General features: G+C 51.7%; 2 protein-coding genes across 9 annotated transcripts; one reads left to right on the forward strand and one right to left on the reverse strand.

The window, feature by feature from the left end:
* Positions 1-18,195: 18,195 nt before the first annotated feature.
* On the forward strand, positions 18,196-20,765 carry MYOG (myogenin). The gene is made up of 3 exons (XM_038749618.1): positions 18,196-18,657; positions 19,610-19,691; positions 20,644-20,765. Exons 1-3 carry the CDS (start codon positions 18,196-18,198, stop codon positions 20,763-20,765), a joined length of 666 nt encoding a protein of 221 aa, XP_038605546.1.
* Positions 20,766-23,110: 2,345 nt separating this feature from the next.
* Positions 23,111-96,540, reverse strand: PPFIA4 (PTPRF interacting protein alpha 4). 8 transcript variants are annotated; one of them, XR_005451842.1, is made up of 31 exons: positions 96,487-96,540; positions 69,572-70,188; positions 58,909-59,010; positions 58,656-58,820; positions 58,270-58,344; positions 57,846-57,947; positions 57,077-57,268; positions 56,689-56,835; positions 56,203-56,337; positions 55,867-55,950; positions 55,415-55,546; positions 54,737-54,799; positions 53,867-53,958; positions 51,227-51,344; positions 50,205-50,410; positions 48,081-48,321; positions 47,591-47,626; positions 46,553-46,686; positions 45,697-45,866; positions 44,596-44,689; positions 43,493-43,574; positions 42,377-42,577; positions 40,329-40,391; positions 38,965-38,991; positions 38,569-38,744; positions 32,872-32,969; positions 31,862-32,037; positions 30,456-30,524; positions 26,619-26,796; positions 26,134-26,244; positions 23,111-25,711 (listed from the first exon to the last, which is right to left on the reverse strand). XR_005451842.1 is itself a non-coding variant. In XM_038748992.1 (30 exons), exons 2-30 carry the CDS (start codon positions 69,803-69,805, stop codon positions 25,662-25,664), a joined length of 3,642 nt encoding a protein of 1,213 aa, XP_038604920.1. In that variant the 5' UTR covers positions 69,806-70,188; positions 96,487-96,540; the 3' UTR covers positions 23,111-25,661. The 8 variants fall into 8 exon arrangements, 3 of the variants coding, with proteins under 3 accessions (XP_038604920.1, XP_038604919.1, XP_038604922.1); XR_005451839.1 differs by having other exon boundaries at positions 57,077-57,298; XR_005451840.1 differs by lacking the exon at positions 96,487-96,540 and adding an exon at positions 71,311-71,329 and having other exon boundaries at positions 57,077-57,298.
* Between the last annotated feature and the right edge of the window lie 7,966 nt (positions 96,541-104,506).

A 104,506-nucleotide genomic window follows, 5' to 3' on the forward strand; every position in this document is an offset into this window, starting at 1 on the left:
TTTCTTTTTTAGTTGAAAAAAAGTTGAATGAATGAAATCATTTATTTTATTTATTTTATTTTATTTTGCAGTTCTAAGATCCTAATAAAAATCTATGGGTGCCTCTTCTAGGAGGTCCTAACTCAGCACTTCAACTCTGCCTCAGCACATTTCTCTCTTATAGTCCTCTCTGAAGTGGACTATATCTAACCTTATGATCTTGTGTGTACCTCAGCACTTTATATTGGGCTGCGGGGTTTAATGGTATTTGTTAAGTACTTACTATGTGCCAGGCACTGTACTAACTGCTGGGATAGATACATGCTAATCAGTTGGACACAGTCCATGTCCCACACGGACACTTGCAGTCTTAATCCCCATTTTACAGATGAAGTAACAGAAGCACAGAGGAGTTAAGTGACTTGCCCAAGGTCACACAATGGACAAGTCAGGATTAGAACCCAGGTCCTCTGACTCCCCGCCCCATGCTCTTTCCCATCAGCGCAGTGGGTTATCACTTAGAAGGATTACCACTTAGAAGACTCTTAATAATAATAGTAATAATAATAATAATAATAATGATGGCATTTGTTAAGTGCTTACTATGTGCAAAGCACTGTTCTAAGCGCTGGGGGGGGATACAAGGTGATCAGGTTGTCCCATGTGGGGCTCACAGTCATCATTCCCATTTTACAGATGAGGTAACTGAGGCTCCAAGAAGTTAAGTGACTAGCCCAAAGTCACACAGCAGACATGTGGCGGAGCTGGGACTCGAACCCATGACTTCTGACTCCAAAGTCCGTGTTCTTTCCACTGAGCCACCCTGCTTCTCTATTTAATAAATACCATTATCAATCAATCAAGGAGTTCTGACTTAAATGACCTTAAATTTTGTTCCTTAACTCTTTCAGGCCCCAGTCCAATAACTCACCAATAACTCAGTAACCCTCGGTAAGTTCTTCCTTGTGTGTAGCCTAAATCCCTCCTGCTGCCATTAAATCCCTTCTCCAATATTTTGCCTGTGGGGAGAAAGAAAACAGCTGCCCACCACACTCAGGAGTATCCTTTCATAGCCTTCAAGGTGGTTATCACAGTTTTCAACCGTCTTCTAATTTTAGATCTGGCCATTTTGTCCTGTCCACGGTGAAAGATGAAGAAATGCTAGCCACCCCTTCCTTCTTAACCTCAAAACTGGGCAATCTCAAAGGTTCTTCTGGTCTTTGCTGAGTAATCTATGGGACAAATTGCTATTTTTAGCACTTGGCAAAGGATGCTGGAGAAAGGGCCGCCTCTAACCCCACCATGCAATACTCCTCCCTCTATCAGTGCCACAGATCTGGTGTTGCTAAGCCCATCCCTACAGCATGGTAATTCGCCCAACCCACTGGGACAGGTAGTCCTCCAACCCCGCCATCTAAACACACTAAGACCCCTCCCTGCTTCTCCTCTCCTTCCTGAATCACCCCAACCCCTTTAGTGGGCTAAATTGAACTTAATTCCACCTTATCACTCTCTTCTGGAAAAATGGGCACAATTGTTTACAAGAATCACCTGAAGCCCAGACCCAATATCATCCAGCAAAGCTCAGCAGAACTGAGAAAGAGGGTGGTCTAGTGTGAAAAGCAAGGGATTCTAATCCCAGCTCTGCTACCTGCCTGCTGTGTGACCTTGGGTAAGTCACTTCACTTCTCTGTGCCTCCAATTCCTCATCTTTAAAATAATAATAATAATAATAATAATAGTAATAATAATGACATTTGTTAAGTGCTTACTATGTGCAAAGCACTGTTCTAAGCTCTGGGGGGAGAATACAAGGTGATCAGGTTGTCCCACGTGGTGCTTACAGTTTTAATCCCCATTTGCCAGATGAGGGAACTGAGGCTCAGAGAATTTAAGTGACTTGCCCAAGGTCACACAGCAGACATGTGGTGGAGCCAGAATTTGAACCCATGACCTCTGACTCCAAAGCCCGTGCTCTTTCCACTAAACCACGCTGCTTCTCAATGAGAATTCAATGTCTGTTCTTCCTCCTACTTTGATTGTAAGCCCTGTGTGGGACAGGGACTGTGTCTGACCTGATTCACCTGTCTCTACCCCAGTGCTTAGAATAGTGCTTGACACATTGAAATCGCCTAATAATATAAAAATAACAACAACATTTATTATTATTAAGTGCCTTAGAAACAACAACAATAATAATAATAACCAGACCACAACTACCTCACTTCTAGGAAGAGGAAAATGTAAGTTTCCTAAAGAATCATGCACAATGGATTAAAACAGATCAGGAAATCGAGGGCCCATGGAGCAGAAAAATGTTAATAAATAATAATAATAATAATGTTGATATTTGTTAAGTGCTTACTATGCACTGTTATCAAGCACTGTTCTAAGCACTGGGGTAGCTACAAGGGAATCAGGTTGTCCCATGTGGGGCTCACAGTCTTAATCCCCATTTTCCAGATGAGGTCACTGAGGCCCAGAGAAGTTAAGTGACTTGCCCAAGGTCACACAGCTGACAAGTGGCAGAGTCGGTATTGGAACCCACAACCTCTGACTCCCAAGCCATGCTGCTTCCCAATTAGGTCAAGATCTGGGTTAGATTAGGTCAATATTCATGGGGGGTGAGGGGTAAGGAGGGGGCAGGTCAGTGAGGATACTCCAGAAGGTTGGGGTAACAAATTGTTTTGTAAGATCTCTTCAAAGACAAGGAAAGGAGAAAAAGAGAAGCCTGGGGAAGGAAGAAGAGATTTTTTTTATGGTATTTGTTAAGTGCTTCCTATGAACCAGGAACCCTACTAAGCTCGGGGGCAGATACAAGTTAAGTCAGGTTGGACCCACTCTATGTCCCACGTGGAGTTCACAGACTAAATCCCCATTTACAGATGAGGTAACTGAGGTACAGAGAAGATAAATAACATGCCCAAGGTCTCCAGCGGACAAGTGGTAGAGTTGGGATTAGAACCCAGGTCCTTTTGACGTCCAGGCCCGCGCTCTAACCACTAGGCAACACTGCTTCTCAATAAGAAGGATCAGAGTTCAAGAGAAGCAGCGTGACTCAGTGGAAAGAGCGCGGGCTTGGGAGTCAGAGGTCGTGGGTTTGAATTCCGGCTCTGCCGCTTGTCAGCTGGGTGATTTGGGGCAAGTCACTTAACTTCTCTGTGCCTCAGTTACCTCATCTGTAAAATAGGGATAAAGACTGTGGGCCCCACGTGGGACAATCTGATTACCTTGTATCTACCCTAGCTCTTAGAACAGTGCTCGGCACATAGTAAGTGCTTAACAAATACCACAGTGAGTGTTATTATTATGAAAATAGCACTTGAGAAAATATGAGAAAATGTGAGTAAAGTGACCTGTAGATTCGGGGACCCATCTCGGGACTCTGTCAATAACAATAGTTGTGGTATTTGTTAAGTGCTTCCTATGTGCCAAGCACTGTGCTAAACACTGGGGCAGTTACAAGATCATCAGGTCAAACCAAGTCCCTGCCCCTCTTTGGGTTCATGGTCTAAGTTAGTGAGGAGAACAGGTATTGAGTCCCCATTTTACAGCTGAGGAAACTGAGGCACAGAGAAACGAAATAACTGACTCTGGGTCCCACAGTAGGCAAGAGACTGAGTCAGAATTAGAACTCAGCTCCTCTGGCCCCAAGCCTGTGCTCTTTCTACTAGGGCACGTTACTTTTTTCACACTGGTCTTCCAGTTCCGCTCTTCCCTGGCCCTCAGTTTTCCACCCTGTTGGAGATGAAGAGGAATCCCTCCCCAGCCAGAGGTGTGGTGGGGAGGACAGTGTTCACAGTCCAAGTCGACACCATCTTGAGCTCAGTGGGGCTGGAAGAAAGCTAGGTGACAATAACTCAGGGCCCTGACATGCCTTGTGGTCACAGCTGCTTGAAAAATAAGGATCGAAGGCTCCAAAGATATTGGAGGTGGGGAGCCTGGGGGCTGCCAGAGTGAGGAAAGCGAGCGATCCGGCCCGTTCCACCCTCAGAAGGGGAATTCCATCCAGCGTGAGGGCCGAAAAGATCTGGAACGAGATCTCGGGTCTCAGAACATCCTGTCCCAAGGCTGGCTGCTCTGAAGGGAACATGGCAGATGTGGCTGTCTTTGCCTTGAGTGAAACATTTGGTCAAATCTCCCACAGTCTTCCTGGAGAGAAGGGCCAGTTAAGATAGAGTGGAAACTGGCAGATGAAAGGTTGAAGAGAAGCGAGGTGGGACTCTAACGCCAGAAAATTGGAAGCTCAAGGAGGGGCAGAAAAATCTCAGGTCAATATTCTTAGAGGAGGTGGGAGTCACTGAGGATGCCCCAGAAAGCAGGGGTGAGGGGGAGGGAGTATCAAACTGCTTTGTAAGACCTCTTCCAAGACAAGGAAAGGAGAGGAAAAAAGAAAGCTAGAGAAAGGGGAAGTGATAAAAGATCTCATGAAAATGGCACCTGAGAAGGCTTGGAGAAGTGGGAGCAAAGTGGCGATAAGACATCCCGCAGTCAAGACAGGAGGGAAAGATTTAGGACTGGCCAAAGGGGACGGAGTCTATGAAGGGTGTTTTTAAGGGGGAGGTGGGAGCTGGTCCTCTGGGAATTTTTAAGAAGAGAGCAAAACCCTTCTCTGGGATGGAAGAGGCGTGGTCTTGCCTGAGGCAGAGGACTGGACTCATTGTTTTTTGGAACCCTGAGCCTGTGAGGAAGAACACTCAATCATCTGCCCCCTCTTACCCCACCTTACTACAACCCAGCCCGCACACTTCGCTCCCTCTAATGCTAATCTTCCCACTATCCCTTGATCTCGTCTGTCTCATTTCCGACCTCTCACCCACGTCCTGTCTCTGGCCTAGAACTCCCTCCACCCTCAAATCCAACAGACAATTACACTCCCCTGCTTCAAAGCCTTACTGACGGCACATCTCCTCCAACAGGCCTTCCCTGACAAGGCCCTCGTTTCCTCTTCTCCGACTCCCTTCTGCATCACCCACATTTGCTCCCTTTATTCATCCCCCCTCAGTCCCACACCTATGCACATATCCCTGTACTTCCCAAGTGCTTAGTATAGTGCTCTGCAAACAGTAAGCGCTAAATAAATATGATTGAATGAATCCATAATTTTATTTGTTTATATTAACGCCCATCTCCCCACCCTCTAGACTAAGCTCGCTGCGGGCAGGAAATATACCTATGTATTGTTGTGTTGTACTCTTCCGAGTGCTTAATACAGTGCTCTGCACACAGTGAGTGCTCAATAAATACGATTGACTGACTGAGGCAGGCTGTTAATTCATTCATTCATTCAATCATATTTATTGAGTACTTACTGTGTGGAGAGCACTGTACTAAGCGCTTGGGAAGTCAAAGTTGCCAACATATAGAGATGGTCCCAACCCAACAGTGGGCTCACAGTCTAGAAGGGGGAGACAGAGAACAAAACAAAACATATTAACAAAATAAAATAAATAGAATAAATACGTACAAATAAAATAAATAGAGTAATAGGCTGTTGAGACCCCACCCCAAATCCCTGGGATATGCATCTCCATCTCCTTGCCCTGGTCCCCCAACCAGGATTGAGGAAAAGAGAGAGAGCAAGGCCTGGACTCCTCACCCTGGGCTTCAAGGCTGTCCATCACCTCGCCCCCTCCTACCTCACCTCCCTTCTCTCCTTCTCCAGCCCAGCCCGCACCCTCCGCTCCTCTGCCGCTAATCTCCTCACCGCACCTCGTTCTCGCCTGTCCCGCCATCGACCCCCGGCCCACGTCATCCCCCGGGCCCGGAATGCCCTCCCTCTGCCCATCCGCCAAGCTAGCTCTCTTCCTCCCTTCAAGGCCCTACTGAGAGCTCACCTCCTCCACGAGAACTTCCCAGACTGAGCCCCTTCCTTCCTCTCCCCCTCGTCCCCCTCTCCATCGCCCCCATCTTTCCTCCTTCCCTTCTCCACAGCACCTGTATATATGTGTATATGTTTGTACATATTTATTACTCTATTTATTTATTTATTTATTTTACTTGTACATATCTATTCTATTTATTTTATTTTGTTAGTATGCTTGGTTTTGTTCTCTGTCTCCCCCTTTTAGACTGTGAGCCCACTGTTGGGTAGGGACTGTCTCTATATGTTGCCAATTTGTACTTCCCAAGTGCTTAGTACAGTGCTCTGCACATAGTAAGCGCTCAATAAATACAACTGATGATGATGATGATCTCTCTGTCCTTCGCCATACCTGCTGCAGGTGCAGGCTTCTATCTCCGTCTCGCCCTGAGCCCCTAACTGCCTGTGAGCCTACCGGCCCAGACAATGACCTGCCTGACTTTCCCACCTGTCTGCCTGCCCTCCCGCCTCTCTGCCAATCTGCCTGCCTGTTTGTGAGGCTGCTTACTCACCCCCCAACAATCTTGACTTCCCTCCTGTCTGCCTGCCTGCCTGGGATTAAGACTGTGAGCCCCACGAGGGGCAACCTGATTACCTTGTATCTTACCCCAGTGCTTAGAATAGTGCTTCACACATAGTAAGCGCTTAAAAAATGCCATTATTATTATTATTATTATTATTATTATGTCCACCTACCTGCCTGCCTCTCTGCCTGTCTGCCCATCCACCCTCCCCTCCACCTCCTGGGGTCCCAGACTCCAACAGCCCAGCTGCTCTGAGAGTCCAGATCTCCTCCTCTTGGGCCTTCTGGTAGATCTAGATCAAATCCCGGCTCCGCCACTTGTCAGCTGTGTGACTCTGGGCAGGTCACTTCACTTCTCTGGGCCTCAGTGACCTAATCTGTAAAATGGGGATGAAGACTGTGAGCCCCACGTGGGACAATCTGATCACCTTGTATCCACCCCAGTGTTTAGAACAGTGCTTTGCACATAGTAAGCGCATAACAAATGCCATCGTTGTTATTATTATTATCTAGAGAGGTCGAAGGGTCAGAAGAAGGGTCCAAAGAGCTGTTTGGCTGCAGTGACCAGCCCAGCGTACCTTACCTCCTAGCCTGCCTCTCTGTCTGCTCTCCTTCCCTTTCAGCCATTCCTCATGTCACACCCGCTTCCCTCATCCCCTCCTTACTCTCCCTTGGGAGAAACATGCTTTTTCTCCCCTTCTCAGCAGCACAGAGAGCCTGTCATGGAGAGCCAAAAGTTGGGAAGTCTGAGGGAGCCCTCCAAGGGTGGCAGGAGGGAAAATTCTGCACTGGAGAAGAGCTGCTGCCACAAAGCGAGAAGTCCCGGGCTTAGGAATAACAGAACCTGCCTGAAGGGGCTAAGGTGGGGCAGAATCGATGAGCCCAGGTGACAAGAGTGGTGAGAAGAAAGGGGCGGGAGGGGGGCAAGAAGGGGAGGGGAGGAGCAAGAAGGAATGGGGAGGGTAGTGAGAAGGGGCAGTTGTCTGGTTTCATAATAATAGTGATAAAGATAGTATTTTTTAAGTGCTTACTATGTGCCAGGCACTGTACAAAGCGCTGGGGTGGATACAAGCAAATTGAGGTGGACACAGTCCCTGCCCCATGTGGGGCTCACAGTCTCAATCCCCATTTTACAGATGAGGTAACTGAGGCCCAGAGATGTGAAGCAACTTGCCCAAGGTCACCCAGCAGACAAGTGGCAGAGCCGGGATTAGAACCCTTGACCTTCTGAATTCCAGGCCTGGGCTCTAGCTACGCCATATTGCTTATCTGGCTTGAGAAATGCCTCAGAGGCAAGTTGGCAGAAACACACTTAAAATCCAAGAACTTCCCAGTTTGGCATCCAGTGGGCTCAAGGGACTCCAGGGGCTTCCATCTTGACTGCCCCCAGGGTGGTCTTGCGTGCCTGGTCGCTTGGCCCTCCCTACCAGGGGAAAGCTGGAGCAGAAGAGGCTTGTTGGAGCCGAGGACTCCCACCCCCTACCCAGAAGGATGCGGGGACCCCCACAGCTTCCACCCCAACACCTGTCCTCTTGTCCCCCCCACAGGCCACATTCCTGCCCCGACCCAGGAAGCGCCGTGTGTCCGAAGCTGGGGCGGGGGGCTGGGGCACATTCCAGGGAGGGGGCTCTGAGAAGGGAGGGGCGGGAGGAGGGGAGCGCGCAGGCATCTCCACCCGGGCGGCAGCTGCTCCCAAATATGTTACAACTTGTCAAAGCGGCAGAAATAGAAGCTGGGATGGAAGCAGAACTGAGGCGGAGGTGGAGGGACCTTTGGAGAGGCCGGGCGGGGAGTTGCGGGGATGGGGCAGACACAGAGAGGAAGGGTGGTGAGGGGGAGCGAGGCTGTGGGGAAGAGCCCAGCCCAGAGACCCAACCAACCAAGAGGCCTGTGGTGAAGACCTCAGGAAGGAGCTGGGCAACAGGGTTCTGGGAGGGGGCAGTGGGGGGCCCCTTGGGAAGGGATGAGGGAATACTGAAGGATGCAAAATGTTCCTTGACTGGAACCCTGCCCCTATCTGACCTCCCAAGTGCCTTTCGACCCCCTTCTCCTGAGCCCCTGCCCCCCGGCAGCCTCCCCGGATTTCCCCGCCCCTCTTTGACCCAGGCAGAAACTCTCAGTGAATGAGCCTGGCTGGTACCACCAGATTCCAGGCGGAGCCGGGATTTCCCAGGGGTCATCCGATTCCCTCTCTCCCAATGGAAACAATGTGCAGATTCTCCCTATCCCACTCTGAGAGGTGGAATGGGGCTGCCCGAGTGGAGAGAAGTGGAGCTTAGGGAGGGAGAGCCAAGGAATGGTCAGCTCTGCTCTCTCTGCCCCACAACTCCAGCTACTCCTTGCCCCAGCTGGGAATCCAGTCTCCACCGCCCTGTGGAATCCTGCTCATTGTGGGCAGAGAACGTGTCTACCAACCCAAGTGATTAGTACAATGCTCTGCATACAGTAAGCGCTCAACGAATACCATTGATGATGATGACCATGACGATGATCCACAGCCCGGTGTATCCACTGCCCTTCAGTTTCCACCCACGCACTGCTGCCCTTGTTTCTCTCCCCTTTTCCCTCCCTGCAGCAAGCCTTCCTTGATTTCAGATAGTCCCTTCTTCCCTGCCATACAGCTGACTCATCTGGCTCCCCCAGCCCACCAGCCCTGTCACCCTGATCTAAGAAACAAACCAACCGAAAGAGTATGTCACGTGCTCCCTCACTGGTGTGTTTCTGTCAGCTTCACCCCTTCTTGGGGTGCCTCAATAATCAGGGTCCCCCAGCCAGGGGCTGCAGAGCAGAAAAAATCCCTCAGCACTCTCCTCCTCAGTTCTGCACCTCTAATGCAAGATGCTCACGCCGTGGACTCAAACTGTAATAGTTCCTGCCTTGCCGGTTCTCTGGAAAGCTAATGTTCCACAGTCCAGGCATCCCCCAGCCTGGGCTCCCTCTCACCCACTGGGGACCACCAGGACTCTCGGCATCAGCCTGTGCTGCCCTTCCTGGAAAACGTCTCTGGACGCTTCACCCACGATAGCCCAGTTTCAATGGGAGCCTGGCCTTTGCCCTGAGCATGAACCACAACAAGAAGGGGAGGGGCAGGGGAGGGCCGCTGCATGGGAAATAATAATAATAATAATAATAATGGCATTTATTAAGCGCTTACTATGTGCAAAGCACTGTTCTAAGCACTGGGGAGGTTACAAGGTGATCAGGTTGTTCCATCGGGGGGGCTCACAGTCTTCATCCCCATTTTACAGATGAGGTAACTGAGGCACAGAGAAGTGACTTGGCCAAAGTCGCACAGCTGACAATTGGCAGAGCTGGGATTGGAACCCATGACCTCTGACTCCAAAGCCTGGGCTCTTTCCACTGAGCTACGCTGCTTCATTACCCAGGCATCTCTACTAGTCCAGAATTTTCCATCAATTCCAGCCCCATCTTGTTCCTGAGCCTTTCCCTTGCAGAGGAACCAAGAGGGAGTGGGCCCTCTGGGTGGGCCCACCCAGAGGTGGGCCATGGGGTCGGAGGACAAGTCCCACAGGGTCCTTTCCTGCCCAGCAATCATCCCGTGGAGGGCAGGAACTAGATCAGACTCCATTCTCTTATAACTTCCCCAGAGCTTAGTACAGTGCTCAGCACAGAGACAGCGCTTATCAAATACTGCAATCGTTGTAACACCGAGTCCAACATATCATTCGTTCCGGCTGGGCCAGCCCAACCTGACATAGTATAATAATAATGGCATTTATTAAGTGCTTACTATGTGCAAAGCATTGTTCTGAGCACTGGGAAGGTTACAAGGTGATCAGGTTGTCCCACGGGGGTCTCACAGTCTTAATCCCCATTTTACACATGAGGTAACTGAGGCACAGAGAAGTTTTAGACTGTGAGCCCACTGTTGGGTAGGGACTGTATATGTTGCCAACATGTACTTCCCAAGCGCTTAGTACAGTGCTCTGCACAAAGTAAGCGCTCAATAAATACGATTGATTGATTGATTAAACGACTTGCCCGAAGTCACACAGCTGACATTTGGCAGAGCCGGAATTTGAACCCATGACCTCTGACTCCAAAGCCCGGGCTCTTTTCCACTGAGCCACGCTGCTTCTCTGTATGAATGGGAGACCCCAGGCCAGGGGACCTTGAGGAGATGGAGAAGCAGGGTGGCTCACTGGAATGAGCATGGGCTCTGGAGTCAGAGGTCATGGGTTCAAATCCCGGCTCCGCCAATTGTCAGCTGTGTGACTTTGGGCAAGTCACTTCACTTCTCTGGGCCTCAGTTACCTCATCTGTAAAATGGGGTTTAAGACTGTGAGCCCCACATGGGACAACCTGATACCTTGTAACCTCCCCAGCGCTTAGAACAGTGCTTTGCGCATAGTAAGCGCTTAATAAATGCCATTATTATTATTATTATTATTATTATGGGAAGAGCTGAGCAGAAGGGGTTGGGCAGATTTTTAAGCATTCTGACATCCAGCATCTTCCAGATGCGGGCAGGTGATTTCCTTGGAGCTGGCAGGTCAGATCTTTGAGCGAGGCGTGGCCCGTCCACTCAGGACCAGGGGGTAGCGTGGAGGTGGCGGCAGAAGTGGGAAGGGAAGCCAAGAGACCAGGAGACCCAGAGACCCGGAGAGCGGCGATTCGGGGCAAGATGAGGGGAAGCCGGGGAGAGGGCAAGGTTGCGGCATGGGCCCCAGGGCGGCCGCCGGCTCGGGGATTACAGTTCTGTTGCCTGCTGTCGAGTTGGAGTTGACGACCAGCCGCCGGTGGCAAGAGCACAAAGACGGTCTGTGCCTGGGCCTGGGGTCAACGTGTTCCTGTCCATCACCGGGCAACCTGTCGAGGGGAGCAGAGGGAGGGAAGAGGGTGGGGGGAGGAAGGAAAAGAGAGGAGCCGTGAAGCCCCAGGCACAGCCCCGGCCTAAGGAAAAGATCCTAACACAAGTCCCAAAATGCAGCTTCTCCCCCGTCAGTCCCTTCCAGCCTTCCTCGGTGGTCTCTGCCCCTGCTTTCTTACCCCACATTCACACTCTTGTCTATAAATACACACACGTATTACTTCTACACACAACCACGTCCTCTGCCAAACAACAGTCAATCAATCAATGGTATTTATCGAGCACTTACTGTGTGCAGAGCACTGTAGCAAGAGCTTGGGAGAGTGTGGTACAACAGAGTTGGGGCACACGTTCCCTGCCCACAAGAAGCTTACGGCCTAGAGCTTACCCCACTCAACACTTTGATATGCTCCCTCCTACATATTCACTCACACACCCACTCAAACACCCCCAAACACTCTCCCTCCCTCCCTCCCTCCCTCCTAACTCCCTTGCCTCGGAACAAACTTCCGTACACCCCTTTTCACCCTCCCCTTTCCAGCCCCGCTTCCCACAAAAACACCACCTGCCTAGATTTCCACCTGCTCTTCAACCTAGGCACATCCCTGCAGAAACAGCCCTTGGTCTGGTGGACAGGGACGGGGACTGTGTCCAATCCGCTTCCCCTGCATCTCCGTCGTGCTTGAAAAAAGCCTTGGCACATATTAAGCCCTTAACAGACACTCCAGTTACCGTTACTATCATTCGCATAAACCCACCCAAACCCACCCACCTTTCGATTCCTAGCACAAATTTCCCAACACATTCTTCTCTACATAGGGCTACACTTCCATCTACACATTCTTCCCATTACATCCTTCCCTCTTTCCACATAGACCCACCCTCCAAATACACACACTCACACATACACACCCTTCCATCTGCCCAGCCATGCAGCCGATCTTACCGGCACAGACACCAGAACTACAGGCTGCCCTATTTTTCCCATCCCTGCAGCCTTTCTTAGGTAGGCCAGAAGTCTGAAGGCCCCCAGTCGATTGGTCAGGCTCTCTCTCCCTCCCTACCCACCTTCTCCCTGTTTCCCTCCCTTTCCCACCTCCCAGCCTTTTCCCAAAGCGATCTTACATCTGGAAAAGACTTCCCGCTCCAAACCGCCCCTCTTCTCTCCCTGTTTTCCCACCCTATTTTAGCAGAACTCAAGGATAGCTCCTCCAGGAAGTTTTCCGTGACAGTCCACCCACTCCCCAAGCTACCAGTCCATCTGGGAACTAACACCTCCCTCTCAACTGCTTTCTGACCTAAGTGCCTCTCTCTAACCACATGGGAGATGGAGGGAAGAGTTCCCTGAGGGCCATCTGGATTAATAACTGTAGTATTTGTTAAGCTCTCCCAATTTGCTAAGTACCATACTAAGCACTGGGGAAGATACAAGAGCCCGTTGTTGGGTAGGGACCGTCTCTACATGTTGCCGACTTGTACTTCCCAATAATAATAATAATAATAATAATAATGGTATTTGTTCAGCACTTACTAGGTGCAAAGCACTGTTCTAAGCACTAGGGAGGTTACAAGGTAATCAGGTTGTCCCACGGGGGAGCTCACGGTTTGAATCCCCATTTTACCGATGAGGTAACTGAGGCCCAGAGAAGTGAAGTGACTTGCCCAAAGTCACACAGCTGACAGTTGGCAGAGCCGATATTTGAACCCATGACCTCTGACTCCAAAGCCCGGGCTCTTTCCACTGAGCCACGCTGCTTCTCTGAAGCAGCACTTCCCAAGTGGTTCCCAAGCGCTTAGTACAGTGCTCTGCACAGTAAGCACTCAATAAATACGACCAAATGAATGAATGAATAATCAGGTTGGATACAATCCCTGTCCCACATGGGGCTCCCGGTCTGAGGAGGCAGAAAAGTTGTTGAATCTCCATTTTACAGATGAGGAAGCTGGGGCACAGAGTCACTAAATGACTTGCCCAGGGTCACACAACAGACAAGTAGTGGAGACAGGATGAGAACCCAGATCCCCTGACTCCCAATCCGGTGCTCTTTCCACTGGGCCCCTCTGCTCTCTAGGATTCTGTGAGTGACAGAAGGGTCCAAACTCTGCGTCCTCCCTGTCACCTGGAGTCGGGGTTAATCCCCATCCCACGCCACCAACCCAGACTGTAGACCTCAGGGGAGGGCAGTACCCCCAACCCCTCAGCCTCTCCCCATAATGAGTTCACAGGAGCTTAATGTCCTGTTCCTCCTTTGGCTCTTTCCTTGGGGTCTTTAAGTACCTGATTTGAAATGATTAGAAATTCCTTCCGAGGGGCTGTTGGATTTTGCTCGATTTATGCTCAGAAGGCATCTTATCAGGCAGAAACTCCTCACCCTGGGCTTCAAGGCTGTCCATCACCTCGCCCCCTCCTACCTCCCCTCCCTTCTCTCCTTCTCCAGCCCAGTCCGCACCCTCCGCTCCTCCACCGCTGATCTCCTCACCGTACCTCGCTCTCACCTGTCCCGCCATCGACCCCCGGCCCACGTCATCCCCCGGGCCTGAAATGCCCTCCCTCTGCCCATCCACCAAGCTAGATCTCTTCCTCCCTTCAAGGCCCTGCTGAGAGCTCACCTCCTCCAGGAGGCCTTCCCAGACTGAGCCCCTTCCTTCCTCTCCCCCTCGTCCCCCTCTCCATCCCCCCCATCTTACCTCCTTCCCTTCCCCACAGCACCTGCATATATGTATATATGTTTGTACATATTTTTTACTCTATTTATTTATTTAATTTGTACATATCTATTCTATTTATTTTATTTTGTTAGTATGTTTGGTTTTGTTTTCTGTCTCCCCCTTTTAGACTGTGAGCCCACTGTTGGGTAGGGACTGTCTCTATATGTTGCCAATTTGTACTTCCCAAGCGCTTAGTATAGTGCTCTGCACATAGTAAGCGCTCAATAAATATGATTGATGATGATGATGATGATCTTTGTACATATTTACTATTCTATTTATTTTATTTCGTGAATATGTTTTGTTTTGTTGTCTGTCTCCCCCTTCTAGACTGTGAGCCCGCTGTTGGGTAGGGACCGTCTCTATATGTTGCCAACTTGGTCTTCCCAAGCGCTTAGTACAGTGTTCTGCACACAGTAAGCGCTCCCTAACACTTGTCTCCATCCATCAAAGGCCTCAGGTAGCAGGCCACGGCCACGGCCTGGGCCGGGCTGGTCACTTTGTTTGGATCTCTGCTCCAGGACAGAGGACCCAACTTTTTTCTTATGGCATTTGTTAAGCACTTACTGTGTGATGAGCACCGTTCTAAGCACTGGGGTAGATACAAATGAGGTTGAACACAGTCCCTGCACCACGTCTTCCAGACTGTAAGCCCGCTGTTGGGTAGGGACCGTCTCTATATGTTGCCAACTTGTACTTCCCAAGCGCTTAGTACAGTTCTCTGTGCACAGTAAGTGCTCAATAAATACGACTGAATGAATGAATGAATGAACGTGGGGCTCACAGTCTAGGTAGGATTGAATCCCCATTTTACAGTTGAGGAAACTGAGGCAAAAAGAAGTGACTTGCCCAAAGTCACGCAGCAGACACGTGGTGGAGCCAGAATTAGAACCCAGGTCCTCTGAATCCCTGGTCCGTCTGCTTTCCACTAGGCCGTGCTGCTTCAATTAGCCGGGAGTAGCCAACACCAAAACCAACCAACCCACCAACATCACCTGCTTCTCCTCAGAGACCCCATTACCAGGGGATGGGGGGTGGGTAGGGGGACTGGGGGAATTGGTTCTGCTACAGGTCCCATCACACTGCTTGTTTGTTCCCACTCCCCGCACTACGGCTCATGGGGTTGGCCCAGTCTAGGCAACGTCCAGTTGAGGAAGATGAGGAGGGGCTTGCAAGAGGAGGAGCTCTCCGTGCTGGAGTGGGAAGGGAGAGCTTGGGGACGGCTGGGAGCTGGGGACATTTTCTCCCTCCTGGGATGGGCTGCCCAGAGAACTGGGTTGGACTTACTCCCCTCTTAATAATAATAATAATAATGGTATTTGTTAAACACTTATTATGTGTAAAGCACCGTTCTAAGCGCTGGGGGATACAAGGTGATCAGGTTGTCCCACGCAGGGCCCACAGTCTTAATCCCCATTTTACACATGAGGGAACTGAGGCCCAGAGAAGTGAAGTGACTTGCCCAAAGTCACACAGCTGACAATTGATGGAGCCGGAATTTGAACCCATAACCTCTGACTCCCAAGTCCGGGCTCTTTCCACTGAGCCACGCTGCTTCTCTAACATCTCTTCCCTAACATCCAGTCGGTAGGCTGGGAGAAGTAGCATGGCATAGTGGATGCAGCATGGGCCTGAGGAGTCAGGAGGCCACGGGTTCTAATCCCGACTCGGCCACTTGTCTGCTGTGTGACTTTGGGCATGTCACTTCACTGTGCCTCAGCTACCTCATCTGTAAAATGGGGATTGAGACTGGGAGCCCCATGTGGGACAGGGAATTTGTCGAACCTGATTTGCTTCTATCGAGCCAAGCACTTAGTACAGTGCCTGGCACACAGTAAGCACTTAACAAAGACCACAGTTATTATATTGGGCTCAGCCAGGATTCTTTCAGTAAACTCATTATGGGCAGGGGACATAGCTGCTAATTCTGTTGTATTGTACTAACCCAAGTGCTTAGTACAAGCCTCTATACGTAATAAGTGCTCAATAAATACCCTTGATTGATTGATTTCTGCGCTCCAGAGAGCAGATGAGGATGCTTAGTACCGTGCTCTGCACACAGTAGGTGTTTAATAAACACTATTACTAATTACTCCATCAATATTAAGCCCAGATACCAGCAGTCCTTATAAGCTCTGGGGGCAGGCAGGAGTTTCAAGGGTGGCATCCAACCTGGGTGCCATGATAATAATAATAATAATAATAAGGATGGCATTTATTAAGCGCTTACTATGTGCAGAGAACTGTTCTAAGCGCTGGGGAGGTTACAAGGTGATCAGGTTGTCCCACGGGGGGCTTACAGTCTTCATCCCCATTTTACAGATGAGGGAACTGAGGCCTAGGGAAGTGAAGTGACTTGCCCAAGGTCACACAGCTGAGATTTGAACCCATGACCTCTGACTCCAAAGCCCCGGCTCTTTCTACTAGTCCGTGGCCGTTAGACAATCGGGGTTCAGTGTTCCAGGTGCGCAGGGCAGCCCCACGGACGCCACAGTCTTTTAGACTGTGAGCCCACTGTTGGGTAGGGACTGTCTCTATATGTTGCCAATTTGTACTTCCCAACCGCTTAGTACAGTGCTCTGCACATAGTAAGCGCTCAATAAATACGATTGATGATGATGATGATGATGGTGTCTCTCTCTCTCTCTCTCTCTCTCTTTCTCTCTCTCCCCCCCCCCCCCCCCCCCCCCCACCACTCCAAGCTCAGAGATGCAGGGAAAGCCCTTCAGCGGGATCAGTTGCTCCCGGTTTCTGAGGGTCTCCCAGATGGATGAGAAATTCAGCAAGGATTGACTGAGCCCGAGAGGCTGGGCAGTCCCCCACCTGCCCCCCAAGTTTGGAAGGGCTCCCCAGCTCCATCTGTCCCTTCCTCACAGCCAGCCTCATCCTCCGCCACTCTGGGTAAGGAAGGCATCAGAGTGGTGGCTGTTGAATTTGGGATATTGAAGACAGAACTATGAAAGAGACCTCCTGGGCCAGGGGAGTCCCCTACTACCTGCCCTCAGCCCACAGATGGAGGGGTCAGTGAGTTCCAGGTGTCTATCTAGGAGGCAGCTACTGGTCGGGGAAGACGAGCAGAGGCAGGATGATGGATGCGGCAGGGAAAACGATCACCATTCTGACATAATAATAATAATGATGGCATTTATTAAGTGCTTACTATGTGCAAAGCACTGTTCTACGCGCTGGGGAGGTTACGAGGTGATCAGGTTGACCCACGGGGGGCTCACAGTCTTAATCCCCATTTTACAGATGAGGTAGCTGAGGCACAGAGAAGTTAAGTGACTTGCCCAAAGTCACACAGCTGACAATTGGTGGAGCCGGGATTTGAACCCATGACCTCTGACTCCAAAGCCCGTGCTCTTTCCGCTGAGCCACACCACTGTCCAGAGCCAAGTGCCAATTCCCTGTGTCTGCTGCGGCTTCTGCCATTTGTCCAAGGCCTAGTTCTAATTCTCTGTGTCTCGTGACTTCCCGAATCCTTGAGTTTACGTTTCTCTTCTAATCACTCAATGAGAGAGGTCAAGGTCCAAGATCAAAACCATAGCCCAAATCCTTCGGTCCGCAGGGACCTTTCCCCACCAAGAAGAGGAAGTCCAGCTGGTCCGGGTCCCCCGCCAAATAAAAAAGAAGAAAGAGGAGCCTGCAGCAGGAGTGGTTTAGGTGAGACTAAAGGAGGAGCACCCAGTGGGTGGGACTGTCTTTAAACAGAGGATGGATCGTCTTCTGGCTAGGATGGGTGAGGAAAGGGATGCGATGGCTCCTCAAGTCTTCGGCTTCCTAATTCCCCACCCCCTCCCTCTTCCCTGGCTGCTTTCGAGACACCGGGGGGCCCGGCTGCCTTCCTGGGAATAATTGAAAGGAGCAGATGAGAGAAGAATCTCATGAGGCTGGGGGCGGGAGTCAGGGGGGTGCAGAGGGTGGAGGGAGTGGAGGACCGGGGGGTGCCACAGAGGACAGTCAGCCCCAACTTCAGCCCCGAAGCAATGAACACTAATCGTGTTACACCAACGGCCTCCCTCTCCTGGCACCCAGCAGCCCGCCTAGGTCTGGGGCCAGGCTGGGCCCTGGTCTGGGCTGGGGTGGGGGGGGCGGGGAATCACTTGAAATCCGATGTAAATGTTTTGATGTGCAGCAACAGCTTAGGACCCGGGTCAGGTTTCTCGGGGTCGGCTATATTTATCTCTGTGATTCCATGCCAGCGGGGAGACTTTAAATGGCACCTGGCAGTTGGCGTGAAGGGACTCAGACGCCCGGAGGCCAGGCGAGGCTGCAGGACCGAACGCTCCCATGGAATTCTACGAAACGTCCCCCTACTTCTTCCCTGAGCAGAGGCTTTACGAGGATGAGAACTACTTCCCTGGCCGGCTCCCGCAGCCCGGCTACGGGGAGCCGGCGGAGCTGGGGCTGTGCCCGGAGGGTCGGGGGGCGCTGGAGGAGCCGGGGCCCAGGGGGCCGGACCACTGTCCGGGCCAGTGCCTGCCCTGGACCTGTAAGGTTTGCAAGCGTAAGACGGTGTCCGTGGACCGGCGGAGGGCGGCCACGCTGAGGGAGAAGCGGAGGCTCAAGAAAGTGAACGAGGCGTTTGAGGCCCTGAAACGTAGCACGCTCCTGAACCCCAACCAGCGCCTGCCCAAGGTGGAGATCCTGCGGAGCGCCATCCAGTACATCGAGCGGCTCCAGGCCCTGCTCAGCTCCCTCAACCAGGAGGAGCGGGACCTGCGCTTTCGCTCTGGGGCCCCCCAGCCCGGGGTAAGTGCCCCCCGAACGCACACACAACCGCCGGAACTCACCCAGCGCAGGTCCGAGGGATGACGGGGCGAGTGGCACAGGCCTGAGGGAGCCCAAGGGGAGGGGAGAGAGTCGGTGGCCCAGCTTTGACCCCCGAAGGAAAGTCTTCGGTGAGACATCAGCCCACCGGGGAGGCCGGGCGGTCTCCTTCTCCGAGGTCCCGAAGAACAGCAGAGAACCTGGCCAGAGTCGAGGGGATGGGCGGTTGTCCTGCCAGCTGGAAGTAGGGCCGTAACAGGACCTCCAGGCCTGTGCCCCCTCTAGGACCGTCCCCCACTGGGCCTTGATGTTCCTCACACATCGTGAAAGGCTAACACCCAGAGCAGCTGGGTTCGGGGCTAACTCCCTGGCTGCCCAGAAGGCCCTGGAGGCCTGTGGAGTGACGGTGGAGGTGGATATTATTAGTCCAGCACCCCTGCTCTCCTAGACGGGACCCCTCTAGGCTGAGGACCAGAAACTCAGGCTTGCAGATCTGCCCTCAGCACGTGCCAGGTGTAACTCCTCCTCTCCACCCGTCTCTTCCCAGGCATCGCTTGGCTAGGAAGCCAACGGCTGGGAGAGCCACAGAGGTCGGTGCAATATTAGGAACACACTGGAGGTGGACACGGAGGCAGAGGAAGCCATCCAGGGCTGGGGATCTAGAACCCAGCGGGCTGCTTTAGACGGGGAATTCTAGACACATGGGAGGAGATGGGAAAATCGCAGGAGAGAGCCCTGACTGGTGCCCGCCTTGCTCCTCCTGACAACTTCCCGAGAGCGCTGCCCTGCTTCATCTGACCCTAGCACTCCTCTCTCCCTGGCACAACCCCGGGAGCTGACGGCCCGCTCCCGTTGGCGCCACAATCGGGTCGGCTCTCTTCCCATTGCCCGGACCTTTTTACCGGCTTCATCACCTGTGCCCTCTGCCCCCTAGGTGCCCAGTGAGTGTGGTTCCCACAGTGCTTCCTGTAGTCCAGAATGGGGCACCGGCCTGGAGTTCAGCGGGAACCCCGGAGGTAAGTCTGCCTTGCTGCTGGGCCGTGCTCTCCTTGAGGCGATGGGAGAGGCCTCAGTGGGATGGAGGGTAGGGGGTCCCCAATCCCCCTGGGAGATCCCCTAAAGCCCCAACATGCCACCCCCGAGCCCTCGGCCCCACCTTCCCAGATTGGAATCAGTGCTCCTCCCACCTCCCCATTCTGCCCTCCATGGCCCTCCCTCCCTCCCCAGTTTCCCAAAACAGCAATAATTCCACCAGTCCCCAGCTCCTGACCCTTTAACTCTTCCTTTAGCGGGGAGATGGAGAGGTTGGGATTCTGAAGACAGATAGAGCCTGCCCCCTTCCCCAGGAGGTCCTGCCCAAAGTCAACCCCTCCCTCCCAGCTCCAAGGGAAGAGAGGGGAGTAGGAGGAGGAGAGGGACTGAATGCTCTTCCAGCAGAGTCACGGGAAAACCGAAACCGGGACTAGCCAGTGGCGGCTCTAACACCAACGAAATATTATCCCCTCTTGACCTCTATTCCTGGCTATCCAGCACACTTCTTACACCCCTTGGAATTATGGCTTCCAAATTCCAAAGGAGGGTAGGGGGCAGTGGAGGTGAAGTGCTGGGTTAGTGGGGAGACACATACATTCCCTAGCCTGGGTCACATGACTCCTGGGTTTTCAGGATGTGCTGTGCGGCCTGGGGCAAGTCCCTTGCCCTCTCTGGTCTCGGATATCTCCTTCTGTCCAGTAGGAAGGCTCATTCAAGGCTCTCACATCCCTTCCCTATGAAGAAAGTAGAGCTGGGCAGGGAGAGAAGATCACTGCAGTGAGAGAACACGCTCTGGCTATAGACCCACAGCTTCCTTAGGAAATGGGGAGCTAATCTCGAGTCACTGATCCGAGTGCCTGAAGGCTTTGTGGGGAGGGGTCCGGACAGCGCTCAAGCCCACCCCGTTCCCCACTGACCTTCCCCTCCCTTCCACAGATCCTCTGCTCCACGACGACTCCGCCGACGCCCGCAACCTACACTCACTCACCTCCATCGTGGAGAGCATCACCGTGGACGATGTCTCCGCAGCCTTCCCTGGAGAGACCGGGACCAACTGAGGCTCAGGATGCTGGGAGGGCCACCCGGACTGCTGACGAGGGTGGTCCCAGGACCAAGATTCTCTCTGCTGCCGTGGGGTCGGCCCTGACCCATTTCCCTGGCCGAGCCTAAAGACGGTCAGCACTCCTGTCGTGCTGATTGCTTAATTGGGTTTGCCCGGGACTCAGAGGCAGAAATGGGCTCCTCTCGAACTGGATGCCAAGTTCCAGGGCTAGCGTTTGCCTTCTGTGCATGAATAGAAAGACAGGGAGGCCGTCCTCTGGCCCCGCCACTGCCCCTTCCATTCCAGCAGGAGAAAAGTCACCTTCCCCTAGCCCCCTGCCCAAGATTTCTGAACAAAGGCACTGGCATCCAGGCTAGGCTGGGACATCAGCCCTTTTCATCTCCCTGCAGTGCCCTGCCCAGGCCTGGGCCCTCCCTGGGTCCTGTCTGCGTGGACCGGTGGATGGCAATCCGCCCCACTGTTGCGGGCCCGGGCAAACTCTTGTATTGTTGATCAGTCTTGTGTTGTTACTGTTGTTGTTTTTAAAGTTGCCATCTGACCAATTCTGCCCCAGGACCCCCAAGGTTGGCAGCAGGGGCTAGTAGGGTGCGGGTGTTTTTTTTACTAAGCATTGTGTGGATTTGCTATTGTTGTTTTTCATTTTTGCTAACTTATTTGAGTTTTCATTCCTTGATTTTTTTAAATAAAGAGCAAAGTGTTTGGAGAGCTTAGGGGACCTGGGTCCTCTGCCCAACGGCCCCCCTTCAAACGGGGCCAGCCTCTTCCCCCAAAATGCTCAGTACTTCCTCCATGACCCCAACCAAGGGGAAGGGAGGCGTGGCCGGTGGCTACTCCAATCTGCTTCCAACCCCTAATAATAATAATAATAATAATAATAATAATAATAATAATAATAATAATAATAACAATAATAATGACATTATTAAGCGCTTACTATGTGCAAAGCACTGTTCTAAGCACTGGGGAGGTTACAAAGTGATCCAGTTGTCCCACGGGGGGCTCACAGTCTTAATTCCCATATTAAATAGACATACAGCTCATTATATTTTCTGTTTCTCAAGATAGCAGTGCACTGGGAGGACCGCACCCATCTCCCTGCTATCCTGCCCCAGAAAACCCCACCCAAGGACATACCCGCATGATAATTTGCCCTGCCCTGCCCAATCTAACTAACCCTTAAACAATCTGCCCCACTAGCTAACTAGCCAACAGGCAGAGCCCCTACAAAGATTTAACAAGATGAGGGGAATAACATGACTGAGCCCAAACATCTGACATGATTGGTATGGGTGTCTACTGAACTAAGGAAATTGCCCATAAGTCTTTAGACACTGGGAACTCACCCTTAGAAGAACTGTCCAGTTAGTAGGTCCCCAGGGAGTGAACTCAAACAGGGCTGCTGGAAAAGGTGTCTATTCTTCTCTTCCCATGGTAAGCCTGAACAGGAATTGGGAGGTTCCAGACAGCTAGCAGTTGATAATAAGTGCTTACTGTATGCAGAGCACTGTACTAAGCACTGCGGAAAAGATGCAGAGTGGGAATACTTGGTAAGGACAAGACTGGAGGGGAAATGTGAGTGAGAGCACAGGATAGGAGGAAGCTAAGGTCTGGACTTAGTTTGCAAAATGCTTTATATCAGATTTCACTCTCCTTTGGTTAGATTTACAGCCTCCTTTCCTGAAATTACCTCACTGTTCTCCCGAGGGAACTTGCTCGGCTTACTGAAAAGGAGGGAGCAGGGCCGGGAAGTGGCAGGTGGACTACAGTGGGATGCAGGGAGGGAGGGAAGGGGAGGGAGTGGGAGGGTGAGTGAATGAAAAAGAGAGGGGTGCGAGTTTGTGCGTGTGTAGGGAGAGTGAGTGGGTGAGTGAAGGAGAGAGGGTGTGTGTGTGTGAATAAAAGAATACTTTTTTCTCTGGAAGGGGAGTTGGGAAGCCCAAAGTAGGGTGGAAAGGGGACAGAAATATAGCACAACTATAACCTTGAAACGTTTCATCCGGGCCCTATTAATGGGAAGTTCTTCCCTACGTCTAGCCTAATGCTTTTCGCTACACTCGTCACACATTCCTCTCCTCCTCATCCCCCATGAAGATACGGACTTTTCCACCTTCTAACAACCCTTCATAATAGACCTTAAAATCGTCTCTGACTTTCCCCCTCCAGCACGCTGGAGACAAGGGCCTGGCCTGGCCTGCAGTCAGCTGGTTATTGACTGGATTACAAGTCTGATTGACCACATGGATTTTGCCCTGCTGAAGCTGCTTAGAAGTACTGCAGGGAGTCCGAAAAAAAAACCCAGGCTAGCGATCAGAGGTAAAAAGGAGCAGATAAGACCTGACCTTGTTTTAAAATCTGAGTTTATTGGTGTGTACACACATCCACACACATCCATACGCACACGCGCACACGGACACACACACACAAACACATCCATTCCTGATGCTAGAGGAGCCAATACAGTACTGAAGAGGAACCTGATGGGACAGAGTGAGGGCAAGGACTGGTGGGCCACTGGTGACTCTCCAAATGAAAATTTAAAAAATCTATCAGGCATTAGGTAAGGATACACCAAGACAACACCCCTGCCCCGCTCCTTTTCCATGGCCAACTTCTTCCAGCTGCTGCCCCGGAACCAAGCTGGGGAGGGGCCTGGGGAGATGGGCTGCAGCTCAGGGCAAGCCTTTCCAACCCTAGCCCCCAAGTGCTGGGGGAAAATTTAAAAAATTGAAAAGTTCCCTAAAGTGTAATTGATGGCACCGTGATCCCTGTGACCAAGTCAGCTGCTCCCAAGACTCAGATCCTTGACCCCCTAACGCTGATCCATAGAAGGCCTGGAAAGGGCTTTACATTCTGACCCATATTGCGGTTCCCTGTCTCTCTCCCTCCCCTAATCTCGCTCTCCTCCACCTCCCATCCACACCCCACTCTCACCCACTAAGACTCCCTTCTTGGCTCCCAAACCCCTCTGGTCCCTGCATAAACCAGGTTCGCTTGCTCCTGGGAAGGAGCGGTGGGGAACAGATCCTCACTTAGTCCAGACCACCTTCAGGCCTGTGAATCCCTCACAACTCCCTCCGCCCTAGCAGAGCCGAGGCCTCAGTAGCGTCTCAAGCCTTGGGACTGACCCCAAAGGGAGGGAGACAAGGCAAAGATTATGTGAAGGATTTCCTCCCCTGTAACCCCTTCCTGAAAAAAGCAATGAAAGACCCAAGCGCTGACCACTGGCGCTGACCACTCTCCCTTCCCTCCTCTCTGCCCAGGTCGGAGAACTCTGCTCAGCCATCCACCCTTGTGGCCTCAGCATTCCCTTCTGGAAGGAAGCATGCTTCGTGCCCACTGGTTGGCTGAGGGACCGGTGCTCTGCAGAGCATTGACAGTAGCCTGGAGATGGACCGACACTGTCCCAGGCCCAAAGGGGCTCTCACACCCCGAGGAAGCGACTAAGTAGAGTGCGGCACCCTGGGAGGAGTCGGGGACTGAATTTGGCCCTGAGTTATCCTGGATGGAGCCAGGATCAATATTCAAAAGCTGGGAGCAGAGAGATTTCCAGGCTCACCCTGGGGCAATGGAGAGCTCAGGGGAGGCCCTCTAAGTCAAAGTTTACCACCAACTGCTGTCCTGGGACCCCTTATCCCTCTCAATCCCCCAGGGCTTGCTGGGACTATGTCAGTCCCCTGCCCCGCCCCCCACCAGAAGACCATGGCAGAATTAGGATAGGGGCAGGAGCTGTCAGATAGGCCATAGTGAGCCTGCTCAAAAGTTCACGTAGCCCTGCAGTCACTCCTCTGGCCCCAGCCCTGCCCCAGCTGGGCTCAGGAGTGGTCTCAATCCCTGCTGGGATCTGGCAGGGCTGCCAATCCCCACTGCCTCTCTCTGGGAAGCAGTCTGGGAAGTGGGGAGGCAGCTGACCCCTAGGTAGGAGCTGCTAGCCCCAAGCAGCAAGGGTGTCCTGGTAGTTGGATTTGCTTTATTTCAAGTGGAAAACCCACAGTCTTCTGTGGGCATCTGGAAAGAGAGGGCAAGAGGACAGCAGTGCCAGGAGCTTCACCTAACCGGACTCCACTCTGGGCCTCTCTCTTTCAACCCATCCAGGTTTCTCCTTCCCTTCCGGTCCCTATTTCTCTCACCAGCCCTCTGGTCTACCTGGAACTTCCCAGAACCTACTGCAGGAACTGGCACAGAGCCTACTCCGGAGGTAAGGTGGGAAAGACCCCTTAGCTTAAACTGCTCATTGTGGACAGATGGATGTGGATTTAAGGTCCCTTCTCTCTGCCTTTAAACCCACTCCCACCCCCCAGTCTAAAGCTGCTGGAGAAGGAAGAGAAAGTGGAGATCCAGATATCCCCTAAGGGTGACACAAACTCCAGCTTGGGGGCGTGTGGGGGGTGGGCGCTGAAGAAAGGCTTCTTAAGGTCAGAAAACTTGCAATGAGTCTACAGATGAAGACTGACCAGAATAGAGATCATTGCTGCCTCCGGGAGGACAGGCCCAGAGTCGATGCTGGTGCCATCGCCCCTTCAGCTTGGAGCTGTGCCAACCTGCCGAACAGGATACCCTCTGCCCCTGGCTGCCAGGATAAGGGGATGAGTCACTGTCAGCCTCCAGACCCCCAGGCAGAAGAGGAAAGAGTCAGGGTTGGGCCCTCACTCCTAGCGTGGCGGGCTGGGGCCCGGCCAACAGGCCCTTAGCAACATCCACACGAGACACGAGGACGAAGGAAACCTGAGGGACACAGAAAAGCCAAGGGGAGCAGTGGACGATGAGTATATTCTTAGACCCAGAGGCCAGGGTGACTGGAGAGTTCACGGACAAGACTGGGAGCGACTTGGCAGGGAACAAGCAGGAGGGGACGGGTCTGTCGCCAGGTGAAGAGGGAGCTGGTTGGGGGCACTCAGTCTCGAAAGGCGGAGAGCATGTGTCCATACAGATAGTGGGAATGCACTGGGAAAAGAGAGAGAGAGAGAGAGAAGATGGGGAAGAGGAGAGGAGATGGGGGAGAGAGGAAGAGAGAGGGTAATTAGGGCTGGGAATTCCAACCCTCACAATCCCAACCACTTTCAGGAGGGCATAACTCCCTGAACATTCCCAGCAAAGCAAGCGAGAGGACAGGCAAAGGCAGGCTGAGAGGAGAGGAGGTTAAGGTTGGAGAGCAGGGGCTGGGCCAACATGACAGGGAAGCTGGGCCCCAGAGTCACCATGTCCACCCAGGACCCTCGGGACAGTGGTTGGGGGGGGCAATTGTGCCCATCTGGCAAAGTAGGGGAAGGGAGAGGGGTAGGTGGCGAGGAGAAGCCTGAGGCTGGAGTTGGCTAGAGGGGTCCAGGGCCCAATCCCAGGCTGGCAGGGTGCCTCCCTGCACTTACCCCGAGCGACGGGCAGATCCCCGTCAGACCCGGGGCAGGGCGGGGCGGGGGCTCAGCAGGAGTAGGTCCGGACCGTAGAGGCCTCCAATCTCTGTGACCCTGGTGTCCCGGCTGGGAGCAGGCAGAAATGATGGAAACACACAGAGCCGGGGGTTAGTGAGCTCACACAGCCAGGGGGAGAGGGCCGGGAACGGGAGGAGAGGGGGAGGGCTGGGAGTTGGAGATGGGAGTAGGGGAAAGTGTGAAGGAGGGGTGGAAATTGGGGCACCACGGGCGCGAAGCTCTGGGGGAAGGACTCCGGTTGGTCCATTCGTTCAGCCTTAGCTGCGGGAAGCCTGTGCTGGGTGGAATGAACTGCAGCCATGGAAACCAGCCACTCCCTAGTGGTGCCAGGGTTTGGCTAATGTCCCCCCCAGGCCCCTTTCCCCCTCAAGCTGGACTCCCGGGCACCAAGGGCGCGGGCCAGGCCCGTGGTTCGGAGTTACCTTCTGGCAACATCTTCTTTGGAGGGGCTGAAGGAGGCTGCAGGGGCCCCAGTGCGGAGACTCGGAAGGCGGCAGGAAGTGCCTCTGCCGACGTGCTGAGCACACTGCCCCCATGGGCATCCCGAGGCCGGAATCGCTTCCTCCAGGATGGGGCCCGCCGGAATGCCTTGTCATCTCCCTGAGGGGGACAGTCCATCATCATCATCAATGGTGAGCACTTACTAGGTGCAGAGCACTGTTCTAAGGGCTTGGGAGAGGAAAACACAACAGAGTTGGCAAACTCAATCCCCGCCATCAACTATCTTACAGGCTAGAGGGGGAGACGGTCATGAATATAAGTCATTTATAATATATAATTTATAGATATGTACATAAGTGTTGCGGGGTTGAAGGTGAGGCAAATAAATGCCCAGAGGTCACAGATTCAAGCACTTAGACAACTCAGAAGAGAAAGGGAGCTGGGGAAAAGTGGGTTTAATCGGGGAAGGCCTCTTGTAGGAGATGTGACCTTAAGGTTTTGAAGGGGGAGAGAGTGGTGGTCTGGCACATATGGAGAAGGGGGCGATTCATCCTGCCTCTTATTAGCTAGTCTGTTAGTCCTAAACTAAATTTCCCCATTTCCCACCTAGCTAACACCCCAAGACCTTCAACATTTCTTGATAAAGTGGACTCCAACAAAATAAGTACCAATACAACAGCTAATAATAATAATAATTTTAGTATTTATTAAGCACTTACTATGTGCCAAGCACTGTTCTAAGCGCTGGGGTAGATACGAGGTAATCAGGTTGTCCCACGTGGGGCTCAGAGTCTTAGTCCCCATTTTACAGATGAGGGAACTGAGGCACAGATAAACAGTCTTAATCCCCATTTTCCTGATAACTGAGGCACAGATTAGTTAAGTGGCTTGCCTAAGGTCACACAGCAGACAAGTGGCGAAGCTAGAATTAGAACCCACATCCTCTGACTTTCAAGCCGGTGCTCTTTCCACTGAGCCACACTGCTTCTCTGCTTCTAGAACAGCTACTTCTAGCACCACCCTCAGTGCTTATACACGTAGAGAAGCAGCGTGGCTCGGTGGAAAAGGGCACGGGCTTTGGAGTCGGAGGTCATGGGTTCAAATCCCGGCTCCGCCAGTTGTCAGCTGTGTGACTTTGGGCAAGTCACTTCACTTCCCTGGGCCTCAGTTCCTTCATCTGTAAAATGGGGATGAAGACTGTGAGCCCCACGTGGGACAACCCGATCACCTTGTAATCTTCCCAGCGCTTAGAACAGTGCTTTGCACATAGTAAGTGCTTAATAAATGCCATCATTATTATGATTATTATGTACTAAACTGCATATTCTACACACCACCCTCCCCTTCCAGCCTCTCGCCTCAGGAAGGCTTCTGGCTCCTAGGGCCCCTAGTCTGCCAACCCAGATTACTTTAGACAGTAAGCAGCCCCTCTGACTGGGCCAAAGACATCTGGGCACCCAGGAAACACTGGCGAGCTCTCGATTAACCAGGGATTTACGCACTAGCAGGTGTTTTATCCAGGCTCCTGGTTTCTCCTCCCCATCCCGCTCCCTGTCTTTTGGCTATTTCTCAGCTCATCAGATACTGACCCACAAGACTGGCCTGGTATTTAAAGATAACCAAGATGTGGCTGAAGGACACTCCATCAATAGACCTATGTCCCCCTGAAAGCTCACTGTGGGCAGGGAATGTGTCTGTAATATTGTTAATACTCCCCCAAGGGCTTAGCAGAGTGCTCTGCACACAGTAAGCACTCAATAAATACGATTGATTGACTGGTCCGTCTCCCCTTCAAAAACCGCACTCCGGGAGGGCAGGGGTTTTGCCCGACCTTGACGCTGAAGACGCCACAGTGCCTGAGACGGGCCACGCACCCAACAAGAGGTTGAATCCAGGTGTACTTTGACTTGTACCCTTTATTCACCCCACCTTCAGCCCACAGCACTTACGTACATAGCCATATTTTCTTTATGTATATTAATGCCTGTCTCCCCTTCTAGACCATAAGCTCCTTGTGGGCAGGAAATGAGTTTGCCAACTCTCCCAAGTGCTTAGTACAATGTTCTGCACACCGTAAGCACTCATTAAATACACTTAATTGAGTGATAGAGGTGAGAGAATGACGAAGGCGAAACCATGAGGTCAAAGACGATGGAGACAATGGAAGCTCTGAGTAGGTCCCAGACACACCGGGATGGCAGGAGACACCAGTTCCTGCCTTCCGCCCTGAACATCAGCATGTGGTTGGGTCCGGCTGGGCCCTCGGGCTCCCTTCTGGGTCCCAGAGACCAATATCGTCGTCCTCATGCTCCAAAAAGCCAGCAGGCCCTCCGGAAGTCAACCGACAAGTCCCTTCTCCTGCTTCCACGTGGGGTAGCACCTCATCTCAACCGGTCCAATCACCATCTCCCCTTTCCACCAGAGAAAGAAGACTCCACATCTCTCAGTCAAGGAGCCCCTTCCTGGGGCTGAATTCCCTCCAGCGACAACTAGAGCTCACCCTCTGTTCTCCTGGGCCCCAGAGGAGTCACGGACCATTCATTCATTCATTCAATCGTATTTATTGAGCACTTACTGTGTGCAGAGCACTGTATTAAGCGCTTGGGAAGTACAAGTTGGCAGTATATAGAGACCAGCCTTTCACATCGCTGCCCAGCCCAGAGGAGGCTCATTTTACAGCAGGGAAAGTCCTGGATGATTTCTTGGAAATGACCTCATTCTCTCTCAGCCTCCTCCCAGCACACAATACATCTCTGCTTCTCCCACACCCTTCCTGGGCTCTTGTCTCCTCGGCCTCTCCCCAGAGAATCGGGTAGCGGCCTCTGCACACTGTGGGCACTGCAACAGACTGGTGACAGCCAGACTAGATAGCTAATCTTTATTCCAGCCCTCTCTCCTGACAATAATAATAATAATAATGATGATGATGGCATTTGTTAAGCGCTTACTATGTGCAAAGCACTGTTCTAAGCGCTGGGGAGGATACAAGGTCGTCAGGTTGCCCCACATGGGGCTCACAATCTTAATCCCCACTTTACAGATGAGGAAACTGAGGCACAGAGAAGTTAGGTGACTTGCCCAAAATCACACAGCTGACGAGCGGCGGAGCCGGGATTTGAACCCATGACCTCTGACTCCCAAGCCCCTGCTCTTTCCACTGAGCCACGCTGTTGCTCATTTCTTCTCTTGAGGAATAATAATAATAATGGCATTTGTTAAGCGCTTACTATGTGCAAAGCACTGTTCTAAGCGCTGGGGTAAATACAAGGTGATCAGGTGGGGCTCACAGTCTTCATCCCCATTTTACAGATGAGGTAACTGAGGCCCAGAGGAAGGTCGTTGGCTACTAAATCCCAGCCCCCAGAACATCGACAGAGAGGGAAGGAGTCAAGGGAGGGGGCCCTGGCCCCCCTCAAAGCACTTCCCACTGAAGTAGGGACTCCACAAAGTCTTTCAGGTTCCAGTGGGGTTCTCGCACCTCATTTGTATGAATTCATCCCTTCCTCCGCCTCCTCCTGCTGTTGCTGCTGCTGATCTCCCCAGAAGCACTGCTGGCCCGCAAACTTTAACATGCAAGGGACCAGGGCCTAACTACATGTTTTGTTTTGTTGTCTGTCTCCCCCTTCTAGACCGTGAGCCCGTTGTTGGGTAGGGACCGTCTCTATGTGTTGCCGATTTGTACTTCCCAAGTGCTTAGTGCAGTGCTCTGCACGCAATAAGCGCTCAATAAATACGATTGAATGAAAGAATGAATTCCCTAACCCCAACCCAGTGCCAGCCCCCCACCCGAAACCGATAGCGGAAGGCTGCTCACTCACATCGTCCAGCCGTCGGTCCGTGCCCAAGGCCAGGAGGTTGTTGAACTCTCTTTCCATTACTTGCCGGGCCTGGGATAGGCAAGGAGGGAAAAGTTGGGGAGGAGGGTGAGGAGTGGGGGTCGCAGTCAAACGTTCCCCAGAGGAGCGGTGGAGGGGCGGGGGGATTTGAGACATCCCCTGGTACCCAGAGAAAGAGCTGCAGATCTTATCTACTGGATGGCAGGATTCAGGATGCCGTCGCCCACTTCTCTGCCCCTCCTGCCAAACCTGCCCCAACTATCACCTTTCGGGCTGTGGTCCCAGGGCCCGGGTACCCTGGCCACCACCTCTTTTAGGGGGGCTCCATTTGGGTCCCCAGAATTCTCCACAAGGACATGGGTCTGGAGCAGGGCAAGCACCTGGTCTGGTCCAGAGTGGTCCTAGGAAGGCCAGTTTGGTTCTTGTTTGGACTCACTGTGCAAGGTTTCCTAGACATGAACTATTCAACCCACACCCAGATTAGAAACCAACCCCCATACCCTCTAACCCGGGATCCTCAGGACGGGAGTTCCTCCTGACCCACACCGGGATGAGAAAGTTGGGGTCCCCTTCCCCTGGTTCTCCCGAGGGGGAAAGAGGACCTCCATTTCACCCCCACCTTTGCCTGCTGCCTCTCCTCCTGAGGAGGAGAGAAATGAGAGAGAAAACTGGAACCTAGACCAAGCTCCTGGAAGGCAGGGAATTTCTCTACTAATTCTATAGCACCCTATTATATGGTGCTGTGCACACAGTGAGGACTCATTAAATATTATTGATTGATTGATTGATGGGGCAATCCTAGAAGCTTCCCAGAAGGATTTCTGCCAGGAAGGCCCCAGTCCTTTTTTCCTGCCCCTCTGCCCCTCATGTTGGCAGGTTCAGTAGAAACAGCAGGAGCCCAAGTGCGAAGAAGGCACGACGTAGACTTAGCAGTCAGGGATGTGCCATTCATGACACTCGAGCTGATCCTCACCCCAGGCCCATACCCAAGCCCAGAAGACATCCTCTTCCTCCTCCCTGCTCCATGGGGTTGCCAAGGAGCAGCCTTTGGGGAGGAGTGTGAGGGGGTGGGGCTAAAATGTGCCCAGGCTGCCCCACTACTTCCCTCCCCAACAACCAGAGATGCCACACACTGGGGAAAGGGTCGGCAGTGTGGGAGAATGAAAACCAGAGTCAAACAGGAATATTCTGGAAAATCCTCAATTTTAGAAGGGACCAGTCAGGAGACTCATGACCCAAAGGCTGCTGGACTTGAGGCAAGTTGCTTAGGGTCTCGGGATCCTGGATTCCTCTTGTCCCTGACCCTCCATATCCCATGGGGAGTTAGTGAGAGGAAAGAGGGGAATTCGGGGTGTCGCCACCAGTGCCGACATTATCGTCACTGTTACCTGGGTATTCTGCGTGGGGATCTGTAACACCAGGGCCAGCGTGTTGTGATCGAAGTTCTCGTCCAGGGCGAGGAGGGCCCCGTGCACCCCGCTCTCGTGGAGGTTGTTGGCGTATTCCCGCAGGCCAATGGACTGAATCCAGTGCATCACCTGGTCGTTGGTCCACACCAGCACATCTGGGGGTGGGGCGGGAAGACAGAGAACCTCACGCTCGGCCCAGCTGCTCTCACAGGGTTGGGACCACCCAAGGTGCCTGTCCCGGGGCCCGGCTGCTCATGGAGCCTCATGGAGGTGGGCCGCTGAGGGAATGGTTCCAGCCTGGAATCTCCCCCCCTGTGCTGGAAAGAATCCATTCAGACCCTGTGCTGTATCGTTCACCTGGACTTCAGGGTCACCGTCCCCCAGTATGACCTGGGGAATTGACCCCTGTCCAGTGAGTACCACCGCCCCCTTTCCCCTCTCGCCAAGGGAATGGTGACTCTGCTTCTGGCCCACTGGGTAACTTTGGGTGAGTCACTTAGCCTCTCTAGGCCTCAGTTTCCCCACTTGTTACATGCAGAGAATCTTCTTGACCCCCACCCCCACCCCAGGAGATATTGTGGGACTGGTGGAAAAGTGCTTTGGGAAATCAAAGTTCCATAGAAATCCACGCTATTATCATTATTATTATCAATGACACAGAAAATTCCACGGGACCAAAATGGGATGGCACCAAAATCATTCCAGATAAGCAAGTTCTTTTGCGAAAGAGAATTTGGTGTAAAAGCTCACTGAATGGCTGGGGACCCTTTTCTGAGGACAAGGAGTCTCTCACCCTTACTGAGCGCCCCCGCCCAGCCCAAGACTCCTTCTGTAGGCTGTGGCTACAGTTTCTTTGCCTCTGATGAAACCAGCAGAAGGAGAATGAGGGAAATCTTGGCAGAACAATAAAAGAATGGGAAATCCATGACTAAGTTGTCTGGAAAAATGTGATTTGTGTGGTTTCCTACCCCACAGCACAGAGCAGTCACCTTGAATTTCATGCTGGCTCTCGTCTCGCCTCTTCTCCAGTTCCTTCCGGTCATAGTTGAGCCTCTTCAGGCACATGATGCCATACTGCAGGCTGGACCTGTTGGACCCAAACCACCTGCTGAGTAGGGATCCCGAGAGCCGGTGGCACTGTCTGTCACCGCCCAGGGCCAGGGCTTCCTCTCCTCCCTCCAGCTCCAAACAATGCCTCATCCCCCTGGGGGGGTGGTCAGGGTCAGTGTCTCTACACCTGCCACACTCCTCCTTATTTACTCCTGCCCAATCCTCTCTATTCCACTCCCAACCCAAAGTCATCTCCCCGTCGGAGCCCCCGTAAAAGTTTCCTGTCCAGTCAGAGCTCTCCCTCTTGTCTTTTCTCTATCTCTCTTTCCTCCCGCTTTTTTCTTTCTTCTCCCTCTCTTCCCTCCCCTCCCCCTTCTTTCTTCTCCCTATCTCTTTTTCTAATGGTATTTCCTAAGCACTTACTATGTACCAGACACTGTAATAAACCATGGTGTAGATCCAAGATAATCAGATCAGACACAGACCATATCCCAAATAGAGCTCACAGTCTTAATCCCCATTTTACGGATGAGGGAATGGATGTACACAAAAATTAAGTGACTTTCCCAAGGTCACACAGCAGAAAAGTGGCAGAGTCAGGATTAGAACCCAGGGCTTCTGAACCCCAAGCCTGTGTTCCTTCTATTAAGACGCACCGCTCTCTCCTTTATTCTCCCCATCCCTTTTTCCCACCCTCAACTTTCTTCCCCACCTCCCTTCCTCTACTCCCCTTCCCCACCTTCTTCCTTCTCTCTTCTTCCCCCCCGCTTCTCTCTCACCTTTCTTTCTTCCCCTTCTTTATCCTTTTTTCAATCAATCAATTGTATTTATTAAGGACTTTCTCTATGCAGAGCACTGTACTGAGCACTTAAAGTGCAATACAAGAGAGTTGGTAGACATGATCCCTGCTCACAAGAGAAGTAACATGGCCTAGACACAAAAGCCCGGGCTTGGGAGCCAGAAGTCGTGGGTTCTAATCCCGGCACTGCCACTTGTCTGCTGTGTGACCTTGGGCAAGTCACTTAACTCTCTGGGCTTCAGTTACGTCATCTGTAAAATGGGGATTGAGACTGTGAGTCCCATGGGGGACAGGGACTGTGTCCATCCTGTTTGCCTTGTATCTACCCCAGGGCTTAGAACAGTACTTGGCACAAAGTAAGCACTTAAATACCATAATTATTGTTATTATTATTAAGGGGCTTACAGAGACAGACATTAATATAATTAATAATTAATTAATTAATTGGGCAAGTCACTTCATTTCTCCATGCCTCAGTTACCTCATCTGTAAAATGGGGATTAAAACTGTGAGCCCCCTGTGCGGCAACCTGATCACCTTGTAACCACCCAAGTGCTTAGAACAGCGCTCTGCACATAGTGAGCTCTTAACAAATACCATTATTATTATTATTATTAAGGATAGGGGAAATAGAGTACAAGAATAGTTACACAAATACTGTTAGGATGAGTGGCAAAGTGCATTAAGGGATACGTAGCTAAGTTCGTAGTTGACACAGCAGGGCAGGCAGATGGGAAAATAAAGGACTTTGTCTGAGAAGGCCTCTTGGAAGAGACATGATTTTAGTAGGGCTTTGACTGTGGGGAGAGTGGGGGACTGTAGGATTTGAGAAGCAGCGTGGCTCAGTGGAAAGAGCCCGGGCTTTGGAGTCAGAGGTCATGGGTTCAAATCCCAGCTCCACTGTCAGCTGTGTGACTTTGGGCAAGTCACTTCACTTCTCTGGGCCACAGTTCCCTCATCTGTAAAATGGGGACGAAGACTGGGAGCCCCCCGCGGGACAACCTCCTCAGTGCTTAGAACAGTGCTTTGCACATAGTAAGCGCTTAATAAATGCCATTATTATTATTATTATTATTTGAAGGGAGAAGGAGTTGCAGACCCGAAGGAGAACATGGGCAAGGGGCTGGTGGCGAGATAGATGAGATGAAGGTTGAGAGAGTAAGCTGGTGTGAGAGGAGCAGAGTTTGTGGGTTGGGTTGTAGCAGGAGAGAGCTGATTGAGGATCAGTGTAGCCTACTGGAAAGAGCGTGGGCCTACTGGGTGTCAGAGGACCTAGGTTCTAACCCTAGCTCCACCCCTTGTCTCCTGTGACCTTGTCTTTTAACTTCTCTGTGCCTCAGTTTTCTCACCTGTAAAATGGGGATTCAAAACCTGTCCTCCCTCCCCCTTTGGACTATAATAATCATAATGATGGCATTTGTTAAGTGCTTACTATGTGCCAAGCACTGTTCTAAGCACTGGGGGCATATCAGGTAATCAGGTTGTCCCACGTGGGGCTCACAGTCTTAATTCCCATTTTACAAATGAGGGAAATGAGGCACAGAGAAGTGAAGTGACTTGCCCAAAGTCACACAGCTGACGGTTGGCGGAGCCGGAATTAGAACCCGTGACCTCTGATTCCCAAGCCCGTGCTCGGTCCTCTGAGCCATGCTGCTTCTCTGAGCTCCATGAGGGTCACGGGCTTCATCCAACCTGATTATCTTGCATCTATCCCAGTGCTTAGTGCTTGGCACACAGTAGGCACTTAATAACAGTATCACCATCATCTCTCCACTCCAAAACCTCCAGTGGTTGTCCATTCCTCTCTGCATCAAGCAGGAACTCCTAGTCCTTTTCTTCAGGGTACAGAGAAGCAGCATGGCTTAATGGAAAGAGCCCGGGATTTGGAGTCAGAGTTCATGGGTTCAAATCCCGGCTCCGCCAATTGTCAGCTGTGTGACTTTGGGCAAGTCACTTCACTTCTCTGGGCCTCAGTTACCTCATCTGTAAAATGGGGATTAAGTCTGCGAGCCCCCCGTGGGACAACCTGATCACCTTGTAACCTCCCCAGCGCTTAGAACAGTGCTTTGCACATAGTAAGCGCTTAATAAATGCCATTATTATTATAACTCAATCAGCTCTTTTTCCCCCCACTCTTTAATACTAATAATAATGATGATGGCATTTGTTAAGCGCTTACTATGTGCAAAGCACTGTTCTAAGCGCTGGGGGGATACAAAGTGATCAGGTTCTCCTGTGTGGGGCTCACAGTCATCATCCCCATTTTACAGATAAGGGAACTGAGGCTCCGAGAAGTTAAGTGACTTGCCCAAGGTCAAACAGCAGACATGTGGAAGAGTCGGGATTCGAACCCATGACCTCTGACTCCAAAGCCCGTGTTCTTTCCACTTAACGCTCCACCCAAAAGTGGCTCACACATTAGGTGTAAATTACCTACAGGATCAGATTGCTGTATATTATTCTTAATGCATATAAGAAATTTATTCCAGATTAAGACCCATTTCTTAAAGATTTCTTCCTAAAGGAACATCAGTCTCTCTCTCTCTAAATACAATATTAGGGAGGTGGCTGATGAGATCTGAAATCTGTTTTCCCAGGCCAATATTTACTATCTATATGATAAACCTGATTCTGCTCTATGGGAAGAAACTAACTGGGGCCTCATCTTTTGACATAGAATAATAATAATGATGATGATGGTATTTGTTAAGTGCTTACTATGTGCAAAGCACTGTTCTAAGCACTGGGGGGGGGGACACAAGGTGATCAGGTTGTCCCACATGGGGCTTACAGTCTTAATCCCTATTTTACAGATGAGGCAACTCTTTATCCTCACTTCTCTCACACTCCACTCCACAGTTCACACACTTCGCACCGCTTAAACCAGGCTACTCACTATGCCTCACTCTCCCCTCTCAGACTGCTGACCTCCCCTCCCACTTCACACGCAGCAGATCGCTGCTTTCCCCCTCTTCAAATCCTTTCTCAAATCAAGGACTATCAGCTCCTTGTGGGCAGGGATTGTGCTTACCAACTCTACTGTATTGGACTTTCCCAAGCATTTAGTACAGTGCTCTGCAAACAGTAAGCGCTCAAAAAATACCACTGATTGATCTCCGGGAAGTCTTCAGCATGGCCTAGTGGATAGAGCACGGGCCTAAGAATCACAAGGTCATGGGTTCTAATCCCAGCTCCACTACTTGTCTGTTGTGTAAGCGCTCAGAAAATACCACTGATTGATCTCCAGGAAGTCTTCAGCATGGCTTAGTGGATAGAGCACGGGCCTGAGAATCACAAGGTCATGGGTTCTAATCCCAGCTCCACCACTTGTCTGTTGTGTGACCTTGGGAAAGTCGATTTACTTCTCTGTGCCTCAGTTCCCTCGTCTGTAAAATGGGGATTAAGACTGTGAGACCCGTGAGGGACAGGGACTGTGTCGAACCCAATTATCTTGTATCTACCCCAGTGCTTAGAACAGTGCCTGGCACATAATAAGTGCTTAAATATTATAAATATTAACCTTTCATCTCCTCACCTTCCCCTCCAACTGCAGCTTGAGCTCTTCTGGGTCACCTGGATACTTACACACTGTCCTCACTAATCTTCCATACATATCCTCAAACTCCAGTAATTTATTTTGGAGTCTGTCTCCTTGGCTAACTGGAAGCTCCTTGAGGGTAGGGATCATGCCTACTTACTCTACTGTACTCTCTGAAGCACTCAGCAAAGTGCTCTGCACACACAGTAGGTGCTCAATAAATAGTAGTGATGCTCACTTGACTAAGATGAGCACTACTCTTCGCATAATGCTCCGCTGAGGAGCACGTGGGCTAGGGAGAAACAGCATGGGCTAGAGGAAAGAGCACAGGCCTGGGTTCTCACCCCGGCTCTTCCACTTGTCTACCATGTGACCCTTAGCTTCTCCGTGCCTCAGTTCCCTCATCTGCAAAATGGTGATTCAATACCTGTTCTCCCCCCTGCTTACTCTGTGAGCCCCATGCAGGATCTGATTATCTTGTATCTAACTCAGCACTTAGTACAGCTCAGTGGAAAGAGTCCGGGCTTTGGAGTCAGAGGTCACGGGTTCAAACCCCGGCTCCGCCAATTGTCAGCTGTGTGACTTTGGGCAAGTCACTTCACTTCTCTGGGCCTCAGTACCTTATCTGTAAAATGGGGATTTAAAGAAAAATGATGGCATTTGTTAAGCACTGACCATGTGCAAAGCACTGTTCTAAGCGCTGGGGGGGATACAAGGTGATCAGGTTGTCCCATGTGGGGCTCACAGTCTTCATCCCCATTTTACAGATGAGGTAGCTGAGGCTCCAAGAAGCTAAGTGACTTGCCCAAGGTCACACAGCAGACATGTGGTGGAGCTGGGATTCAAACCCATGACCTCTGACTTCAAAGCCCGGGATCTTTCAACTGAGCCACACTGCTTCCCAAGGGGAGATACCAAGGGGGAATGTGTCCTTGTGGGATTAAGACTGTGAGCCCCCCTTGGGACAACCTGATCACCTTGTAACTTCCCCAGTGCTTAGAACAGTGCTATGCACATAGTAAGCGCTTAATAAATGCCATCATTATTATTACAGTGCTTGACACAATGTAAGCGCTTAACAAATACCACTATTATTATTATCATGTCCACAGAGGGCAGGATTAGGCCAATAGGCCTTCAGTTTCCTTTCAAGGAAGAATTTCTTTGTAATAAGGTTCAAAAGGGGAGTTTGGGGAGTGACCCTTCCTGAAGGCCGAGGGAAGGTGATGTCCCCGTCTGTCAGGGCTGGGGGCAGGAGGCGGGCCTTCCCAGAAGCCGAGCCTCCACAGCCAGGCTCACCGGTGGAAACTGTCCACCATCTTCAAGTGGACGCGCAGATCCTTCTTGGTGAGGTGGTCCAGCATGCGGGCATCCACCAAGCACTCCATGAAGTAGCTGCGGTACTGGGGGAGGCCCAGGCTGGGCAGCCACTCGTTCCCGATCCACTCGTGGTTCATATCCCCGTAGGCCAAGGTCTGCGGACCAAAGGGAGAGGGCGGGCTCCCGAGATGGGCAGGGAGGACAAGAGGAGAGACGGGATTAAAAGGCGGGACACGGGATGCAGATAAGAGGGGGAGAACAGGGAAAGGGCAGGGGGAGCCAGGTAGTAGTGGACACATTACTCCCCTTCAGTTTATCTCCCAGGGCACCCGGTGTACCCTTGAAAGAGGGCAAGGACGAGAGGAGGAGCCTTACCTGAGCCCAGCTACCCTCTTCGTTATCCTAGCGCAGCGTGGCAGGGGAGGAAGCAGAGTCAATAACCCTGACACTTTTCCACCCCAGGATAGAGACTTGCAGAGGCCAAACCCGTCCCGTGGGTCCACCGGGCCTGCTCTCCTGGACCCAATCTGGCCGGGCAGAGTCAAATCTTGCTACACTTGGCTGGCTTTGGATCCCCCAAGTACCTCCCAAGCCGCCAGGGATGCTTTACTTCAGGAGGGACTGCAGCTGGGCAGTGATCCTGCTGTCCGTGCAATGGTTTCAGCCAACCCCTGAGACTACAAGTCCCAGAAGCCCTCCAGAGTGACAGCCGTGAGTGGGAACGACACGAGGGCGGTGCCGAAGCTCGAAACCGAACTTCAGCTTCACTGCTTTTGAGCCTATCTCTGCTCCGGGTCCCAGCCCAGCGGCCCACCGTCTCTACCCAGGCAGGGAGAGGTGTCAGGTGGTCAGCTGCAGCCAGAAGGAAAGGGCTGGGGGACTTAGGCCGCTCAGAGTCTCAGAGAGAACAGAGCCAATACATAGGAGGAAAGAGGGAAGGAAGAGATACCAAGGGGGAATGTGTCCGTGTGGGTGCGTACTTGCGAGTGTGTGTGTACCTATTCGTGTGCGTTCTAAGCGCTGGGGGGGATACAAGGTGATCAGGTTGTCCCACGTGGGGCTCACAGTCTTCATCCCCATTTTACAGATGAGGTAACTGAGGCTCCAAGAAGTTAAGTGACTTGCCCAAGGTCACACAGCAGACATGTGGTGGAGCCGGGATTTGAACCCATGACCTCTGACTTCAAAGCCCAGGCTCTTTCAACTGAGCCACGCTGCTTCCCGAGGGGAGATACCAAGGGGGAATGTGTCCGTGTGGGATTAAGACTATTCGTGTGCGTTCATACAATTGCATGTGGACACTCCAAAATGGCTTGAGCCCCTCCTCACCCCATTCTCCGGGTGACCAGAAGAGCAGAGCCTCAATATCTACCTTCCCCCCCATCTCCTCAGAGTTCTCTCCACCCGCTGCTCCGCCTATTCCCCTGCCCTCAAGCCTCTGACAGTCTGGGCTGGATCCCCTGGCCTTTAATCCCTGCCGCCTACGGTGGCCATTGTCCTGGCCTTGCCTCAAGTCCGAGCATCCTTGGCCAGCATGGAGTTAGCCGGTCTGTCTGCCCACACGCAGGAACGGAGCCCAAAGGATGACCCCCAACTTCCCAGATGCCCAACAGTAAGTAGTAGCCGCAGTAATCCTATTTACTGATACCGATCCTCTCTGAGCTATGCAATCCCCTCAGCACCCCTCTCTCTGGGCTGGACTTAGACGGCCCCCTAACCCAAACTCAGGATGGACTCACAGTCTTGGTTGACGTCGCCAGTGTCTCCATCTCCTCGTGGGTCACCCAGACATTCCCAGAAGACTAAGGGGAGAAGGCAGTTGGGAAGTCAGGTGGGATAAGGATTCAGCAGTAGTCAACACATCCACACAGTTCTAAGAAGCAGCAGAAGCAAGGCAGTAAAAATGATCATAATAATCACTGTATTTCGTTCATTCATTCAATCGTATTTATTGAGCGCTGTGTGCAGAGCACTGTACTAAGCGCTTGGGAAGTACAAGTTGGCAACATATTAGAGACGGTCTACCCAACAGCGGGCTCACAGTCTAGAAAGCGGGCTCACAGTCTAGAAGCTGTGTTTGTTCAGCGCTTCTATGTGCCAAGCACGTAGTAGAAGCACTGTGGCCTAGTGGAAACAAGCGCAGACCCGGGAATCAGAGGATCTGAGTTCTAATCCCAGCTCTTTCAATTGCTTGCTGTGTGACCTTGGGCAAGTTGCTTAACTTCTCTGCACCTCAGTACCTCATCTGTTAAATGGGGATTGAATCCTTCTCCTTCCAACTTAGGCTGTGAGCCCCATGTGGGACCGGGACTACGTTCAACCTGATAAACTTGTATCTACCCCAGCGCTTAGAACTGTGTTTGACAAATAGTAAACTTTGAACAAGTAACCTAAAAAAGCACCATATTAAATGCTGAAGTAGATACAATAGAAGCAGATTGGACACAGTCCCACAGGGAGTTCACAGTCTAAGGAGGGAGAGCAGACAAGGAAACCACGGCATAGAGCAGTTAAGTGACTGTTAGCTCCTTGTGGGAAGGAATCTTGTCCACCAACACTAGTGTAGTGTACTCTCCCAAGCACTTAGTACAGTGTTCTGCACACAGCAAGTGCTCACTAAATACCACTGATTGAATTGACTTGCCACAGTCCTAGAGCAGGCTTTGCCCAAATCAGAACCCAGGTCACGTGATTCCCAGGCCTGGGATTTTTCCAACGGGTCACGTTGGCTCTTCAGAGTCCGTCTTGTTTCCTGAATCAGGCTGTGAGGATTTTTTTGTTGGTTTTTAAATGGTCTTTGTTAAGCACTTAGTAGGTGTCCAACACTGTTCTGTGTGCTAGGGTAGAAACAAGTTAATCAGGCTGGATACAGTATTCATTCAATCGTATTTATTGAGCGCTTACTGTGTGCAGAGCACTGTACTAAGCGCTTGGGGTGTACAAGTTGGCAACATGTAGAGACGGTCCCTACCCAATAGTGGGCTCACAGTCTAGCAGGGACAGATACAGTATCTGTCCCACATAATAATAATGATAGCATTTATGAAGCACTTACTATGTGCAAAACACTGTTCTAAGCACTGGGGAGATTACAACGTGATCAGGTTGTCCCACGTGGGGCTCACAGTCTTCATCCCCATTTTACAGATGAGGTAACTGAGGCCCAGAGAAGTGAAGTGACTTGCCCAAAGTCACACAGCCGGCGATTGGTGGAGCCGGGATTTGAACCCATGACCTCTGACTCCAAAGCCCGGGCTCTTTCCACTGAGCCCTTTTAGACTGTGAGCCCACTGTTGGGTAGGGACTGTCTCTATATGTTGCCAATTCGTACTTCCCAAGCACTTAGTAGAGTGCTCTGCACATAGTAAGCGCTCAATAAATACGATTGATGATGATGATGATGATGAGCCACGCTGCTTCTCACATGGGACTCATATTCTAAGTAGGGGGAGCACAGGTACTGAATCCCCATTTTGCAGTTGAGGAAACTGAGCCACAGAGAAGTTAAGTGACTTGTTCAAGGTCACACAGCAGACAAGTGGCAGAGTCAGGATCAGAAGCAAGATCCTTTGGCTTCCAGGCCCGTGCTCCCTCCACTAGGCCACACTGCTTCCCCTAAGGTAAATGAGTTCCCTGAGGGCAAGATTTGCCTTTGTTTCCCCATTGCTTCCTAAAGCCTAGGGCAGCCCTCCCTCCACCAAAAGGGCTCAGGCCGGATTCAAAGCGTGGGAGAAGTCCTGAGGAGAGGGCAGCCCCAGTCCCGCCTCTCCTTGGGGGGACCACTCACCGTCCTGGAGGTAGGCGGGGCAGAAGGGCTGGTCAGCGACACCATCTCCTGGATGGCCAGTCGGAGCTTGAGCCGGTGCAGGGCGTTACTGATGCCGATCTCCCGCTGGATCTCCGTGTCCGACAGGGCCGACATGATAGCGCCACTCTTGACGTTGGCACGGCAGGCCGCCACGTACCAGGCGGGCATCCCCACCCACAGCTGCCCGTGAGAGGGGAACCGGGGAGTGTTTGTAGGTGTCTGTTTCTCATTCCGAGTCACGCCTGCCCAGGCCCCACCCTCCCTCTCCTTCTGTACACTGAAGTTTAAGGCCTCTCCTCCATGAAGACTTCCCTATAAACTCCTACCTGCCCCTAAACTCCCCCTTCTAGACTGTGAGCCCACTGTTGGGTAGGGACCGTCTCTATATGTTGCCAACTTGGACTTCCCAAGCGCTTAGTACAGTGCTCTGCACACAGTAAGCACTCAATAAATACGATTGATTGATTGATTGATTTCACCACAGTTGCATCTCTAGGGGAACGTTAACGTCAGTTGTCTGCCCTGCCTCCCGCTTACACCGACAACTCCCCGAGGGCAGGGACCACCCCCCACCCCACGATGCTGGGCCGGGCATCAGCCCAAGAGCAGGAGGCCAATGTCGGCCCCAGGCACAGCACGAGACTGTCCCCGGGGCCCAGGTCACAATGTTAGGAGATCCCTGGTGGAAAGCTTCTCCAGGAAAGGGAGATGAATGCCATCCACAGAGTGTAAACACCTCCGATAATTAGGGCTCCTCAGGGCACTTTCCCGCCTTCCATCTCCAATGAACCCAAACAGATGGCCAAGGGGAAATTGTACTCATTAGTGGTATCAATTAGGTCCTTCAAAACAACTTGTGAGAACGGAGCATGATGTAGTGGATGCGGTGTTCGCGCCAGCTGAGACAGGGCAGGGTGGGGCCGGGGGGGAGAGGATGGGCAGAGGAAAGACCGTGGCTCTGGCAGCAAGGAGGATTCTATGAGCAAAGACTGTGTCACCCCCAACACCTCTGATCTTTGGCCCTCCCAACAGATCTCCATGCCCCCAGGGGACATGCCCTCTCCCCCGGGGCCGGCGCCGCCAACGCCGCCTCACCTCCAGCCATGACACCACCGTGGGTCCGTCCCAGAGGGCAAAGGGCATCCCCTTGCGACGGGCATCCTCCAGGAGCTGGTGCCTAATGGGAGGGGAAGCAGCAGAGCCTCACCTGAGGGGGCTGGGACCAGGCCCCTTCCTTCCCTGTCCTTCCAGAACACCCTGCCTGTGGGAGGGCCTTTCCAACCAGCCTTCTAGACTGTGAGCCTACTGTTGGGTAGGGACCATCTCTATATGTTGCCAACTTGGACTTCCCAAGCGCTTAGTACAGTGCTCTGCACACAGTAAGCGCTCAATAAATACGATTGAATGAATGAATGAATGAACCATGGATCCTAGGGTGTCCGCTCCCGCCCCGTCTCGTCACCCAATCCAATCCAACCCTCTGGCTACAGCCTCCACGTCTCCTAGAGGCACTTATCCCACCTACTCGGTGAACAGTACAGATTTATCCCTCTATTTCTTTTACTTGTACATATTTACTAGTGTATTTATTTTGTTAATGATGTGTATCTAAGCTTTATTTTTATTTATTCTGGTGACTTGACACCTGTCCACATGTTTTCTTTTGTTGTCTGTCTCCCCCTTCTAGACTGTGAGCCCGTTGTTGGGTAGGAACCGTCTTTGTATGTTGCCGACTTGCACTTCTCAAGCGCTTAGTACAGTGCTCTGCACACAGTAAGCGCTCAATAAATATGATTGAATGAATGAACAGTAAGTGCTCAATAAATACGGTTGAATGAATGAATGAATAGTCAGGATCAGAGAACTGGAGACTGAATTACAATTATTTCAGCCAGAGTGCTGGGTTCTTTGTACATTTGTGTAACATTTGCATGCTCCTCTTTCAATATAAAAGTGCCCAGGTATCTCCCCACATCCTGCTCCTTTCCCTCCAGGGTCCCTCCTGCCTTTTCTGCATTGGGCTTGGCCAACTAGCCCAGCTCTTTCCCTCCTCCATCCCCACAGCCCTTTGGGGAGGGGTGGGGACAGGTCTCTTCTCAGGATACCCAGGGTGGGGAGGGGGTCGGGGGAGGCCCTCCCCCAGCTTTGCATGCTCCCCCCCACCCCCTAGACCCCAAGACCCTCCTCGGGGCTCTCACTTCTTCCTTAATCGCCGGTCCTTCTCTGCCTGAGTGCCCAGCTTGGAGGGCACCAGGGGCTCCTGCAGGTTCGGCTCCGATTCCGACAGCATAACTGAAAATGGCACCACCGGGGCATCAGTGTCCACCGCCCCTCAAGCCCACCCGGCAGAGTCCTTCCCCCGAGCCGACGGTCAAGGCTTGGAAAGGAGCATAGAGCCAGCTCCCAGAAATTCAACACCAGCTCCAGCTCCCCTCTGCCCCATCTCGGGCTCCAACCGCCTCCCAACCACGGGTCCTTAAGTGTGGCCTGGCCAATCCAGCCGCGGCCCCCAAGGCTGGAGACCTAGAGGCGGTTGGATTATGCCCATGTTGACTCTCCAGATGGCTGGGCAGACTCTCCGTATCGGCACTCTGCCCTCCTCTCACGTGCAGAGTCCCTTGGTCAACTTGGCCTGCCTGGGGCCAATTCACTAGAAAAGGAGGTATCTAGTGAATCTGGTGATATCTCCTTAAATTGTAAGCTCAATGTGGGCAGGAAATGTGTCCATTATATTGTTGCATTGTACTCTCTCAAGTGCCTAGTAATATTAATAATAACGATGATGGTATTTGTTAAGCGCTATGTGAGCCCGTTGTTGGGTAGGGACCGTCTCTATATGCTGCCAACTTGTACTTCCCAAGCACTTAGTACAGTGCTACGCACACAGTAAGCGCTCAGTAAATGATTGAATGAATGAATGAATGTGCAAAGCACCGTTCTAAGCGCTGGGGAGGTTACAAGGTGATCAGGTTGTCCCACGGGGGGCTCACAGTTTTAATCCCCATTTTACAGATGAGGTAACTGAGGCCCAGAGAAGTGAAGTGATTTGCCCAAAGTCACACAGCTGACAGTTGGTGGAGTGGGGATTTGAACCCATGACCTCTGACTCCAAAGCCCGTGCTCTTTCTGCTGAGCCACGCTGCTCCTAGTACAGTGCTCCGCACACAGTAAGTGCTCAGTAAATATGATTCATTAATCTCCTAGAACCTGAAGAGATAAAGGGAGTTATGCTTCCTCCCCTCCTTCACCCCGCCCTCCGCCTGCCCATCCCAAACACTCCCTGGGAAGGGGGCAGAGACCTTGGCCCGGAGCTCCTTCCCTGCTCAGCTGGATGAGCCGGCCCTTCTCCTTCTTCCCAAACAGGCGGCCGATGGAAGACTTGATGCCTTTGCGCTTGGTGCCCTTGTGCAGAGAATCCTGGCTGCTGTTGCTGCTGCTGCTGGGATTACTGCCCTGGTCGTCCAAGGAGCTGAGCGGCCCGGGGAACCGGGGCCGAGGACCAAAGGAGAGAAAATGGACTTAAATAGCAGTGGGAGGGAGTCAGGGGAGAGAGAGAGAGAGAGAGAGAACTTCTTCCAAACTGCCCGCAAGGGTGCGAAACCCTGAAGTGGTTAGGGAGGAATCTCCTGCTTCAGCTCTCTTTCGGAATAATAATAATAATAATTATGGTACTTTCATTCATTCATTCAATCGTATTTATTGAGTGCTTACTTGTGCAGAGCACTGTACTAAGCGCTTGGGAAATCCAAGTTGGCAACATATAGAGACGGTCCCTACCCAACAGTGGGCTCAGAGTCTAGAAGGGCGCTTACTATGTGCCAGCACTGTTCTAAGCGCTGGGGTAGACTCGAGTTAGGTTGGATACAATTCCTGTCCTAAATAGGCCTCACAGTCTTAATTCCCATTTTACAGATGAGGTAACTGAGGCCCAGGGAAGTGAAGTGACTTGCCCCAAGTCACACAGCAGATTTGTGGCCGAGCGGGGATTAGAACCCATGAGCTTCTTTCGACTCTCAGGCCCGTGATCTATCCACTAAGCCTGGCTGCTTCTGAAATAGGGAGGCTGCAAAGGAGGAGAGGTGCAGAGTTGAGGGGAGTCTGCTCGAGGGCAGCAACCCGAGCCCCCCACCCCAGCACCCAACCCCGCCCGCTCACCTTTTTCCATCTTCCTGGCTGGAGGCCAGGTGGCCGAGCCTCTCCAGCCGCAGGGTCCTGGGTGAGGAAGGAGGAGAGGTCTCACATTTTATGGTGGTTTTGTCTTCTCGGCTCTCTTCCCGAGCAACTGGAGACTGAACAGACGGTGAGCCGTGAGGGGAAAAGGCAGAGTGGGTGGCAAACACGGCCGCCCGTCCACCCGGGGGCCCGCGCAGATGTCCGAGCCCACCATCAGGGAGGCCCAGTCAATGTGGGGGTCCTGGTGGGGAGGAACACCAGAGAGGATCTGGGGGTCTAGGAGGGCAGAATGACCTATTCAGGCAAAAACTCCTCATTTGCGTCTTCAAGGCTGTCCATCACCTTGCACCCTCCTACCTCACCTCCCTTCTCTCCTTCTCCAGCCCAGCCCGTACCCTCCGCTCCTCTGCCGCTAACCTCCTCACTGGGCCTCGTTCTCGCCTGTCCCACCGTCGACCCCCGGCCCACATCCTCCCCCTGGCACGGAATGCCCTCCCTCCACACATCCGCCAAACTAGCTCTCTTCCTCCCTTCAAAGCCCTACTGAGAGCTCACCTCCTCCAGGAGGCCTTCCCACACTGAGCCCCCTTTTTCCTCTCCTCCTCCCCATCCCCCCCGCCTTACCTCCTTCCCCTCCCCACAGCACCTGTATATATGTACATATGTTTGTATGGATTTATTACTCTATTTTACTTGTACATATTTATTCTATTTATTTTATTATATGTTTTGGTTTGTTGCCTGTCTCCCCCTTCTAGACTGTGAGCCCGCTGTTGGGTAGGGACTGTCTCTATATGTTGCCAACTTGTACTTCCCAAGCGCTTAGTACAGTGTTCTGCACACAGTAAGCGCTCAATAAATACGATTGAATGAATGACACCAACCCAGGGGGCCCTGCCATCAGGCCCCAACAACCCTCAGTGGGCACCTGGGGATGCTCCCAGGCCTTTGCGGTTAACCCTTCAGCACCTGGAGTAGTCTGAGGCCCTGATTGCCCAAGGGGGACCAGCTGTCGCTCACCAGAAGCTTCCTCCTGTGTTTCCTTAAATCGCTTGGCTGGGAGATGCAGGAGAGAGGGAGGGAGAGAGAGAGAGGAGGAAAAAGAGAAAGGGAGAGAGAACAAGAGGGAGGGGGAGAGAGAGAGAGAGAGGCAAAGTCAAATCCCTTTCCCAGGGCACCAGGGCTCCGTTCCAATCCACGGCGGACCACAGCCCTGACAAGGAGGCCAGATAGGCCATCGGGTGCATTAATCCTTAATGCTTTTCTCCGCCCGGCCCCTCAGCATCTAAGTCTGAGGACCTAGGAGTGTCTTTTTCTGGGGCAGGCTGGGACATCATCCAAGAACAGGGTAGAAGGAGGTGGTGATGAAGATGGCGAAGGGAGAGAGCTCTCCCTGGGGCCAGCAAGGCAAGGGATGAGGCCACTCTATTCAAATCTCTCCTCTCCCCCACCCTCGGACCGATCCCGCAGCAGACGCGGCCGAACTCGCCGGTTGCTAGGCAGGTCTCACCAATGTCATGACCCCCATGCGGTCCAGATCCTGGGCGGCACTGCGGGAGGTGAGCTTGGGGGTGGAACGGCCGCTGAGCGGCGGAGAGGCACTGGCCAGGGACAGGGCAGTGAGGGAGGTGGGGATCGAGCCCCGTTTGCGCAGCTGCGTCAGGTTCAGGGCCTCCATGCTCCCACTGGTCACCCGGGTCGCGATCTCGTCGGCCCGCAGCTCTGTGGACTCCTTCTCTTCCTGGATCATCCTGCGGGAGGCCGAGGGGAGGGAAAATCAGGATCAGACCAGGCCACAGACCCCCACTGCTCTCTCATTCAATCATTTATTCAGTCGTATTTATTGAGGGCTTACCGCGTGCAGAGCACTGCGCTGAGCGCTTGGGAGAGTACAGTAGAACAATAAATGGACACATTCCCTGCCCCCAGTGATCTTACAGTCTCTCACCCGCACCTGCATGGCTTGGGTCTGCTATCTGACGGGAAGATGGGTCCAGCCAGCCTAGTGGCCCCTGGCTCTTGAATCAAGAGCTCGGCCCAGTCCCGATCAAACCCCGTGGGGCCAGGTCAGACCTATCCGGGCAAGACTCAACACGTCCAAAACAGAGCTCCTTATCTCCCTCCCAAATCCTGTCCTCTTCCTGACTTTCCCGTCACTGTAGACGGCACAACCGCCCTTTCCATCACACAAGCCCGCAACCTTGGTGTCAGGTGCTTGGTAGAGAAGCAGCGTGGCTCAGAGAAGCAGCGTGGCTCAGTGGAAAGAGCCCGGGTTTTGGAGTCAAAGGTCATGGGTTCAAATCCCGGCTCCGCCAATTGTCAGCTGTGTGACTTTGGGCAAGTCACTTCACTTCTCTGTGCCTCAGTTACCTCATCTGTAAAATAGGGATTAGGACTGTGAGCCCCCCATGGGACAACCTGATCACCTTGTAGCTTCCCCAGCACTTAGAACAGTGCTTTGCACATAGTAAGCACTTAATAAATGCCATTATTGTTATTATTATTATTATTATTATCCTTGACTCCACTCTCTCATTCACCCCACATATCCAATCTGTCAGCAAAGCCTGCCGGTCTCCACTTCACAACATCGCCAAGATCCACCCTTTCCTCTCCATTCAAACTGCTACCATGTTAGTACAATCACTAATCCTATTCTGACCGGATTACTGCATCAGCCTCCTTTCTGACTTCCCAAACTCCTGTCTCTCCCCACTTCGGTCCATACTACACTCTGCTACCTGGATTATCTCTCTACAGAAATGTTCTGGGCACGTCAACCCCGTCCTCAAAAACCTCCAGCGGTTGCCTATCAACCTCCGTATCAAACAAAAACTCCTCACTATGGGCTTCAAAGCTCTCCATCACTGACCTCACCTGCCTTGTCTCCTTCTGCATCCCAGCCCGCACACTCCGCCCCTCTGGTGCTAACCTTCTCACTGTGCCCTCTTCTCGCCTGTCGCATCGTCTACCATGGCCCACGTCCTACCTCTGGCCTAGAACGCCCTCCCTCCTCAAATCCACCAAACAATCACATTTCCCTCCTTCAAAACTCTACTGAAGGCGCACCTCCTCCAAGAGGCCTTCCCAGACTGACCCCCTTTTCTTCAGCACCCCTGCCCCTCCGTGTCACCCCTTCTCCCCACCCCACAGCACTTGTGTCTATATGTACATATCTATAATTCTATTTATTTATACTGATGCCTGTTAACTTGTTTTGATGTCTGTCTCCCCCTTTCTAGACTGTAAGCCTGGTGTGGGTAGGGATGGTCTCTCTTTATTGCTGAATTGTACTTTCCAGGCACTTAGTACAGTGCTCTGCACACAGTAAGCGCTCCATAAATACAACTGAATGAATGAAAGGGTGCTCCTGGGAGTGATCCTCTCCCACGGGCAGTGGCCCCAGCAGGACCTAGGGAGAAGGGTCAGTTCTAGACCCCCTCTGGAAAGGGCGGTGGTGGGAGTGGGGATCCAGATCACTGCTGCTATCCCTAAGCTTGGGGGACTGGTTTGGCCAACCCTGGGCCCCTGTCCTGTGTGAAGCACCACTGGCAGAGCAGTTATGCCCTTTCGGTTCTTTTCAGGAGGCCCCAGGCCCAGGAGGGTCCTCCGGACATTGCTCCCAAACTCCTACCTGATCTCCTCATTGATGGCGTCCAGCTGCTCCTGGAGCATCATGGCCAGGGTCTGGGCATCCGAGTGGCCGCTCGGGGAGAGGACGTCCACAGGGCCCACCGACCCCGCTGGCTCTTCTTCGTCCACATCCGAGATCTCAGGGTCGCTGTCAAAAGCAGGGGCCGCTGGGGCCAGGACCCCCGGGAGTGGAGAAAGCTCCCAGTCCTAATGGTGTGTTTAGTAAACACTTACTATGTGCCAAGCACCGGACTAAGCGCTGGAGTAGATGCAAGATTATCAGGTCGGATATGGTCTCCGTCCCACACAGGGCTTGCGGTCTATGTAGGAGGGAGACCTGGTCTTTAGTCCCCTTTTTACCGATGAGGAAACAGAGGCCCAGAGAAGTTAAGAGACTTGCTCAAGGTCACACACAGCAAGTAGTTGAGCTGGGATTAGAACCCAGATCCTCTGATTCCCAGGGCCATGCTCGTTCCACTAGGCCGTGCTGCTTCTCTTAAGTGTTGGAGGGGCAAGGTATGGGAAGCGAGGCACCCAGAGGGGTAGCCTGGCATCCCCAACTTCATGCCTCCAAAACCTCTCATTCCCCACACAGGCCAGAGGGCACAGCTTCATGGACTAGATCCCACCCTCTGCCTTGGAGAGATTCCCACAGGCTCAAAGACTTTGGGGGCTGAAAGGGACCTGCACCCTCCCAGGCCCGCTCAAGCCCTCTGCCCACCGTCCCAGGACGCCTCTGGGCCAGCTGGCTACCTGCCAGCCCCTTCCCCACAGGGGAGGAGGGAGAGTGAAAGGAAGCACGCCGGCAGCTGGGGCCCCTGATTGACAGGCCCAGCCCTCTTGGCCACAGCTGCGGGGATCCAGGGAGCGGGGAGGAGAGAGGGCGGCGCACAGGATTTGTAACACACGCCAGGCCGCAAGCTTAACCGGAGGCAGGCACGCGGCCGGCTGGTCCCCGGGGACCCCCCAGGAGAGACCTCCCTCCTCTCCCCCAACACACAGACCCACTCATACCATTCCTACCTTGCTGGGCTCTTCCCGTAAGGCAGAGAAGCGGCGGTGAAGGGCATGGGGGCCTGGGGGAGCATGAACCACGCTGCTTAGGGGAAATCTTAGATCCACGGCACTCCCCAAGTGGGACCTGGGAGGAACGGGACAGTCAGCACGGGGAGATGAAGGTGGGGGGCTGCACTTGGCGGCATCACCCCAACCTCTCCACCTCCTGCTTCCTCACCTCCCCCAGGCCAGGATTAACTCTTAGGCCCTCTGGTTGCCTGATCACTCCCAAGAGCTCCTCTTTCCCGGGCAGCAGGAGGCTCAGGCCAACTGGTGCCTTCAACAGAGCTCGTTAGCCTGGCCACCCCTCACCATCTCCGCTTGACCCCCGGCTCCCGAATTCATTCACAATCCTCTCTGACCGGCACTGAGTCCCAAGGTTCAGAACTGGGCCTGAGCTCGGGAGGTAAGAGTCTTCTAGTCAAGACTCGCTCTGATCCCTTCCCCCATTTTTAAAAGTCCCCCTCGTCCCCACAGTCCAGCACACAGGCTCTTTGGGCATCCAGGTTTGGGCCGCTGCCACACTTGCCCCCCATCTCCATGAGGCAAGGGACCTGGGGAGAACAAAAACGCCAGGATTCAGCTCAGTACTCTTCTCTGGCGGTAAGTCACGCTGGGCCGGGAGAACAGCTGTCCTCACCCTCAGAGAGATAACTCTTCATGGACCTGAAAATGGTGATTCAGACCCAGCGGCTTAGCCTTCCCTTCTCTGGCTTGAATTATCCCCTCACTCTTCCCCTTTCCCCAGGGGCCCAATTTCCCAACCTTTAACCCTCTTCCCTTCTCTCCTTCCTCCAAGACGAGTTCTCCATGCCCAAACCCGAAGCAGGTGCCAAGGGAACAACTGGGTTGCTGAGTCTCCCAGATTTCCTGGCGTGGAGTAGAACACAACCCGGGAACGTCCTGGCCTGCCACGGTCTTCTTTTTCTCAGTCTCTGGCCATCCTCTTCCCTTTTCTCCCAGGAGCCAATACAAACAGAAACACACCCTCAAGGGTGGAGTTTTCCTAGAAACCTGGGCTCAGGCAGAACCCCCAGGGGACACTAGACCCAACCCTCTGCCTCTGAGCATGCCTGCCCCTCAAACAAACCAAACAGACCCCAGCCTTCCCTGTTTCTTAAACACCAAACACCATCAACTCCCGTAACAGTGGATCCTGGAGCCTCATCCTGTTCTCCATCCTACTTTTTAAATGAAATAGTATTTCTTCAGTGCTTACTATGTACCAGGCACTGTACTAAGCGCTGGGGTAGATACAAGCTAATGAGATTGGCCGCGATCCATGTTCAAAGGCCTTCCCAGACTGAGCCCCTTCCTTCCTCTCCCCCTCGTCCCCCCTCCATCCCCCACTTCTTACCTCCTTCCCTTCCCCACAGCACCTGTATATATGTTTGTACATATTTACTATTCTATTTATTTATTTATTTTACTTGTACATATCTATTCTATTTATTTTATTTTGTTAGTATGTTTGGTTTTGTTCTCTGTCTTCCCCTTTTAGACTGTGAGCCCACTGTTGGGTAGGGACTGTCTCTATATGTGGCCAATTTGTACTTCCCAAGTGCTTAGTACAGTGCTCTGCACATAGTAAGCGCTCAATAAATACGATTGATGATGATGATGATGATGATGAAATGGGGTTCACGGTCTTAATCCCCATTTTATAGATGAGGGAATTGAGCCACACAGAAGTTAAATGGCTTGCCCAAGGCCACACAGCAAGCAAGCGGCAGAGCCAAGATTAGGACCCAGGGCCTTCTGATTCCCAGGCCCGTGCTCTATCCGCTAGTCCCCGCTGCTTCCAGTCAGAAAGCTCTTCCCGCTACCGAACCCAATCAATTGTATTTACTGAGCGCTTACTGTGTGCAGAGCACTGTGCTACACCTTTCAAGATGCAATTCAGCCCTCCCCTCTTGTTTTTTCAGGACTGCCCTCTGCCCACGTCCTTCCTGGACACACCGCCTGCCTCTGGCTGGATTCAATGTGAAAGTTTGTGGTAGTGGCAGCATGGGCCTTTGGGTTTTTGGGGTGAGTATTTAGTTCGACAGGACCCACTTCCACGGCTGCTTCTCCCCTTCCTCCCCTGGTTGCGGTGGCCCCCTCTCCTCCTCCCTGCCAAAGAAACTACACTTAATTGCAAAATGGAGCTGTCAGCAGTGCTCGCCCCGGGGACTGGGAGCTCATCAAACTCTCCCTACGGCCTCCGACTGCCCCCAGGTTGCAGCCGCCCGGCTCCTGCCCCTTCCTCTGTACACGCTGGATGCTCCTCCAGGGGATGAATTCTGGGGGGACTGCCCACCAGCCCCCCACCCTGGGAGCTCCCTGGCCCCCCTGACTAACCAACCACCCCTGTGGGGGGAGGCCAAAGGGTTCAGCTCTAATCTCAGGTCCGTCACTGATTCCCGTCTGACGTTTCAGCTACCCCGCGGGCCTCGGCTTCCCCACCTACACTCCTCCGGGGTCGGGTCCCACCCCAGGAATCGATCTTTGACAGGAGCAGGGAGGGAAACGCCTTGGGCACAAAGGCATCTGGGAAAAGATCCTGGGATTCCCCACTTGCCTGCCACAACCTCTGCTCCTCATTTCCCTCCTCCCCCTCAGCGGTACCTGGAATGGACCCCCTCCCCAAACGGGCCACTCCGCCCCCGCAGCTGGTCCACTTCCAGGCGCAGCTTCTCGATCTCCTCCGACAGCCGGCCCTGTGGGATAGGGCAGAATCGCGACTGGGGTCAGGGGTCAGGATGGACGGGCCAACTGGGGGCAAAGGAAGAGCCTCAGCCCACGGCCAGGGCCCTGACTAACTCAAGAGAAAGGGGGTAAAGGGGGGGACAGGTGTCAGGAAGGCCTCAGAAGCCGGGAAAGGTGTGGCCAGGAAAAGAGTTTCTGCTTAGTACAGTGCTCTGCACACAGTAAGCGCTCAATAAATACGATTGAATGAATGAATGCACCACACTCACCTACAAATAAGCATACATAAATGTCCCAGGGGTGTGACCGGGAAAAAGGCATGTGCCCAAGCATATACATACACACACGTGTACACTCCCTCTCAATTTAGGCCTGAACTCTGGGGTCAGAGAAAGGGCTAGTGAAGGAATGCAGCTAGAAGGACCCCACTGCTATCAAAACCTCCCTCCAGGTCCCCCCCGGGGCAATCAATCAGTGAAATTTATTGAACACTTACACCATCTTAAGCATTTGGGAGAGCACAATACCAAAGTGCTGGTTGACACAATCCCTGCACTCGAGGAATTGAGAGTGTAGAGGGTCCTGCTCCCTGGTTCTCTGCCTGGGTCCTCCGTTTGAAGGGCCATTTTGCTCCCAAAGAACCGGGAAGGAGAGTGCCCTGGGCCAGGAAGGAGCTGGAGCAGCTAACGAAGCCCATTTTCTTCCCACTAGTCTGGGCCGTTAGCCGAGCACATGGGACGGTGAAGGGAACCCCGCTCCCCCAGGCCCGGTCTGGCCCACCTCGCTCACCTTGTGGTGATGCTGCTCCTCAATCTGCCGCTGGGAACTCTCCAGCTCCTGGATCAACGTATTCTAGGAGATGAACAGTAGCCCCATCGCAGGGGGAACCGCTGCTCAAGGCCGACCAAGCCTCCTGCTCCAGAGACATCTCGGGCGAGAGCCTGGATTGGAACCCTCTCCCCACTGGAGAGATGCTCCCCTCCCTGGTGGATCCCAAGCCCCCTCCCCAAACTCCCGTCCCCATCCCATCACGGCCACCTCCCCAACCCTTCCATTGCTCTCCTCCAACTCCCCTTTGTGGCCCCTCTCCCTTCCCATCCCCTTCCCCCAATCCTGTCACCGAGCAGCTCCCGGACCTCCCCATAATCCCTTCAGGGCCATCCCTGCTGGCTCCTTCCCTCCTAACAGAGCTGATTTTCCTCCTCCTCCTCTTGTTCCTCCTCCTCCACCTCCCCCCACCCCGCAATCCAGGAAAAGCCTAGGGGGCCAGGCCCCTGGGAGGAGCTTGTTTGCTTGCTGAGAAGAGGTTTCTGGCCCATTGACATACTGTTTGGAGTCATTAAGAATCCAGGTAAGGAGCAGGCCAGAGGGGCCATGTGGAGAGCCACCGGTTCCTTACCAGGCCACTGAGAGAGCAGCCAAGAGCCTCAAAGGCAAACCAGCCCAGCCGCCACTCAGGGGCCCTACCTTCTCCTCCAGGGCCGCCATTCGCTCCTTGAGGTGCAGCTGTAGCCGCTCGTTGGACTCGCTCAGCAGCCGGTCCACCGTGTCCGACAGGCGCTTGTTGTGGTCCTCGTTCATCTTCTCTCGCTGGCGCACCTGCAGCATACCACCGACTTTCACTCTTACACAGACCCCTCAAGCTGGAGCATCCCACCCGGCCTCCCCTTGCTCTTCCATTCCCCGCCTCCCAACAGTGAACCTCTCCTACCTCTGAAGCTGCAACCGCCGCCCCCCCTTCTGCCCAAGACAGTCTCCCTGCCCCTGTCCTCCTTTCCACACATTGCCACCCAAGGTCACCTCTGCCAGGAAGCCCTTTTCTGAGGCTTGAGAGATTTCTCAGAGCCGGGGGCCTCCACTCCATGCTCCCAAGCCCAAAATGCACCAGGGCCCTCCTGGGACCCCCAGGCAAAACTCACCCTGGCCAGCTCCTGGTTCTTCTCCTCCAACTGCCCCTCCAGCTGCCTCAGATGTTCCTCAATGTTGCCATGCCGCTCCTCAGCCTGTGGGCACCAGTACAGCACCCATTTAGCACTCGCTCAGCAACCCATCACCCCCTGCGGGAGTCCGCGTCTTGGATTTAGGCCCGATCGGGAATGTGGGGCCGGTTCCTAGAGCTGACTCGTCTTCCCCACCTTTCGCCCGACCTGCCCCTCTAGAAAACGGCCGGGCACACCCTCCAGTCCCCACCATCTTCAGGGCAGCCGGGGGCCGGCTAGTGGCCCTAAGGGCTCCCAGAGGGCAGACGCGCTCACCTTGGTGAGGGCCGCGATCCTCTGGGCCAGCTCGGCCTCTACCTCGGGCAGGGTCTCGGCCTTGCGGATGGTCTGCTGCAGCTTCTGCTCAGCCAGCTCCAACAGCTCCTGCAGGTGCCGGGATTTCTCCTCGCACTGCGGGGAAGGGGAGAGGCTGGGCACGGAGGGCAGGCAGGGACCGATGGGGAGGAAAGAGGACAGAGGAAGAAGAGGAAGCTGGTGAGGGGAGGAAGGGTTGGGGGTCTTGGGACAGGGGCTGAGGACACCCAGGACTCAGGTCAATGACCCTCTGCAGCGGAGCCCACCCATACTATTCAGGCACAGGGATGACAACTCCAATTGGAGAGAGCATGCGGGGCCTCAGGGTCCCGCCACATCCCCCCCCTCACCTCCGTTCCCATCACAAGGCCTGGGTAGGAGGCCCTGCCCCAACCGTGTGGCCCCTGGGGCAGATGCTTCCCTCCCTGGCTCCCGGCAGGCGCGGACCTGGCGGTGCAGGGATGCCTCGGTAGCCAGCTCATTCTCCAGCTTGTCGTTGAGGTCATGGATGGACGTGGCCTCCCGCTGGGCCGCGAGATAGCGCTTCTCCAGGGTGGTGATGCGTTCTTCCATGTCGTCCTTCTGCGCCAGGGCCTGAGGGGGCCGGCGGGGGGCAGGAGGGGTGGGGGCCGCAGACAGATGGGGGTGGGAAAGTAGATAGAGGGGAAGTGACTTTGCCACGGACCATCCAGGGGGGCACAGGAGACTTCCCCGTGTCACTATCTGGTCCCCAAACGCTGGCCATGCCTCCCACCCATCCCCACAAGACCTAGCTCTGAACACCCATCCCACCTCGGGGAGCAGGACAGGGGGTGGAGGCGTTAGGGGTCCTAACCTCACGGAGGTCCCGCTGGTGCTTGCTGCTCAACTCCTCCGACTTGATAAGGTCCTTGCGGGCAGTTCCCAGGTCCTCCTCCAGCTCGGCCACGGTAGCCACCAGAGCCGCCAACCGCTCCCGGGCCTGGGCCAGCTCCAGGTTCTGCTTCTCCAGCAGCTCCTGCAGCTCCAGGGTCCGCCCCACCTCATCCTCCGGATGCACCGAGCCATTGGTCAGTCGCTGTGAGGCCCGGACACGGTGACGGCCCCTCACTCAGGGTCCTTCCACCCCGGGGCTCTCCCCGTCCCTTCCCAGAGGTAGCCCAGGGTCAGACTCCCACATGGTAGGACCACACTGGGCCACCCCGAGTCTTCTCTAGGCCTCCCCAGCCTGCTCTAGAGAACTGCCTTCGGCCCCGATTGCTTCCGGGTCGACCCAGAGGCCCACGCTCTCCTGCATCCCATCCCTTGGGGATCCCTGGGAGGCAGGGGCGGGCCTCTCACCCCATTCTAACTATGGAGACCCAGGAAGGGGGGCGAGGAATGATCTAGAACACAGTGGGGGGGCAGTGAGCGGGAAAGGAAATTGCCTCCTAGAACCCAAGTGTCTCTTGGGGTGCTGCAATAGGAGAGAGGCTCCAACCTAGTCAGTCCCTCAGCCCCTGCTCCCAATGGCCCCAGGGTGCGAACTTGGGCTGAGGCAAGCCTTGGGGAGGGCCCTAAGGGGGAGGTCCGGACATAGATGAGGCCAGAAATGATCCCATTCCCCGTAGCCTCAAAGCACCCACCTTCCACGGGAGCTTGGGCCCCGGCTCCGGGGTCTCTCCTCGGCTCCCCGCCTCCCCTGGAGCTCCATCTCGGGGCCGGGAGCCCTGCTGCAGGGCAGACACCTGAGGGGCAGAGCCGTCCCCGGAACTAGGCTCTTGGAGCCACCCAGCTCAGAGCCCAGCACGCCCATCACACCGCTCTCCTTTCCCTCACACCTCCACCCTGGCTCCTTCCTGCGGGAGCGGGGCTGGGAAGAGAGGGGTGTGGTCCCCGGCCATCCCAGGGCAGAGATGCCGTGGGTGATAGGGCCGGCCGAGATGGGCCCCCCAAGGGACCGTCTGGGCATCCAGGGACCACAGAGCTGTTCGGAGGATGCAGACTCTCCCACCTCAGAGCAGGAAGCGGGGCCTGCCCGGGACACGAGGTGGGAGGGGGGGGTCTCACCTGTTGGTGGGCCCCGGCCAGCTGCTCCTCCAGGGTGGTGACACGCTCCAGGGCCGCCCTCAGCCGCTCCCGCACCTGTGGCCGGGGGAGACAGGAAGGGTTGGGGCCAGCCAGTCTGGGGCGGAGGACATTTTGGGAAAAGGCCAACGCCAGGCGGACACCAAGAAGGGCCTGGGACGAGCAAGGGGCGGACCTAATGCCCAGTGCTCAAATAGAAAGCTGTGCGGGGTCCGGGTAGATACGTTGGGCTGCCCGGCAGCAGGAGCGGCTTCAGAGACACCAGGGCCGGCAGCGCCAATGGCAGGCACACCGGGGCCGGCCGACCCTGAATCGGGGGAGGTGAGAAGTGGGGACCGGAGAGGCCAAGAACCCGGCATCTGGCTCACCTTCTCATCCAGCGCCTTGTGGTGCTCAAATAGGGACTTGAGGGCCTTGAGGACTTCCACCTCACTGGACACGCCCGAGGGCGACTGGGCCTGACGTTTGACCACCGTCATCCGTAGAGAGCGCTCGTGGCGGGACACCAGGCATTCCAAGTGCTCCAGGAGCAGCTGAGGGAGTGAAGAGCGGCGTGTGCCCCCAGGCCGGGGGCCAGCCCGCCGGCATCCCAGTCCTCCCGCGGGATCCCCACCGTTTTACCCTCGTGTTGTTTCGCTCGGCCTTCAGCTCCGAGATCTCCTCCTCCCTCTCCAGAAGCTGCTCCTGACAGACGTTCAGCTCCCGGGTCAGCGTGGCAAACTCCTGCAAAGCCCAAGGGTCTGTCCGGCTGGGGACTCCTGCCCGGAGAAGGGCCGGGGCCTCCTGAATCAGCAGAGCAGCTCCTGCGTCGTGAGGGGCGGCTCCCCCAACTCGGACTGGGAGGTGGTCATTCTTCTCTTGCCCCGAACCCCAACTCCCATCAAACCCTCTTGGGAACACACCCTCCCCTATAAGTTGTTGGGGAGAATATGGTGGGCTGCCCCAAAAGAGGAAAGGGATGGGGGTCAGTCCTTTCCTCTAATTTATGTCCCGCTGTCACACCCATTGTGCAGCTGCTTAGAGCAACGCATCACTGGCCTCCAGGAGCCCCCAACCTCCATTCATTCCTTCATTCAATCAATCAATCAATCAATCGTATTGAGCGCTTACTGTGTGCAGAGCACTGTACTAAGCGCTTGGGAAGTACAAGTTGGCAACATATAGAGACGGCCCCTACCCAACAGCGGGCTCACAGTCTAGAAGCGAGAGACAGAGAACAAAACAAAACACATTAACAAAATAAAATAAATAGAATAAATATGCACAATAAAATAGAGTAATAAATATGTACAAACATATATACAGGTATATATATATATATATATATATATATACATAAATGTTATATATATATATATATATTCTCCACTTAGACACACACACACATTCATTTTGTTAATAATGTGCATATAGCTATAATTCTATTTATTCTGATGATTTTGACACCTGTCTACACGTTCTGTTTTGTTGTCTGTCTCCCCCTTCTAGGCTGTGAGCCCGTTGTTGGGTAGGGACCGTCTCTATATGTTGCCGACTTGTACTTCCCATGTTATATATATATATATATATATATATATATATATATATATATATATATATATATATATATATTTTCTCCACTTAGACACACACACACATTCATTTATTCATTTTGTTAATAATGTGCATATAGCTATAATTCTATTTATTCTGACGATTTTGACACCTGTCTACATGTTCTGTTTCGTTGTCTGTCTCCCCCTTCTAGGCTGTGAGCCCGTTGTTGGGTAGGGACCGTCTCTATACGTTGCCGACTTGTACTTCCCAAGCGCTTAGGGCAGTGCTCTGCACACAGTAAGTACTCAATAAATACGATCGAATGAACACACACATACACTCCTCCTTCTCCCCCCAAACCATTCCTTAGCTCCCTCATGGCTAGACACTCTGAGGAAAGCCTGTCCCAGACTCTGAGGCCCCTGAAGTTCCCAGACCCATATCCCAGCTTCCCTCTGCCCGCTTCCCAGCTTACTCAGCCCAGTTATCAGTCCGGAACATTTGCCGCCCAGTAATAGAGTAGAAATATAGTCAACCGCATGCCAAGGAGGCAAGGCCCAGGATTTCAGGTTCCATCCCAAGGCCTGGCCCTTCCCCAGGCACTATCTGACGCCCAGAGGGTCCTGGTAAGGAAGGGGCTACCCAACAGGAGCGGTGGCTGCAGTGACCTCGTTCCCAGATCTCTGCTCGAAGGAAAAGAATCAGGATTTAAGCAGGAATCCTCCAAATCTGTGCATTCCCAAAATCCCAGCCAGGAGACCGACCGGGGGGCGGGGGGCAGAGGCAAGATGGGGCACACAAGGAGAGATTCCCATGCCTGATATTCACACTCACACACACTCTCATACAAACACCCGCCTGCGTCCCCTCAGGGTCACTCACGTCCCCAAGTCCCATGGAAGTGGCTGCTCCCCACCCTCCACTCTTTGACTTCTGACTCGGTTTCCCACAGCTCCACAGGTCCCCCAAGTCCGAGCGGTCCCCATAAATGGCTCCGGAAAGGGCCCAAAGGATAGATCCACTGGGGGTGTGGTGACTCAGCTTCCCCTTGCTTCCGCATCCCCTCAACGTGCTCCCTTTGCCCTTCCTCCCCCCTGCCCCACAGATTTACGTATATATGCACACATCTATAATTCTATTTATTTATATTGATGCCTGTTTACTTATTTTGATGTCTGTCTCTACCCTTCTAGACTGTAAGCTTGGTGTGGGCAGAGATTGTCTCTCTTTATTACTGAATTGTACTTTCCAAGTGCTTACTACAGTGCTCCGCACACAGTGAGCGCTCAATAAATACGACTGATTGAATGATTGACTGGGACCTGAGGGATTGGTTTATGCCAATGCTCTGGGGTCTGAGGTGGGTTCTGCAAAGCCGGTGTGAGGCACCCCCGTTCCTTTAAGGTCTGCCATGAAGCCCTCAGCTTGTTGTTATAGAGGAAGAGGGTATTGGGGCCGGGGAGGAGCGGACAAATTTCGGAGAGGGTGAGGGGTTGGAGGATGGAAATGCTTGGGAATCCCTCTACACTTTAGGTTCCTTTTTTTATGGCATTTGTTAAACGCTTACTGTGTGCCAGGCATCGTACTAAGCACTGATGTAGATACAAACTAGTCAGTTTGGGCACAGTCCATGTCCCACACAGGGCTTACGGTTTTAATCCCTAATCAGTCAATCGTATTTATTGAGCGCTTACTGTGTGCAAAGCACTGTACTAAGCGCTTGGGAAGTACAAATTGGCAACATATAGAGACAGTCCCTACCCAACAGTGGGCTCACAGTCTAGAAGGGGGAGACAGAGGACAAAACCAAACATATTAACAAAATAAAATAAATAGAATAGATATGTACAAGTAAAATAGAGTAATAAATATGTACAAACATATATACAGGTTATATACATATATACAGGTCTTCTAATCACAGTCTTCTAGACTGTGAGCCCACTGTTGGGTAGGGACCGTCCCTATATGTTGCCAACTTGGACTTCCCAAGCGCTTAGTACAGTGCTCTGCACACAGTAAGCGCTCAATAAATACGATTGATTGATTGTTTGATTGATTGTTGTCTGTAAACCGGGGATTCATGCAGTCGTATTTATTAAGCGCTCAATAAATACGACTGCATGAATCCCCGATTTACGGATGTGGTAACTGAGGCCCAGAGAAGTGAAGCGACTTGCCCAAGGTCACACAGCAGACAAGTGGTGGAGGCGGAATTAGAACCCAGGCCCTTCTGACTCCCAAGTCCCTGCTCTAGCCACTGAGCCACGCTGGGCACGGAGCATTGTATGAAGTGATTGGAAGAATACAGTGAAATAAAGTTGGTAGGAATGATCACTGCTTACAACAAGCACCTTGGCCTAGTGGAAAGACTAGTCTATAAACTCGTCTCTAGACTGTAGCTCGTTGTGGGCAGGGAAGGTGTCCGTTTGTTGTTATATTGTACTCTCCCAAGCTCTTAGTACAGTGCTCTATTACTCTATTTATTTATTTATTTTACTTGTACATATCTATTCTATTTATTTTATTTTGTTAGTATGTTTGGTTTTGTCCTCTGTCTCCCCCTTTTAGACTGTGAGCCCACTGTTGGGTAGGGACTGTCTCTATATGTTGCCAATTTGTACTTCCCAAGCGCTTAGTATAGTGCTCTGCACATAGTAAGCGCTCAATAAATATGATTGATTGATTGATTGCTCTGCATGCAGTAAATGCTCAACAAATGCAACCGAATGAACTGAATGGATTAACAAAGAGAGCGTGGGCCTGGGAGAGAGAAGGACCTAGGTTCTAATCCCAACTCCACCATTTGTCTGCTGTGTGACCTTGGGGTAAATCATTGCACTTCTCTGGGCCTCAGTTACCTCATCTGTAAAATGGGGGTGAAGAGTGTGAGCCCAATGTGGGAGTGCGCCCAACCCGATTAACTTATATCTACCCCAGCTCTTAGAACAGTGCTCGGCCCTTAGTAAGCACTTAACAAATACCATAATTATTATTATTAATACGAGTGATTGATTGATTGAACCTCCCCGCTCCCTTCTCTTACACCTAGCAGGGTCATGCCCAAGGAAACCCTCTAGGCTGTAAGCTGGTTGTGGGCAGGGAACATATCTGTTTATTGTTATATTGGACTCTCAATCAATCAATCGTATTTATGCGCGCAGAGCACTGTATTAAGCGCTTGGGAAGTACAAGTTGGTTTTGAAGTAGGGGAGAATAATTGACTGTCGGATATGAGGGGGGAGAGTGTTTCAGGCCAGAGGCAGGACAGGGGCGAGAGGTGATCGAGGTACGGCGAGTAGGTTGGCATTAGAGATAATAAGTGCTGTTAAGGCTGGGTTTTAATAGGACAGACAGTAGCGAGGTGAGATAGGAGGGGGCAAAGTGACGACAGTGAGGAGTTTCTGTTCGATGTGGAGGTGAGCAACCCAAATTCATTCATGCATTCATTCATTCATATTTATTGAGCGCTTACTGTGTGCTCTGCACACAATAAGCGCTCAATAAATATACAGTGCTCTGCTCACAGTAAGAGCTCAATAAATACGATTGAATGAATAAGCAACGGAATTCCTGAGGAGATCGGGCCAAATGCCATCTGTGCTTGGTGAGTGTTTCAGGGTGCCGGATTTGTCCCCCTTCCAGCTGTCGCCTGCTTCGCCACCAACCCCTGACCCACGTCCTACCTCCGGGCTGGGACGCCCTCCCTCCTCAAATCCGCCAGACAATGACTCTCCCCCTCTTCAAAGCCTTACTGAAGGCACGCCTCCTCCAAGAGGCCTTCTCAGCCTAAGCCCCACTTTTCCTCATCTCCCACTCCCTTCTGGGTCACCTTGTCTTGCTCCCTTTCCTCTTCCCCCCAGTGCACTTATGCATATATCGGTAATTTGGTTTATTTGTACTGATCATCATCATCATCATCAATCGTATTTATTGAGCGCTTACTATGTGCAGAGCACTGTACTAAGCGCTTGGGAAGTACAAATTGGCAACATATAGAGACAGTCCCTACCCAACAGTGGGCTCACAGTCTAAAAGGGGGAGAGATCTCTGATCTCTGTGTATTTGTATTGATGTCTGTCTCCCCCCTTCTAGACTGTGAGCTCGTTGTGGGCAGGGATCATCTCTCTTTATTGCTGCATTGTACCGTCCCAAGTGCTTAGTCCAGTGCTCTGCACACAGTAAGTGCTCAATAAAGCAGCGGGGCTCAGTGGAAAGAGCCCGGGCTTGAGAGTTGGGGGTTGTGGGTTCTAATCATCATCATCATCAATCGTATTTATTGAGCGCCTACTGTGTGAAGAGTACTGTACTAAGTGCTTGGGAAGTACAAGTTGGCAACATAGAGAGACAGTCCCTACCCAACAGTGGGCTCACAGTCTAGAAGGGGGAGACAGAGAACAAAACCAATCCCAGCTCTGCCATGTGTCAGCTGTGTGACCTTGGGCAAGTCACGTAACTTCCCTGTGCCTCAGTTCCCTCATCTGTAAAATGGGGATGAAGACTGTGACCCCCACGTGGGACAACCTGATTAACTTGTATACCCCCCTCAGCACTTAGAACGGTGTTTGGCACATAGCATCATCATCATCATCATAGCAAGCGCTTAACAAATGCCATTATTATTATTATTATAAATATGATTAGATGAATGAATGCATGAATGAATGAATGATGATGGCATTTATTAATCACTTACTATGTGCAAAGCACTGTTCTAAAGCACTGGGGAGGTTACAAGGTGATCAGGCTGTCCCACAGGGGGCTCACAGTCTTCATCCCCATTTTACAGATGAGGGAACTGAGGCCCAGAGAAGAGAAGTGACTTGCCCAAAGTCACACAGCTGACAACTGGCAGAGCCGGGATGTGAACCCACGACCTCTGACTCCAAAGCCCGGGCTCTTTCCACTGAGCCACGCTGCTTCTCTAATAATAACGATGGCATTTGTTACGTGCTTACTATGTGCGAAGCACTGTTCTAAGCGCTGGGGGGATACAAGGTCATCAGGTTGTCCCATGTGGGGCTCACAGTCTTCATCCCCATTGTACAGATGAGGTAACTGAGGGTCAGAGAAGTGAAGTGACTTGCCCAAGGTCACACAGCAGACATGTGGCAGAGTCGGGATTAGAACCCATGATCTCTGACTCCCAAGCCCAGGCTCTTGCCGCTGAGCCACGCTGCTTTAAAATGAATGAATGAGTATGTCGTGGCTCAGTGGAAAAGAGCCCAGGCTTTGGAGTCAGGGGTCGTGGGTTCAAATCCCGGCTTCACCAATTGTCAGCTGTGTGACTTTGGGTAAGTCAATTAACTTCTCTGGGCCTCAGTTCCCTCATCTGTAAAAGGGGGATTAGAACTGTGAGCCCCCCGTGGGACACCCGATCACCTTGTAACCTCCCCAGCGCTTAGAACAGTGCTTTGCATATAGTAAGCGCTTAATAAATGCCATTATTATTATTATTATGGGGGGAGAGGATGGGGAGGCCTTGGCACAGTGGAAAGAGCTCGGGCTTTGGAGTCAGGGGTCATGGGTTCAAATCCCTGCTCCACCAATTGTCAACTGTGTGACTTTGGGCAAGTCACTTCACTTCTCTGGGCCTCAGTTACTGCATCTGTAAAATGGGGATGAAGACTGTGAGCCCCCCCATGGGACAACCTGCTCACCTTGTAACATTCCCCAGCGCTTGGTACAGTGCTTTGCACATAGTAAGCGCTTAATAAATGCCTTCATTATTATTTCCTGGTCAGACACAGATTGTGTCTAGCCTATGAGTCCGCTGTTGGGTAGGGACCGTCTCTATCTGTTGCCGACTTGTACTTCCCAAGCGCTTAGTACAGTGCTCTGCACACAGTAAGCGCTCAATAAATACGATTGAATGAATGAATGAATGAACTTCTCTGAGCCTCCGTTCCCTCATCTGTAAAAGGGGGATTAAGACTGCGAGCCCCCCGTGGGACAACCCGATCACCTTGTAATAATAATTATTATTGCAATAATAATAATGGCATTTATTCATCATCATCATCAATCGTATTTATTGAGCGCTTACTGTGTGCAGAGCACTGTACTAAGCGCTTGGGAAGTACAAATTGGCAACATATAGAGACAGTCCCTACCCAACAGTGGGCTCACAGTCTAAACCTCGTAACCTCCCAGCGCTTAGAACAGTGCTTTGCACATAGTAAGCGCTTAATAAATGTTATTATTATTATTATTATTATTATTATTATTATTATTATTATTATTATGTGGGGGGAGAGGATGGGGAAGCCCCCTCCCCTCTTTCCTGGTCAGACACAGATGCGGGGCAGGGGCGCCGCCTTCTGTCCCGTTGCGGTACTGCAGCCTTGCCCACCCAACCTGCCTTCCCTCTGCAACAATCAATCAATCAATCAATCGTATTTATTGAGCGCTTACTGTGTGCAGAGCACTGTACTAAGCGCTTGGGAAGTCCAAGTTGGCAACGTATAGAGACAGTCCCTACCCAACAGTGGGCTCACAGTCTAGAAGGGGGAGACAGAGAACAAAACCAAACATGCTAACAAAATAAAATAAATAGAATAGATATGTACAAGTAAAATAAATCAATCAATAAATAGAGTAATAAATACGTACAAACATATATACAGGTGCTGTGGGGAAGGGAAGGAGGTAAGATGGGGGGGCAACAGTGTGGACGGCTTGGACAATTCGTGTCCAGTTAAAAACTCGGCTGGGTTGAGTAGCTGAAAGGAAGGATAGCTGCCACTCCAGATGCTGGGGTGAGCTCTGATGCGGTGGGCCGCTCTCAGCTCTCCACACCCTGCCTTTCATTTTCTCCATTCCTCCTTGATGATGATGATGATGATGGCATTTATTAAGTGCTTACTATGTGCAAAGCACTGTTCTAAGCGCTGGGGAGGTGATCAGGTTGTCCCACTGGGGGGCTCACAGTCTTAAACTCCTCACCCTGGGCTTCCAGGCTGTCCATCCCCTCGCCCCCTCCTACCTCACCTCCCTTCTCTCCTTCTCCAGCCCAGCCCGCACCCTCCGCTCCTCCGCCGCTGATCTCCTCACCGGGCCTCGCTCTCGCCTGTCCCGCCATCGACCCCCGGCCCACGTCATCCCCGGGGCCTGGAATGGCCTCCCTCTGCCCATCCGCCAAGCTACCTCTCTTCCTCCCTTCAAGGCCCTACTGAGAGCTCACCTCCTCCAGGAGGCCTTCCCACACTGAGCCCCCTCCTTCCTCTCCCCCTCCTCCCCCTCTCCATCCTACCCGCCTTGCCTCCTTCCCTTCCCCACAGCACCTGTATATATGTATATATGTTTGTACGTATTTATTACTCTATTTTACTTGTACATATCTATTTATTTTATTTTGTTAATATGTTTTGTTTTGTTCTCTGTCTCCCCCTTCTAGACTGTGAGCCCACTGTTGGGTAGGGACCGTCTCTATGTGTTGCCAACTTGTACTTTCCAAGCGTTTAGTACAGTGCTCTGCACACAGTAAGCGCTCAATAAATACGATTGATTGATTAACTGATTGATTAATCCCCATTTTACAGATGAGGTAACAGTCACAGAGAAGTGAAGCGACTTGCCCAAAGTCACACAGCTGACAACTGGCGGAGCCGGGATTTGAACCCATGACCTCTGACTCCAAAGTCCGGGCTCTTTCCACTGAGCCACACTGCTTCTCCTTCCCAGATCACTCTCTCCCGCTGCTGCCCCAAAGGGAGGACAGTTGGGTGAGCTGGGTGGCTGTCTATAAGCAGGCAGAGAAGGGGCTCGGTGCGGGGGGAGAGCACCCTGGCAGCTCCCTCGCCCAACCAGATGAGAAAGATTGTCATTCGATTGCCATTAGAGAAGAAGCATGGCCTAGTGGATAGAGAAAGGCCTGAGAGTCAGGAGGTCATGGGTTCTAATCCCGCCTCCACCACTGGTCTGCTGCGTGACTTTGGGCAAGTGATTTCACTTCTCTGGGCCTCAGTTACCTCATCTGTAAAATGGGGATTAAGAATGTGAACCCCATGTGGGACATGGACTGTGTCCAACTCGATTTGCTTGTATCCACCCCACCGTTTTGACAGTCGGCAGCCACCCGACTCACCCAGCTGTCCTCCCTTTGGGGCAGCGGCAGGAGAGGGTGAGCCGGGAAAGAGGAGTGGAGAAAACGAAGGGCAGGGCCAGGGGGACCTCAGGGCAGTCCATGGCATTGGAACAGCCACAGCTCACCCCAGAATCTGCAATGGCAGATCATCCAGATTCATTATTATAATTATTATTTGCCAGGTTGTCACGGGTACCCCCAGAAAAGCTGCTGGTAAGGGTGGGTAACTCTGTTCTTTTTGTGATGTTGGGAAGGAACCGACGGCTCCAAATAACATCCGAGCAGATCCTTAACCTTCTCTCTAAGGCCGGACTGGGGTCTCCCCCTTCTAGGCTGTGAGCCCGTTGTTGGGTAGGGACCGTCTCTAGAAGCAGCGTGGCTCAGTGGAAAAGAGCCCGGGCTTTGGAGTCAGAGGTCATGGGTTCAAATCCCGGCTCCGCCACTTGTCAGCTGTGTGACTTTGGGCAAGTCACTTAACTTCTCTGTGCCTCAGTTCCCTCATCTGGAAAATGGGGATGAGGACTGTGAGCCCCATGTGGGACAACCTGATCACCTTGTATTCCCCCCCAGAGCTTAGAACAGTGCTTTGCACATAGTAAGCGCTTAATAAATGCCATTATTATTATTATGTTGCCAACTTGTACTTCCCAAGTGCTTAGTACAGTGCTCTGCACACAGTAAGTGCTCAGTAAATACGATTGAATGAATGAATGAATAGGCAGGGCTTTGTTGGGACAGGAGATGAGATAAGGTGGGCAGTGGGGGTTGGCTTTGAGACCAGCCGAGGCTGTTCTTTTTTTTTTTGATAGCATTTATTAAGCGCTTACTTTGTGCAAAGCACTGTTCTAAGCGCTGGGGAGGTTACAAGGTGATCAGGTTGTCCCACAGGGGGCTCCCAGTCTTAATCCCCATTTTACAGATGAGGTAACTGAGGCACAGAGAAGTTAAGTGACTTGCCCAAAGTCACACAGCTGACAACTAGCGGAGCTGGGATTTGAACCCCTGACCTCTGACTCCAAAGCCCAGGCTCTTTCCACTGAGCCACGCTGGCTGAGCCCAGTAGGCAGCTGGGCCTGCCCTGGAGTCTGGCAGGGAGCCGGACCGACCCCAGAAACCAGCAGCCCCAGAGACCAGCATCGGAGCCCCTCAGGGAATCGGACCAGTACCGGAGCCCGGCAGGGAATCAGACTGGCACCAGACTCCGGCAGGGAGCAGGAATGGCTCAAGAACTCGGCAGGGAGCTGCCAGGCTCTGGAGCCCTGCCCCGGAGCCTGGCAGGGAGTCGGGCTGTCCCAAGAGTCTGGCGGGACCCGGACCAGCCCAAGAATCCAGCAGGGAGCTGACAGGTCCCGGAGCCCAACGGGCCGGCACTGGATCCCAGCAGGGAGCCGGGTCGGCACCAGAGCCCAGGAGGAAGCGGACCAGCTCCAGAATCCGGCAGGTAGCTTATGGGAGTTGGAGTCCTGCAGGCCAGCACTGGATGACAGGAGGGAGGCCAGACCAACACCAGAGCCTGGCAGGGAGTCAGACTGGCCCAGGAATCCGGCAGGGAGCCGGAATGGCCCCAGAATCCAGAAGGTAGCTGACAGGCCCCAGAGCCCGGCACCAGATCCTGGCATGGAGCCGGACCGGCCCCCGGAGCCCGTCAGGGAGCCGGCTTACCTGGGGCAGGGCAGAGTTGAGGTGGCGTTGCAGCTGATCCCGCTGGTGCAGGGCATCCTGCAGCCGGCTCTGAGTGGCCCCCAAGCTCTCCTGACTCTCGCGCAGGGACTCCAGCAGCTTCTCCCGCTCATCCAGCATGTTCACCATCAGCTGCTCGAAGTTGGCGTCCGCGTCGGCAGGGTGGGAGGGGCCCAGGGGGTCCCCCTCGCTGATGGTGGGCATCACCTCACACATGGCGGGAGGGGGTAGTGGGGGTCTCACAGGGTGGGTCACTGGCTCTCAGCCTCAGAGAAGATCTAACCAGGCAGGAGTAGATCCCGGCAGGGAGCTCTCCCCATGCCCACACATGGATGCAAGTCAGAGACCCTCACCCCACCTAGATCCTGCTGCCTGGAGGTGATGCGGAGCCCTGGGGGGTCTCTCAGGGTGCTGCCTGTGCCTCTCGAACCTCCAGCCAGGCAAGCAGGAGATGGGCGAGCAGCAGCCAGGCCGGGCCATGATAAGGAGCTGCCTGTGCCAGGAGAGTGGGTGCCCTACTTCTCCCGCCGGGCACTGGATTCTGGTAGCATCCAACCTGGGTACCGTGATGTCTTTACCCCTGGAGAGCGGGACTAGGTCTGTGGACAAGAGAGAGGAGACAGACGTGAGGTTGGCCAGCAGTGGGAAGGCATAGATAGATGCCCAGGGCCAGGTCTGGGCGGGCAGGAAGGATGAGCCGGCCCTTCCCGGGATTGCTCCAGCCTCCTGCAGCCCTGTGCCCCACCTCCACCCCACCTCTCCAGCGGCTGGCAGAAGAGCAGTCGCAGTGGTTTCTGTGCCACGTGGCTCGCTGACCAAATATAGAAGCCATCCACCCAGCAGAGGGGAAGAGACCGGCCAGCGGGCACCCCACTGGCATCCTGCTCCAGTGGCCGCCTCCCCGGTTCCTGGGAGTCAGGGCGGGTACAGGCTTCCCTGGAGGGCCCAGAAACCCCCAGGGCACCTTTCTGCATAAAGCACTGGGAAAGTCAGGGCCACCTCCCAGGCTTAATTCAGAGGGTACCACTGGGCACAGAAGCAGGATGTGTCAAGCAGCCGCAGGACAGGCCACGGGGGTGGGGATCGGGAGGAGCAAGAGGAGTCAAAATAGATTAAACCAGTCAGACGGCTCTGCTTTAATCCAATTCCCCTCTATTAAGCCCGCCACCCAGGGTGCTGCCAGGGCATCCGGGCATGCAGGAAACTCAGCCGCTCTACTCCATCCCCCGCCGAGTTTGGGCAGAGGGGCGGCAGGGCATGAGGCACCATCAAAGAGAAGCAGCGTGGCTCAGTGGAAAGAGCCCGGGCTTTGGAGTCAGGGGTCATGGGTTTGAATCCCGGCTCTGCCAATTGTCAGCTGTGTGACTTTGGGCAAGTCACTTCACTTCTCTGTGCCTCAGTTCCCTCATCTGTAAAATGGGGATGAAGACTGTGAGCCCCCCGTGGGACACCCTGATCTCCCTGTAACCTCCCCAGCACTTAGAACAGTGCTTTGTACATAGTAAGCGCTTAATAAATGCCATCATTATTATTATTATTATTATCAAAACCATCACATGTTAGCAGCATCAGCGAGCGCCTCCCACGTATACACTCAGAGGGCAGTGGGGTGGAAAGTTGAAGCAAAGCCTTCCACTGATGGCTGGGTCACACTCATTTCCTCCTGGCCAGGGGTTAGGTCACACCATTCATTCATTCAATCGTATTTATTGAGCGCTTACTGTGTGCAGAGCACTGTACTAAGCGCTTGGGAAGTACAAGTCGGCAACATATAGCAGCTCCGAGAAGCAGCGTGGCCTGGTGGATAGAGCCCGGCCCTGAGGTCTAATCCTGGTTCTGCCACCAGCCTGCTGTATGATCTTGGGGAAGTCACTCTACTTCTTGGTGCTTCAGAAGCAGCGTGGCTCAGTGGAACGAGCCCGGGCTTGGGAGTCAGGGGTCATGGGTTCTAATCCCGGCTCCGCCACTCGACTGCTGTGTGACTTTGGGCAAGTCACCTCACTTCTCTGGGCCTCAGTTCTGTAAAATGGGGATTAAGACCGTGAGCCCCATGAAGGACAACCTGATCACCCTGTATCTCCCCAGAGCTTAGAACAGCGCTTGGCACACAGTAAGCACTCAACAAATACCATCATCACCATCATCTGTAAATTGGGGATTCGATACCTGTTCTCCCTCCCACCTAGACTTTGAGTCCTGAGTAAGACTGGGACTGTGTCCAACCTAATTACCTTGTATGTACCCCAGTTCTCAGCCCAGTGCTTGACACGGAGTATGCTCTTTAACAAATACTGTTATTATTATTGTTCTTATTATTAGTAGCAATAAGAAGAAGAACAATAATAAAATATTTTCCCCTTAGAGGCCCAGGAAGCTGCCCTGGCCAGAAGGATGACACCCTCTTTGTCCCCCACTTGCCCATTGCTCTGGTCCAACAGCAACAGAGATGCCCCATGGCATGAGAACCCCGGAACTGGAGGGAACCATTCATTCATTAATTCAATCATACTTCTTGAGCGCTTACTGCGTGCAAAGCAGTGTACTAAGTGCTTAGAACAGTGCTTTGCACATAGTAAGCGCTTAATAAATGCCATTATTATTATTATTGTGGGAGAACACAACCAACAGACACATTCCTGCCCACAACGAGCTCACAGTCTAGAGGGGGAGACAGACAACCTGGCACATAGTAAGTGCTTAACGGATACCACGATTATTATTAAACAGATAAATAAATCACAGATATATATGTGCTGTGGGGATGGGAGGGAGGATGAATGAAGGAGCAAGTAAGAGTGGCTTCTTGAAGGAGATGTGCCTTCAATAAGGCTTTGAAGTGGGGGAGAGCAATTATCTGATATGAGGAGGGAGGGCATTCTAGGCCAGAAGTAGGATGTGAGCGAGAGGTTGGCAGAGAGATAGATGACATTGAGATACAGTGAGAAGGAACAAAGTGTGCGGGCTGGGTTGTAGTAAGAGAGTAGTGAGGTGAGGTAGGAGAGGGCAAGGGGATTAAGAGCTTTAAAGCCAATGGTGAGGAGTTTGGGGGATGGGACCATCCCCTCCAGCCTCCTATCTCCAGGACACATGGTTGTCAGTTCCTTACGGCGATCCCACAACCTTCTCTCAGTGTCTTGTCACCCTTTAACAAATACAATTCTTCTTTACGCCCATTCAGAATCCCCCAGAATCCCATTTCCACATCATCCCCTTCGATAGCATTTTCTTAACATCTGCTGTGTACCTAGCTCTAGAATATTAGGCCCTTGGAACATAGAACAGAAAAGAAAGGGGGGGTTCCTGCCCTCAAGTAGTTTACCATCTTCCTGTTCCGTCCTCAGGGCGTGTGGAGAAGAAAGGGTCATCACACTAGCTGGGATGCTGGAAAATGGGAAGGTTTGGGGCCCAACTCAGGACTCAGACATGACCCCCACCCCCCTCATCTCAGGGAAGTGGAGCTTTGCCAGGAGGAAAAGAGGGAGCGGGAGGGGAAGAAGGGATTGTCTTTCATCCTAAGGGCTAGAGAGGCTGGGGAGTTGGGTGCTGATTTGGCAGGATGCAAAATTGGGATCCCAAGGAGTTGGGGGGGAAGCCATTCTGCTACAGAGACTGGTTACGGTCTGCACCTAGAGGGGACACCAGCCCTCAGAGCACATGGGGCCTGCTGAGACCCTTGGGGCCGGAGACCATCTGTTTGGCCAGAAAGGAGCTGGAATCCCAAGCTCCTTCTCTTCACCACTCCCTGGCAAGACTCTTGCTGAGGGGCTGCAGGACCAGAGAGGTGTGAGTTGGAGTCCAGTATGCTTGTCTAATCTAGTCTGCTGCTGACCTGCTAGGTAGCCTTTCAGGCCACAGCTTCCCCACCTGGACCAAGGGGAAAATAAAGTCTGCCTCTTCCCGCCACATAGGGATGTAAGGGGATAACTGAGGTGGAAGGTGGAAAGGGTTTTGAGCACTTCAGAAGAAAGCAGGGCTGGCACCCAAAATACTGAGGGCAAAGGGGCTCCCAGATCAGTTCTTGAGCCTTACTTAGTCTGCTATGACCAGCCAAGTGGTCTAAACTGATGAAAAATCCTTATGGGGGAAATCCTTATTAGTATTGGCAAAAACAGCAGCAACTCTCTTTTATCCTCAACTGGACCCCAGTGCGTCAATCCCTGCCCTGTCCAATTATTGCCCCATCTTCCCCCTCCCGTTCCCATCCCCAAATCCTCCAACACTTTCCGCATACCTTCTGCCACCACTTTTTTTTTCCTCCTCCTCACCCCTCTTGACCCTCTGCAATCTGGCTTCCGCCTCTCTCACTATACCCTCTCTGCAAGGTCACCAATATGACAGCCTCCTTGACAAATCTAATGGATTCTATTCTAGCCCGATCGTCCTCGACCTCTTTGGCTGCCTCTGACACTAGAGACCGCTCCCTGCTCTAGGAAACCCCATCTAATCTTGGATTTTCTGACACAGGCCTCTCCTGGTTCTTCTCTTACCTCTCTGACCGATCCTTCTCAGTCTCTTTCACTAGTTTTTTCCCTGCCTCCCACTCCCTAACTATGGGCATCCTTTAAGGCTCAGTTCTGGGGTCCCCTTCTCGTCTCACTTTAAATTCACTCCCTTGGGGAGCTCATCCCCAAGGACTGAGAAGTAGTATGACCAGGTGGAAATAGAACAGTCCTGGGAGTGGTAGAATTGGGTTATTAATTATTATATTATAATATTATAATTATTATGGTATTTGTTAAGCACTACTATGTGCCAAGCACTGTTCTAAGTGCCAGGATAGATACAAGGTAATCAGGTTGGACGCAGTCCCTGTCCCACATGGGGCTCACAATCTCAATCCTCATTTGACAGATGAGGTAACTGAGGCACAGAAAAGCAAAGTGACTTACCCAGGTCACACAGCAGAGCCCGGATTAGAACTCACAATTTCTGATTCCAAAGCCCGGGCTCTTGTTGCTAGGTCATGCTGCTTCTCTAATTCTGGGTTCTAATTCTGCCTCTGCCACTTCTCTGCCATGTAACTTTGGGAAAAAAGTCACTAAATGTCTCTGTGCCTCAGTTACCTCATCTGTTAGAGGGGGATAAAATAGCCAGTGTCCCTGCCTTGTAAACCAGAAGCCCCAAGCAAGATAGGGGCTGTATATGATCTGCTTGGATTGTATCTACCTCACACTTAATAATATGCTTGGTACATAGCAAGTACTTGAATATTATTATTATTATTATCTACTCCCACAACCTCAACTACCACCACCATGTCCTCCCTCCACATATCCGCCGAACTAGCTCTCTTCCTCCCTTCAAAGCCCTACTGAGAGCTCACCTCCTCCAGGAGGCCTTCCCAAACTGAGCCCTCCTTTTTCCTCTCCTCCTCCTCATTGCCCCCTCCCTCCTTCTGTCCTACCCCCTTCCCCTCCCCACAGCACTTGTATATATTTGTACATATTTATTACTCTATTTTATTTGTACATAGTGCTTTGCACATAGTAAGTGCTTAATAAATGCCATTATTATTATTCATTTTATTAACGATGTGTACATAGCTAAAATTCTATTTATTTTTATGGTATTGACACCTGTCTACTTGTTTTGGTTTTTTTGTCTGTCTTCCCCTTCTAGACTGTGAGCCCACTGTTGGGTAGGGACCATCTCTATATGTTGCCGATTTTTTTGTACTTCCCAAGCGCTTAATACAGTGCTCCGCACACAGTAAGTGCTCAATAAATACGATTGAATGAATGAATGAATGAATGAATATGCAGATGGAGAAGCAGCATGGCTCAGTGGAAAGAGCCCGGGCTTGGGAGTCAGAGGTCATGGGTTCGAATCCCAGCCCTGCCACTTGTCAGCTGTGTGATCTTGGTCAAGCCATTTAACTTCTCTGTGCCTCAGTTACCTCATCTGTAAAATGGGGATTAAAACTGTGAGCCTCATGTGGGACAATCTCATCACCTTGTACCCCCCAGCGCTTAGAACAGTGCTTTGCACATAGTAAGTGCTTAACAAATACCATCATTATTATTATTATTATTATTATGGGTTCTAATCCTGGCTCCACTGACTTTGGGCAAGTCACTTCACTTCTCTGGGCCTCAGTTACCTCATCTGTAAAATGGGGATTAAGACCGTGAGCCCCACATGGGACAACCTGACCACCCTGTGTCCTCCCCAGAGCTTAGAACAGTGCTTTGCACATAGTCAGCCATCATTGTTATTATTATGACTCCCAAATCTACCTTTCTAGCCCTGGCAGCTCTCATTCTCTGCAATCAAATCACTCAAAACAGTCACCTCTTGCACCCTTACCCACTCTCTTCTCCCTCTACACCCCAGCTCACACACTTTGTCCCCCTCAAGTCAACTAGGCATTTTGCACCCCACTGTCATCTCTCCTTAATAATAATAATAATAATAATAATAATGGCATTTATTAAGCACTTATTATGTGCAAAGCACTGTTCTAAGCACTGGGGAGGTTACAAGGTGGATTACTGCATCAGCCTCCTCTCCGATCTCCCATCCTCCTGTCTCTCGCCACTTCAATCCATACTTCACGCCGCTGCCCGGATCGTCTTTGTGCAGAAACGTTCTGGGAAATCTCCAGTGGCTAACAATCAACCTAAGCATCAGGCAGAAACTCCTCACCCTGGGCTTCAAGGCTGTCCATCACCTCGCCCCTCCTACCTCACCTCCCTTCTCTCCTTCTCCAGCCCAGCCCGCACCCTCCATTCCTCTGCCGCTCACCTCCTCACCGTACCTCGTTCTCACCTGTCCCGCCACCGACCCCCAGCCCACGTCTCCCCCTGGCCTGGAATGCCCTCCCTCTGCCCATCCGCCAAGCTAGCTCTCTTCCTCCCTTCAAAGCCCTACTGAGAGCTCACCTCCTCCAGGAGACCTTCCCAGACTGAGCTCCCTCCTTCCCCTCCCCACAGCACCTGTATATATGTATATATGTTTGTACGTATTTATTACCCTATTTATTTATTTATTTTACTTGTACATATTTATTCTATTTATTTTATTTTGTTAATATGTTTTGTTTTGTTGTCTGTCTCCCCCTTCTAGACTGTGAGCCCGCTGCTGGGTAGGGACCGTCTCTACATGTTGCCAACTGGTACTTCCCAAGCAGTTAGTACAGTGCTCTGCACACAGTAAGCATTCAATAAATACGATTGATTGAATGAATGAATGAAAGGTGATAAGGTTGTCCCACTGGGGGCTCACAGTCTTAATCCCCATTTTACAGAAGAGGGAACTGAGGCCCAGAGAAGTGAAGTGACTTGCCCAACGTCACACAGCTGACAATTGGCAGAGCCAGGATTCGAACCCATGACCCCTGACTCCAAAGCCCGGGCTCTTACCACTGAGTCACGCTGCTTCTCCTTCCCAGTGAACTCTTGCCTATGCCCTGCCCTCTGTCTAAAACTCTCCTACACTTCCTAAAGATCAAGAAGCAGCGTGGCTCAGTGGAAAGAGCAACGAGTTTGGAATCAGAGGTCATGGGTTCAAATCCCAGCTCCACCAATTGTCAGCTGTGTGACTTTGGGCAAGTCACTTCACTTCTCTGGGCCTCAGATACCTCATCTGTAAAATGGGGATTAAGACTGTGAGCCCACCATGGGACAACCTGCTCACCTTGTAACCTCCCCAGCACTTAGAACAGTGCTTTGCACATAGTAAGTGCTTAATAAATGCCATTATTATTATTATTATCATGATGTCTCACCTTCAAAGCCCTTCTGAAATCACATCTCCTCAAGGAGGGCTTCCCTGATTATTCCCTCATCTTCAACTTCAGCACTCTCTTGCCACTTAAGCACTTGGGTCGTAACCATTCCCCCCATGGCAATTATATATGTGTACGATATTATTTTCTAAGTGCCTGTCTCCCCATTAGACCGTAAGCTCCTTGGGACCAGGGCTCTTGACTACTAATTTTAGTAGTGTTCTGCATCCAGTAGGTGCTCGGTAAATATTTTTGATGGATTTGCTGACTGATTAAGGAATTGGATTGGTTCCACAGACACTAGTTTAAATCAGGGTCTCATATTGCTCTGGCCTTGACTCAGATGGCAAGGCTTTGGCATAGCTGTCCCATAATCAAGAGATTTGCCTCTCAATGACATCTGATTAGATTATTTTAATATTCCAAGCAGCAGCAGTCTAGTGGAAAGAACACAGGCCCGGGAGTCGGAGGACTTGAGTCCTAATCCTGGCTCTGCCACTTGCTTGCCGTGTGACCTTCGCCAAGTAACTTCCCTGGGGCTCCGTTTCCTCAGCCACTTACCTGCTGTGTGACCTCGGGCAAGTCACTTCACTTCTCTGTGCCTCAGTTACCTCATCTGTAAAATGGGGATTGAGACTGTGAGCCCTAAGTGGGACAAACTTATTACCTTGCATCTACCCCAATGCTTAGAACACTGTTCGGCACCTAGTAAGAGCTTAACATATACCATAATTATTATTATTTGTCAAGCCAACCTCACTATACTTACATACATATCCATAATTTATTTTAACTGTCTCTTCTTCTAGACTGTAAGCTCTTCTGGTGTAATGTACTCTCCTAAGCGCTTAGTACAGTGCTCTGCGCACAGCAAACACTCAATAAATATCACTGGTTGTTGGTAAAGCTGAATGTAAACAATAATAATAAATAATGATGGCATTTATTAAGCGCTTACTATGTGCAAAGCACTGTTCTAAGTGCTGGGGAGGTTACAAGGTGATGAGGTTGCCCCATGGGGTGCTCACAGTCTTCATCCCCATTTTACATATGAGGTAACAGGCACAGAGAAGTGAAGTGACTTGCCCAAAGTCACAAAACTGACAACTGGCGGAGCTGGGATTTGAACCCATGACCTCTGACTCCAAAGCCCGGGCTATTTCCACCGAGCCACGCTGCTTCTCAAAACTGTAAACCAAAAACTGCTCTATTAATCTCTGCCCTGATGGAGACTTTATTCTTGCTTTAGGAAGTGTGAGTCGCCTTGCACCTTCTGAGCTGTGACCTAAGAATGATAATAATGACGGTATTTGTCAAGTGTTACTCTGTGCCAAGCACTGTTCTACGTGCTGGGGTGGATACAAGGTATTCAAGTTGTCCCACATGGGGCTCACAGTTTAATCCCCATTTTCCAGATGAGGTAACTGAGGCACAGAAAAGTAAAGTGACTTTCCCAAGGTCACACAGCGGACAAGTGGCGGAGCCGGGATCGGAACCCAGGTCCTCTGACTCCCAAGCCCGAGATCTTTCCGCTAAGCCATACCACCTCACTCTGGAACTCAGGACCCCAAGGCTGGAAGGAGGAAAGGGACAAGCCCCCAGTGATGCCCAGTCCCACCCAAGCCATGTCCCACCCACAGTGATCCTCCGCCCCCACCATGGCGTCCTCTCCCCACTTTGCCAGTCAGCTGTCAGGAGGGAGCCGAAAGGAGGTATTCATTCATTCAATCAATCAATCGTAATTATTGAGCGCTTACTGTGTGCAGAGCACTGTACTAAGCGCTTGGGAAGTACAAGTTGGCAACATATAGAGACAGTCCCTACCCAACACTGGGCTCACAGTCTAAAAGGGGGAGACAGACAACAAAACCAAACATACTAACAAAATAAATAGAATAGATATGTACAAGTAAAATAAATAGAGTTATAAATATGTACAACCATATATACATATATACAGGTGCTGTGGGGAAGGGAAGGAGGTAAGATGGGGGGATGGAGGGGGGACGAGGGGGAGAGGAAGGAAGGGGCTCAGTCTGGGAAGGCCTCCTGGAGGAGGTGAGCTCTCAGTAGGGCTGGACTGGTGTTGGCAGTTTATTCATTCTTTCAATCATATTTATTGACCACTTACTGTGTGCAGAGCACTGTACTAGGCGCTCGGGAAGTACAAGTTGGCAACATATAGACACGGAAGTATGTCCTTAAGCCCCAGGATTGGTCTTTGGGGAAAAAGTCTGGGAGTCCCCAGGGGACCCCCACTTCCAATGATCCCAGAACTGCTGTGTCTATATGTTGCCAAATTGTACTTCCCAAGTGCTTAGTACAGTGCTCTGCACACAGAAAGCGCTCAATAAATACGACAATGAATGAATGAATGAATGAACGAACTGCCAACACCAGTCCAGAGGAAGGTTCCCCCCCACCACCAGCCCTCCGACACCCAGTTTCCACTTTTACTGACACCTTAAGGGGTCTGTGCTCTCCCTCCCCTTCTCTCTTCATACACACAAACACACACTCACTCACCTCATCACAACGACATGCCGCTCGCCCCACTCCCTGATGGGATAATGAGAGGCTGGGGAGAGTCACGGCAGCTGGGAAGCTACCCATCCCGACCCCCTCCCCGTGACCAGGTTATTTTTATTTCGCTGGTCGTGGCTTTGGGGCCCAATCTCCAAGGGTGCAAGCGTGCGGTCTGCCGGCCGCCCCTCTGCCCAGGGGGTTTGTCTCTGCAGCTCCCCCGGCCCCCCGCAGCCCCGAGCTGAGGCAGGCCATCCTCCCTCAGAAAGGATGGAGGAGGCGAGCGCTGCCCGGACCTGCCCAAGGGACGGTCCTCGCGGGGCCGTCCAGAAACCCATCCCTCAAACGGCATCCATGGCAACCTGGCTTGTAAAGGGTGGGATCTGGCCAACTAGCCAGGCAGACCAGGGCACGAGCGGCCTGGGTTCAATCAATCAATCGATCGATCAACCAGAGACAGGGACTGTCTCTATATGTTGCCAATTTGTACTTCCCAAGCGCTCAGTACAGTGCTCTGCACACAGTAAGCGCTCAATAAATACGATTGATGATGATGATTTATTGAGCGCTTCAGGTGAGGTTCAGGCCTCACCTCAATTGCCGACTGGCTTGGGCCTCAGTTTCCGTCTTTGTACAATGAAGAGGATGCCCCAGGCCTCCCACCCCAAGAGGACCACCAAGCGGGGACCAACAGGAACCCAGGCCAACCTCCCACCGTGCCAGCCTGAGACCGTCGCTCCCGGCCTGCCCTGTGTCATTCATTCAATCATATTTATTGAGCACTTACTGTGTGCAGAGCACTGTACTAAGCGCTCTTGGGAAGTACAAGTCGGCAACACATAGAGACGGTCCCTACCCAACAGCGGGCTCACCGTCTAGAAGGGGGAGGCGGACAACAAAACCAAACATGTAGACAGGTGTCAAAATCGTCAGAATAAATAGAATGGTAGCTATATGCACATCATTAATAAAATGAATACAGTCGTAAATATGGACAAGAAAAATAGGGTAATAAATCTGGACAAATATATACAAGGGGAAGGAGGGATGAGGAGAGGAAAAGGGGGGCTCAGTGTGGGAAGGCCTCCTGGAGGAGGTGAGCTCTCAGTCGGGCTTTGAAGGGAGGAAGAGGACTAGCTTGGCGGATGTGTGGAGGGAGGGCATTCCAGGCCAGGGGAATCCTTCTGCTTCCCAACCCCTTTTTTTTTTTTTTAATGGCATTTGTTAAGCGCTTACTATGTGCAAAGCACTGTTCTAAGCGCTGGCACTGTTCTAAGCGCTTTCCCCCCGCCCTCAGGCCACACTGCTTCTCGGGCTTGGAAGGAGCCCAGGAGGCAGCAGCAGGCTTCATTCAATCGTATTTATTAAGCAGAGCACTGTACTAAGCGTCTGGGAAAGTACAATAACAATAATAATGGAGAAGCAGCGTGGGTCAGTGGAAAGAGCCCGGGCTTGGGAGTCAGAAGTCGTGGGTTCTAATCCCGGCTCCACCACTTGCCTGCTGTGTGACGTCAGGCAAGTCACTTCACTTCTCTGGGCCTCAGTTCCCTCATCTGCAAAATGGGGATTAAGACTGAGCTCCACGTGGGACAACCTGGCATCCCCCCCAGCACTTAGAACAGTGCTTGGCACATAGTAAGCGCGTAACAAATACCAACATTATTATTGTTTTGTGCCAGGCACTGCACTAAGCGCTGGGGTGGATACAAGGAAATAGGGTTGGACACAGTCCCTGTCCCACGTGGGGCTCACAGTCTTAATCCCCATTTTCCAGAGGAGGGAACTGAGGCCCAGAAAAGTCAATTGACTGGTTCACATTTGGCTGAGTGGAAAGAGCACGAGTCTGGGAGTCAGAGATCATGGGTTCTAATCCCGGCTCTGCCACTCGTCAGCTGTGTAAACTCGCAACTGGTTTTAAACTGTGGTAAACTCACAGTTTTAATCCCCATTTTCCAGATGAGGTAACTGAGGCACAGAGAAGTGAAGTGACTTGCCCAAAGTCACACAGCTGACAAGTGGCGGAGCCAGGATTAGAACCCATGACCTCTGGCTCCCAAGCCCGTTTTTTTTTCACTGAGCCATGCTGCTTCTCTGAATTCTCTTTATTGAGCGCTTACTGTGTGCAGAGCACCATACTGAGCAGTTTGGAGAGAACAATATTACAGAGTTGGTAGACATATTCCCTAAGCAGCGTGGCTCAATGGAAAGAGCCCGGGCTTGGGAGTCCGAGGTCACGGGTTCAAATTCCAGCTCTGCCAATTGTCAGCTGTGTGACCTTGGGCAAGTCACTTCACTTCTCTGGGCCTCAGTTCCCTCATCTGCAAAATGGGGATGAAGAATATGAGCCCGCCAAGGGACAACCTGATCACCTTGTAACCACCCCAGCACTTAGAACAGTGCTTTGCACATAGTAAGCGTGTAACAAATATCATCATTATTATTATTATTATTACCCCCGGTGAAGCAAGAGTATAAGAATATGATCATAAGCGCTGTGATGCTGGGGTGGGCTGAGAATCAAAGTGCTTATGGAGTTCAGCCTTAAGTGAACAGGTGATGCAGGAGGGAGGGAAAATAGAGTAGGGAGATGAAAGACTAGTCAGGGAAGGCTTCCTGGAGAAGTGATTTTATCAATCGTATTTATTGAGCGCTTACTATGTGCAGAGCACTGTACTAAGCACTTGGGAAGTACAAATTGGCAACATATAGAGACAGTCCCTACCCAACAGTGGACTCACAGTCTAAAAGGGGGAGACAGAGAATGAAACCAAACATACTAACAAAATAAAATAAATAGGATAGATATGTACAAGTAAAACAAATAAATAGAGTAATAAATATGTACAAGCATATATACATATATACAGGTGCTGTGGGGAAGGGAAGGAGGTAAGATGGGGGGATGGAGAGGGGGACGAGGGGGAGAGGAAGGAAGGGGCTCAGTCTGGGAAGGCCTCCTGGAGGAGGTGAGCTCTCAGCAGGGCCTGATTTTAGCCTGGCTTTGAAGATGGGGAGAGTGGTAGTCTGATATGAAGTTGGGGGGTGTCCAGACTGTAGGGGGAGGTGAATAAGGGGTCAACGTCGAGAGAGAAAAAATCAAGGTACAATAAGTAGGTTGGTGATAATAATAATAATAATAATAATAATAATAATAATAATAATGGCATTTGTTAAGCGCTTACTATGTGCCAAGCACTGCTCTAAGCACTGGGAAGGTTACAAGGTGATCAGGTTGTCCCACGGGGGGGCTCACACTCTTAATCCCCATTTTACAGATGAGGGAACTGAGGCCCAGAGAAGTGAAGTGGCTTGCCCAAAGTCACACAGCTGACAGTTGGCGGAGCCGGGACTTGAACCCATGACCTCTGACTCCACAGCCCGGGCTCTTTCCCACTGGGCCACGCTGCTTCTCTACGCTTCTCTTCTCTACGCTGCTTCTCACTTCTGATAGAGAAGTGAAGTGGGCGGACTGGGTTGTAGTGGGAGGGGAGCTAGGATAATCAATCAATCAATCGCATTTATTGAGCGCTTACTGTGTGCAGAGCACTGTACTAAGCGCTTGGGAAGTACACGTTGGCAACATATAGAGACAGTCCCTACCCAACAGTGGGCTCACAGTCTAGAAGGGGGAGACAGAGAACAAAACCAAACATATTAACAAAAGAAAATAAATAGAATAGATATGTACAGTAAAATAGAGTAATAAATATGTACAAACATATATACGGTATATACATATATATAAGTAGGGAGGTGGCAAAATCATTGGTAAGGAGTTTCTGTTTGTTGCAGAGATGGATGGGCAGCTATTGGAGATTGTTGAGGAGCAGGGAGAATTCTTACTGGTAAAATAGACTCCATGCCTCCCAGAAATAGCATACGGCAGAGGAGATAATAACTGAGCCCTTCCTAACAATAATTATTAAGGTATTTGTTAAGCGATTAGTACGTGCCAAGCACCATTCTAAGCACTGGAGTAGCTACAAGGTGATCAGGTTGCCCCACGTGGGGCTCACAGTCTTAACCCCCATTTTACAGACGAGGGAACTGAGGCACAGAGAGGTTATGTGACTTACCCAGGGTCACACAGCAGACAAGTGGCAGAGCCCGGATTAGAACCCACAACCTTCTGACTCCCGGCCCGCGCTCTATCCACTCCATCATGCTGTTTCTCTGTGAGAAGGGCGGTGGAGAGACCCCAAAGGGGGGGAGAGGGACTCAGAGGAGCTGCTCGCCACACCGAGCAGAATTCATTCATTCATTCAATCGTATTTATTGAGCGCTTACTGTGTGCAGAGCACTGTACTAAGCGCTTGGAAAGTACAATTCGGCAACAGATAGAGACAATCCCTTCCCAACAACGGGCTCACAGTCTAGAAGGGGGAGACAGACAACAAAACAAAACAAGTAGACAGGCATCAACACCACCAGAATAAATAGAATTATAGAAATATAATCATTAATTCATTCATTCAATCGTATTTATTGAGTGCTTACTGTGTGCAGGGCACTGTACTAAGCGCTTGGGAAGTACAATTCGGCAACAGATAGAGACAATCCCTTCCCAACAACGGGCTCACAGTCTAGAAGGGGGAGACAGGCAACAAAACAAGCAGACGGGCGTCAGTACGATCAGAAAAAAATAGATGAACTGTGATCAACCTTATTACCTTGTATCTATAGTAGGTTCACGACCAAGGCTTAGCACTATTTAGGGCTGCTTAGAACTTAACTGCCTCCAACGATGTGAAGCTTTTTCAAAGAAAACCCAGATCTGGGGTCCTCTGAGACGAAAGAAATGGCCATAAGAACCTCCCGACAGCCAGAGGAATGAAACCCTGGAGCCGCCAGCCAAGAAAACATAGGGGAGTCGCCATGCCCAGAGAGCTTTCCAAACAAGCGAGACCTCCAGCTGCCCCACACCATCTGGGCAGTTTGAGTCTGGGAAGCGCAGGACTCAACAAAATAGCCTTTTCGATCTACGGTCACCTTGTAACCTCCCCGGCGCTTAGAACGGTGCTTTGCACATAGTAAGCGCTTAATAAATGCCATTATTATTATTATTAGGATTTTTTAATGGCATTTATCAAGCGCTTACTATGTGCAAAGCACCGTCCTAAGCGCTGGGGAGGTAACAAGATGATCAGGTTGACCCACGGGGGGGGCTCACAGTCTTAATCTCCATTGTACAGATGAGGTAACTGAGGCACAGACTTGGCCAAAGTCACACAGCTGACAATTGGCGGAGCCGGGATTTGAACCCATGACCTCTGACTCCAAAGCCCGGGCTCTTTCCGCTGAGCCATGCTGCTTCCCAAAGGGTACTGGGACATTTTTCTCCACCACTGTTTCTGCCTCTCCAGGCCTATCTTTCTCCCAGGAAGAAGTCCTCTCCCTGCATCCCTCCCCTCCTGCCGCCCCCGTTCCAAGAAACAATGAGTCCATCTGGAGTTCTCATGGTCTACCTTGACCCAAGTCAACCTGCATGATTTGTCAGGAATGTGGTGTTTATTAAGCTCCTTCTCTGTGCCAAACACTGTAGACACAATCTCTACCCTCAGGGATTTTACAGTCTAGAAGGGTTGACAGATAACATAAATTCCCCCTTCTAGCCAGTGAGCCCACTGTTGGGTAGGGACCATCTCTATATGTTGCCAACTTGTACTTCCCAAGCGCTTAGTACAGTGCTCAGCACAAAGTAAGCACTCAATAAATACGACTGAATGAATGAATGAATAAATTGCAGGTGCTCATTAAGCACTTTGTGCCAAACACTGTAATAATAATTATAATAATGGCATTTATTAAGCGCTTACTATGTGCAAAGCACTGTTCTAAGCACTGGGGAGGTTACAGGGTGATCAGGTTGTCCCACGGGGGCCACAAAATCTTAATCCCCATTTTACAGATGAGGTACCTGAGGCACAGGGAAGTGAAGCGACTTGCACAAAGTCACACAGCTGACAATTGGCGGAGCCGGAATTTGAACCCATGACCTCTGACTCCAAAGCCCGGGCTCTTTCCAGTGAGCCACGCTGCTTCTGTACTAAGCCCTGGGGTAGATATAAGAGCATCAGTTCAGACTCAGTCCCTGTTCCACATTTTTTTTTAATGGTACTTGTTAAGCACTTAGTATGTCAGACACAGTACTAAACGCTGGAGTAGATACAAGATAATCAGGTTGGACACAGTCCCTGTCCCTCAGGGGGCTCACAGTCTTAATCCCCATTTTACAGATCTGGTAACTGAGGCACAGAGAAGTGAAGTGACTTCCCCAGAGTCACACAGCAGAAGGGTGGTGGAGCTGGGATTAGAACTCAGCTCCTTCCAACTTCCAGGCCCAATTTCTAGCTCCTAAGCCACGTTGCACAGTCTAAGGAGGAGGGAGAACAGGTATTTCATTTACATACATGGTATTTTATTTTGTTAATGATTCATTCATTCATTCAATCGTATTTATTGAGCGCTTACTGTGTGCAGAGCACTGTACTAAGCGCTTGGGAAGTACAAGTTGGCAACATATAGAGACGGTCCCTACCCAACAGCGGGCTCACAGTCTAGAAGGGGGAGGCAGACAACAAAACAAAATGATGTGCATTTAGTTTTAATTCTACTTGTTCTGACGACTTGTACTTCCCAAGCGCTTAGTACAGTGCTCTGCACACAGTAAGCGCTCAATAAATACGACTGATTGATTGACTGACTTGAAACCTGTCCACATGTTTTGTTCTGTTGTCTGTCTCCCCCTGCTAGACTGTGAGCCCGTTGTTGGGTAGGGACCGCCTCTATATGTTGCCGACCTATACTTCCCAAGTGCTTAGTACAGTGCTTTGCACACAGTAAGCGCTCAATAAATACCACTGAATGAATGAATTTACAAATGAGGAAACAGAGGTCCAGAGAAGTTAAGTCACTTGTCCAAAGCAGCGTGGCTCACTGGAAAGAGCCCGGGCTTTGGAGTCAGAGGTCATGGGTCCAAATCCCGGCTCCGCCAATTGTCAGCTGTGTGACTTTGGGCAAGTCACTTCTCTGTGCCTCAGTTACCTCATCTGTAAAATGGGGATGAAGACTGTGAGACCCCCATGGGACAACCTGATCACCTTGTAACCTTCCCAGCACTTAGAACAATGCTTTACACATAGTAAGCACTTAATAAACATCATCATTATTATTATTATTAGGGTCATAGCCCGGCCAAGTGGAAGAGCCTGGATAAAGAGCCAGGATCCCAAGCTCCAAGCCCGTGCTCTTTCTACCGGGCTACAGTGCTCCTCTAAGAAGAGGGTTAGGAAACCAGGCTCAGAGACCAGGGCACCGGGGGATGGTGGCACAGAGATTCACCCCAGCACCAAAAGAGTTCGTTATGCCTCTTCTGTGCCAGGCCTGGCCAAAGACCATAGAGATCACCCTCATCTGCCCAGTGGGAGCAACAGAACTAGATCCCAATGTTGAGGTGGCATTCATTCATTCATTCAATCGTATTTATTGAGCGCTTACTGTGTGCAGAGCACTGTACTAAGCGCTTGGGAAGTACAGGTTAGCAACATCTAGAGACGGTCCCTACCCAACAGCGGGCTCACAGTCTAGAAGGGGGAGACAGCCAACAAAACAAAACAGATTAACAAAATAAAATAGAATAAATATGTGGCAGATTAGGTGGCAGAAGACAGCATCCTTGCCCAGAAGGATCTTAAGGGGAAGGGCTCTCGGCCCTGCCTGCTGTGGGGAGAGACCGCGGGGCCGTTCACCCGACGCCAACCTCCCCTAAAATAAAACAGAAGGGAAAACCCCCCCGCTGGAGCAGGCAGGAGAGAAGTCGGCCACATCGGGCCTTGGGTTTCCTTCTCCTCTGCTCCCAAGTGGTTTTTAAATAGCTCAATTATCGGCTCGGCTTCAGAGAACCTTCCCCAGTGCTGTACGGTTTCTAAGTAACACTCACAGGTCCCCGATTCTGGGGCAAAACCGGCTCCAGGCAATCTGCAGTCTGGGCATGTGGGCAGAAGGAAGCTGGCGGTTGCCCGGTGCGGACTCAGCAGACAGTCAACGAGTAAACTGCTCTATCTTGTCCTCTGCGTGGAGGCTCTTTTAATTGTAGGGACTGTCTCATCTAGACTCAATCATCATCATAACACCGATCGTAACGACAGAGCCCCAAACCCAAGAAGCCCCGTCTTAAAGGCCAAATCAACTGAGACAATAGCTCGAGAAAAAGCGAGGCAGCAGCCTGGGTAATCCAAGCCAGAAAACTTCATTTTATCCCTTCTTCCAGAGCTCACTGTAGTCTGGGGGGGAGGGGTGCCCTTAATAAGGGAAGATCATTTTAACAGCAAAAATTCCCATCCAAAACACCTCTCATTGGCTCCTAGCCTCACTAAAATATGACACTTCTGGGCTGGTTAATTCAAGACACACCACCACCTCATCATGATTATTATTATCATCATTATCGTTATTTATGGAACGTATTTGTGTTTATTATGTCAGATCTAATCCCGGCTCCGCCACGTGTCAGCTGTGTGACTTGGGGCAAGTCACTTAACTTCTCTGGCCCTCAGTTCCCTCATCTGTAAAATGGGGATGAAGACTGCGAGCCCCACGTGGGACAACCTGATCACCTTGTTTACCCCCACTTGCTTGGCACATAGTAAGCGCTTAACAGATGCCATCATCATTATTATTATTATTCTGTGTCAAGCACTGTTCTAAATGCTAGGGTAGATTAGGTTAATCAGACAGAACGCAGTCCCGATCCCACTTGGGGCTCACAGTCTTAATAGGGAGAACGGGTTTTGAATCCTCATTTTACAGTTGAGGAAATGGAGGCACAGAGCAGTGACTTGTCCAAGGTCACACAGCAGGTAGTGGCGGAGCGAGAATTACAACCCAGGTCCTCTGACTCTCAGGCTTATGCTCTTTCAGTAATGTGTCCATCTGTTATTATACTATACTCTCGAGCGCTTAGTGCAGTACCTGCATCTATGTATAGACTGTGAGCCCACTGTTGGGTAGGGACTGTCACTATATGTTGCCAATTTGTACTTCCCAAGCACTTAGTACAGTGCTCTGCACATAGTAACCGCTCAATAAATACGATTGATGATGATGTATATGTTTGTACATATTTATTACTCTATTTTACTTGTACATATTTACTATTCTATTTATTTTATTTTGTTAATATGTTTTGTTTTGTTGTCCGTCTCCCCCGTCTAGACTGTGAGCCCGCTGTTGGGTAGGGACAACCCAGGCCCTCTGACTCTCAGGCTTATGCTCTTTCCACTAGGCCACACTGCTTCCTAGGGTCTATTTTTTGTGCCCATCACCTACGCTGCTGCCGCTGTACCTCCTCACAAGATACTGCCCAGAGACATTAATAACAATAATAATAATAATAATAATAATAATAATGGCATTTGTTAAGCGCTTACTATGGGCAGAGCACTGTTCTAAGCGCTGGGGGGGATACAAGGTGATCAAGTTGTCCCTCGTGGGGCTCACCGTCTTAATCTCCATTTTACAGATGAGATAGCTGAGGCTCAGAGAAGTTAAGTGACAGCAGACACGTGGAGGAGCCGGGATTCGAACCCATGACCTCTGACTCCAAAGCCCGGGCTCTTTCCACTGAGCCACACTGCTTCTAGAGACGTTGTCCAGAGAACAGCACAAAACCTACCCTCTTGCCCCCTCCCCTCCTCCAGCCCCAAATCTCTTCAGCTGCCTCGGCCTCCTGTTGCCCCTTCCCTTAAATCGTGGTCACACCTCTCTCCTTCCCACCCCCCACTCACTCTGACTCACCACACGCCCCCGAAACACATACACCTTCCCAATCGCGTCATCTAATCGGCCACCTCAGCCCTCACAGATTTATCTACTTGCTATTTCTTTATTGACTTGGTGTTCTTCTGTTTACATCTGGATGGTACGCTCGACAGCTTGGATCTCCAGTCCGCCCTACTAGAGAGCAAGCACCTCCAGGGCCGGAATCGTGACTTTGACTTCTCTTGTCGGCACCAAGTTTGGCGCTTGGCCCCGAGTCGGCATCGATACTGTTTATTTAATCAATCAATCGTTATTTATTGAGCGCTTACTGTGTGCAGAGCACTGTACTAAGCGCTTGGGAAGTACAAGTTGGCAACATATAGAGACGGTCCCTACCCAACAGTGGGCTCACAGAGGGCTCACAGGGGGAGACAGAGAACAAAACAAAACATATTAACAAAATAAAATAAATAGAATAAATATGTACAAGTAAAATAAATAGAGTAATAAATATATACAAACATATATACAGGTGCTGTGGGGCCACGCTGCTTCTCTATGTGGGACCCGACTATCTTGTATCTTATTACATGCCAGGAACTAATCCAAACTAATAATAATAATAATAATAATGGCATATGTTAAGCACTTACTATGTGCAAAGCACTGTTCTAAGCACTGGGGGGGATACAAGGTGATCAGGTTGTCCCACGTGGGGCTCACAGTCAATCCCCATTTTACAGATGAGGGAACTGAGGCTCAGAGAAGTGAAGTGACTTGCCCAAGGCCACACAGCAGACATGTGGCGGAGCCGGGATTCGAACCCATGACCTCTGACTCCAAAGCCCGGGCTCGTTCCCACTGAGCCACGCTGCTTCTCTGATCAGATTGGATACAGTCCATGTCCAGCATGAGGCTCACAGTCTTAATCCCCATTTTACAGATGAGTTAACTAAGGCCTGTCTACTTGTTTTATTTTGTTGCCTGTCTCCCCGCTCTAGACTGCGAGCCCGTTGTTGGGTGGGGATTGTCTCTATCTGCTGCTGAATTGTACTTTCCAAGCGCTTACTACAATGCTCTGCACACAGAACAGTGCTTGGCACATAGTAAGCGCTTAACAAATACCATCATCAGCCCACTGTTGGGTAAGGACTGTATATGTTGCCAACTTGTACTTCCCAAGCGCTTAGTACAGTGCTCTGCACACAGTAAGTGCTCAATAAATACGATTGATGATGATCATCATCATCATCATCATCACACAGTAAGTGTGCAATAAATATGATTGAATGAATGAATAAGGCACAGAGAGGTAAAGTGACTTCCCCAATGTCACTCAGAAAACAAGTGGCAAACAAGGACCCTCCTTGGCCCCCGCTCCCTCAGTCCCAACCGCTTGTCCCGACTGCTTGATTCCACCCAGGTCTTCCCACTCCCCAGAGCCCCCTCGTCCCCTGCCCCAGATCCTGGGGTTGGATCTGGACGCCCTTTGGAGAGCACTTGGGAGACCTACTGCCTGGGCACCAATTTCCAAGCCGTGCTAAGCCCACACCGACTAGGGGAAATTTCTCCAGAAGGGAATAAAGAGCCAGCTGCTCAGCGGCCGAGAAAGTCAGTGAGTCTGGATTCCGTTCCCCACGGCCCAGCGTTCCTATGGATTGACTGACTGGGGGATGGAAGCAGAGACCCGGATGAATCCAGCCCCTGCTAAAAAGTTTTCCTGGCGGTTTGGGAGGAGGAAGCAGACCACCAGTAGCAGCTTCTGTCCTACCCCCACCACCCCCGATCCAAACACATCCCCACCTCGCCCCCACAGAGGCATCCCAAGACCCCGCTTCTTTAGCAGCACCAGGCCTTCCCCGGCCCAGCCAGCCCTTAAATTCATTCAATCACATCTACTGAGCGCTTACTGTGTGCAGAGCCCTGTCCTCAGCGCTTAAATGCGTCAGGCTCTGGACCGAAACACAACCCCATGGGTCCGCGGCATCTTATTATATTGGAACATTCCCCCCATCCCCTGCAAAGCTTCCCAGGATATCAGGCCTATGAATCCCATGGAGAAAGAGGGGAAAGAGTCCTCTAATGGATTCTAATGGGTTATCAGGCTCCCTGTTTTCTGTGATGGCACAAATGTCTGGCATCTTTCTGGGCCTCCCCTCCCTTCTCCCCCTCTCCCCATGGACTCAGCGTGCATGCACACACGCGTACACAGCAGCCTGATTTCTCAGCTCCTTTCCCCCCACTGACAGCTCCGGTTCCCACCACCCCCGGGCAGCGCTCAACCCAGCCGCCTGTTCCACTCGACTACCCCGGGGTTCTCATTCTCCTTGACGGGTGTTGGCGAATCTCTCGCTGGTGGCAGGGATGGGGACAATTTGTACTTCCCAAGCGCTTAGTACAGTGCTCTGCACATAGTAAGCGCTCAATAAATACGATTGATGATGATGATGGGGACGGGAGGAGGGCCCTAGCAAGCTAGCCGGAGTGAAGGCCGCCCTTCCCCTTTCCCCTTCCCAAATTCCGGGGCAATCTAGACATCCCCCCCAGAGCCAGGCCCCATCTCTGGGTCTTCCACCTGCACCCCCGCGGGTCTCCTCCGCCTCGGCGCTCACTCGGCCCATCTGAAGACAGCTCTGCCCCGCCGATCGGCGGCTAATTATAGGTCAGTGAGTCGCCAGGGCAGGGAGAGGGACAGATGGTGGCTGAGTGTGGTCGTGCCACTCACACCATCCCTCCCCCACCCCCACTCAGGGGCTGAAGGCAGGACCCCGAGGACGGCAGCTCCCCCTCACCGAAGGTCCCACGTTGCTCTGTTTCCATGGAGACAGACTCACTCTGGTCAAACAAAGCAGTAGGCCTTTGGCCCCGGTCTCGAAAGGACTTACTTTCTTACTTACTTTAATTTATCTAATTAATTTATTTAATTTTAATAAATTTTATTAATTTATTTAATTATTTACTTATTTAATTTATTTGTACATATCTATTCTATTTATTTTATTTTGTTAGTATGTTTGGTTTTGTTCTCTGTCTCCCCCTTTTAGACTGTGAGCCCACTGTTGGGTAGGGACTGTCTCTATATGTTGCCAATTTATACTTTCCAAGCGCTTAGTACAGTGCTCTGCACATAGTAAGCGCTCAATAAATACGATTGATGATGATGATGATGATGACTTTCCCAGCAGTCCAGGTTCCTGGGTAACGAGGACGGAGGCTGCCCTAAGCCATCTTTCGAGCCACGGGCTTCCCGTCGCTAACCTGGTCCTCCTCAAACCTACCACAGTCCCAGGGCAAATTCCACAAATCGTCCCAACTCACCTCACTGCCTATCAGCAAATTAGCAACCGAGCACAGGCCCCAGGTGTCCTGACTCCCGCACTCTACCAACGAAAGAGCCCGGGCTTTGGAGTCAGGGGTCATGGGTTCAAATCCTGGCTCCGCCAAATGTCAGCTGTGTGACTCTGGGCAAGTCACTTCTCTGTACCTCAGTACTCCCATCTGTAAAATGGGGATTAGTACAGTGCTAAGCGCTTAGTACAGTGCTCTGCACACAGTAAGTGCTCAATAAATATGATTGATTGATTAAGATTACGAGCCCCCTGTGGGACAACCTGATCACCTTGTATCCTCCCCAGTGCTCAGAACAGTGGTTTGCACATAGTAAGCACTTAACAAATATTATTATTTTTAGACTGTGAGCCCACTGTTGGGTAGGGGCTGTCTCTATATGTTGCCAATTTGTACTTCCCAAGCGCTTAGTGCAGTGCTCTGCACATAGTAAGCGCTCAATAAATACGATTGATGATGAACTCCCCACAGATAGTATCAGTAAGGCTGATGACATCCAACTGGCCTTGACAGGATTAAGCAACACAATCCTTAATTCCGGTGAAAAAGAAGTCACTTCTCACCTCGCTGGTCTTCCAAAGGAGCCTGTCCATTTCTGGGTTAAATATCCCTTCCTCTTGTTCACCTTCTTTTCACTCTATGCCCTCACATACCCAGGAAGCGCCCGCCTGAAGGACAATACTCTAGCCAAGTGCTTGGCAAGCAGCACCAGGAGGAGGAGGAGGGAGAGGGGGAGCAGGAAGGGTAGCGGGAATAGCATAGCCTAGTGGGAAGAGCCTGGGAATCAGAGGACCTGGGTTCTAATCCTGCAGACTCTGTCACTCGCCTCCTGCGTGACCTTGGGAAAGTCACTTACCTTCTCTGTGCCTCAGAGTTCTCAACTGCAAAATGGGGATTCAATACCTGTTCTCCCTCTATTAAGCTGTGCGACAGAGACTGTTTCACCCAATTAACCTGATCTACCCTAGCGTCTAGAACAGTGCTTGACACATAGTAAGCACTTAATACACACCATAAATAATAATGATGATTATCAGTAGTAGGAGGGATTCAATACCTGCTCTCCCTCCTGCTTAGACTATGAGCCCCACGTGCGACAGGGACTGTGTCCGATCTGCTTAACTCCTACCTGCCCCACTGCTTAGAGCAGTGCTTGACACATAGAAAGCGCTTAACAAATAGAGAAGCAGCGTGGCTCAGTGGAAAGGAGCACGGGCTTTGGAGTTAGAGGTCATGGGTTCAAATCCCAGCTCAGCCAATTGTCAGCTGTGTGACTTTGGGCTAATCACTTCTCTGGGCCTCAAATACCTCGTCTGTAAAATGGGGATTAAGATTGTGAGCCCCACGTGGGACAACCTGATCACCTTGTTAACTCCCCAGCGCTTAGAACAGTGCTTTGCAGGTAGTATATGCTTATTAAATGCAATTATTATTATTATTTTTAAATACCATTTAAAAAAGGAGGAGGTTGCCCTGCCAGGATGCTGTGGAGGTTTGAGGCAGAAGGGGAGACCCAAGGGTTTCCTGTCTTTCCGATCCATCAGTGTGCCAACACACCTGGGGGTCTCTGCCTGTCATTCCAGCCCTGAAATCTTCCGGCTATTCTGCTTCCCAAGGTCACACCAGACCAAGGAATTCCACCCCAAAATTCTCCAGGATGCATGCGGGATAGGCATCATGGAAAAGCTGGGGACTCTCCCCCCCCCCCACCCCCAACACGCACCCCATTTTCTGAGCTCCATCTGGGCAGGGGATGAGGGAGGTGCCGCTGAACCTAAACATCTCCACCTGCCCAGGAGGCAGCAGAGCAGAAAAGAAGAGAGGAGATGGGAGGATGAGGTAGCCTGCCAGGCTCTGTGAAAGGCAACATGCAAAAAAAAGGGAGAAGGCGGGCAGAGGGGCATGGCGAAGCTCCCCATCCTAACCACCTCGACCTACTATGCTCCTAGCCGACAAGCCCCTCGGTGGTATCTTTCCCAAGTGGATTCCAACACGTTCCCACCTGCTTCCCCGACCCCACTCTCTCCTCCCTCCCATCCTCCAAGAAATCACCACCATTCATTCATTCATATTTACTGAGCACTTACTGTGTGCAGAGCACTGTACTAAGCGCTTGGGAAGTCCAAGTGGGCAACATATAGGGACCTGGAGAAGGGCAGAAGGGTCAGCCAACCTTTCCCTGACCTCATCCCTTCCTGGGGGGAGAGGGAACAGGCCTGGAGGGCAAAAAGGACCACCTCCAGGGCACTATAGGAGGAGGGAAGTGGGGTGGGGGATGATAATAATAATAATAATGGCATTTGTTAAGCGCTTACTATGTGCAAAGCACATAGTTCTAAGCGCTGGGCACTGTTCTAAGCACTGGATGGGTCAGACCCCCCCAAATGGGGTGAAAAGGGAGTGGGAGGAGACAAACTGACCCCCCAACACCAAGAGAGGTTTGAGGCTTCTAATAATAATAATAATAATGATGATGGCATTCGTTAAGCGCTTATGATGTGCAAAGCACTCTTCTAAGCGCTGGGCACTGTTCTAGGCGCTGGATGGGTCAGACCCCCCCAAATGGGGCGAAAAGGGAGTGGGAGGAGACAAACTGATCCGCCCCCACCCAAGAGAGGGGGTTTGAGGCTTATAATAATAATAATAATAATGATGATGATGATGATGATGGCACTTGTTAAGCGCTTACTATGTGCAAAGCACTGTTCTAAGCGCTGGGCACTGTTCTAAGCGCTGGATGGGTCAGACCCCCCCAAATGGGGCGAAAAGGGAGTGGGAGGGGACAAACTGACCCCCCCCACCCAAGGGAGGGGGTTTGAGGCTTCTAATAATAATAATAATGGCATTAGTTAAGCGCTTACTATGTGCAAAGCACTGTTCTAAGCGCTGGGCACTGTTCTAATCGCTGGATGGGTCAGACCCCCCCCCCAAATGGGGCGAAAAGTGAGTGAGAAGAGACACACTGACCCCCCCACCAAAGAGAGGGGGTTTGAGGCTTCTAATAATAATAATAATAATGATGATGATGGCATTTGTTAAGCGCTTACTATGTGCAAAGCACTGTTCTAAGCGCTGGATGGGTCAGACCCCCCCAAATGGGGCGAAAAGGGAGGGGACAAACTGACCCGCCCCCACCCAAGAGAGGGGGTTTGAGGCTTCTAATAATAATAATAATAAAAATAATAATAATAATGATGGCATTTGTTAAGCGCTTACTATGTGCAAAGCACTGTTCTAAGCGCTGGATGGGTCAGACCCCCCCCAAATGGGGCGAAAAGGGAGTGGGAGGAGACACACAGACCCCCCCCACACACCCAAGAGAGGGGGTTTGAGGCTTCCCATAATAATAATAATAATAATCAATGGCATTTGTTAAGCGCTTCCTCTGTGCAAAGCACGGTTGTGCTAGTGGGCAGGAGGATGGGGGCCCGGGCAGCTGTGGCCAGAAGCCCGAGGCCAGGGATGATGGAGAGGAGCGGGTCCCGGCAGGGGGAGGGCGGACGAGTTTGGGGGGCGAGGGGAGGGGGGCCCCGGGGCTCACCTGGCCTGGGCCTCGCTGGCGGGAGGCGGGGAGGGAGCCGGACGCCTCCATGCACAGCAGAGCACAGCACAGCGCACAGCCGGACCGCCGCAGCCCCCTCTCGCCGGAGATATTAGCATAGCCACGCCCCCCCATGGGCGGTCCCTCCTGTATCTGCGTAGCCACGCCCCCTGATTGGCGGAGCCCCCTGTGTTAGCATAGCCACGCCCCTCCCATGGGCGGGGACTCTTGTATCAGCATAGCCACGCCCCCTGATTGGCGGCGACTCTTGTATCAGCATAGCCACGCCCCCTAATGGACGGGGTCTCCTGTATCAGCATAGCCACGCCCCTGATTGGCGGGCCCTCGTGTATTAGCATGGCCACGCCCCCTGGTGGGCGGGGACTCCTGGATTGGTGTGGCCACGCCCCCTGGTGGACGGGTCCTCCTGCATTAGCATAGGCACGACCCCCGATGGACGGGCCCCCCTGTATTAGCATAGATGCGCCCCCCGATGAACTGCCCCTCTTGTATTAGCATAGCCACGCCCCCGGATGGTTGGTCCTCCTGCATTAGCATAGCCACGCCCCCGGTGGGCTAAGCCTCCTGCGTCGGCATAGCCATGCCCCCTGATGGGCGGGCCATCCTGTATTAACATAGCCACGCCCCCTGGTGGGCGGTGCCTCTTGTTAGCATGGCCACGCCCCCCTGGTGGGTGGTGCCTCTTGTATTAGGATAGCCACGCCCCCGGTGGGCGGGCCCTTCTGCATTAGCGTGGCCACGCCCCGATGGGCTGTCTCAATCAATCAATCAATCAATCGTATTTATTGAGCACTTACTATGTGCAGAGCACTGTACTAAGCGCTTGGGAAGTACAAATTGGCAACACATAGAGACAGTCCCTACCCAACAGTGGGCTCACAGTCTAAAAGGGGGAGACAGAGAACAGAACCAAACATACCAACAAAATAAAATAAATAGGATAGAAATGTACAAGTAAAATAAATAAATAAATAAAAAGAGTAATAAATATGTACAACCATACATACACATATACAGGTGCTGTGGGGAAGGGAAGGAGGTAAGATGGGGGGATGGAGGGGGGGGGCGAGGGGGAGAGGAAGGAAGGGGCTCAGTGTGGGAAGGCCTCCTGGAGGAGGTGAGCTCTCAGTAGGGCCTTGAAGGGAGGAAGAGAGCTAGCTTGGCGGGTGAGCAGAGGGAGGGCATTCCAGGCCAGGGGGAGGACGTGGGACGGGGGTCGACGGCGGGATGGGCGACAACAAAGCCCAGTGAGGAGGTTAGCGGCAGAGGAGCAGAGGGTGCGGGCTGGGCTGGAGAAGGGGAGAAGGGAGGTGAGGGAGGAGGGGGCGAGGGGATGGACAGCCGTGAAGCCCAGGGTGAGGAGTTTCTGCCTGATGCGCAGATTGATTGGTAGCCACGGGAGATTTTTGAGGCTCAATAAAGAGCTCAATAAATACGATTGAATGAATGAAAGTAAGCGCTCAATAAATACGATTGGATGAATGACTGAGCCCCCTCCTCCCCCCTCCCCATCCCCCCACACCTTACCTCCTTCCCCTCCCCACAGCACCTGTATAGATGTATATATCATCATCAATCGTATTTATTGAGCGCTTACTGTGTGCAGAGCACTGTACTAAGCGCTTGGGAAGTACAAGTTGGCAACATATAGAGACAGTCCCTACCCAACAGTGGGCTCACAGTCCAAAAACGTTTGGACGTATTTATTACTCTTTTTATTTACTTACTTTATTTGTGCATATTTATTCTCTTTATTTTATTAATATGTTTTGTTTTGTCGTCTGTCTCCCCCTTCTAGACTGTGAGCCCCCTGTTGGGTAGGGGCCGTCTCTCTACGTTGCCAACTTGGACTTCCCAAGCGCTTAGTACAGTGCTCTGCACGCACGCAGTAAGCACTCAATTAATACGATAGGATGAATGAATGAGTGAATAATGCCATCATTATTATTATTAGCATAGCCACGCCCCTGATAATAATAATAATAATGGCATTTGTTAAGCGCTTACTATGTGCAGAGCACTGTTCTAAGCGCCGGGGGGATACAAGAGAGTGTGTTTGTGTGTCTGTGTGTGTCTGTCTAGATGGTGAGTCCATTGTTGGGTAGGGATTGTCTCTGTTGCCAAATTGTACTTCCCAAGTGCTTACTACAGTGCTCTGCACACAGTAAGCATTCAATAAATACGATTGAATGAATGAATGATGTGAAACCGAGGCCCAGAGAACTGAAGTGATTTGCCCACGGGCAAACAGTGAAGAGTTGGTGGAGCCATGGAAACTCGTTTTGTCTATCTCCATCTGTCTGTGGTGAGAGAGAGAGTGTGTGTGTGTGTCTGTCTAGTTGGTGAGTCCATTGTTGGGTAGGGATTGTCTCCATTTGTTGCCAAATTGTACTTCCCAAGCGCTTAGTACAGTGCTGTGCACACAGTAAGCGTTCAATAAATACAATTGAATGAATGAATGAATTAGTTTGTCCCACGTGGGGTGCACAGTCTTAATCCCCATTTTACAGATGAGGTGACTGAGGCTCAGAGAAATTAAGTGACTTGCCCAAGGTCACACAGCAGATGTGGGGGAGGCGGAATTCGAACCCAGATCTCTGACTCCAGAGCCCGTGCTCTTCCCATTGAGCCACGGGGCTTCTCTGTGTTAGCATAGCCACGCCCCCCAGGGGCGGGGCATAGGGACCCCCCGCCAATCAGGGGGTGGGGAACCCTTTAGGCCACGCCCCCGAGGAGGCCCCTCCTGCCCCCTCTCGGCCCTGCCACGTGACAAGAAGGCTGAGGCGACGGGCGCCATTTTGGTGTGGCAACAGGACGAAGTGAAGGCTGTTGTTTTCTCATGGCAGACACAGCCCTGCCCTCCCTTTGTGCCCCCACTTAATGGCTTCCCCACCAAGGCACACACCCTTCCCCAATCCAGTGGTCCCATTATATTTGGTCTTTGCCACCAGCTCGGGTGGCCTGGGATGGGGTCTTTAGCCCCCACTCTGCCCCCTTTCCTGTAGGCCCGTCCCCTGCCTGACATAATAATAATAATAATTCAGCAACAACAACAATGAACAGTGACATTTCTGTGCCATGGTGTCAGTAGACATGGTTGTCCCCCTTTTTGCAGGGTTGGAGATGAGTGCTAGAGCGTGAATATTCTGTAGGAATTTGTGGGTACATGAACCCCACATTTTAAGAGAGGTGTATCTGATCCTTAGAAAAATGCCTCAATTCATCAAGACATCTCTTGGTAGAGAAGAGTGGCAAAAAGAGTCTATCTTGAAATGAAAATGTACATATTTATTATATCTATTTTATTTGGTTTATATGTTTTGTTTTGTTGTCTGTCTCCCCCTTCTAGACTATGAGCCCGCTGTTGGGTAGGGGACTGTCTCTATATTCATTCATTCAATCGTATTTATTGAGTGCTTACTGTGTGCAGAGCACTGGACTAAGCACTTGAGAAGTACAATCAATCGTATTTATTGAGCGCTTACTGTGTGCAGAGCACTGTACTAAGCGCTTGGGAAGTACAAGTTGGCAACAGATAGAGACGGTCCCTACCCAACAGTGGGCTCACAGTCGAGAAGGGGGAGACAGAGAACAAATCAAAACATATTAACAAAATAAAATAAGTAGAATAAAACTGTACAAGTAAAATAAATAGAGTAATAAATACATACAAACATATATACAGGTGCTGTGGGGAAGGGAAGGAGGTAAGTCTATTTATTTTATTTTGTTAGTATGTTTGGTTTTGTTCTCTGTCTCCCCCTTTTAGACTGTGAGCCCACTGTTGGGTAGGGACGGTCTCTATATGTTGCCAATTTGTACTTCCCAAGCGCTTAGTACAGTGCTGTGCACATAGTAAGCGCTCAATAAATACGATTGATGATGATGATGATGGCGGGGGGATGGAGAGGGGGAGGAGGGGGAGAGTTGCTGACTTGTACTTCCCAAGCGCTTAGTACCGTGCTCTGCACACAGTAAGCGCTCAATAAATACAATTGAATGAATGAATGGCATTCGTAGACGGTCCCTACCCAACAGTGGGCTCACAGTCTAGAAGGGGATAATAATAGTAATGGCATTTATTAAGCGCTTACTATGTGCAGAGCATTGTTCTAATCGCTGGGGAGGTTACAAGGTGATCAGGTTGTCCCACATGGGGCTCACAGTCTTCATCCCCCCAGAGAAGCAGCGTGGCTCAGTGGAAAGAGCCTGGGCTTTGGAGTCAGAGGTCATGGGTTCAAATCCCCGCTCCGCCAACTCTCAGCTGTGTGACTTTGGGCAAGTCACTTCACTTCTCTGGGCCTCAGCTTCCTCATCTGTAAAATAGGGATTAAGACTGTGAGCCCCCCGTGGGACAACCTGATCACCTTGTCACCTCCCCAGCGCTTAGAACAGTGCTTTGCACATAGTAAGCGTTTAGCAAATACCATCATTATTATTATTATCCCCATTTTACAGATGAAGGAACTGAGGCCCAGAGAAGTGAAGTGAGTTGCCCAAAGTCACCCAGCTGACAAGTGGCGGAGCCGGGATTTGAACCCATGACCTCTGACTCCAAAGCCCGGGCTCTTTCCCCTGAGCCACGCTGCTTCTCCTGACCCACATCATCCCTGACCCACAAGGGGCTCACGGTCTAAGACATGGGGCTCACAGAAAGGAAGAAAAGAGGGAGGGAGGGAGGGAGGACAGGAAGGAGGCATCTACCACAGAGGGAGGCTCAACCCTGGCAGCCTTGGGTCTATGTGATGCCACCAGCCACTTTTATATCCACTGTTTTTAATTGGATCACAGCCTCCCTCTGCCACGGAGAACAGTGCTTGGCACGTATTCATTCAGTCGTATTTATTGAGCGCTTAGTGTGCAGAGCACCGTACTAAGCGCCTGGGAAGTACAAGTTGGCAACATATAGAGACGGTCCCTAGTAAGCGCTTAACACGTAGTAAGCGCGAGAAGCGGCATGGCTCAGTGGAAAAGAGCATGGGCTTTGGAGTCAGAGGTCATGGGTTCAAATCCCCACTCTGCCAACTGTCAGCTGTGTGACTTTGGGCAAGTCACTTCTCTGGGCCTCAGTTACCTCATCTGTAAAATGGGGATTAATACTGTGAGCCCCCCGTGGGACAACCTGATCACCTTGTAACCTCTCCAGTGCTTAGAACAGTGCTCTGCACATAGTAAGCGCTTAATAAATGACATCATTATTATTACTAGCAAATACCATCCTTCATTTTAATCCAGCTGTTGCATTCTGCGGATTATGATGATGGTGGTGGCATTTCTTAAACACTTACTATGTGCCAAGCACTGTTCTAAGCGCTGCGTGGCTCAGTGGAAAGAGCCCGGGCTTTGGAGTCATAGGTCATGGGTTCAAATCCCGGCTCTGCCAACTGTGAGCTGTGTGACTTTGGGTAAGTCACTTAACTTCTCTGGGCCTGTTACCTCATCTGTAAAATGGAGATTAAAACTATGAGCCCCCCCAACAAGACATGTGTTTGACTTGCTAATGGAAGAAGAAGCAGCGTGGCTCAGTGGAAAGAGCACGGGATTTGGAGTCCGAGGTCATGGGTTCAAATCCTGGCTCTGCCAATTGCCAGCTGGGTGACTTTGGGCAAGTCATTTCCCTTCTCTGGGCCTCAGTTCCCTCATCTGTAAAATGGGGATGAAGACTATGAGCCCCCCGTGGGACAACCTGATCACCTTGTAACTTCACCAGTGCTTAGAACAGTGCTTTGCACATAGTAAGCGCTTAACAAACACCATCATCATTATTATTTTTACAAGGTAATCAGGTTGTCCCACTTGGGGCTCAGTCTTCATCCCCATTTTACAGATCCCCACTTTACAGTGAGCGCTTAACAAATACCATCATTATTATTATTATTACAAGGTAATCAGGTTGTCCCACTTGGGGCTCAGTCTTCATCCCCATTTTACAGCTGACAAGGGGCAGAGTTGGGATTAGAACCCACGACCTCGGACTCCCCAGCTCGTGCTTTTTCCACTACGCCAGGCTGCATCTCTCAGAAGATCCGTCCCCCATCTGATAAGTGTATGGTGACCAGTTAGGTTTATATCCAGTATTTTTCATCCGATCACGGCCTCCCTCTGCCACGGATCCTGCTGTTGTTTTCTGCGGATCGTGTCCCTGTGCAGAGAAGCCTGGGAGGGGAGTGTAACAGATATGTGAGCCCACTTTTGGGTAGGGACCGTCTCTATATGTTGCCAACTTGTACTTCCCAAGCGCTTAGTACAGTGCTCTGCACACAGTAAGCGCTCAATAAATACGACTGACGATGATATGGAGCGTGTGGAGTCAGGGGTACTTCCCCCTCCCTACCATAAAACTCAACGTTCAGCTGAACCTGATGTACTTCTGCAAAATGATCCAACACCTCACATGACATCGTGTGTCCAAATCAACACAGGTGACAGCACATTCAGCTTCACTAGAGAAGCAGCGTGGCTCGGTGGAAATAGCACGGGCTTTGGAGTCCGAGGTCATGGGTTCGAATCCCGACTCCGCCATGTCTGCTGTGTGACCTTGGGCAAGTCACTTAATTCTCTGAGCCTCAGTTCCCTCATCTGGAAAATGGGGATTGACTGTGAGCCCCACGTGGGACAACCTGATCACGTTGTATCCACTCCCAGCGCTTAGAACGGTGTTTTAGAGAAGCAGCGTGGCTCAGTGGAAAGAGCACGGGCTTTGGAGTCGGAGGTCATGGGTTCAAACCCCCGCTCCGCCAATTGTCAGCTGTGTGACTTTGGGCAAGTCAGTTAATTCTCTGGACCTCAGTTACCTCATCTGTAAAATGGGGATGAAGACTGTGAGCCCCCCGTGGAACAACCTGATCACCTTGTAACCTCCCCAGCACTTAGAACAGTGCTTTGCACATAGTAAGCACTTAATAATGCCATTATTATTATTATTATTATTCAGCCCTGCCCATTACCCACAAGGGGCAACAATGGCCACCATAAATCAGGCTGTTTCAGGGCTTTTTATTTCTAATCTAACTTAGAAAACTAGCCTCCCCAGATTTCAGTCACCACTGAAACTCTGCAACAATGTGCCGTACTAAGTGCTGGGGCATAGACACATTAATCAGTTTGGACACAGTCCATGTCCCACATGAGGCTCAGTTTTAATCCCCATTTTACAGATGAGGTAACCGAGGAAGAGAGAAGTTAAGGGACTTGCCCAACGTCACATAGCAGAAAAGCGGCCGAGTCAGGCCTGTGCTCTAGTCTGCTGTTTCTGAAGCCACCCCCAATTCAGCTTTGGAATTTCTCTTTTACAGATGGGGAAGCAGATCCGGAGACATCATAGAGTCTGGAAAACCGGGGTTACGCAACCTCCCTCCCAGCATCCGAACCTTCAATTAGGTGCTCAGCTAAGTGACCTCCCTTCATTCTTCCCTCCCCTGGGAGCGGGTAAACATCAAATTTATCAAGCAAAACGTGCCTGCTGAAAATACATTCTAGAGATTCATAATGGATTAGGAGGAAAATTAGAAAATGCAAAATGAAAGGCAGAGGATGTTAGATGGTCCCTCCCTAACACTTAGGATGGCCGTCAAGGAAGGCGACCATCACAGAGTTCCTTCGAGCATCTTGTTGCCTCTGCCCAAGACAAAATCTTGGGATTGAGGCTCGAAGGACGCTTAAATTGACCCAATAACGGCCCTACTTCCTCTCCTTATGAAAAGAGTGGTCACGTGGTAATGTACAAAATAAGCAGACTTGAGTCATCACCCGTACCGAAATTTCCGACTGCCAAAAGGGCTTTGGCAAGACGCCTTCCCCGATTTACTACCGTTACCTTCTTTACATCAGCAATAGATCCTCTTTCTGATCTGGTTGTGACACTGCACTGTGCTTATAAAAATCCATTAAGAGCACCTAACATCCTTAAAGCAGTGCCAAGTATCTTCTTATATATGCAGAGTGTGTATGTGTATATATATATCACGTTCTATTTCAGTAGCCCACACTGTCGGTATTG

The sequence above is a fragment of the Tachyglossus aculeatus genome, chromosome 7, assembly GCF_015852505.1.
Source record: "Tachyglossus aculeatus isolate mTacAcu1 chromosome 7, mTacAcu1.pri, whole genome shotgun sequence".
Taxonomy (NCBI): Eukaryota; Metazoa; Chordata; class Mammalia; order Monotremata; family Tachyglossidae; genus Tachyglossus; species Tachyglossus aculeatus.

Coding starts and splice junctions, on each gene's coding strand:
- PPFIA4 (XM_038748991.1), bottom strand. CDS start 69,805: ATGTGTGAGGTGATGCCCACCATCAGCGAGGGGGACCCCCTGGGCCCC. Junction 56,338..56,688: donor AGGCATCCCTGCACCGCCAG/GTCCGCGCCTGC, acceptor CCTTCCCCGCAG/TGCGAGGAGAAATCCCGGCA. Junction 47,627..48,080: donor GCATGGGGGTCATGACATTG/GTGAGACCTGCC, acceptor TGCATCTCCCAG/CCAAGCGATTTAAGGAAACA.
- MYOG (XM_038749618.1), top strand. CDS start 18,196: ATGGAATTCTACGAAACGTCCCCCTACTTCTTCCCTGAGCAGAGGCTT. Junction 18,658..19,609: donor CTGGGGCCCCCCAGCCCGGG/GTAAGTGCCCCC, acceptor TCTGCCCCCTAG/GTGCCCAGTGAGTGTGGTTC. Junction 19,692..20,643: donor GTTCAGCGGGAACCCCGGAG/GTAAGTCTGCCT, acceptor TCCCTTCCACAG/ATCCTCTGCTCCACGACGAC.